The sequence below is a fragment of the Xiphias gladius genome, chromosome 6 (assembly GCF_016859285.1).
Source record: "Xiphias gladius isolate SHS-SW01 ecotype Sanya breed wild chromosome 6, ASM1685928v1, whole genome shotgun sequence".
NCBI classification, from domain to species: Eukaryota; Metazoa; Chordata; class Actinopteri; order Istiophoriformes; family Xiphiidae; genus Xiphias; species Xiphias gladius.
This window is the reverse complement of record NC_053405.1, coordinates 22,046,352-22,176,759: the sequence shown is the minus strand read 5'-3', so window position 1 is coordinate 22,176,759 and position 130,408 is coordinate 22,046,352. Positions and strand designations below refer to the sequence as shown.

Below are 130,408 nucleotides of genomic sequence, written 5' to 3'. Positions count from 1 at the left end.
GGCCATCTGAAGACAGACAGAAAAAGCATCTAATGATCTGCACATCAGCTATATGGCATCTGCAGGAGTCAGTGTAGTTAGTTTCATATCTTCCCATCAGCAGCACTAGTTGTGAGTGCCAGGAATGTACTCTGACTGTGCCTCAAAACTGACAAGATTGTGGTACAGGAGCCGGTTTGAACCTGATCTGGAAACATTTCAAGCCCTAAAATACTTAATTCTGGCCCTTTAAACTCGTTAGTATTTGTCCACAACCAGGGAATCAGTGACATATCGTAGGTGGCCGGGTTGATGTCATCACGACTGAATCTCAAAGTTGTTATCAGGCAACCACAGCTGTCAAAAAATCAGCAGAAATGTGGTATGGTGGGAAAATCAGCTTGGTGGTTCCTAATCCCAACATTGACACTGGCCCCAGAACAGTAGAAAAGGGTATTGTCTGCAGTGAAGTAACTGTCTCATTTTTTACCAGCTCCACTGCCCCAGTGGTCCCAGCTGCCCTCGTGGGAAGTTATTTGAACAGGAAGCAGCAGTTATTCAATATCCAGAGCTTATCCTTATCCGACCTCTGATCTTTTCATCTTTTGCAGAGGAACCTGCTGGAAGAAGACTCTGATGAGGAGGAAGACTTCTTTTTGTGAGTCTGTGCAAAGATATATTGTATTCAGGCTCTGAGCTTATTAGAAAAACGATGAATCAAATATATTGAAAGTGCGTTTTTAACACAGCAGAGTCAGAAGGAACTAAAATGATGAGAGCAATAATGATAACGTGGATTGCTGTTAAAGCATAATACCCAAAATCAACAGCAAGATGAGCTGTTGCAGCTGAAAATTCCAGCATTAAATTGGTAACTCTGGCTTTGTCATTGTCTGTTTTCCAGGAGAGGGCCGACAGGACCCAGATTTGGACCTCAGAATGACAAAATCAAGCAGTAAGTACTAACACATTCAGCATTACAGCTAATAGCCAGAAGTCAGAGCTGTGTAACCAGCACTCTTAAGTTTTGGTGTTGGCCTTATGTAATAGTGGCTCGTCATGTTTACCAGAAACTGGACTTATTAGCAGACAGAAGCCGTCGTGTGCAGGTTATTGTGTAACTTTCCCAGGACGCGTCAGTCCCTCTGCAGTTTGTTTCCACATTAACCCCCAGGCACTGACAGCCAGAGAACAGAGGAGGTCATTGTTGAGACAGTCTGGCACCCAGAGTTGTTTCTCCATGTTCCCTCCATACCTTACAATTTGTCATTGTTGCGAGCACATGAAATTGGATCCCATCACTACTGATTCCAGGAATGTCGCGTGCACAGGGCCCGTGCTCCTCACCTCTGTCTGTCTGAACCTGAACCTCAGAGGTGGTGTCCTCAAAGTTTGTTAATGTGTATTTGTAGCAGCTCATGCTTCTTTGCTGCCCCCCAGTTCCTGATGCTGTGTTTTACTCTGGCTATGGTTTCTCATTCTTCACCGTGCAATCAAGGTGAAGTCCTGCAGTCCCTTGTCTGAAACCATCAGTGGAAAGGTGCTGGAAAATATGATCATCTGTTAGAGGAAACAAATTTCTTTGTTTTGTACCTCTCTTGTGAGCCTCTCCTTTGTATTTCTTGCCAAGGCTCTCCTTCCGGCTGACCATGCATCCCTCCAAGAGATATTGCTAAGATTTATTTTGAAATGAGAGTGGCTGAAGGGTAATCTGTTTCTAGTCATGCCATGCTCAGGTATGAGTAGCGTGAGTAAAGCAAGGATTTGAGCATAATTCTTCAGATACTCAACAGGTGCAGACAGGTCACAGTAAGGCTGAAAACCCTTTGGCAGGCTTTTTTATTGCCTGCCAACTGGACAAGGCCAGATATAGAGAAGAGGATATTGTTGGAAAAACAGGTGCTTTGTGCTGTTGTGGGTTACCAAAAAAAATTAAATGAATCCTTTGACAAATTTAGCCTTTCTTAACTCATGATTCATGTCTGTTACCTATGATTCTCTGTCTCACACCAACTTGCGTCCTCAGGGTGCAGTCACAGGTTGATGAGGTGATCGATGTGATGCAGGAGAACATCTCCAAAGTGATAGAGAGGGGCGAACGTCTCGATGACCTGCAGGACAAGTCGGGTAAATCAGTCACACAGGGATAATGTGTGTTTGTCTGTGTCTGCGTTTGTAGAACAAGTGTTTTGTTGATTTACAAAGTAAAATGAAGTCAACACAAACTCTACAGGGAATGTTTACCAGTCTTGTTTGTTTTAGTGTTTTATTTTCCCACAGTTAGTTTACAGAGGGTTTGCACATGGCTCTGAGGATTGTTACCCTTACTGTATATGGGATTTTTTAGGGAATTTACTTATATTAATAGCAAAATTTCTGCAATGTGCATCCAATTTAAATGAAAAGCATTTGTTAATAAGGCCAAATGATCTTAACCTTAACTTAGGCCAGGTTTAGGCATGTCTCCGACTGTAACGTTATTAAAAATCTCTGGTTAGAGCTCAAACCTGCTTGCATATGTGCCAAACTTAGAATATTTTAGTATAGAAATGTTCTACAAGTAAGAAAAAGTCCAAATTGAAGCAAGACCAGACAAATTATCAACTATCTGCAGGAAATATTTCAAAACCTCTGCCCAAAAAGGCGGGAATGTATTCTGGCTGTGGGGATGTGCTACGTTTACAGGTTCTTTGTCAGTTAAATTAAGCACATAAAATTCAGTTTGCATTAAACAAGGGCTGGAACTAACAATTGCCAGATTGTCAGAAAATTGTAAAACATGCTGAAATAATTTCCCAGAGTTGATGGTGAAATCTTCAAATGTCTTGTGTTGTCTGACCAACAGCCCAGAACACAAAGATTTTCAGTTTACTAACGTATATGACAAAGAAAACCATTAAATCTTGATATTTGAGAAGCTGGAACCACCAAATGTTTGGCATTTTTCCCTGAAAATTTTGATTATTAGAACAGTTGTTGGTTATTCTTCTGTTGATCAAATATTCAATTAATTGACTACCTGTTGCAGCTTTACATTAAACCTTGAAAAAAATGTGTTATATATGGCACATATTTTAGTAAAAAAAAATCAACAAAACATTAAATCCTCCCAGGGGCAGTCAAATGTTTTAAACAACCTGTACAGCTTTGGTCCAGCAGGACTTTGGGTGTGTGGTAACAGTTGCTTGCATGTAAATAGACTCAGTACACGTTAAGGGTGTAAATGACATGTCCAGGTTTAGTTTTTTACCAGGTGTGTGTCTGAAGGCTTTTCACAGGTCTTACACTCTCATTCACACAGCTCCGCTTTTTTCATCTTGATGTGTATCAAGCAGGTGTGTGAAATGTGTTAAGCTGGCACCGTTACACAACTTTAACACGCATGCGAGGCTTTCAACAAGGCGCGCATATGTCTTCCTCTTCTTGTCTCCTTCACTGATGAAGAGATGAGGATGAAGAGCTCATGACTGTTGCCAGTCTATTAGGCCTCGTGATGAGATCCATGCACATGTTGTATAACTTCTTGTCCCTCATGGTGACCAAGACAATGATGCACATCTGAAACACATTTGTTTGTGTATGACATGTTTGCATGTGAGTCTTTGTGATTGTGTGTGTCTACAGTGCGTGTTCTTCATAGTTGTCTTTATTTTAGCAATATAATATCGTGTGACTGACACTTGCAGCTTGCTCTCTGACCCATGTGCAGGTAACCTGTCGTTAAATTCCAGAGGATTAACAAGCGTCTTCTCAGAAGCCGTGTCTGGGTGCTTCTCTTTGTAGTAGTGACAGGTCATTAACAGGCCCATAGACGTGGAAACAGGAGACACATGACGGACACAGAGACTCTAAAGAGGGACAGGGGCTTGGACGCCGCACGCTAGGGAGCTGTAACCTTCCTGTTAACATGCACAAACATCAAGCTAACAACGGTATCCAAGAAACAGAGAGACAGGGCGGTGTGGGCGAGCAGTTTGGAGAGGGATATCACAACAAGGACAGAAGGGGAGAAGCTGGAGGAAATGTGTTTTTCCTCCACTGTGTATAAATTTGGCAACTTGTTATTCAACATTTCATGCCAATAGAATTGACTTTTGAAAATCATGGGAGTGATCTCACCAGTAGAGCTAAGACTTACATAACCCTAACACATTATAACTGCACATGCACAACAGAGGGCCAGACAGTTTTAGCCACCGTATCCAACATAAAAGTGAAAACAATAGCTAGAAAATTGTTTACTGTTCCAGTGATTAACAGAAGTTTGTTTTTTTTCTCCTCTCTTCTGCAATGTATTTTTCTCCTCACATGTCCTCATCCGTGCTACGGTCACGTGGTGCTCCAGAGAGCCTATCAGACAACGCCTCTGCCTTCAGTAGCCGAGCCAAACAGCTGCACAGGAGGATGTGGTGGAGAGACATGAAGGTAGGCTGTGCGTGCGTGCGTGCGTGCGTGCGTGCGTGCATGCGTGCGTGTGTTTTTCCAAGTGTGTGACACCCTCACCATATCTCTCAGTTGTTTGCATTTCTGTTGTGGTCTGTCTAATGTCAAGAGATGTGTTTAATGTGCATCATTTCACCCACAGATGAAGATGATTATTGCCTTGGTTGTGGTTGCTCTCCTGCTCATTATCATCAGTGAGTGTCAGACTACACACCCCAGCACTGTTTAAATTTACGCAATGTGCCGAACTTCTCGTTACATATTCTTTCTCTTTTTTTCCCTCTTTCAGTACCAGTGATCCTGCGATATCGCTAGTGTCTGACGAGGAGAATGGGGGAGAACCCCCCTCTTCCTCTTCTTCCTCTTTCTCTCTCTCTCTCTCACTCTCTCTGTCCTCTGCACACGGTCCTCCACTCAAGCTGGGGGGTGCCAGCCACCCTCCCTCTCCCTCCTCAGCATCAGCCTGTGTACCCTCAAGGATCTGGCGTCAACTTGCCCTTAGTACAGATCTTACTGTTGGGATTTGCATTAAAATCTGCTGTGAGGTCAGTACTAAGGCCTCGGTTTGATCCCTGGCTTGAGCCTTTGCTGCCGAAAGGGAACACAGCGGGTAAGAATTGGGGAGATATTTTAATGCAGTTTGAGAGAAAAACGCTGACTCTCGGCCCTCTAGTCAACGTGAAGGAGTTGTCCAGTCCATGATACATATCACGTGTGGGGCCCTGGCTTTGCCTTGACAACAGGGAAACTCCAGGTCCTGCATATTACATCATATAGCTAGATAGATACTGTAAAGGCAGGGAATCCATGCCAACTGTCTCTCTTGGTTTAGCTGGTCTGAATCTGCTGCAGCAGCCTCACATAAAGATGCTTTAACATCTACCAAATGAACCTCAGATGTCTACCCATGATTCCCTGTGTGCTCTCGTGCTCTGAAACACAGACGATGAGAACGTTTAAAGGGAACATTTTGTGAACACGGGCACACATTTCTCTGTCCGACACGAGGCGAGGGAACATCTGAGGTTCATCCGTGCAAGTCAAAGGTGGCTTCTTTGAACCATCAACAAGGCTTTCTGACAGAAAACTGATTTCACTTATCAGCTACATTTCCTCATCAGTGCAGATGATCGGAAATGGAAAGGAACGCCATCTGTTCAAACAACATCCTGCTTTCTGACATTAGTCTTACTCCATAAATTTCCATTTCCGCCTGCCTCCTGATAGCTTGTTCTACTGTACAGCAGGACCATGGCAAACCAAAACATCCGGGTTTTGAATGTCTCCTCATCTTCCTCCTCATTGTGCTGAGCTCTGGGCCAGTTTGGTCACGGCTGTCCTACTTTCCTGCTAGTGGCATTAAACTGTCTCTCACTCTGCAGATGGTTCTGATTGTTTTTAATACCGCTTCTGTCTTTTTTCACTATTTTTAAGTTCATATTTTTGCTGGTTGCTCAATGTGGTGCTTTGTATGAATGCTGGTATTCCCATCGCCACTGAAGGGACACTTTATCTCTCTGTACTGTCGCATTACGTTTGAAAAGGGGTCATTTCAGTGATGCCAGTTTAAAGTCGGGCTGTGAAACAAACATAGGTGTCATTGTGTCTTGATTAATTAACTGTATAATACAATAGAATACCACATTGTCATTTTATGTTATTTTAATGTAATTTATTTTAGTTGTAAATACCAATTCTGTAATGATGTACAATATTCTGGCATTGCATTGGAAGACTGTGATATATTGATCCTTTTTGCTCTGAAATAAAGTGATTTTAAAGGGCATTGGTCTGGTTCAACTGATTGACCGAGTCATAAGAAAAGAGTAAGAAGAATCAGTGGAAAACTTGAGAGAAGAAACTGAGAAAGAAGAGCAAGGGGTTGATGGAAAGAAAGATGCCTGGAGGTGAAGAGGGAAAAACTAATCGTCATGCAATCCCTCCTCTCGCGACCAAGCCGGACATCCTCGTGCTCTCAGAGCTCCTGAGCTGTCTGTTATCTCCTCTTCGTTACCCAACCTTTTTATTGGTCTGTGACTTTACTGTCAGTGTGTAGTCCCAAGATGGCACTGAAGTTGGAGGGACAGGAGCCCGTGAAGCGTTACTGTTCTGAGAGATCCGCTGCTCTAGTCCTCACAGGACAGTAGACGCAAACACACACCGACAGCTCTGCCCCTTTGCTCAGCCAGCACCGCGCAGCCCTTCTGAGGGAGTAGAAATGAAACTGGCCCACAGGGGTCCTTTACTTCATTGATCTATGGCAGATGGCCTTCCAGCTCGCAGTCATTGCTGGTGCATGCTGCAGGGGGTGATGGCTTTATTGCAGCTTTGAAGATAAAGAGGTCATTTCATCTCATACACTCTTGTTTAAATCTTGATATATCTGTGGTGAAAAGCCTGCATGCCATTGGTTGGCTCCTGGGTCCTTCCCAATGGCAGCGCAATCAAAGGTAGTAAAGTCCTGGTTGGACAAGTAGCTGTAAAACGTTACAGCTCTCACAGAGAAACCTGTCGCTGGCAGACTGCAAACTGGGGGCTAGAGATTTGAGTTTGCCTCTGCTTAGGACTCTGACTCTTTGTCCAGCCACTTGCAACGCAAAAGAATCCATTCTCTGTTACACCGTGCTGTATTTTTGTGCACTGGGAGACGTTTTTATCCTCTATGCCTTTGTAGACACACCCACCCTGGCAGCGGAGGATGTTTTGGTCCTCCGTTAGGGGCTCGTACTGGATGACTTCAGATTCCAGGCATAACAGTGGTTATATGAGTCATATACTAAGCTCAATTGAGAAGAATGCACAATGTGCCAACCAGCATTAGTCAGTCTCACACACACCCTGTCTAGTGGAGAGATGGATGTCTCATTAGCTACAGGAAATAAAGAATAAATCTCCAGACCATCTACATATGATACTTACATTCATTGATATGTTTAAACACACCACATCCTCCTTTCAATTTTTCCCTCTTTGTCATTTACCTCTTATCACTCCTGCTACTTTCCCAGGAGCTTCTTTCTTCATTCTTTCTCTCCTCTCTGCCCTCCATATCTCTCAACATGTGGTTTTACTCACAGCTTTTCCTTCTTAAATGCTCGATTTGATCTCGTCTTTCATGTGTCACACCATTCACCTTCCTCCCTCTCTTCAGTTTCCCATTAGAGGGTGTGGCCCAAACCTTGAGTATTGCAATTCCCTGTTTTCGAAATCAAACACACTGTACTTTATTCATCCGTTCGTCCATCTGTCCAACCAATCATAAGATTGCCCCATCAAGATATATGTCTCAGCTACCACCAGCTGTCTGTTATCAAATGCCGACAGAAGCAGGAGAGGCCAGCATCAACCTGCAAGTAGAGGTGTGTTCTCGAGACTCTGCGCTCTTCACCTTGTACCACCTTCCCCTCTGTGTTCAGGGGCCTGGCAGGTCGGCAGATATTGATGAACGAGAAGTTTGAACATACACAGAAGGGAGGAGGCATGAGGAAAAGAAGAGTAGGAGAGGAGCCAGGGGAGATTTGAGGAAGCTGAGCAAAGCGGCAGGATGTGAGGGTAAGCTAAGACCTGTAGAGCTGAGGATTTGCGGGATTGTAAGGTTTAGGTGCCCGCACACCTGTCTGGTTGCATGTATCTTTGAGCAAGTGTCTCACTTTCAAATCTTTCATCCTGCCTCGCTGAAAATAAACAAGCGCTCATCCACCATATCGCATGACTGTAGAAGTGAGCCTCAGAGGCTGCGGGTCAGCGTGTCTGTGACATTATGTTAAAGCAGAGACACGAGAGAGGACGGACAAGAGGCAGAGTGCAACAAATCCACCCAGGCAGCAAGTGAAAGGAATTGAGCTCAGATACAGAAGGATCCTGGCAGCTCACTCATGTTGTATTAAATGTAAATTTTAAAAACTGCAGTGAGTAAGTGGGAGTCTGCTGCATGAAAACACACAACTCTGTTGCTACTGTTCACAGCAAACCTCAAACTCAGCTAAAGGGACCCAGTCTACTGCGGGGTCAGCAGCAGGTATGTGGTCATTGACTGCCTTGTAGCTCTGACCCTTTGTAATGACGGCCCTTACTGGCTGCTTGTGTCACGTTCTGGCCCCCTACCAACGTGAAAGAGGACACCGGCTCCTCAGGAGGTAAATGTATCCAACGAGGCCCAGCTTTCCCTGCCATGCTAGAGCCAAACGTAAGCCAGGTCCATCTTGGACTGCATCATGCATATCAGGGAATGTTTTTACAAATAACACAAGAGTAAATTTAGACATGGTAGGGGGTGAATGTTGAAAACATGAGAGAGAGCTGTTGGACTGGACTCCTAAATCCAAAAAACAGCTTTTGCAGAAAAACACACTCAAACTTGTGAGAAAATGGGATGTTTTTGTCCCCAGAACAGCCAGCATCCCATTACTCTTTTCTCCTTCCATCCCTCCCTCCCACTTTGCCTCTGATCCCCACCCTCCCCCTAGTCTTCTCCCTTTCTCCCCACCCTCCCTTTCACCTCTCCTCTCTTCCCGTTTCCCTCCTTCCGTCCCCCTCCAGATTGTATAAATATCTGTGAGCTGCTGAGGAGAGCTCAGTGTTACAGACCTGTCCACTGGGGAGAGACAGAGGAGAGAAGAATAAGAGAGGGGAGGAGAGAAGCAACACGCAACAGCAGGGGGAAAGGAGATTCCCGAGAGAAGCGTGAGACAAAAAAAGAAAGACAGTCTTCACCTGTAATTGGGAATTAGTGAATTTTGAAAGGAGAATTCTGAGCTGAGAAATAAAGAAGGCGGGACAGAAAAAAGAAAATAATTCTTCATAGAGAGATTTTAAAGTAAACTCTGATTTGTCTGTGTGGAGGGACTGTCTCCAGTATGTTCCTCCTGCTCTCTTTGTGCATGTGTGGTCTCCTGCTGCAAGGTGATGCACAGGACCGAGCTTCTCTGTGGAGGGGAAACGACCGGAGTGGGCGATGTCAATACACCTTCACTGTGCCCAGCCCCGTGGAGTCCAGCTGCCCGCAGACCGGCGGCCCAGAGATAGAGGGTCTGAAAGCCAGAGTCGGCCTGCTGGAGGTGCTGGTGTCCCAACTGACTGGCGGTGACACTGGGGGTTCCCAAGCGGCTGGAGCCAGAGCTCAGTCGGAGCTCCGGGAGGCGCTGGACCGGGCTGTGGGGGAGAGGAACCTGCTGCGGGGCGAGAAGGAGCGTCTGGAGAGGGAGGTGGGGGGGCTTCAGCGCAGGATAGAGGAGATGAGCAGGGAGACGGAGAAGCTGAGGAACAGGCCCTGTCCTCCACAGACCCCCATGGTGCCACCCAGCTCCTCTCTGCAGAACAGTGGCCCGATGAGACCTGCTGGGGGTAAGAGATACACTCAAACCACCACACACTTTAAGCGCTATTACAAAAATGTGCAAAGCTTAATGTCATGTATAAATAGAAAATTATTTTTACTATAAATAAATATAAATATAATATTAATATGCACATATATTTTTTATTTAATATAAACATTTTCCTGATCCATCCTGCAATTAAGATGCACAATTTAATGTCTTAACTGCCTGCGGACAGCTGAAATTTGCTTATGACTCTGACTGAAGGATAATGGCTTATCTGGAACAGAGAAGTAATGATGCATGAATGTCATCTATGTAAGGAATACTATGCACATACAGAGCCACACAAAAAATTCCAGTGCATTGCACATGCTTGGGGATCCCATGTGTGTGTGTGTGTGTGTGTGTGTGTGTGTGTGTGTGTGTGTGTGTGTGTGTGTGTGTGTGTGTGTGTGTGTCAGTTTCTGCACACTACAGAGGTGATAAGGCTCAGATTCCTCCTGACCCCATATCTGCGTGCATAAATTGCATTAAAGAAAAAAGAGGAATACTGTGTGTGGATGCTCTAATGATGCATGTACCTGTTAGTGACTGTTGTCTTTGTATGGTTAATGTTTTGGTTGCCCCCATTAGTCTGCAGAGACACTTGTCTCAGGTTTCTCTGCTTCCTGTTTCCTTCCTACATTTATGGGTGATGGATCGGCCCAGGATTTAGTACGGGTGTTTCCCTCCGCATGGTGAGCAGGGTGCGAATAGATTGGCTGGGGAGGGGAGGGGTGGCTGAAATGTGATGCATGCTCTGGAAGTGGTGGTTCCATGTCCAGGTCTCATCTCGGGGCTTTTGATGACGCCTGGTGGATCAAGGCTGGTGGAAATGGGGGGCTGCAGTGGGCTTGAGTCCAAGAACGTTATAACTCCAGGGGTTAGAGGGCTCCAGAGAGGTCGGGAGTTATCTTGGAGCCAGTAAGGTTAAGCTCCAATATTCTTTGTGTTTGCAGTGGCCAAACATCGGTCTAATTAGCCTCCGTGCTCGTCTGTTCACCCACCGCTTCCCGTTGGTCTCCGTCCCCCTTTGTTTTCTCAGTGAGGCAGTTGCTCTGTTTACCCCCGTGACTCTCAAAGTGTATTGCTTTTAAAGCTGAGATTGCCAGCAGCAGTAAATCCTTCTTTACCAACTGTCCACCAGAAAATCGCTGCATACACTCTGTCTCCTGCTCCTCATGTTTGCATCAGATGAACTGAAATACACAGAGAGGGCTCCTCGGGGTGACAGGCAGATGTAGACTAGATCATACAGAGAGGAAGACATGCAGAACCAGAGGACAGAGGAGCGAAAAGTCATAGCATTTTGGCAAGTTCATATATAAGAGTAAGCATGCCAAAGTAAGCATTGTTTACAACCCAAGCAGTGGTTCTGGCCATTAGTAACACTTGCCTCTATAAATATACAAGCTGATATTCTGTGATGGTATTTTATGACTTTAAAAGTAGACGTTCACATTAAATTTGCACTGTGAGTGACCAAACAAGCTACTAAGCCCGTATACTAAAAATGGCAACATTATTTTTACAGGGAGACCTGGCCTGGGCTGAAAGAAGAGCTGAAACCAATTTAAAATGTGTGGGCTGACAAAATTCAACAGCACACAAAAGAGAACTATTTAAAAATTGCATTCAAAAGTGACATTTTGCTCAAATTTTACTGGAGGGGTACAGGTGTGCCGAGACCATATTTACACAGATTTTGACTTAAAAAAATAACTGCGACTAAATGAATATTTTCAGGTGGTAGTCGGTCACAGAGAAGAGCACGTAAGTGCAGCTTACTTAGGTTTGCAGTGAAGATGGAGCCTAGCCCGTTGCCAAAACACACTCAATTTCACCATGTCTTTCATATGTTTTCTTTCAATTCCCTGAATATGAAGCCAGCTGGGGTCATAAATAAGGTTCAATGAACTCCTACGGTGTTGTGCTGATCATGCAATAGGGAGAAAAACTACATGGCCAGATCGTGACTTATTTGGAATAAAATTCAAGTGTCTATCTTTCGTCCGTTGATTATACTGTATCCCGAATTCTGAATATGGAGAGAAAAGGAGCCAGATGCTAATTGTTTCCTAGCAACAACATTACGGCAGTGCAAAGTTGAACCCTGTGGAGGAAGGGATCAACATAAGATCCATCAGCTCTAACTCTGTTAGCAGGGGTTGACTGGGCCGATGTGTCCTCAGACTGAACCTCCTCTGAGAAATTGGGGTCTGTCTGTTCTGTGAGGTTTATGTTATTCTCCTTATTGACGTCCCAAACAAAGGGGCAGGATAGGAGGGCACATATGGCACACACACCAACACACACACACACACACACACACACGCCAGGGAAAAGACTTTTGTTTTTTTTTCTTACCTTTAGCTTTTGCAAATATTTTTCTGTTTAGAACACACTCGCAGCAACTTTCCTATGTCACTGGTGTTCGTCATCTGCCCCACTACCGTCCTCCCGCTCCTCCTCATTAACGAGGGAATCAACATCAGCTTCCAGATGCTAACGTTTAATGTTCTCTGCATCATTAATGCTCATTAGGCGCCTGAAATCACTGGACACTGCATGTACAAGAGCAAAGCAGGCATGTGTTCACACACATACAAATAGTCACCCATGGACACAGATACACAATCACACATCATAGATTCATTGTCATGAAAATTTATTTGAAAAGCGGATTTTTCTTTTGTAATCATCACCATGTATAATCAAACTTCAGGGGAGTATACAGTTATCAGACAGCGTTTGACACTGTTTATTTTACACAGTAGTGATTTCTAGAAGGAGCCAAATGGGAAAATAAGGACAGGGTTGGGGTTAGAAGAGAAGAGAAGAGAAGAGAAGAGAAGAGAAGAAAAGAGAAGAGAAGAGAAGAGAAGAAAAGAAAAGAAAAGAAAAGAAAAGAAAAGAAAAGAAAAGAAAAGAAAAGAAAAGAAAAGGGTAATACCTGACGAAAGAAGAGCCAAACGACTCGTTTGAAGTTTTGTAGAGGTGACGTTGACAGTGTTGGGGTGGGATGGGGTGTCAAGTGTGTTGTATGTGTGTTATGGTCGGCCAGTGTACCGACTGTCTGACTCCAGAGCAGCTGGGAATCCATTCATGGGTGTTTGTTTCTTGCTGTCACATGCCCCGCTGTCAGTCCTGCCATAGCCACATTTGGGTACAAAAACACTCTCCAAACTATTGTATGCTACATTTGTAGTGTGCAATAGAAATCATTGAACTCTGTGTGTATGTGACTTTAGGTTCCAGTCAGACGTCTCACCTGATGACCAGGCCCAACAGACAGGGAGACAGCAGCAGTTTGAGAGGTGGGTGAGGCTTTTCTGCAGAATCACCTCCAACTTGCTGTTTCCTATTCAACTCACTCCATCTCTCTCTGTCTCAGACTCAGCGTGGCAGTATGGCCCTCCAGGTTTCCAAGAGCTGAAGGCCGAGGTGACAGAGGTACCTGCTCCTGACGGCTCCGAGGACAACACAGGTCCCTGTCTCTAATTTGAAATATCATTAGAAAAAAAACAATAATATCAAATAATCATTTCTCCTTTAAAGAACCATATGTGTACTTTTGTGTTGGTCCCGTCATTACAAATCAGATAATCATTATGCAGCTGTGTTTTAGAGATTTTAATATAGATTCATTCCCATCTGAGGCATCCATTGGATGCCTCTTCTCTGTGCGATGAAAAATCTATGAGCAGACTTGTTTAATCCGTTACAGTGAACACAAAGTCTGCATTAGTTTTTTGTCAGAGTTTTACTGTGATCTTTATTCAACACAGTGCAGGCTTTTGAAATCAGTCTGTACTTTAATGGTCAAATCACACAACAGTAATGCAATTGTCACAACAAGTGCCATCAGTAAATTTTGCTCTTACCTACTGATAATTTAACAACGAAAACATTGATGAATCTGATAAAAGTTCTTCATTTGCTCGTACGTACAAGCTAAAGGTACCCTGGGATGTTTTCACAAGGGTGTACTTGTTTTGATTGTAGCATGGATACTCATGATGATGCACAAGCACATGGCAATGTGACACACATTTCCTGCAGCCAGCTTCGCGCTAGTTCCACTCACCGACAGTTGGTAGCGATAATGCAAAGAAGCATAGCAATGCGCCCGCAAAGGTAGGGAGGAATACTGCAAGCTAGAAAACATGCATGTAAACAATACAGGATTTAAAATATTCAAAAAATTGTCTCATGATTAACAAAACACACTCAAAACATTTGTCAGGCCTTAAGGGTACACCTGTATTTTAGCAAGAAACAATGAATGTCATTACAAGAAAACTCCACAGGGCACCTTAAAGATCAAATCTGTCAGCTCGAATGTTGTCTGTAACAATAAGAAAAATTCATTGAAACATGAAATTCACAAATGGTCAGAGAAAATGTAAAAAAATACACGATTTACAGTAAAGGAGCTAAAATTTACAAACACACTAGGGTGATTCTTTAAAATCCAGTCCTGCCAGCTCATACCTCTATCATTCACCCCCCTTTCCCTCCTCTGTCCAGCCCTCTGTCCATCTGATCTGGCAAACATGACACTCACCCCCCCCCCGCTGACAGCCTCAAAGCAAATACTGCTATTAATACTGCAGCATTTGGGGCGAGAATACCAGAGTCATGCCAATCCTTAGGTATGAGAGCGCTCCTGAGTTTAGTGTTAGTCTCGTAAAATTTAAATGTAAAGCACCTCTAGTGAGGCTGTCACACACGCTGTCAAACCTTCCTCTGATCGGTTTCCAAAAACCACACCACAGTTCATGCTACTGAATGGCTCTCAGCAGGTTTTATTGATCCGGCAATCATTAAAGGACACGTGTGTACCCCATGAGGTCATGTAATCTCTTATGAGACAACGCCACACAGACGCTACATGGTAATAGGTGTATTTATAAAACACATTTCTATCTAACCCTAAATCTGGTGCTACGTCCTGGACCTGAGGACAAGGGTGTATTTTAGGAAGCAATAAATACACAGCCCGCCTTTCACAGTAAGATAAGCAGAGGAGAGTTACTGCACAAAATGAGCTGTAGCTCAGCTGATGCCCTTAGTTAAAGCTAACAAACTGTCGGCCTCCACGACGCGGAATAATGACCCCATCAAACCCCTGATCAGATCACGGATTACCTCAGCCACAGACGTGTAGATCCCCTTCAGTGTGTACCGCTGACTGTGTGACTTGTCTCCTGAAGTCACCTTAAGCTGGAAGCCCCCTGAACGAGGAACGTGGACCCCCCTTCTTGCGTTTCAGTCTTTTTCGTGATCAATCTTTGTTTCCCCAACCTTAGCTCTAACCCCCAGCCAGTCATCTATGGGACACTTAACCGTAACCTAAGCCCTAATCGGCAGCATGGATGGCAAAGCCACAGGAAACATCACTGGAAGGGGAAACAGACTTCAAAACAAGACCAGTCAGTGGAAAACAAGAAACCTACCAGCGACAGTCAGCATCCTCCATCTTGTAGAGTCCAGGATTCAAAGCTCCTTCCTAGCGAATCCTAGTGTAATCAGACAGTCCTCTGGGCTCTGTCTCAGGTCTCTGTATACTGTATATGATGTACACACATAAATCCCAAGGGTAAGCGTGAATTTTTCGCTTAAGTTGAAAAATTTTGAAGTTGTACTGACATGTATTTGCAGGAATTTGTGCCACCCTGGGTCTTTGACTTTGTATGCAATCGTGCCGCCTCTAAAATTCACCTCGCTGTCAGTCTGAACTCAGAACTCACCAGAGACTACGGTTATTTATTTCGTTTCCCTCCAGTATTTCTCCTTTTCCCTCTCATCTCTGGTTATTCATTTAATAGATTCAGGTAGGATAGGGTAAATCACTAACATAAGTATGTATTATTTGCTCAAGTTGAAACATTTTGAATTCGTGCTGAGGTGTTTTTGCGTCAATCCGCACCGATCACGTCATTCTGGGCAAATTTGCGTGTAAGTGTGTCTTTCCATTGGCTTTGTATGCAATTGCATGTCCCTCACAGTCTGTCTGAACCAAAAGTCTTCTGGTGTGTTCCCAGTATCATTTGCTATCCTTCCCCTCTCAAATTTCCTCCCCTTCCTGCTCACAGGTTGTGGGGACTTGCTTTCGGTTGGTGAGCCGGTCACTCATAGGAAAGCTGACAACATAGCAGGTAAATATGGTGTATGGATGCAGGACCCTGAGGCCGTCTCCCCTTATGGACCCAACATGGTGTGGCGTATCGACACCATTGGCACCGAGGTCAGGCAGCTGTTTGGGTATGAGGACATGGAACAACTCTCTAAAGGCTTTCCATCCAAGGTAGGTGTCACATGGATGATATTCTTTCATGGAAATACAGCAAAAATCTTAGGCCATTCCTAGTTATTGTCTCTTGTTTTCCTATGACAGGTCCTGCTGTTGCCAGAGCTGGTGGAGAGCACTGGTGCCACTGTGTACCGTGGCTCTCTCTACTATCAGAGACGTCGTAGCCGCACCCTCATTCGGTACGACCTTGCCTCTGAGAGCATTGCAGCCCGCCGTGAGCTCCCCCACGCTGGCTTTCATGGCCAGTATCCCTACTCTTGGGGAGGCTACACAGACATCGACCTGTCCGTGGATGAGCAGGGGTTGTGGGCCGTCTACTCGACCAGTAAAGCAAAAGGAGCCATCGTGATCTCGCAGCTGGACCCACACACTACGGAGGTGAAGAAGAGCTGGGAGACCAACATCAGGAAGACCTCTGTGGCTAACTCCTTCATCATCTGCGGCAAGCTGTACACCGTGTCCAGCTATGCGGCACCCACCACGATCATCAACTACATGTACGACACTGCAACTAGCCAGGGGAAGGCCGTAGCCATCCCCTTCAGAAACAAGTACCTCTACAACTGCATGATCGACTATAACCTGGCTCAGAGGAAGCTGTTTGCCTGGGACAACTTCCACATAGTGTCCTATGACCTCAGGCTGGGTCAGAAGCAAGCCAACTGAGGCCAATACGAGTGACTGTTGAAAAGTGACATTTGCTCACCTGTTCCTGCTTAAAAGACTCAGACCTTTAGAGACAAATATATGTGGTAGCAGTAGTCAGAAAGCTAACACTATCAGTATCCAAGCGTAGAAGAGCCTAACTACCAAAGTCCAGAGGGAAATGAAGACATTGGAGGAACAGTGTCCCCTACAGGTTTGCTTTTCTTTCAGTGGGAGGGCTTTTGCCGCGACATGGTTCACAAATATGTTTTTAGAGGAATTATTTTTGTACCGCCTTTAATTCAGATGTATGATTTTCTTGTTTTTATGTTAAGCTATATACAGTATATTTGAGGTCTAAAAGATGAAGCATAGTTCAATATCACTAGCTAAGTGGGATAATTAATGCATAGAGTTTACAACACAAACTCTTGTGGTACTACACACCCTACCATGTTTCTCCAGTCAACATCTTTTATTAAATAAACTACTCTCTCACTCAGCATGTACTGAATATTGCATGTACTGGTACATTGTAGTCGACATTGGTAATGTTCAAAATTATGAAATAAACTTCCTAAGTTACAAGTTTTTGTGGTTGTTACGGTATTAAACACCTAAGGGTTTGTGAGCTATAACTAATGACTTTCTTTACAGTCAACAAATCATATATGTGGTTGCTCACAAATGAAAGCCATGTATCTCCAGATTTGGTGATTTTGAATTTTTTTTTTTTTTTTTTTTTTTTTTTTTTAGAAGGACAACAGAAGATCTGATTGAAAATTCTCATTTTTCTTAAGCTAAATGTACAATTTTAAAACCCACTGGATAATCTACAAGATGCAGTCACTAAGGTGGAAACGCGGCTGTTTTTTTTCCCTCGCTGTTGAGTCTTTCACACAGTCAAGCCATGACTTATTTTATTAATAAAAGGGTCAACAATTTCTTATAAGCCATCAGCAAAAGTTAGCAAGTCATTTTTTAGTTACTGTATGAATAAGTCATCAATGGATCTTATTAATCCATTAAGTCCGCAGGTGTAAATTTCAATAAGCTGCTAATAAATTAATTGTGCACTGGATGCCATGCAACCCCTTTCCAGGTCAGAAATCAAACTGTCTGATAAAGGGGTCTTCATGATCAATTAAAGAGCACCATAAAAAGCCAAAGATGCACTGCTGGAGGAGGATAAATACCTGCCAAAACTTGGCAATGCAAACATTGCTCTTATGAATAGCTAATAACTGGTCTATTTAAAAAAAAAAAAAAAAAAAAATTTAAAAAACTTATTAGGTTATTGATCTTTAATAAAGCCATTCGTTATAAACCCTTTACAAAGGGTGCTTCATCTGAATGTGGTACCCAGGTATTGCATCACTAGAGGAAAATTGATTTTCATTAAAGCACTCAGAAATGCTAATTTAAGTTGGTATGTGTTGTAGTTATTGTGGGAATGCTAACTTTGGCTCCCCTGTAGAGTGACATAAAAGCTTCAGCATACTTTTTGAAAATTGCTTCGAGTAAAAACCAGGCATCACTGAAAAACATCTCAACAGTATATTATTTTTATTAGTTTCTGTAACCAAACCAAGAGAATGTAAATAAGACCTTACATCTTTTAATACAGCGATGAAACCCCTGTACAAGTACAACAAAAAGAAAAAGAACAAAAAAAAGAAAAAAAAAATCATTACCCACCCTCCCTCATCCATCCTCCAAAGCAAGGACTCTTCCCCCAGCTAGGGTAGAGGTGACGAGGACACTCTCCCCATCTCAGGGTGCATACTACTGTACATTTCTGAAGGACCCTTGTCACCCCATCCCCGAGATGAGAGCATTGTGGGTGGGACAGCCAGCGGAGGTGAGGCAGAGACAAAACAGCACTGATTGCTCTCATCAGTAAAGACAACAAAACAATAGGTGTCCTTCTGCCTAAACGCTTCAGAACTTGAGGCTTCTCATTTTATCCTTTTCCTTGTGCTCTGTCCTGTTCTTCTCCCCCCTTGTTGTGGGGGTTGACATACACACACTCAAAAGTTTTCTAATGTTTTAACAATCAACTTCACCGTTTCTATTCCTCTAAATAGCCCTATCCTGCTATATTCTAGCTAAGGGCACTGAAATCAGTCAATAGCAGCAGGTCTGGGTGCTTTACAGTGAAGTGTGTATGTGTGTGTTTGTGTGACAGCAAGGATGGTTGTGAAAACAGTGAAAGGGTGTGTGACAGTAGCCCCTATACTGGAACAGCTGTAAGTAGTGATCATACATCATCCATGTAATCCTGCAAGTTCACTCAAAACTCTGCTGCCACGGCAACAGCAATTCTAAAAGGCTGTGACATCATCTCTGCCCTGCTTTAACCTTTGGCTAAGTACACAGGAGAGTCCAGCTACAAGCTTTCTCCTGTTTATACCACGGACAGACACCCGACACAAACACCCCAACACATCAGTTATTCTCAGGCAAGGAGATGAGAGCAGAAGGCAGGAGCAAAGGCTCACAGGCAGACTAATCAATAAAATCAATCGTTAAAGTCAATCAAATGCTGCAATTTTCACATTTCCATTCTGGTAAAACAAAAACAAAATGACAAAATTTCTGATTTCACATCTCCGTGTGGTAACCGTGGATGAAACCGTTGAGGGAGCGTGTGCATGGGCATGCACAAATCTCTGGATTAGTTATGATGGGAGATTGGGCAAGAAAAACTGTGCTTCACTACATACACTTAAGATTGTTTGGACTACAAAAAAAGAAAAAAAAAAAAAAAATGTGATTCATTCTTTTGTTAACAAAACAGGTTTCTCCTATAATATGCGTGATCTTATTTGGGAAACAAATTAAAATAAAAATGGAACAGAAATAAAGAGCTATAAAAAATGGCAAACTCAGCAGCAAATCTCATTTCAAATTTTCTCTCTCCAACTCTCCTCTTATCTACCGTCACAGTAGATTTCTATGGAACAACTTGTGCAGCCATTTCATCGGCATCTAAATATGATGGAAGAATCCAACTCAAACGCCCCCACCTACAGTGGGACAAGACAGGGGTTGAAAGAAGAGGAAGAGGATTATATATACGCAGGACAGTGCCTACTCTCAGTAACCACTACCATTTCGATCTCTACCCAACTCATCCTCCTCCCCCACACCATCCCCCAGGGCTGGTATGAGGTGGTGACTGAGTGAATGGGGCTAGATTCTCTCTCTTCCTCTTTTCCATCCAGTCGTATTGTCATATGGAGAGGGTCTGCAGCTCTTTACTTGCCCTCTTCTGGTTTGATGGCCTGCGGTTTTATGGGGCCAGTCCGTATGGGCTTGGCCGTGGAGATGGGAGGTTTGTCAGAATCTGGGCGATCACCTCCCACCTGGTGATTCGGGGCTGAGGTGTCGAGGGGGGGTTTTCCTCCTTGATCGAGCCGAGATGTTTTGCTGACTTGCGGGGCCTTGAGTTGCTGCTGTTGCTGCTGCTGCTGCTCTGAGAAGAACTTGTGAGTGGACTGGAGCACCTCAGCCCGCTGCTTTGCCTAGAGGGGGATGGAGGAAAAAATTTAAAATGAGTCAACTCGCCCATCATTGAAGGATCACGATCAAACTGGCCAGAGTAACAAACAGATACATATTCAACAGATACAGGAATATGGCACCAGACCTTTAGGTCCTGTTCAGCCTTCAGAGCCGCCTGTGTGCCTCTGGGCACAATGGGCGGACCAGAGGGGCCTCGGGGAGGGTGCTGGCTGTGCTGTGGATGCTGGGGTCTGGGATGAGGCATTAGACCACCACCCACATTGGGTGACATTGGAGGGCCCATGGGAGAGCGCTGGACACCTCCAGCAAATGAGTTAGCGTGATTAGGTCGAACCAGAGGAGAAACGATGTTGGGCTGAGACAGCATCTGAAAGGAAGAGGAACAAAAAGAATATTAATGGATCATCGACAGTTGCAATTCATGTTAATAAACATTCCATTATATAAACACAATCCAAATACCAGTTTTGTGATTATTATTATTATTATTATTATACCTGGGGGTTGAACTGGCCAGGGAAGTGCTGTGTCATTCTCATGCCGGCAGAGCTGGGCTGAAACTGCTTCTGGTAGAGCATGCTGTTCATCTTACTGGACTGGCTACTAGGAGAGGTGGAGCTGGCTCTGCAGGCAGAAGAGGGGCAAACATTAAAATCATGGGGATAAGGTGCATTAAAATGACAAATAATAATATGTTACCCGTAGTTGACTTTGATCTGTGCAGCAACAAGCATCATATAAATAAAAGACGAGAAGCAGCATTGCCTTGCAAATACCAGCCACTTCAAGTTGTAGAGCTGCTTGTATACACACATATATATATTTACATTTTTAATAAGTCATGCTTGGTGTGTCTGTGTGTGGAAACAAGTGACAAAGAGGACGGGGTTTTGGGTTTTACCTGTAAGGACTGGAGGTGGGTGTAGTGCTCCTGGCGTTGACAGGAGGGGTTCCAGGCTTCACATCCATCCCGCTGCCAAAGAGTTTCAGATCCATGTCCATCTGCAATGTGTCAAAAACAAAAAAAAACTACACTTAAAAAAAAAAAAAAAAAAAATCTAAACCAGCCAGTTTATTTACACAGTTTCACACATGCACACACTACTGTACCTTGCTGGTGGGTGGCTGCATCATGTTGTGGTTGGGGCCCATGATGCCTCGGTATGGCTGAGAGACTGGGGGCTGTCGACTGATGCTGGGGGGCTGGGCCTGAGGCGGCGTGGGGGGCAGCGCCAGGAGGGGCTGGCCTCCACCCGAGCCAAAGTTTGGCAGGGACAACTGGGAACCAGGCAGAGGGACTGTCACCTTGAGAGAAATTAAGACACACAAGTGTTACATACTGAGAAATAATCAAATGATTCACCAATCCATCAGTCAAGAGAAAATTGTGCTGCTTTTCTGTTTCACAACAGTAGAAATTAAACAAATGGAGTTTGATGATTGGTAAAACAACATAAGCTATTTAAGAGGTTTAAATACATTAAATGTCTATTATATTTGCATGTAGGTTACCTGTTGCATTGCTGAACTGGGCGACTGAGTGTTGCTGTAGTAGCTACTCTGGCCATGTTGTTGTACCTGCCCCGAGTACATGTTTGAATGCTGATTCATCCCCTGTCGAGCCTGAACCAAAAAAAACAAACGTTATACGGAAAACATACATAAAGAAAATGAATAAAATACAGATATCAGTTTGACAAAATACCAGTCAATATTGTAATGTAGAGTGTGAGCAGCCTGGTTACCTGGAGCAGGTGTGTGTCAATGAGCTGGGAGGCTCCCATGCCTGAGGCTTGGTTCAGCTGCGGCTCAAACAGTATGGGAATGTGCTGGGTGGATGAGGGCTGCTGATAGGCCAGGTTGGACTGAGGCTTGCCCAGATCAGGTGCCTGCACACCGGGATAGCTGTGCAGGGACGGTCCTGACAGCATCATGGAGGGCTGCGAGAGGCTGCTCTGCATGAACGCCTGCTGAGACCTGAGGGAGGACACATCAACAGGATCAGATGAGAGGCACAATGGTGCCTCAAAAATGGAGATACTGGCACTTATGCATGTTTCTGATGTGGTTTGGAGAAGAGAACTCAATGCCTGTGGCGGCTCGTGTAACCTGTAAGGCTGCAGTGAGGAGCTGAACAGATCCTGTGGCTGGGAGACTGGAGGACCGGTGCTGAGTCCTAGCTGGGGCTGGTGCGTGTGTTGGTGCTGAGGCTGACCTTGTAGTGGAGCGTAGATAGGGATGGGAATCTGCTGTACTGCCGTCGGCTATAAGGTGGACAAACACAGACAGTTGGTTTTTATCTCCAACATTAAAACATTCCTGCAGTGTGTTTCTCAAGCAGAAAATCCCACCTGTGAGAGTCCAGGCTGGAAGCCTTGCTGCTGCGCCAGGGAAGGAGGAGCCAAGCGAGGATGGGGGGTGCTGAAGAGGTGGCTAGTGTCCATGTAGAATGCTGGAATCTGAGCTGCAGAACCTGGACATACAAGGGATTTAATATTAGTGATTAGTAAAAGACCTGCACAGTTCTTCAAATATAAAACTGAACTATTAGGGCTAAGCAAGAAGGGAAATTGGTGCTCTAATCTAATATTTAAAAAACAGAGGGATTAATGTTGTTAAGAACAATCGAGTTCCACTTAACATCAGATTTTTAAATGCAGACAACATGTGTAAGGTAACGAAATCACAGGTCAGCGCCACACTTTTCTCACCTGCTGCAGACTGGGAGACGTACACCTGTGGGGTCTGCTGCTGCTGGGGCAGGAGGGGAGGCACACAGCCCAGCTGAGAGAAGCTGCTACTACTACTGCTACTGCTGGAGGAGGAAAGACTTCCACCTTGCAGTTGCTGGGGCTTCACCTTACAGATGTTTGGGGGGTCAGAGGCCGTGGTGGTCTTGGTGCTGAGGGATGATGTTGTATAGGTACCAGAACCTGCATGTTGAAGATAAACACATTGTTAAGACAAGGAATCGTGATGGATGCCTGGATACTACTGACGCACAACAGGAAATCCCGAAATAAACAAACAAACAAGCAAGTTTAATGTGGAATGTCAGCAGTGTGGAAGTAAACGCAGTGTCAACAGACAATATGTTGGGAGATATAAGCTAGATATAACTGGAAATTATGTTACCTGACAGTGAGGTACTGGGGGTCACAGACGCCACAGGGATCTGTGGCATGGAGGCTGAGGAGAAGGAAGAGTACGAGGATGCACAGGAGGTGATGGGGGAAGAAGAGGAGGTGACCGGAGAATTCTTCTCCAGACTTGGGGAGTTTTCCCATGCTTTACGAGCCGATTCCATCTGAACAGGAGACAGAAACACACCAGTGCTTAGGTAATGATTTGCTGAAACTTTGGAGGTAACAGTTGTTGTTAGAGTAAGTAATGTTTCTGGTGTGTTGTACAATGTGCGTACCTTTAATGTTAGGTCAACAGTAGCAGGGGAGACTGTGCTGAGGCTGGAGCTCTGCTGCAGGGTCTCTCGTCGAGGAAGGGGCAATGAGTGGGGTAGTGCCACCTGAGACAATTCACAAAGCAGTTTAAATAATGTCAAGTGATTAGGATTAAAACATTTTTATTATTTACAAACAACTCAGTGGCACAGATGACTGATCTCTTCAAATCAAAAAGCTGTACAAGGTTTTGCATCAGTGTAAGGATGTGTACTCACATTGGCCACCAAACTCTCTTCGATTTTGTTCCCTCCTGTAGGAACACTGTCAGCCAGTGAGGAGGAGGGAGTGGTGTAGTCAGTGACGGACTCCTGAGATGGCAAGACATAAATTTAGAATATACACACACTAACATATTATACTGCAGTAATACTACTTTTTATTGTTTTTTTTAAGTGTTTGCTGTGAACAGTTATACTCAAAAATAAAGGATAAAGACATGATGATTTCATGAAATTATGAATTTGATACACATGATCATGATTCATTTTAGCACTGTTCAGGGCTGAGGGCTCAGTGCTATGTGTAATAACAGTCTAGAGGTACAATGATGGCTTGGTTCACTCCAACCATCATCAACGTATGGTTAAAAACATGCATTCTGGCTGTGAGGTTACGTGAGGGTTATATACCTTTGAGTTACTGTTGTACTCTGCTGAGGGCACCGTGATCATGCCCTCGATGTCTCCTCCTAGCTCTGGTACTGTGGTGTCACTGGTGGGAGGACTGGAGTCTGTGGCTCTGCTAACACCTCCTCCAGGTACTCCTCCCTCCATACCCTCGCCTTCTCCTCCACGTGAGTCTTTGGCCTTGCGGTTCTTTAGAGAACGCTCTTTACCAATGGGACCAGGCTTGTATTCCTTGGTTTCCACTGGTTCCATTTCAGGAAGCTGGGGAGGAGAAGAGATTAAACATTTAGAATTTTGAGTGAGTATTGTTCAGCAGCAGAAAACTGTGTCTCTTCTCCACAGTGCAGTTACCTTCTGTGTTTTGATTGGGCCAGCTCGAGGTGGTTTCTGTCTCTGTTCTTTGGGAGCAGGCAGTTTGTTTTCAGAGCCAGTTTCTAGCAAAGCTGGAACTCCATCGCTGTCTGTGCTGCCTGCAGATGATGGTGCTCCAAACTGAATACTGTCTATTGCCAATTCTACACTGCCCTCTGCTCCAGGCTTCACACCCTAAAATGAAAATTACAAAACATAATTTTCATGGTTTGTCATTGAGCAAGTGGATCATACAGTCACAAACAACACAGAAATGCCCACCATTGAACAATCATTAAATGTACCTCGGAGGAGACCGTGCCAGTAAAGGAGGTAAGGGGTTTGTTCCAGGCACTCACAGAAGGTGGCTGGGGAGGGCTGATTGGACCAACTGGAAAATACAGATTAGATTTTTAGAGAGCTTGCTGATAAATTCACTCCTGCATCACAGGATTAAGGAAATTATACAATTTTTGCTGAATACATTAAAGTCATCAACATATACTTATCCACTCACGTTTCTTCACATCAGGAAGGACAGTGGAGCCTGCTACCTTGTTCTCCCACAGTTCTGTACCCAGAGTGCTGTGCGTCTGCGTAGGTTGGGGGGGTAGATTTTTTGAGGTGAAGTCCACAGTAGCAGGGGGAATCGAGGGCAGAGGAGCCACTGTTCCTTCCAAAGTTTGAGGGGACGCAACAGGCTGGGAGGGTGCAAGGTGAGCATGCTGGGAGGCAGAAATGGTGGGCTGCTGTTGGGCCTGGGGGGTGGAGGCTACAACTGGCTGAGGCTGTGAGGCCTGTTGTTGTTGTTGTTGTTGTTGCTGCTGCTGTTGCTGCTGCTGCTGTTGTTGCTGCTGTTGTTGTTGCTGCTGTTGTTGTTGTTGCTGCTGCTGTTGCTGTTGCTGCTGCTGCTGCTGCTGTTGCTGCTGCTGTTGTTGCTGTTGCTGCGATGACTGTTTTTTAGCGAATCTTGGCGGTAGCTTTCCTCCTCCCCCTCTGCTCTTCTCACCAGAGCCCTTTTTACCCCAGTTCTGTAGGAGTGGTATCAATATTAATACTATAATCTAGGGTGTATGGCTGCTTCGCATTAAAGTAATCGATTGCTGTTTAACCACACATATTTTAACTCCCTTCTCCTACCTGAGTAGTCTGCTCTTCCTTTTTCCGTTTCTCCTCATCCTGCAGGCGTTTTTGTTGCTTGCGGGAGACCACCTCTGTGAAGCCGTCATCATTGGTGCTGGACTGTGGGTCCTCTGTGGTGGTGACCTCTGGGTGGTCATCAATAATCACAACACCTAGAACAACGGCACAAAAAGGAATCAAAACTTTTACATTCAGTTTTCAGGCAATAAGAAGCTGGAGCCAGTTGTACGTTCCTGGCTTATGAGTAAGACATTTGTCAGTGTTTAAGATTTATTTACTTACTGGCATAATTGTTGAGATCAAACTGAGAAAGAGCATTCTCCTTGGGTTTCTTGGCAGCCTGTTTGGTTTCATCTTTGCGACGGGCAGGCTGCTCTTTTGCAGGTCTTTGGGCTGCTCCTCCAGCTATTGGTGCTGAGGCCTCCGAGTTCTGATGGGCTGCAGGGCTGTTCAATTGAGTGATATGTTGGAGACAGAAAGAAAAACTGAGACCCATCAAGAGACTATTTGACACATCTTAGTGTTGGTGGTAAATCTGGCCTGAGACACCAAGATATTTTACATGTATAATATAATAATAATATAATATATGTAATACCATATCACATGGGATTTGTGCAAATAAACCTCTAATTTGCAAACAAAACACTATGTCTCAATGTTTGCAACATCCTCTGGTAGATAACAAAGAAGCTACTAGACAGCAAGTGTGTTGATGTACTAGATAAAGAGTGTAAATGTTTTCCACTCTTTTCAGGTACAGAATCTAAAAATACCACAACAGTTATGCAATAATTGATGACCAATTACAACACACTTGAGGACACTAATCCATCCAAGTGGAGAGTCCTTTAACAACCTTGCCAATTTGAACAGGCAACACTAACAGCTTAATGAGATATGCTGGTTGTGCTCTAGTGTTATTCAGTGCAATCACTGATTAGGCAGAATACTAATTAATGATTAGTGCAGTGGGGTCCAAAAGTCTGAGACCACTTTCCGATTGAACTGAATGTACACAAAAGGTTTATTTTGTGTGAATAAACCTGCTGTGTTATTCTACTGCACACTGTTCATTGTGTCAACTTCATTGTGCAAGTGTTAATGTAAGCAGACAAAGTAAATGCCTAACAACAGACAAAAGCCTGATTGTTTCAAACTCACCCTTTGCGGCCAGCTTTGGCCCCTCCCCTCCTTTCCCCCTTGCCCCCTGTGTAGCTCCGGCCTGGTTTGGCTCCACTGTTGCCTCTACGATTCTGTCTCTCTGTAGGCCTCTGACTTGAGAAACTCCTCTTGGCTGCAGGAGCTCCTTCACGTTTTGGAGTCAACCCTCCATCTGGAGGGCTTTTATTGGGGGTCAAAGAGCCCTGGGTGGGTGCAGGTGCTGCAGCAGAGGCAGCGGCTGCTTCATTAGCGGCCTCCAGTGCTCCTTTCCTCTCTTCTCGCTCTCTCCTCTCATTGAAGTCGCTGCTCTCAGAGGCAGTTTCCCATTCCTCATTGGCTTGATCTGAAGAATTCTGGTTGGACAAGTCAGGGGACTTGGTACCGACTGCAGTGATGGTGGGGCTGCTGGTCTCAGGCAAGGGTGCTTCTATAGGAGCGGGCAGGTCAGGTGCAGGCATCGTGGCTGCCACTTCCGCAGGCACAGTAACAGGGGTTCCTGGAGCTCTAGACAGGGTTGGGGAGAGGGAGATTGGGGCAGACCTAGGAGCAGCAGCAGGCACTGGGGGTAAAGGGACATGGGGAATTGGGACTGTTTCTCCACTAGCTAACACTGCAGCCTCACGCTCCTTCAAGCGCCTGAATCGGGGGGGTTTATCTTGCCTGGGGGGCCGTGCTGGTCGGGATCTACGAGGCCTCTCTCTGCTACTCTGAGGAGCCCCATCCCCAAATTTCTTGCCCTCAGACTTAAGGGGCCGTCGGTCAGCAGGAGGATTGTCATATCTTGGTGTTGATTCTGCATCCTCAGGTCTGAATGTCTCCATGGGTTTAGAGGGCCACTGAGAGGAGGACTCTCTGGCTGCTGGCCGTCTAAGAGGGGCTGAGCGAGGGCCACCACGTTCCCTTGCTCCACCTCTTCTACTATATAATCCACCTCTTCCTCGCCGAGAAGGCTCTCCTTTAGGAAGGAAACCTGGCTTGGGCCTGCTTTCATCTTCCCCCCTGGATCCAACTTTTTCCCCCATGTGAGGAGGTCCAAAGCCTGGCTTGTGGGGCCCAGACCGGCCCTCCCCAGGTAGTTCTCGTCTTAGTGGACGACTAGGTTTGGTGCTAGGTTCACGGTCAGAGGGTCCAGTATCACTGGCAGACTCCCTCCCACCTTCACTTTCAGAATCTGTATCTGAACCCCGTCGTCGTCTGCGTTTTGGTATAACCTCAAAGTCTGAGCTCTCGCTGCGTGTTTCACTTTCCTCTCTATTGCGAAAGGCAGCAGCACCTCCAGCAGAAGGTAAATCAGAGCGTGATCGAGGCTCTCGGTAAGGGTACTCTGCTCGACTTCTGCCACGACTCCCCCTTCCTCGGCCACTGTACGTCCCCCGGTAGCTCCGTCCTCTGGAGTAATATTCCCCTCGACCACGGCCTTTGAAACTTGAGTCAGCAGGCCACTCTCTCTCTCTGTCCTTGTCCATTTCCTTATCCCTGTCACGTTCCCGCTCTCTCTCCTCACGTCGGTAGGCACGCGGAGGAAGATTGGGCTCTTTCCTGGAGGGCAGTTTGGGTTCTGGATGTTTGTCATTGCTGGGCGGTTTTTCTGCTCTCTCCTCCTGAGAGGAAGAAGTGGGAGCCCCAGACGAAGGCTGAGAGTCTCTGGCTCTCTGATGGCCAGTTGGTGTTTCCTCGAGCTCTGTACATTCTCTCTTCCCTTCACCCTGAGCTCTGGAACCCTCAGACACAGCAGCAGCTGCAGAAGGAGCTTTGGTTGACGGATCCTTTTTGGACCGGTCTCCTCTTTCCGCTCTCTCGTGACGCCTCTCTCTCTCTTCTCTTTGCTCTCTCTCTTCTTTCATGTCCCTTAGGACAGGCTTCTTTATTGGCCCAGACCTGCGGACGGGTCTCTCTCCCCCTGGTCCTTCTCTACGTCCGGCCCCTGATCTCCCACCCCAGCGCAGCTCAGCTTTTTGCTTGCTAGGGGCTGGCAGAGGCAGCTTCTCTTGTTTGTGTAATCCATCAGCAGGAGGTGTAGCTCTGTTGCTGGCCACTGTAGCCTGAGAGTAGCTTTCATTCTGGGGCTTATCATCAGCCCTCTCCCCTGCTTCCTGTAGATCTAGTGATTTTGTTCCCAGGGGTAACCCATCAAACCTGGGCTCATCAAGCTTGAGGGAGTGGCTGGAGCCCTGGGAGACACTCCTTTGGAGCATAGCTTGACCAAGAGCCTCTACTTCTTCTCCACTCGGTAGGCCTGGCTCCTCATGGTCAAAGGCTGGGCCTACGGGAACCCTGTCTAGAGGCCCAGACGTATCCTCTGGGCCTTGGGTAAATGCTGACAAGGACTCTGTGGGGTCCCGGAAGAAGTTACTCTTACGAGAGTCTAATGCAGTGTGATCCTGGGGGTACATAGCTGGGAGACCCCTGTCCAGATCCAAACTAGAGTCCATCCTGTAAAGAAACAATTGTTAATGCGTTGTGTACAGAAAATAAAGGCTTTCTCTTGTGTTGATCTGTCCGTTCCCCCCCACCCCCCCACCCTTTTTTTTTTTCTTCTTTCTTTTTTTTTTACCTCGGCTCTTTGTTATCATCCCGTCCTTTTGGAGGAGTTACAGAAGGTAGAGGCTCTGACTGTGGGTATGGGTCGGATCCCCATACCATCCGTGAGTCTGAGGGTAGGCCATGGTCACGAATTGGTCGGGTCAAGTGGTCAAAGGAGTCAGAGCTGGAGCTAGAGTTGTCACCAGGCTCTCTGCGCACAATCTGCTTAGGAGGCATCCTCCCTGAAGAGCACAAGAGAGTGACTTTATACACGTTGTCTGGCACATTTGTCAGCTCTCAGTACACTAATCACAAACCAACATACTCATACATTCTCCTTTTCTATTCTACATATCTCCCTACCAGGGTGAATGTTAGTAGGCATGTCAATAGGAGGACGTCCTGACATCATGCGGGGGTCCATGTAGGACTGCATCATTAGCCAGCGGGGGTCAAACCCCATGGAAGCCAGGTGCTGGTGGTGGGGGCCCATGGGTTGATACATGGAGCGGTGTTGCTGCTGCTGCTGTTGTTGGGTAGCTGGACCCCCACCACCACCTGATGGAGACACGGATCCCCCACTCTGCTGTTGCTGCTGCTGCCATTGTTGCTGCTTCATCTGCTCCTACAAGACCAAAGAGGAATAGTAAAGAAAATATAACCTCAACAAAGCTAACTTGTTTTAAATGGTATATACTACATTGTAAGTATTCATGGCTAAGTTTCATATCTGCCTGTTCTGACAGCACAATGCACTAAAAATGGCCACCTATGAACACCATTTGTTCCAAACCAACATGTGACATCACCTGTGTCAAGTGTTTGTAAAACTGCAGAGTATTGAAAATACTGCTCGCAGTACACTAATGCTATTAGCTGCACCTGCACTTCTCCGGATATGACTAATCAACACATTCACTATGGAAAGGGTCTAATTAACCTTAAATGTTCTTTTCTTACAGTCTGATAACTTTTAAGTAAATGTAAGATCAAACTAATATTCATCATCAAGTCCCCTTTTGGTTCACAGCTAGGAAAATAGCCAAATGACTAGTAGTAACTCAAGATGTAAGATGTGGACACCCTCACCTGCTGTCTAAGGAAACGAGGTGGCAAAGACTTTTGAAACTGTTTGGAATAGCCTGAGGTGAGAGAGGGACGCATAGCAGCTGCTGCTTCTCCTTCCAGCTGTGGGGGTGCCACGGGGACTTCCTCGCCACTTGGTGTGTCCATGTGAGGCAGAGACAGGAGGGGCTCATCCACTGCAGGAAAACAAAACTAACAGTATTGGCTATGACTGAAAAAATGTCAGATCATTTACAAGCAACTCTGAGAAAAGGCTGAGCTGGCTCACCTCTGTTGTCCTCTATGTTGAAATAGTCTCGGATAGGCACTGTTGTCCTGTCAACTTGGTTCTCTTCAATTAAAGGGCCGACCTCAGCCAGAGAGCCCTCTCCCTCGCTCTTAGGCTCTGGTGCTATGGCCACAGGTCTCTGGATTGGCGGGCTGGGCTGACGAGGCACGTGACCCTCCTCCTCTTCACTTGGTTCGACTCTCTCCCTGTCTCGCTCCACCCTCTCCACCCTCTCCACCCTCTCCCTGTCTCGCTCCACCCTCTCCACCCTCTCCCTGTCTCGCTCCACCCTCTCCGGTAGAGACGCTTGTATGATTGGGGCCTGTGATTGTGGAACTGAGGCTGAAGGTACAGGACTGGATACAGGAGAAGGAGCTGATAAAGGGGCTTCCTCATGGGCAGCTCCTGCCTCATCATTGGTGGTCTGAGCAGGGGAGGATTTGCCCTCAGTTGCCTGACGGTGTTTTTCATTGAGACGTTTAAGTTTTTCAGCACAAGCTGCGAGCCGCTGTTCTTCCATCCGCCGTTCCTCTTCCTCTCTCCTCCGTCTCGCTCGTTCTACAGCTTCAGAAACTTCTGAAGGCTTCTTACGCTTCTGTCTCCAGGCCTCAGAGTCCTCATCAGCACCAGGTGCTGCTGTAGCCCCTGGCTTGCTCCCACGTGGAGCTGCACCACCAACAGAACGACTGCCACCCTGGAAAACAGAAATTAGTACAAATACAGACTGATCACCTTGCCGTTTCAATAATTAGTGCACACATAATGGAAAGCTTATGAAATGGATACGCAGCTTTACCTGGTAGTCCTGTGGAGCAGCTGATTTACTGTACTGCCCCATACTGCCAGGTGATGGTGCTCTTGGATCTACATTGTCGGCCCATGAGGTTTTGCTGGCCCCACGGTCCTCAGATCCCTCCTTCCAGCCCTCCTGGCTATCTGATGGCCGAGGTCTTATACGTTCAACTTTACCCATCCACTCCCTAAAAATAATATCAACATGTTAAAGGACCAGTGTGTAGGATTTAGTGTCATCTAGCAGTCAGGTTACAGATTGCAACCAACTGATTACCCTTCACCCCTCCCTTTCCGAGCCTGTAGGAGAACCTACAGTGGCCTTCATGTAACATAAAAATGCAAAAGGCCCTCTCTAGAGCCAGTGTTTGGTTTGTCCGTTATAGGCTACTGTAGAAACATTGCGGTGCAAATTTGCAGGCTCCGAGGAAGAGGACCCGCTCCCTATGTAGATATGAAGGGCTCATTCTAAGCTAACGAAAACAACATTTCTTAGCGTCAGATGATTAAACACAATTATGAGTCTTATATTCCATTTCTGCCAATAGATCCCCCTAAATCCTACACACTGGTTCTCGAAGTAAAAACAAAAAAACATCACAGGTTCTTCGAACTGGCAATCACCCCAGTTAGCTAGCTCTCCTAAGACACTTCAACCTCATGCTGCACATTAAACCTCATCACAATGCATGCTCTCACTGGACACACACCGATTGGGTTTGATAAGTTATTCCTGGGATTGAAGATATTTGTGAACCCTGTCCAAACTGGCAAATATATAATTTCAAAATCTTTGTGTCAACTGCTTGGCACTTGAATACAGGACAAAGCGTGGGTAAGTGTTGAAAAGTTAAGCTCATAATACTCACCAGTTTTCTCCTTTGTCTTTAGCAGCTTGGTTCTCCTCATCATCGCTGAAGTTTAGTTTCTCAGTGTAGTCCACCTCCATCTGAGCTCCTGGATTGCAGAAGGGACAGGTTTTAATTCTAGAGCTACTGCGAGATTACCCTTTTCCCCAGGTTAGCGACTGATTATTTTAACACTGTCGTTCATAGTAAATGCACAGCTACTGACCTGCCCAGCCCTCATCAGCATCAGTGTCCAAGTTGTCCAGCTCCTTCAGTTCTGTTGCGCTGATGATAGAGGGTCTGTCTGGGTCCTGGAGCCAGGACTGAGGGGGAGGCTGCTGGGGTCGTGCTGAACGAGGACCCCTTAGCAACCAACAAAGAAGAAAGGAGAGGGAGGTTCATTAAGCAACCTAATGAATATACAAGGTACTAAAATATGTAGGTATTATCATGCATCTGCCAAATTGTGCACTTGGACCAAAAAAAAAAAGTTCCTTTTATGATGATATGAACAATGTGCTTCTGTGATCTTATGACATCTTATGCTGTTGTTTAGGAAACATGGGTTAATTTCTTTGCATAACATCAACTGTTATAACTACAGCTTAGTATAATAGCTTGTATTATTAATTAATGTAGTGTAAAGTATTTGTGCAATACAATTAATTACAAATCAAAAATGTAAATTTAATTTTGCATCAACTAAGTAACTAGAGTTTAGTCATTAGGATGTGAACTCACTTTGCTCCATCTTGTGGTACAGGGTATCTGAAATTTCCTTGCCCAGGGCCAAAAGACATTTGAGGATAGGCGTGGAACATCTAAAAACACAAAGACACCAATAGTCACACAGGGTAAAGAAGAGATAAATACTACAACTAGATACTGTAACTTTGATAAGCACGTGCTCTATCTCAGAATATCTAAATGTGATTTACATAGGGTGGCATCATGCTCCTGAAAGCAGGGTCAAAGTGAGTTGGCACCCCGGCAGGGGGCTGCTGCCCCCCATTAAGTTTAGGCTGAGGAGGGCCAGAGGTGGGCAGCCTCTCCCTGCCATCCCTCTTCTCCTTCTGACTGTCAGTGGTTACATTTCGGACAGGTTCATCAGCTTCCGCAGGTGGTGTGGAGGTACCAAGGCTTGTACTACCCTCCTCTGGAGCCCTGTTATCCATCTCAGGGGGGCTGGGTGCAGTGTTCAAATTCCTGCCTCCACCCTCACGCCAACTGCCAACATCTAACAGGACAGAGGAAAGAGAGATATTGTGTGACTTGCCTTGCAGTCAGGGAGCCTGTGTTTCCTGAACACCAGACAAACAGAAAGCAATTGGTGAACACTGAATGATGTTTATGTGCATGAGTGTGGCCATACTTTGAGGTCTGAGGCTGGGGCCTGGTCCATAAGGCTCCTCCTCTTGACCATCCCCTTTCTCCACCTCACCAGCTGCCTGCAAGCTGGGAAACTCCTGGTGAAAATGGCTGCTCACACGTGGAGCCCCTGCCAAATACAGGCACATTATTATGAATGCACAGAAATCACAAGATTGAATATAATTCAGTGATTTACAGAGCAGCATTTAAAGTTCTAATCCTCGATTGGTGTACAGCACAGAGGGTCTGCATTCCAGGAAGAATGTAACGGCTGAGTGCTGTAAACCAGTTGAGGATTTTGCTTCCGATTGGACACAAGAAGGAAATGTACTGAATAGTGTTTAAAACCTCCTACATAAATGTCAAGTAGGACCATGGCACTACAAGATAGGTAATTTGCATTTTATGAATAGGTGTAATGCTTAGGGAGCAAATGGAGAGGATATTTACCGTCTAGTTGTGTCTGCTTGCTGTTGGCCCAGGAGCGGTTGCCCCCAAGAGAAAGCTCTTGTGACTGGATTACTGCTGGTTTGTTTGGAGGTGGGGGTGTCTCCTGTTGCCTTTGGCACATAAAACACAGCAGAATTTCTGACAACACTCACAACTTGAAATGTGGATGACAGAGTCCTCTTCATCTAACTCCGTTACTGTGTAGTGCTTAACATACACCTTCATTTAGAGAAGAACTTTAACAAATACAACGGTGCCTAGTTTCAGTACATGAGCACATAAACATGCACGTGTGTACAAATTATTCAACCTACCTCTCGTCCCCCGCCTCAGATCGGGATGCCCATCCACTGCCGTCTTTGGGGACAATATTGACGTTGGGGTCGTTTCCCTTGTTCTCTGCCTTCAGGCTGGGCAGGTTGGCTGGAGGGGGCATGCGCCGGCTAACAGCAACTTTGCCCAAACTCTGGAGCCCATGTCTGGCAGCCACTGGGATTAAGAAACAGCAAGTTTAAGGTTTTTAAGTATGTTGTGTCAAGAACTTGATCATCCTATATTACAGTTATATTACATTGCCTCAATCAGCTCAATAAACACAAATCAAGCTATTCACACTGTAAATACAACCTCGCGGTCCATTGATTAGCCATTTTATAAAACAGTATGCAAGACTATCAGGGAACTGCTTACCTGCAGTTTTCTGGGTTTCCAGAGATTTACCCTTGTAGGTATTGAAGAGGCTAAGGGTTGCATACTTTGTTTTGCCATCCTTTGCCTTGGTGCTCTGCCCTGACTTCTCGGACATTTCGCTGGAAACTCATTGAGTCTGGTCCTTTGGCCTCGCCCCCAGAACCAGCCTCCTATAGAGCCACCAAAATGAGAACACAGTGTTAATTTTGTCAAAGAAAATTAAGAAAAATATCAGTTGACAACCTTTTTAAACTAAATAAAAAGTAATATTTTTAAAACAAGTACTATGACAAAATGTTTTAACATTTTGTGAATCATTAAGTAAATAAAAATGTGAAAGACAGATGAATGGACAAATGAACTTTAACAATTTTATTGCAAAGTCTTCAATGACCTGCATGTATCTGCGGATCCACACACTGTAGCCTGTAACTTGAGTGTATGCTGCATGACAGACAAAAATTGGGGTTAAGTGTAGCCTAGCTCCTGATTAGTAAAACAGTATGCTCTGCTGTCCAAAATGTCTGGTTCAGATGTTGATTTAGCTGCATGACCTGTTACACTACCGTTAGTAAGAGGCATCTTCCATTCAGCAACTTAGTCGCTGTCAGTAATGTTATCTGACATTATTGGTTCTCGGAAGAAACAGCTTTATGGACTAAATCTACGAATCCACTGAGAATTAGACAAAAAGCAGCAACCAAAAAGCGGGTACAAACTACAAAAACATGCAGGCAGAAGATCAACAATTATAAAAAGGTAAGCTAATGTAACATTCGAAAGAGCAGTCTATTAATTGTAGCATTAAAGTTGCTTTTGGTCTGCTATCTTTAGTGTTGCTACTGGAAGGAATGAGTTGTTAAGTTCAAGGATTTGAGTTGGCAGTCCACCAGCTGTCATCTCGTCCTCTAGTTTGCTAAAGAAATACCACTATGCTTTTTAACTTCTCTCAAGCTAAATTCCAGAAAATTTAAAAAAACTGTATGTTGATGAACAAATGAGCAAATCCAGTTTCTGAATGATTCACTGCTCTGCAGTGAACAGTACAGGTTGCTGCGGTACTGCCAATACTAATGCTAGTTGAGCAGAAAAGAAAGAGCGCAGTTCTGTTCCAAAAGCCAGAGTCTGGAAATCATAACTGGAATTACTGGGGAGAGTCAGTCTGTTTATTACTGCAGAGCTGAATGACACACACTGGTGTGAATAAGTAAACATGGCCTTTTCCACTAACCTCGCGATAGTTGAGAACAACACGTAACCATGATAACTGTACATAAAAGATGACGACAGCTGTATATCTTCAAAATGCTTAGAAAACATAAATAAAAATGCCAAAATGAGACAAATTACAGACTAAAAAAAAAATTAAAAAAAACAAAACCTCACTAAAATATACACATTTTCATCAAAAGATTAAGACAAAAACTAAATCATAATCAGGTGCCAAAACTAACCCTAAACACAAGAGTTGCAGAGCTTTTGCAGCTGGACACTACAGCATAGCACATATCTTAACCTTCTTTTATGTTCACCAACTAACTGCACTTGGTGATAACTACATCTGAGTCTGACTAATTGATGGATGGATGGAATACTATATTAGTCCCAAGGTGAAATCAGTGTTGCAGCAGTTATTTCACATGGAACACAATAACAATGAGGTAAGTAAATAAAATACAATGAAATTAATGGCTAAATTCTATACAAGAAGATAAGCGTATAAAAATAAAGTTAGAAATAGAAAAAAGATAGACAATAACTATACTGTGTGTATGTATACATAATCTGATCAAAGTCGAAGTGAGCCGTCTGTCCTGTTACAAGGAAAAACTATTTTGTCAGGAGTCCCCTCTCTCAACACAGAGGAGAATCATTGTACAGAGTGATGGCAGTTGGCGGGAATGACTTCCTGTAACGTTCGTCACAGCAGAGCTGAAGATGTGTCTTACTGAAGTGCTCTGTGGTTTGACCAACAGGTCACGGAGGGGATGTTCTCTGATGTTCAACAGCTTTTGCAGCATCCTCCTCTCTACGACCATCTCCAACGGCTACAGAGAAGTCCCAAACACAGAGCCAGCCTTCCTGATCAGTTTGTTCAGTTTGTCGGTGTCACTGACTCCGATGCTGCGGCCCCAACAGATAGTAAAGAATACTGCAATTGCCACAAGAGACTTGTAAGAGATCTGCAACATCTTGCTTTACAAATTTAAAAAAAAGGACCCAGGCTTCCCCAAGAAGGAAAGGAAAAGAGCACTTTAGGAAGATAAACCAGAAGCAGCATGTCATTTCGCTATTCCACAACGAGGAGTTTGGACAGGACGCAAGTTGTTAAACATGACGATAGAATGCAAGTTCATCTATGAACTTTCCAGAAGGTGATTTTAAAGCCACCTGAAACTGATTCAGGTGTAAATTATATAAAAAGGAGGTAAGCAACCACAGTCACATGGTACAAAATAAATGTCATTTGATTAGTTGCACTTATCAACTGGTGGCAAAATTCTATTGCGGAGCAAATGGGATCTGTGTGTGTGTGTGTGTGTGGGGGGTCCCAGTCACATTATTATTAAGGTCACACATAATTCAACGTAAGTCTAACTCCGGCTTGTTTGTTTGTTTGTTTTTTTTTTTGGGGGGGGGGGGGTAAATAAATAAATAACGGGATTGATCCGTATTGGCTATATAAAGGCCGAGCCACATCCAACCCTTGTTTGCTCCACGTAAACCAGCTGTCCAAAATGTCCTTTTGAGCTTTGTTAAAACACGGGAACATGAGTGAACTGCGGTGCATGCCACACCCAGCAGTTTAAATTAATATGTGGTGTGTTATCAAGTGATGCGACGACTGGGTTTGGATCAGGATCAATGGGTATATGCCTACCAGCGAGAGAACCCCAATTTCAATGTTGTATGTGGTACTAACTTTTTTTCTTTTTTTTAATTATTAAGAATAAAGCGGAAATAAGAACGCAACAAGACCAACTGACCGGTTGGGGGGGAAGGGGAGTCCTTAAGGGAAGGGAAATTGTGCATGATTTAGGATACTCTCGAGGAGTAGCAAGAAAAGTGAATTACAGTGAGCCGTACCAAGGACAGAGACACAGCATGTTTGGGCTGCAGTGTCTTTCCTAAGTCACACAGAGGTCATTTATTATTAACGTAGCAGTGGTGGAACGGTGTGTGAGCGTGTGTGTGTGTTGGGGAAAGCTGACGACTCTGATGAGCTCAGTCTCTATCTGTATCTTGGCCTTAGAACTTGCAAAGTAACATCCACTTAAAAGAAAAGCCCTTTCTTTTAAAAACATCAGGTTGTTATTTTGTAAAATGCTGTCAAATTGTAGCTCAAACCATGAGATCCAGGTTGCAATTCCCCCCCCCCACTTTAACCTAAATAGGAGTATGCTCATATTAACTCTGGTATCAGTAGTGATGCCAGCCAGTACAGCTCATTATTACTTGTACAGGACAAAAATGTATTTGTCCAGTTCAACTGATACTTTAGATAATGCTTTGTGGGATTATGAGCCTTCTGCCATGAGGAAAGAGACATTTTCAAAATTAGGTACTGCCTGATTTGAACTATAAATGTGATCATTTTATGTTATATTTTAATTTTTTTAAATTAGGTATTGTAAGGGAATAGTTATTTAAAAATTACACCTGGCCCTGAATGCAGAATTAAGTCAGAACCTGAATTTATATGCTGCTTATCTACTTCAAATACTTGGTACTTCATCGTCGTCAGTTAGGAAAAAAAAAAAAAAAAAAACTTAGTGCATCTTTACACTGGTGAGCACTTGTGCGTCAAAATATTTCTGTGCATTTGCTGCAGGTGTCCATAGTGTCCATTAAAAGTAAAGGTTACTAAAAGTAAAGGATATGCAATGCATCAGTGCAGCCTATACAGACAGCACTGCGAAAGAAAATGCGCTCTGCATTTTCTTCAAATTTGATCACTAAAGGCTGAGCAATGGTGCATTACTACATTTTGATGCATTACTACAATTGAGTAACTGAAGACACTCTCCAGCTGTCTGAAATGGTTCTTCCAGAAACAACAATGCCAGATCCTAAAGCTTGGCACACACTGAAGTGGTGACAACACATAGTGTTTTCACCTGTCTTGCTTCAGCCTTCTACTCCAACAAACAACAGGTTCTGACAAAGTACTTGTACTAGTCCCCACTGACCCACGTGCTATCACAAACTTGCACTTAGAGTCCCTTGAACACATGCTTGTTGAGTCGTTTACATCGTGTACACCAGCTTCTAAATTTGGCAGAGCCAACTGATCACAGATCTGCAGGCACAGTAGAACTTGCATCTTGTTTGTCTGGGACTCCTACACACAGTAGACGCACTGATTATATTAAACATGACTGATCCCAATCAGAGGGTTTTAAAACTCCCTAACTGGGTAGAGGTTTCAAGACTGAACCTTTACAAATCCCCACGCTAGAAAAAAAACATTTATCAGGGAAAGCCCCTTTGAGAATTGGCTGCAATCTCCTCTTATGAAAGGTCAGCTTAAGGTGTATGGAACAGAAGCTGGATGGAGGGACTTAGTCAAGTGTACGCAAAATAGTGTGTGCGCATAAATTCTGACAGAGATATGGGATGAATGAGGAGGCATTTGAAAAAAAAGAAAAAAAAGTGAAGAAACAGGAAGAGGGAAAACTGATAAGAGGCCAACCAGTCCAAATGACAACAGTCCTACTTCCTCTGTGCATAGACGATAAATTATGTTACCTGTTCAGTGTTAATAAAACCACAGCAGAACCCAATGGGGCAAAGTTACCTGCAGATGAGTCAACTCAGCATACAGTCCCTGCTCACTTCCTGTGGCAGCTCCATCTCGTAAACTGTCAACATGCATCCACTGAGGACTAAGTGGAGGGGCCTTGGACTAAACTTCTGAAGAGTCTTTGGAAGGTTGTATCAACGGATTACAAGAAAAAGATTCAAGGTTTGTCTTTAAGTACACAATAGCATCCAATCTCCTTTAACCCAGCTGTCACAGTTTGCTGACAAGTTGATTTGGGCTGACCTTGCTTCCTTTTCCCTAACGGAGTCCATCTTAGTGCAACCTTTGGGATTCGATTCTGTGCCATTCTTAAGACATGCCATAGCCATCAAATTCAGCTGCATTTAAAGTCCAGTACCACGCCGTTGCACTTGGTCATCTTGTATAGCGGTTCATTAGAGATCTTCTCAGGCCAGAAGATGCTGCAGGTTTTCCTGAGGCATCCATTGTGGAAGGCATTGATCTTTTTCATGTCATGTGATGTTACTCACCAGCATTCTGAGCCATACAACAGCACTGGTTTTACATTAGTGTTGTACAGTTGGACCTTTGTTCTTAGGCTGTACTGCTCTGACTTCAGATAGGCTGGAGCCCAGCAAAAGCAACGTGAGCCTTCCTAAGCCCTGCTCTGATGTCCTTTTGTGCCACATTGTCTTCTTCCTCCTCCAGGCAAGAACTGTTTTATTTGTGTGTGCTTCTGCATTTGTACATGTGTTAAGATTGTCCCTCAGGGCTGTCTAAATTAAAATGGCTGGAAATTTTTTCCCAAATCCGTCAAATAACGTGGCCAATACAATTCCTTTTCCCCCTAATAGTGAAGAGATTGTTGCTTCGACACACTTAGGAGTCAAACAGGGCCAAGGGAAATACAAGCATTAGAGCAGTTATTTCAACACAAAAAGTTAGTACTCCAATAGAACATTATGACTTTCTTTCGCATTGTAGATTGACTTCAGGTTCAAACTGGAGGTCCACTCAGACAACTTACCTGTACAGTGTTCATGTACACTACTCTTGTTTGTAGTGGATCATGGGACTGACTGTCTAATACAACCGTGAAGTCACAGAATGAGAGTTCATGTAGGTGGCCTAAGTGATGAGTGCTGAAAGAACAGGAATGTATTTCATTGTCCCTGTTGGGTTGTATTGTAATGCTTTCTCCAGTGAAAAACTCCAGTCCAAAATCTCTACAATGGCGGTGGTAAATATATTATGTCAATCATCTTTTAGATGTAGTAGCCAAAACTACAACAATTAGACTAAGGCTTTTAAAAATCCTTAAATATGTATAACAGATGAACTGTGGACATATATCAACCAAGTTGTCACTCCTCACAGATACTAGACTACATGACCTGGCCCATAAAAAGACTATATAATGTCATATCCACTACTTGAACTGATTAGCACACATTCAGCATCTGCCAAATAATCTTCAGTTTGATCAGTGTCAGTGCAGGGGGCTCCTAACATCTCTACCCCTGCTTACTGGTTTTAGCCAAATGAAAAAAAGCATGAAAAAAAGATGAGTATTGGAAGCCACTTAATATTATTGTGGTTCTCCAACACCAGGCCATCAATACCAATGAGATGGTCTCTTTTGGGATTTAATGGTAATTTCACTAAGCACACGAGAAACTGGATGGTGGGCTATGTTTTCATTAATTGAATGCAAAAGGTGCTTGGATTCAATGCTCAATTTAAACATTTGTTATTGAAAATGCCAGTTTGAAATACACACATGGGAACACTTAAGGAGACTAAACAATGCAGTATACAAAATGCAAAGTTTGATTTCCATTCACATTTAAGTCAGTTTATTGTGAAGAGAATCATAAGACAGAAACTGTTAGCATCTCTTTTTTCTTTAATTCAAAGACTGCCTTCCAAAGGATACCTTCCCCCTTCATGTGTAGATCTCTTATCTGCCCATGTCTCTGACTGGTCAATCAATAAAGTACTACTCCAATCAATACATGTGTGAATGGCCTCCCTAAAACTAGCCAGATGTAGACCTATTCGCAGTCATCGATGCATATATATGAACCAAACCATGTTGCCTATTGATAATCACCCAGCTGGCTTCCACATCTGCAAACACAGTTTGTGAATCACTGGAGTCTTTCACACCCAAACTCTGCGAAATTCCTGAAGGGGCACAGTCACACACCAAAAATGTGCTCCTTTAAAGACCACATTTGTTGGATCTGCAAGCAAATGACTTAGAAGGAAAGCACTGTGCTAGCCTGTCCACATGACTTAACATGATGAAAAACATTAATAAAATTTAACACATCGCTAGAACATTTAGTCCAATTCAGGTAAAAAAAATAATAATTAAAAATAATAATTAAAAACAAAAAAATTAAATGAGATGCGTTGTAGTGTATTGTTTCTGTAAATCACTGCCATTGATGAGTCTGCAGGCCATCCATCTCCACGAATCAAACTACTGGTGGGCTGGGTGGCTCATACCGGCAGAGACTAGAGGCCCTCTCCGCCCGGAACTCAGCCAAACCGGGCTGAAATAACACGTTGACTGCACCAAAGTCAAACTCAAAACGTCGACGTTATAATCTAGTCCGCAACACTAATTTTGATATATAATATGAAACACAGTCTCTTCAGAGAGCAGGCCGCCAGCTTGCATCGTTTAGCATAGTTTCGTTTCTCACTAGTCGCCATCACATCCCCTCTCAGCCCGTCAGTAGTCAAAGCATGCTAACCAGCTAGCGTAGAGTGAACACCAACATATCAGCTACTGGGTAAAACTTCAAATCTTTTAATTGCATGACATGCAGACCCACCTGCCACCGCCGGTGCTTTCTTTGTCCCTTCGGCGGTTATGTGGTCTCACTTGGAATCCAGTTTCGGCCTGGTTTGTGGTGGACGAAAGTGTGTCTGGCCGGCGGATTACAAAAGCTGGCTAGCCTGCTAACCCAGTTCAGCTAACGATGGTTAGCTACTTTGCTCGTTGGCTGCCAACAAACCGCTCTCCACATGCACGGCTTCTGATTTTTGTCTTCTGTGCCGTTTCAAGCTGCCGGTCTGTCCTCGTCTGTTCGGCCGTCAGTGTGGGAAACCGGTACGCGGTCGTCCCGTGGTTCAGTGTCGCTCCCCACCCGTTATCTCGTGCCAGACCGTTTTTCTAGTTGAGTGAGGCCCCGCTCGCGCCGCGGCCTGTCGCACAATCAAAGATGGCAGACTGTTGTTGCCAGATTTATGCTCTCATATCCCCCTCTCAAAGACTCCAACACGCTGTGCAGGTGCTCAGTCACACATTTTTTGCCATCAACATCACTCTTTCAGAGAAGGGGCAGCCACTCACATTCAGCTTTCTTTACAAATGACAAACACACTTACTTTGACATTAACAGCATTGAAATTAGATATAGATCATATTTTCTTTTTAACGTATACATTTTGTTACATTGATTTTTGATCTGACCGAGGGTGTAATTATTCACGAATGTGAACAGATCTTTCTCTAGATCTAACAGAGTAACTGTTCTACAGGGTCTGCACAGCAACTGCACTACAATCCAAAAAGACTAAAAAGCTGGACTGAAACACCCAGTTGTCAATATTGAGTGAAAAGTTGTACAGGCAAAAGTCTCAGTCATTTTAAGGTTTGCTTCAACTTTACTGATGCCTTTGATAGCCAGTAATTTAATATACAGCAGTGTTTTCTTTATTAAATAGGCCTACTAACAGTAGCTATATTAAGTAGTAAAACAGTAACTAAGCTGTATATAAAGCCACAATCACTTTGTGCTGTGATTGCAAGTGGATACACTTTAATGCACACATCAATTGAAGCATGAATACTTATATTATATTATATTATTAAAATATTATGATGTTGGCTGGAGTAATATTTGGCAAGTCTGCTACACATTACAAGTGCTGGTCTGGGAGTGTGTCTAAATTAATTTAAACGAGGTTGTAATGAATGAATGAAGCCAGTTGTTGCCATGTTAAAATCAGATGTATGCTCTTGACTAATTTTGAGTGACACATAAACTTGATATGAAGCATAATTTGATAGGTCTAGAAATTTAAGTGTTTCATCCACAATTATAACTGAGGCGTTGAACCACACAAACACAGTTGAATTAACTCAATATATATTCAAAAATAATATTTGATATAACTCGAATGACATTCACACATAGGTATCTAAAATCTGGCAACCCGAATGCTAACGAGTCACGCGTGGACAATTCTTGTTCCGGGGTCTACCAGTGGTTCACGAGCTGTCTATTTTAAATCCAAATCAAATCCTACATCCACTTAGCGATTTTGTTGATTTATAAAAATATTATTATGGATATCTATTTATCGATCGTTGTTTGAGTTATATTTTAAGATTCATCTTAAATATTAGAGGCAGAATTAATAGGTCTGACCTTTGTCAAAATGGTCAAAAATTGCCTATATTTTTTATTTAAAACAATAAATAAATATATATAAAATAAAAAAAGAATAAATGGGCCCACCTTTACATAATCTGATCTACCTTTAAGGGGCTATATTTGCTATCGCTACATAGCCAATGTTAGCACTAACAGCTGTTACATACCAGTCTAGCACAAACATTGCAAGTTCAGTGTCAAACTTCATTCCTTTACTCGCCAAGTGCTGTCTGCAGCAGTGGAAAGCAAAGCCAGTGTAAACTATTGTTGCTTCTTTTTCTGTCACTTCTTTTCCTCCACTGAAGTTAGCATGCAAACCATCTAGCCTTGGCCTGTCCTGTCTTGTAATACCACTATGCAATAGGGAGTCATTGTAGCGTCCCGTCTGCCCTCAGTCCAACATGAGAGGATGAAGAAGTAGCTCTCCCCAGAAGGTGTATTCCAACCTCTTGCGTATGCAATGATGTCTGAAGCTCTTGGTAAGTAAAGAATGTTAATACTAACGTTGGGTATGTAGTGATAGCAAAAACTTACATAGCACCTTTAAATGAATATGTACTGGAAACATGTAGATCAATTTAAGAGATTATTTTAACACAAGTTTTCCTCTAAAACACATCTGGACACATGGTTAACAATCTTCTTGGCCACAAATGGACTGAATCATAAAACCAAGCAAGCCTACTGCTTTTTGTAAAACAAAGCCAACTGTGAGCTTATAATAATGGTGTGAAATTTTGCAGAACAAGCATCCTTAGTCAGTGTCTCTCCTCCTTTATTTGAGTAAAGAAGAAAAAAAAACCACAAAAGTAATATACACAATTTCTCCCACCCCATATGCATTGGTATTGTTGAGTTTTAATTTAATGTCAATTCTTCAAATTTATGGGGAATCGTTACCACGCAACTGTACCATATCATCCTTAAAATGTAAACAGTCTAAATTGCTGTCTTTGACATCATGAGATGCCAAGAGATTATAGAGGGGGGCCTTTAATCACATGATCCCATTATGATGTAGTGAGAGACAGAGGATTATACAATACATAGTTTCATGTAGTTTTTTCAAACAAAACATCAGGTGAATTCTGGAGCTGCCATTAGGTGGCATCATTGACCAATGTACATTATCTTCGTTTATGGTCCAGCCTAGATATTGAGTAATATATAAGAAACTGCCAGAGGTGCAAACGTAGTACATTTACAGAAGTACCGTTCTTGCGTACAATTTGTAGGTACTTCAATACTTCCATTTTGTGTGACGTTACACTGAAATGAGGGAGATATTGAATTTAATACACCACTATTGAATGGCTGTTGTTACTACATATTTTTGAGATAAAGATTTTACATAGATGCTTATAAAATATGATGCATCAGTTTAGATTAAATTACCTAACACTATACAATATAGTAGACTATATGGATCATCTGAAACATTAAAATACTTATCTACTCATTAAAAATTTAACACTTCTGAAATGTGTAGTTTTACTTTTGACATTTATATCTATATTAATTAATTACATTTAAATTTGAATTCTACTTATATGTTAGTGAATGATCCGAATATTGCTGCATTGTCTAGGATGACTATGTTAATTATTATAAATCCCTACCATCAATACAATTCCATCAAAAATGAATTGAAGGCACATCATTTTGCAGGCAGGTACACTTTTATCTTGTCAAGCAGTGCTGGGGGATCTTGTAGGAAAGCTGGAAGGTTGCTCCTGTGCACGTATGCAGCCAAGCCCACAGCAGCAGCTGACAGAATCAGAGGCCACTTCAATGATCTCTTGGGTTTGGGCTCATCACAGGGCCTGGTGTGCATGGGCTGAACCACTCTCTCCCACTGAGTGAGGACTGCCTGACGGGCGCCAGCCCACTTTCTTGGCCCTCTGAGACGATACTGGTATGGCGTGCAGGGACCAAGTATCACGTTTAGTGCCAGCTTGGGATCAGTCAGCAGCATCCCTGGGATGTTGGGTTTAACCCCCACCAGCTCTGCTATCTCATCCATGTAGCTGATATAGTCAACCTGGATGGTGTGTCTCTGACTGGTGACATACCTGAAAAAGAAACTTGAGCTGGTTATGTTGTGGAGTGCAAAATTGTGTACTTTTCAGATCCAAAATATCTAAGTAATCACAAAATTAAGTCAATCCACTGCAGCACCTTTTAGCCATGGTCTCCTGCTTGCACTGGACATCTTTTAGCATGGCAGCCATTAAGGGAAGCTTGACACACCCTTTTCGAGAGGAGACATTGTGACACAATGATTAATTGTGATTAAATGATTAATTTTTAATTAAACACAAAATACTTCTGAAAAGGACAGAGTGAGAGAAAAGGTTGCATTTTTAAAAAAAACCTGTATTACCTTTAAAGACACGTGTGGCCCATCTGGCCTGCATCTCAGAGATGGGCATAATAGCTCCCAGTGGCTGCACTAGACCAATGATAGCCAGTGTAGGACGGTCCAGCTCGGGGGGAAACACATACTTGTAAAGAGATGCTTTGTTCTCAGACACTGAGACCACATGAGAGGCCAGGAACGGAAAGGAAAACCTGTAACCTGTGGCAAACACCTAAAAGACAGGGGACTCATGTCAGTCATACATTACTTGTGAGCTGTACTGTATGAAAGTGTAAAGAGAGCAGAGACCGTTAGTATGAGTGGTTGAATGCAGGCACAATATTTACTAAACCTACCACCAGGTCAATATCTTCCACTACACTCCCGTCATCAAACTCCACACTGGACCCTTGTAATCTGCGGATGTTGGGTTTCACCTGAACTGTTCCAGATAGGATGCGGTTGGGAAGTTCATCATTCACTGTGGGATGTTGGCTGAACAACCTGACATTTATATTCACACTGGTAAGTCATGTAAGAACTATTTGATGAATACTGCAAGCTTTTTAATTAAGATGAGACAAAAAGTCTATAGCAGCTCTAGTGGCATGATGCACAGAATGAACATGTTGATAATTGTACTATATAGCCATACAAATAGTGAGTCTTTTAAGTTTGTCCTTAAGGTTACACTTGGAGAAAATGTCATTAAAATTGGTCTACCCCTTTAGAAGCATGAATGTCAGCAAATTTCATGGCAGTCTGCACATCATATCACAAGATGCGTTAACATTTTGGCCTGAGGGTAGTGCTGGAGAAAAGCAGAATAATAGTCAAAGAGTATGAGGGTGAACAAGAATGTGGTCAATAAATTCCATGACAATCTGCCTATTAGATTTGAATTATTTACTACTAAAGGAACTCGAGTCCTGATGGTGACTCTCGGAAATGTCATGGGGCACTATAGCTGTTCGGATCATCAACTGGGGACCATGAATATCTGCAGCTATTTTGACAGCTATTCTGGCCAACAGTTGTCGAGATATCTTCCCCTGGACTAATGCATTGGGCAGACAAAGTGCCAACCGACTGACATTTTCATCCTCATCTTCTGACATTTCAGCTTTAGTAGATAAAATTTTTTTTAAAAAGTTGCAAATACAGTACCTGTGCTTTGGCTTAAGATTGTACAGACTGTGATCAAATCTTTGGTTGAGCCGGCTCTCTCCCAGACCACAGAAAACATTGAAGGGAAGAATTTTCCGTAGATAGTTAACCACCCTATTAAAAAGTAAATCAATAGGTATGCCACTGTCCCCAACTCTGTTCAGAATCCAGGCTCCCCTTCGAGTGCTCAGGTAAAGCTGGGAAGAGAACACATGGTAGTCAGTCATTATCCCGGCAAAGCGTTTGACTCTGAAATACTAATGTGGAAAATCTAGCATTTATAAAGTGAACTCAAAATAAGGGGTTCTATCAGTAAAATGAATTTCGATTTTCCACAGTATTTCACTTACACCTGTGGCCTCTGCTACCTTTAACCTACTTGCTGTTTTTGTTTTTTTTTTCCTTTTAAACATTGATATTGACTCTACCAGGCAGCTTTGCCTGGGCAAAAACCTTTCACCCAGTAGTTGTATCCAATTATCCAGTTTATGTTCTGTCCACCCAGCCCTGTGGTCATAATTGAGTTGACCCCACAAACAGTCAAACAATCAGACAGGTATTAAAGAAGTCACCATTTTATCTAATTGACATTTGGAATTGAAAAAAAAAAACATGAACAGCAAAGTTTCAATATCACCAAACTGTCTGTCGTAAATGTCCTTTACATCTTGCAGAGCTACACGCAGGTTCAACACTGATTTTCCTTATTTTACTGGAGTTGTACGTGCCAACAATATATATATAGTGCAGCTGAAGGTTGGATTTGTTTACAACTTGTCTGATCGCTTGTGCTGTTTAACCTTCTGGACTCTCCTGTAAAATTATGACAATGAAGTGCCATCCCCAGATCTCAATAATAAATTTGGTGAATGAAATGATGTTATCATGACCGGCAGGACCTAAAACTAAAAACAGTGTTCCATCAAATATGTTGATGTACAAACACGTCAAACACATACAGCATGTCATCTAAATGTAACTATCTCTGTCCAACCTGTTTGGTGACTCTGCTGAGCTCCACTGCTATGTCTCCTCCAGAGTTGCCTATTCCAATCACTACAACCTTTTTATTCCTCCACTCCTCAGGAGTCTTGTAGTCTCGACTGTGGAAATACTTTCCCTGGAAAGTTTCAATGCCTGAAAAAAAGACGTAGACTTGTAACTGCTACACACAGTATCTCTTTACTCCTACTCAGTAGTGGGTTTTGTGGGGGTGTGTGCGTTTCTCTGTGTCTGTGAGAGTGACAGAGAAACTAGTTCAATGCAGTGGATCTGTGGTTGCAAACTGTTGCGCTCATCTTAGTGTGAGGGGTAAGTCGGCAATACCAAATGGTTGACAGTGAGGATGGTATTGTTTGCTGCCAGGGTAAAATCTTTTTTATTGATAAATTCAGATCTGTCACGTGCGCTCTCCTCGGTACTGAAATGACGGTGCTGTTTTTTTACTGTGAGGATTACTATGTTACATGCCTCTAATAAACCCTTAAAGGCCAGTAACACCAGGCTGGGTGTGATGATCCTGATATGGGTGTTTTATAAATCAGACCTGACTCCTGTAGACTGCAGCAGCATCTTGTGACTGACAGACATATGGCTCTTTACCATTATCTGTAAAGTTGGTCAGGACTCAGACTGAGAGACCTATATATCCTATAGTCCTATGGTCCTATAAATGATACTATACAAATATAATATGAGAAAGTATCATAAAGTCACTGTTGAGTAGCTACAAAAGAACATATGTTCGTATAAGATATCATAGATTAACGCCAAGATAATTTTGGGTGAGCCACTAGGTTTAAATACAGAGAGCAAAACTATAAGTCACCATATAAAAATTTTTTTAAATGATATTGGAAAGTCTGTACCAGAGATATTTGGAATATCATTGCATTATAATAATATGACAGGGCTTAAAATAATAAACTGTGAACTACGTGTAGCTGTCCGATTGTTTTATGATTCAGTGGGTATACTTTTGGCAATTTCTACACTGTGTTCATGAACAATATTACTGATTATGTTATTCAGTGACTGGGGAAGAGGAACCATTAACAAAGTTCTGCCCCCCCCCCCCCCCCTTCTGGCAGTAGGCCTGTCCCGCCCCTGCTTCAGCTACCAGAAGACTTTGATCTGTGTTTGAAGTAGATATTACAGCTTTACCCTAAAAATGTAATTTAGGCCAAGGTTGACGCGTTATACTGACAACACTATTCTCTTTCTGTTACAGTGCAGTAATACAGTTTTTTGTAACCAGTATTGTGTAACCACACTGTACAGGGTGAAAGGTTGACTCTTAAATAACATAATCTGCCCTTCATATTGCTAGAACACTATCAGCACTTCTTGCCCTGGAATAAAGTGATGGATATTTAAGGCCTTTAAGTGATACCTGGGAAGTCACGGAGAGGCAGGTTGGGGTGGCAGTGATGTCCAATACAGATCATCACAGCATCAAAAATGTGTTTCTCCTTTTTGCCGTCCTGGTTCTCGGTTTCAACATCCCACTGACCTGAGTGAGAGAAATCTGATCTCTTCTTCACCTGCAAAACCTTGGTCTGGGCGACAGTAAGACAGATACAGATCACAGTTAAAACAGATTTTTTTTTCAAGGTAAATAGAATATATTTTCTATACATTTAACCATCTGTTATGTTAAACTAAACAGCATTTTCTCACTACGGTGAGAATGGTGCGTCATTTGAGATGAAGCAAAAGTTTAATTCTAGGCAGGGAGTCAGCGAGGAATCCTTACGTTGAAGCGTATGTGCCTGGTGAGCTGGAAGTGGTCAGCATACATCCGAAAGTAGTCCATGATGAGGGAGTTGTGCATGTAGTTTGGGAAGTGTGCGGGGATTGGAAAGTCACTGAAACACATCATCTCCTTGGAGGTGTTGATGATGACAGAGTGGTAGATGCTGGCCCTGTCCGGCTCAGGATTGTCCTGCAGTATAGTAAATAGACCAAGAACAGAGAAAAAGCCCGTACTGAACGTACTGTGTGAGTTAACTGAGAAAGTCCACCCTGCACAGAGCGTGACCCACCTTGAACCTCCACAGACCCCCGATGTCATCACTGCTTTCAAAGCAGACAGGCTCCAGCCCCTCGTCCAGGCAGCACTTGATACAGGCCAGACCCGAACTGCCTCCTCCAACCACCGCCACACGACGAGTCATGCTTCAGCCCCTGTGACGGATGAAGCGGGTCAGTCTGGTAAAAGTTTTCCCTGGAAAAAAAAGCAAAAGGTGCATCCATGAAGCTTCACCCCCCCCCAAAGTGGTGGAGTTGGCCGACACCAGAAGCCTCCTCCTATGCTTTTTCTCCTGTACTTTAACATGTCGATTAGGACACTGATAGTGTTTATCTGCGCACACAGCTATATCGATTTTCCCCGTTAGACACAGCTTTCCACTCTGCTGCGCGGATTTACCAGCGTCAAAGTTCAGCACGCGAGGACATGCGGCTGCCGGCCGCACTTCGACGGGGATTTGAGAGGCGAGACATTGCGCTGCGCTCCCCCCCCAAACCCAACGTCAACTTTGGCCCCTGAGCTTGACTCTGCACTGGCGCTGCCAGCGAGCCCCCGGAGCGAAGCATTCACCCTGCCTAGCCGCGACCTAAGCTTTTACACGCTGCACAGAAGGAAGAAAAAAGAAAAAGCAAGTTACGCTCGAGTATCCAAGTGAACGCGCAATTGATGACATTTCCCTACCTTTTTGCGATTCGAAGAATGAAGCGATTGTTCCGTGCTGCCTGCAGCTCCCACAGTGGGCGGAGTGAGACGGGGCCGTGCAGATTTATCAGTATCCCCAACTGGCCCTTGAATCAGGAAGTTGTTTAAGGGGTGGAAACGCAGGCGGGCGGCGGCTCTCTGCCCGGGTACCACGAACAGCAGCTACGTTTAACAGCCCCGGCTCGAAGTCGTGAATCCGAGCGGGTCTCTCTCTTGAAAAAAACGGCTCACAGAGGCCAACCACTGTCAATCAATCAACCAATCCGTCAGTCCACCACGGTTAATACTAGTCCACATCTAGTTCTTACATACAATACGAACCACATAAATCATACACACACACATACATGTCTGTCAAAGGCTCAAAGACTGCAGTTATAAATGTGTATTAATCATTTAGGATCACAGGTTTCTCACTTTAAACTGAGTCATCAAGTCTGTTGTTGATGTCAATCAGCCTACTTTCCTATAAGTCATCAGGATAAAAGGTGAATAAAAAGATAAAGTTATGACAGAGGTAGACATAAGCCAAATAAAATGATTTTTCACAATTTAGTAATCCAAACGTATTTATTTATGGATTCTTGATTTATAACACCTAAGATCAATTTCTCTTAACCTTGATGAAACTCACAGCTTACAAGAGTACAGCTTTTCGACAGTTCTACAAATAAGCAGGTCTTTGATTCCCTGAGGGAGCAAATTCCTGCTTTGTTCACGTGTCTCCATCTGCCAAAATCGTGAAGCCCTACAATTAGTCAACGGGTTTGATTACAATACACATTCAGTATGAGTGTTCAGAACAATGTACAGACTTCTGCCATAACAATAAACTAGTGTGTTTATTTTAAAACAACACTACATCCATCTGTATGACACAAATGTAAAACTTAAAGATGAGATGACTGTGAACATTTAGATTATGGCCACACTACTAGTAAGGCTGCACAAATAGCAAAATCATCAGTGAGCTGTTTCTTCTGCCAGCACTTTCATATTGTGGGGTGTAATGAATTTACAGCCTGAGGCACAGGATGTAAATTTTGTCTCATGCACTGAAAAAAATTTTTTTTTTTTTTTTTCTACTGTTCTGATACAATCCACTCCTCACTTCACTCACTTCTCAGTTCATATTTGGTATCATCAGCTACTGTCGTTATGCATCCGGCCTTTGTGTCCATTTGATCAGAGCAGGTTAATACTTTTATTTATGATTTATCCTTATTTTTCACATTTTCTGCATGTTCTGCTGACCTGCTGCTCTGACCTGGTATTTGTTTTCAGGGAACTTCCTTGGAAACTATTAGGAAATTTCGGACCTGTAAGATAAAACATTATCGGTAGAAGTCTGGCTAAAAAAAAGGGAATAAGACAGTACAGCCAGAACCGTCAACGCACACATTCCACAACACGCACACAAACACGTTCTCAGAGACATTTATATGCACTAAGTCCATCATTTGTTCAATTCGGCTTTCATCTTTTAACAAAAGGTAAAGTCTTGACAGATCAAACACAATGTTTTTGTTGTTGAGTATTATTTGTAAGGTAACAATAGGTAGGTTTCAATCAATGTATGATAGCAAATACTCTATGAGAATGTTTAGAATTTACTGTTAAAAACCACTGTTGTTATATGTTTAGGCACACTGACCACACTTGGTGTTTCCTGAAGATTTCATCTGACCAGTTGTTATTTCTTGAGTTAGTTTTAAGGCTTTTCCATTATTTCATAAAGACTTAACATGCACTTTATTTTCTTTGATGAGATACAATTAGCACTATATTCTGCACATTGTTCTTGCTGTTGTTTTGTTTATTTTAATCCTTTGTGTTTTGGACATTTTGGTATTTTTTTTCATGGCCATAATTATATCTTTTGGAACTTTTTGGAGGAGTTTACTTGTTGAACAACTTCAAAAGATTTACAAAAAATTGTCTTGGGGCTAGAATTGTCATGATTTATGTTATGTAGTAAACACTGAATTTATTAGTCTGCTTTTTCTATATATGATATGATTTAGACCCTATTAGAAAGTAAATATAACGACTTTTCATTTTGTTTCCTAAGATAAGCACTTAGTTCTCGCTCAGTTCACGTTCTTAGTCTCGCTCAAGTAATTAATTTGGTGATTACTTTTACTTATACTTGAGTCACTATTGTCCATAAAGTAAGAATACCTCTAAGTACAGTTTCTGGCTCCTCCACCCAGTTCTGGTTATAAAACTGGTTAAATGATTGATAACGCATGCATTATCATTGCAAGGACAACAGGTCCATGTGCAGGACACCATACATTCAACTGCCAACACAGACAGGAAATTTCTAAACTACATAGCCATAACACATCCTGAATGCTGAAAGCCTTCACTTGTACTGCTTTTTCTTGTACTCCTTCTTGGCCTACATTCATTACGTTTGCACAACAACTATACTCACTCAAGAAGCTTTTACTGTCTGTTACATGTACAAAAAGACTCACACTATTTTCCGTATTGCATCACCCCGAATAATACCCATCTGTTTCATTGTGGATATCATGTAGTATTTCTCTACAGTCAGCTTACTAACTTTATAGCATGGTACAATACCATAACTCTACCATGCTTCATCCAACTGACACAAATTTCGAGTCACCTCTACACACTGGGCCATCACATCAGACTCTGCATTTCTCACTGCGTTTTCTCACTCCACGTCTCACTACAGATATCTGAAAAGGTTACGGAAGGGAAATGTCTTAGCTTAGTACTGGCCCACTGTGAAATGCTTCACATAGTCAAAAATGTGTCTAATAGCATCACCATGTGGCCAGTTACAAAACTATTTTTTATGTTTTTTTAACCTTTCAAGTTTCCTCCTCTTTTGGCTCTTCAGAATGATATGACTTGCATTCCTGGATCAATAATGTAAAAAAGTGAAATTAGACTCTGGGATTGTTTGCTCAATATGTTATGGAGTAAATCACACAATTCTCCATGGGCTATAGAGCTTCATGCTATTTTTTAGGAAACTAATTATATATATTACTATACATATATATATATATATGTATATATATATATATATATATATATAGTAATTCATCATGTAGCATTAACACAGAAGAATGTTACTTGCTAGATTTGAAGAAAAATGGTTAAAAAGTAAAAAAAAAATTAGCCGATGATGAGAATTATTATGATGAGTTAAGAATATCTATACTTAGTGAAATGACTGTTTAGAATTGAAAAGTTTCGATGCACTGACCGTGACAGAAAGAAATGGTTGTTTAGTTTAAATGCTTAATTACATGGCTACATTTGTCTCTAAGACTTGCAGAAAACATCAGGAGGGTTTATTTGTTTAGTATTATCTGTAATTTTTTTTGCTGCTCTGGATCTGGGGTCTTTTTCTAAATAATGGCATCTTGTAAGCCAGTTTGGGCCAGCCATATTGTTTGTGCATGACACAATAACAAAATCAATAACCAACTGGAGACCATCTTTTGATGTTATCACACCATGACACACGTCAACATGTCGACATTCCCGCCCATGAGCACCCAGTAGTCATTGCTACATTACGGACAGGCGTCGCAGCTGGTGTGAGTCCATCGCAAGATGGTCTGTGGTTTTACCTGATGTCTTGGAGGGGACAGGAATGATTGAAACCGGGATACAGTGATCTGCGAATTAAAAAGAACTGGCCAGGGGCGTAAAGTGGGGGGCCAATGGCCCCTTCCCTGCTTCCAACCCCACTACTTCCGGTACCCTAGCTCGGACCCCACCCACCTTTAAACTCGGCCTTCATTTTGATCTTAATTACACTACCCACACAGACAGACAGAAAGACATATAAACATGTGCCAAAGTACCCAAAAACACCTTCTTGGTACTTCCCGCTACAGTAGGTGTCTCCAGGAACACAATTTGCCATGATGACACACACACACAAAGTCGAGTTCGAAGATGAGTACTGAGAACTGCTGTAATAATGATTTCTTTGAGGTCATCAGGGCATTTTAAAGGTGTGAACTACCTTGGTTTTTTACTAAATATTTTTTCTGTTATTGCATCCAATGCTTGTGGTTTGATATTTATTCATGTTTGATTGTAATGTGATTAATGTGGTAAAAATAAGGGTGTATGATACATGGGAGTTTTAAGCTCACAATAACAGTATAGCTAATGCAATAAGCTAACTAGTCCTCTATGTTATGGCCAGGTTTGTTAGTTACTTTAGTATACCCTCACTCAATAAACCCTCAATCCGAAATGAGTGGTTGGGCTACATAAGTAAGTGTTACTGAGGCACTACTTATACCCATGATTTTCATACACAGCTATCTACTGTTCTGTTTATAGGATTTTTAAGGTGAATGATGACCTGCAAGCTCGGATCATCTCTTCCCACATCTTGCCCATTTGAGGTTCAACGCATCTTTTTATTACAAATGCAACGAGAGCACTGAAACATAAGTCACATGAACTAATGGGCATAGTTTCACTTACAACCGCTGACTTGTCAGATCAGTTGCTGCTTGTAACACACATTTTTTTCTATTCTGAGTTCACTTTTTCAAAACTGTTCCCACAGTTGTCTTCACCGACATGCAGCTCCGGACACTGGTTAATCTCACAACGCAACCAAACACTTCATACACATTTCAGGTTCGACTCTTGTAAAGGTACACTGATAATATTTGTCTGGCCACAAGAAAACCTTGTCATTCCAAATTCTAACAGCAGGCAGCAGCATTGCAGTCATTATTGTCTCTGAGGTGTGTTTTATTCATTTAGTATGAAGCAAGATTCCATTAGAAAAAAAAGAAGGGCATTACCTTATAGCAAGGACCTTGCTACCTTACTGTAAATTTCAAAGAGATGAATCGGACTTGCTGCGATATGCTTCATTCAATGTTTTTTTTTGTTGCCATTATTGCATGGAATAATCCCAAGTGCAGAAAATGCAACCAAAGGAATTCCAATAATGCAATACAAAACTATAAATACCCAATTCCCTGTATGTATACTTGTAGAAAATAGCTCCAAATATAGAAATACTACAGCACTAGGCAACCCTGTCTTTTTCATTTGGCCACAAGTTCTCATCCACATCACTTTATTTCCTCTCATGCAGTACACCTTGGAAATGAACCTTTTTGCATGCCTGATCCATCCGTGGCGATCCTCTGCAGATATGTCCGGACATCCAGCATTCATTGTGTCCAAGAGGGACATCTGATCGCGAACTTTCAACCTACAGGGGGGAAAGAATTCCTCTGCTTGGGTGAGAAATGGAGAGTAGGGCGGAAGGAAAAGTAACACCACCCTGGGACGGGCTTAACCACTCTCTGAAGATAACAATATGATACAAGATCATCCCATACAGTTACAAAATGTGTGGGATTCGACCTGATTTACTCCCCTGTCCTGAACTGGCACAAGTCTTTCGTAGAGGTCAAAGGTTTGTTTCTGGTGGTTGCTAAGTCTGAGTGACACATTTGTCAGAAGAGCGTAAAATAATTTTACAATTTTACAACACCACATTATTACATATATGGCATTTGTATACCACATCAAAAGTCAGAGGCTGTCTTTCTCTCAGTACGCCAACCCAAAAAGAAAGCACCAATGACTGTAAATGACTGTACAGTTCCCAGACCTGTGTACTATCTCTGTTTTATTGTATTTCAGATAATTTTGCATATTTATTTATTTATCACAGTGGATCTATAAGAAGTGTCTACTCACAAATTTGACATCATGTTCTTGTGGTTAACCAGTAAACCAGCTGTCCCTCAGAAAAATCCTGCTCCTGTCCAGAATCTGAGTAGCACCCTGCAGCGCCGGAATTAACTTATTTTTAGACAGAAGCAAAGCCATCACCACGCTTCCTCCAAATGTGAGTAGCCAGAAGGAAAAAAGGACAGATGGCCTGGGCTCTGGTTCTGGTATCGCTCTGGTTCTGAAAGGCTGAGCAACCCGCTTCCACTGAGTAAGGATAGCGTGTCGGGCTCCGGCCCATTGTCCAGGTCCAGTGAGACGATACTGATATGGAGTGCAGGGACCAAAGAAGACCTTCACCCAGAGCACGGGATCTCTCAGAAGTAGCATCAAGAAGCTTGGTCGAACTCCCACCTGTAATTGGAAATCTAACGTGATTGTGTCTTTTTTCTATTATCATTTGTTATAAAAAAAATAGAAAAATAAAAAGTAAATACATGTAATATATGATAAAACAGTTTTATATGACGCTGAACTGAACTTACCTCCTCAGCCATGAAATCCAGGTATGGGATGTAATCCACCTGGAGAGCAGCCTGTTGTGAGCAGGGATAGCTGAGAAAACAAAGGAAAGGAGAGGATTCGCTCATGTCATTATTAACAATATGCAATTTGAGTTCTACGTTGGCTTTCCACAGAAAGGACATGAATGATCTGTCATTCAGTGTGAAGTTGACGTTTACCTTTTCATGTTTCTCTTTCTCTCAGACTCAATGAGTTGCAGCATTTTCTCCTTAGATGGAAGATGGCTCAAACCTTGAAGGTAAACAGCACAGACTGACTCATCTTACTCACTAATCCTGTGTGTGCGTGTGTTTGAGTGTTTAAAGCGTAAGGTGTTTACCCGAAAAGACCCTAACAGCCCATCGTGCCTGCATTTCTACTATGGGCATGATTGGTCCTTTTGTTTGGAAAAGTCCCATGATGGCCAGTGTGGGGCATTGTAGAGATGGAGGAAACAATCTCCTGAAATTAAAACAAATTTGTAGAGTGATCCTTTAAAATCTTAATATTATATTACAATAATTAGTGATAGTCCTAACACAATTCATGAGTGAATGAAACAAAAAGAAAACCAGTTTACAATCTAACATGTCAGACGTATCATTAAAAAAATAGTCGTTTGTTTTTACTAAATAACTTGGATAAATCATAGAATTTATACATTTATTCATCAAGATATTTTTCAGAAGGCATTTAAATAAAACTGCTAATAATTACATTTTGTATACAAGTTGTATAAGGTAAAGCATAAGAAAACATAATAAAAGTAAATACAAAGTAAATAATAAAAGTTTTATCTATACAACACTCTATCCACAGAGTACTTACTTGTACAATGTCAACTCTCCGTGAGGCCCCTCAGACAGAGCTGGAGGCAGGAATGGGAAGTTTCCGATGTAACCTGTACAGAAGACCACAGCATCAATGTTCTCCTCCACTGTGCCGTCTTCAAATACAACTCCTGAATCCATAAACCCTTTTAGGTTGGGCCTCATGACTAGCGCCCCCTGAAGGATTCGGCCAGGAAGATCATCATTGATCAAAGGCCTTCGGTCCAAAAGTCTGGGAAAGCGATTAAATAATAAGTTTAGTGAATCAAACTTATTTTGTTTCATACATTATGTCACATTGAAAATTTCTCTTTTGTATTAGCTAATTGCATTCGCACCGATGATGCCATGCTGGAACTGACAGAAGTCACGGAGTAAAACTACACAGAGACTCAGAATCTGTGGCTCTTACCAACATGAGGATATACTGTTGAAATGTTGTCTTTTTTCTTCTGTATTACACAACTGAGTCTAACATTTTTATTGTGACTTACTTTTGCTTTTTTCCAATGTATTTATGTGTGCGTTTGTGTTGGCAGTAAAGGTACAATCTATTAACTCTAAACTAAAGGGGCAGCCCCATCAGCAGGATTCAACACATGACTATGCCACAACTGTAATTTTTATGGTACAAATATGAATTGGGGCTTTAAAAACAAATCATATTGTAGAAAAAGTGAAACAAACTCTGAGATAACACGATGTTCAAAGGTGTGTGACAGGAAATCTGGGATCATGAGGTCGAGAGGAACCGATATCATCCAGGTGAGAATGTGTCACCTGTGTATGGGCTTCAGGCTGTACAGTCTGTGGTCATATTTGTGGTTCAGTGCTCTCTCTGCTGCCCAGTTGACCAGAGTCTTGGGGAGAAGCAGCATGAGGATGTTGTTGAACCTGGTGATAGCTGTCATGTCCAGAGGAAGACCATTGGCAGACATTCTGCCAATTACCCAGGCCCCATGTCGTGTGCTGAGAAATGTCTGTCAGAGATTTTAACATGCAATGTAATAGCAGTAAAATAAAAAGTTCACCATATAAGAAAGAATAAACATAAGGATAAAACTCATTACACTAATTACTTTATTAGTTCAAAGCACATATATCATCTGTCTCAAGTCCACTGGTTACTGTCAAGAAGACTTTTTCAACTCTTTTTCTGTCTTACCTTCTCTGCAGATCTGCTAATCTCCACAGCAATATCTCCTCCAGAATTGCCAATGCCAACCACCACCACCCTCTGTCCTCTGCAGGCATCTGCATCTTTATATTCCCAGCTGTGAAAACACCTGCCAGAAAACGTCTCATATCCTGGAGGGACACAGAAAATGTGCTGATGCGAAGTAAATCAACCCACTTTAATCCTGCATCAAATCCTGGGACACTTGAATGACGGTAAGCAAGTATGCTTGTTTTAAAAGTGGTATCTCTTTGTTTACTGACCTGGAAAGTCTGACAGGGGTAAGGCTGGATGGGTGTAGTGACCTGAACACACCAGAACTGCATCAAAGACGTGCCTCTCTTCTGCTCCATCCCTGTTTATGGTCACTACATCCCACTGACCGGACAGAGAGAAGTCCGGTCTTTGTGTAACACTCCTCACTGTGGTCTGAATCATGCGGTGTGCACATTCGAACACATTAGGTTTTTTGACTTTACATAGTATCATGTAGAAACGTGATAAGATAGTGGCACCCTTGGCATGGTAAAATAGGAATAACCTGAAAGTTAATGTATCTGAGCAAGTGAAAGTGCTCAGCATAGAGCCTGAAGTACTGCAGGAGCTGAGAGTTGTGCATGTAGTTTGGATAGTCAGCCGGCATAGGAAAGTCACTGAAACACATCATCTCTTTTGAGGTGTTGACCACCAAGGAGCGATAGATGCTGGATCGCTCTGGCTCAGGTGACGCCTGTGGACACAAAGAAAAACAAGACATAGTGCTGATGAAAACATCACTGTGAAAGGGACATTTTGCTGCTTTATCCGGAGTGATGGTCTCCGTTGTTGTGCACAAGCCACACAATCTCTGTTCATACATCCTGGATGCAAGACTTAACAACAAGATGACTATGTGGGATGTTCTAAAAGCTGTGCCCCCACTCACCTTAAATCTCCACAGACCGCCAATGTCATCACTGCTTTCAAAGCAGACAGGTTCCAGGCCCTCATCCACACAGATCTTGATACAGGCCAGACCTGAACTGCCTGCTCCAACCACTGCCACACGGCGGACCATTGCTGAACACTTGTGTAGGGAAGAACATAATGTATCAGAACAAGTCTACAGCCATGTTAATGGCTCTGTGAGGCTGTACTTAGACACAGCATTGCTTTGAGCTAAATGCTAACATCAGCATGCTGACATTAACAACAACTATGAATATTAGAATTTATCCTCTAGGAAACTTGAATATCTGAAGTAAATTCCACTGCAGTCCATCCAGTAGTTGTTAAGGTATTTCACTCACAACCAAAAATGTTGACCTCAAGGTATTGCTAGACGTAAAGTCAGGGAATCACCAAAGTCAGTGGAAAACATCAACTGGGAACCCTGGATGTCTGTTTAAAATATTGTGCCAACCCATCCAATAGTTTTGCATGTATTTAAATCTGGACCAGTGTCCAATCGACCGACATGGCCATCCATAGAGCCATGTTGCTAGCATGCTAATAAAAGAACTACTGCACCAGACATGACACAGATATGAGTTTGGTACTTTAAGTATTATTTTGTCTTGGTCTTGTCCTGAAACCAGCATTTTTTCCATTAAGATAAGGCTGGATCACCACCATAGTAGATAGTCTTGACATTAAACATGCAAAAGCTGGTATTCTTACAAGCTGTGAGAATATTGTACATTATTCTACACATATGCATTATAAACATTATTTACCTATGACAATCCTTTCAGTTCGTGCCTCTATGCTGCATGACTTTAAATTTGTAGACCTGCAAAATAAAACTCTGCAAGTCAGCGACTCCTTCTTTACAAGTGAGCTACACAAGAGTGGAATTGTACTTTCTGTTTATGATCCACTACTCTTCACAAAACAGCCTCTTGTTAAGAGCGTTGTAACACGGATTGATGTTCAGAATAATACATGCAGCAGTATTTAAGTGGTAGAACACTTAAAAGTAGGGCGAGACACATGAAATGTGTGAATGTCTCGTCACTGCTACAGAGCACCGAGTAAACTAGAACAATTTTCAGCAGAGCCAAGTTTTAAACATTTGTAACTTCTTAAGCAGTGTCAAGTATCTCATACCATTAACTATTTTTAAAACTCATAGGAATATTGCTAGAATTTTGAGGAAGCTGACAGGCAGAGAATTGGCGTGTCTTGTCAAGGGAGCCAGTTTTGGCAGGATACCGCTGGCACAAAAATAAGTCTCTTCATTTTTGAATAACAATACTCTTAATGTTGAAGTCTGAAGGACATGTTAGCTGCTCTCACCTTCTCCAGCAAGCTGACTGCAAGTCCTGTGCAGCCGCGATCAGATGTTGGACAGTCTGTAACCTCGCATGAACGGAGCTGTTGCTTATCATCTCCACAGTTCAACAGTACTGTGGGGAGGGACTTTAACCCTGATTGGTGGTGTGGAAATGTCATCCAATTTTCTGAATGCTCTATTGTGCAGAACATGTGACACTGAAGGGAAGTGAACAAGAAAGAGGAAAATCAGTCATATTTTGGGCAGGCATACAGTGATAAGCATTAAGTCTTCCCTTGAAACCTATCATATTTGCATAAAATCTAAACTAAACTGAAGTAGATCAGACAAAAATCTGGAGCCCGGACATAGACAGTCTCAGTGTGCGCCCCCCCTACCTGTTTATGTGCAATAAGTAATAAGGTGTTTTAAATAAATTTAAGAAAGTCTGTACAATCAAAAAACCTCAGCATATTTCAGCCTTATTTCTAGGCATACTGTAATCACTGTGTGAAGCTTTCACTGTAAGGTTTGGGAATATTACACAGTCCTCATTATACCCTTATCAGTAGACAAAGGTGGAAGATCCTCTTTCTCTTACTGTATTTCATAATAATAATAAAGAAAATCAAATAAAATCTCACTGGAATCTTCTTTGATTTGCAGAATCAAGGTAACTTAGTTTCCAGTTAGTGCTAGCCCAGGCTGTTGCGACATAGAAGTAGCATTATAAAACTTTAGAAACATTTAGACAATCCATAAATAGTATCAAAGCTGAACCCAGCTATCACTCTCAAACTGACTGACTGATCTCAATACGAATAGTCATGTTAAATAGTAACTCATAATTCTTTTTAACGACATGATCACTTCAAAGTTCACCTGAAGTCCTCATCATCAAGATCAGTTCAGTTACCTGAGTGCAGGAGTGGACTTAACCATGTTCACCGTTCTGAGGGGTTGAGGGTTCTGATATAGTGTTTAGATACAAAAAATAGTCTGTCAAACTACCCTTTCAGACAACAGTAACAGTTTGCTGTGCTAATAAAGTCAAATTTCAAAATTACAGATAAAAACAATGCTTTAATTCCAGGCTTTGTGAGGGCTCTCTTCCATGTTTAGACCTTGATAACTTAGTTCTACTATTCTGAGGAACAGATGTTGGCTCATATCATGACACATCTCTTTGAATGCATTATATTATAATCATTATATTATATTATATTTTCTACTACAAGATGATTTTTATCTTGAAATCGTCCATCCTTTTTCATGACCCACTTATCCAGGGAGCAGGGTCAAGGAGAGCTAGAGATAATGCCCACACACATTGGTCAGCACAAGACAGGTTACAGTTTATTTCAGTGCTGAGACATGTAGTCAGACAACAATTAACACCTATATAGCCAATTTCTAGTCTCAAATTTACCTAACCTGCATGTCTTTGGACCGTGTGAGGAAATCTGACCACCCAGAGAAAATCCTTGCAGAAACAGAAGGAGAAATTGCAAAGTCCAGACAGACAGGTTGGTTGTAATGAGAAAAGAATGATCAGAGAGTGTGCTTGTGAGTCCTTCTGGAGCTTGTGGAAACCCACCAAGTCCCCAGTCTCCCCCATCTGTCCTGTGCAATGCAAAGTGATTCATACAGGTGCGTGCAGTACAGTCATACATTCTTCTCTCGCATTCGTCTCTCTTGAATGACTCTGTAATTCAAAGTGCACGTGTGGAAATCAGTCTTACTTGGAAAATGCAGAGCTGACAAATTCAAAATCAATCTTTAAATCACACATTAACCATTCATTCCTTATCTGCACATTTCTGCTAAATGTATATAAATTTAAAATATCGTTTGTTAGGTTACAGTCATATTACAGGTTAGTCAAATGCAAATCTACACACAACACATCTCATTAATTATGAACATGTATAGTAGTTATCTGCAGTAAAATATACCAGGAAAAAATTGGGGATATCATCAGAGCGCTGACTTTTATACTGAGATAGTGACTTTCTGTTTTTCTCAATAAAGGGATGAGAGGATCAAACTTGTTCTCCATGGCCAACCAGTTGGAAAAAAATTCCAGCATTGAACACGTGTTAATAGACTGAATAACATTTTTGCAAACTATATTAATAATACTGCATGTATATACTGTATGTGGTCGTGGTGTTTGCTCTGATGCCTGGAAAAAAGTGCAGTTATCACCTGCTGTTTGTGCTTGGCAGCCTATGACCTCTCCCACCCCTCTGCCATCAGAGACATTTCTTTAATCGCCTTGGTTACTAATGCTAATTATTTAGTAACTACTAAAGTGTTTAGATTTACTTTTCAAAACCGTAGCTAATATGGCAGCTATTGAAAAAGAGTATCAACAAAGTCACGGTTTTGTGGCTTCAGTGTGTCAGATGGATAATCCTGGATAAATGATTGACAGTGCGCTGCCTCCCTGGCGGTGTGTCCATTTGTTTTTGGGCATACATTGCAGGTGGTCTAAAAAATGCAGACTTCGTAAGAGTTTCAGACTTATATCTGTTTCTTTCCTTATATCTGTTTCTGCTATTTGGTAATCCCACAGTTCCACGCTCCATCATCAAGCTGATTAAATCTGAAGAACATCATCTCTTAAAATGCTTGTTGAGCTTTCTTTGTTATTTTCCCCAAAATTGTATTAAATGTTTTGAAATCCATACTCTACTCCAGTTCGTGACTCTCCTAAGAAGCCCATGCCTCCATCATTCCTTCAGGATGTACACATTACGAAAAAATCATTGTGTTCAAAACTTTTTATAGGACTTTAAAGGACTTTTTATAAAGTGAACATTGCATTTATAGTATATTTTAATCCAAGACTACGAGTAATGTCCATGTAGGCTTCCATTTCTCTCCAGGTGATTAGTGAGAATGGCACTACCTCCACGAGCTCCATCCATCCATTTTATATTAGGAAGGAAGCAGGCTGAGCTAAGTAACTCAGACACCCTCCTAGTTATTTCCTCCAGCTCCTCATGGGATATTGCTTGGTGTTCCCAGGCTAGATGGGATACGTTATTCCTACTTGCATGTTCTTGGTCTACCCTATGCCTGAAGTACCTCCACAGGGAGGCTTCGAGCCCAAACCAACTCCACTGGCTCCTTTCAGTGCAAAGGTGCGGCAGTTCTACTCTGAGCGTCTGGCAGCGGTCTCAACTTGTCAACCTGTCCCTCAATTATGGGTCAGCACGCAGAGGGTGCAGAGCACTTGTACAGTGTACACTGTTGCGAGAATAAGGTTTCAGTTGATGATGATTTGTTTGAGCTACGTTTATTAGCACAGATGTCGAAAGAGTAGAGTAAATCAGAGGGGTCAGCATAAAGGACAGAAAAGAGAACACAGCCAGGTGAGATAATGGTTTATTCACATTGGAAAAATATTTCACATTCATGGTGACTAAAAGTTAAACCGGCGTTTATATGCATCTAATTTGCAGTAGCCATGTACATCCACAGCCAGCTTTAAGCTCGAATGTACGAAGTAGTGTTACTTTCATGTAGTGCAGGGGAAAGTACTCTAAAAATGTGGAGGTCGGGAAGACTTATGGGTTTACGCAGTGTACGACTGTGACATTGGAAACCCTGGTTTGCTTTTTTCTCTCATACATCAAGTCAGTGTTGATTTTTTTCTAGCTATGACTGAGATACTGCAATTAATGGATAATTTTGGGATTAAAAAGGAAAATGTTGCCGGTAACCATTAATACTGAACATATTTCAACAGTTTGTCTTGTTGATATAAAATGAAAAACAGGATTTGTTATGTTTCCTCTAAAACATATATTGCAGATGAGAGCAGCTGAATAAGAACATTGTTTTTATAAGAAACTGTTTTAAGCATTTAAATAAACTAAATACAAAGATACAGTAATAAGCCCCTATAATCACTCCCATAATCACAACCCAAACAGTAATATTCTGAACCAGAATATTATAGAATACTAGAAACTGGAGATATGGTATTTGTTTTTTGTGTTTCAGGGTATTTTTGTTTGTCTTTTTTTTAACATGCAGCATGTTCAGGCCATTCGGAGGTGGAGCTTGGACAGCAGGATTGGGGCGACAGTCGGGTTGCGCACATGGACATAGTAGGCAGCAGCACCTCCGGCCATGAGTGTCAGGCTCAGCTTAATCAGGCGGCCAGCAGTGGAGGGCTCTTGGTCCACAAGCTGGAAGAGATGGAATGAGGTGTTAGCATTTGCATATCATACTTCACGTTAAAATCATGTGGGATGTACATATACCTAGCATTACACACAAGACTTAAAGAACGTAGAAGAAACAACATTCATTTCAGACCTGTCTGGTTTTTAGGGGCTGGAACATGCGGTCAAACTGGGTGAAGATTGCTCTACGGGCTCCCTCCCATTTCCCTGGTCCCATCAAGCGGTACTGGTAGGCCGTGACAGGTCCCCACAAAACCCTCTTAAACAGTGGGTAGTCTGTGAATAAGAGCCAGAGGAGACTTGGTCGCACTCCAATCTCTCCAGCTATGTTGTCCATGTAGGAAACAAAGTCCACCTGCAGGGGTGTCAACTTTGACACGATGTAGCTGTGGAGAAGATAAACCTGATATAAATGACTCAATGTAGTATAAGTTCAGTACAAATATAAAAGCATTCTTATAGCATTCTTTGTCTGTACTCAGACAGATTTGTTTGCTATCCATGAATAAAATACCATATTCTACTCACTTAGCATCTAACGGCAGATATACAAAGTTAGATAATAACTGGGGAACATACTGCAGCCTTTAGCAACTAAAGAGACAGATATTTCCCTCAGGGGTTGGTTGCAAACACAACTCCAAATAAATGCTAATGTTGTGCCCTATCTGCTGGACGTGCAATCGGCAGCTGTTTCCAACACATTAATCTTAACACTTTTATATGGTGACAATATGTCAGGGTGTCATTGTGGTTACAGCTTGTTCTGCTGCCCCCAAGTGGCCAAAAAACAATTTAAATAATCTATTAATGCAGCTTTAAATGCAATTATGATGATCCAATTGTTCCGCAGTTATAGGTGAGAAAAAGGCACAATATTGGTTCCAACATTAATGAGGCAAATGAATATTGGGAGTTTTACTTTTTTGTGATGTCACTGGTGTCCTTCTCAACAGCCTTGATCATGGCCTGGTTTGAGGGAAGCTTTTTATGTCCTGAGGAGCAAAAGACACAAGACAGACAGAGGTAAATAGCTTGACACTTGCTTGGCAAGTATCTAGACTAATGGCAGTTGATAAACTGGACATGTAGCCTCACCTTTGAAGACACGTGTGACCCAGCGGGCCTGCATTTCAGCTTGAGGCATGATGGCTCCAAGGGCATGGATGAAGCCCACAACAGCCAGAGTTGGATGCTCCATGTTGGGGGGAAAAACATGCTTGTACAGACCCACACGGTGCCCAGACTTGTAAATAGCATTGTTCGGCAAGTAGGGAAAATCATAGTTGTATCCTGTGGCGAACACAATTGTATCCACCTGTAACAAGGAAGAAGAAAAAGTTAGTGATAAGCTTAAATTGTGCTTGAAGTGAACAAAGATTCATGGGGGCATCCTAGAAGACACTATTCTCTGACCTTTTCTACAAAACTGCCGTCATCAAACACAACAGTGGAGCCACGGATCTCTTTCACATTTGGTTTGACAATAACCGCCCCAGACAGAATCTTTAAAGGCAGGTCGTCGTTGATCACTGGGATCTGACTGAAGAGCCTGATGAGGCAGCAGAAGAGGGCAGAACAGAGAACAAGGGAGAGATATTTTGATTGGCACTGATAGGTGGAGTAACCAATACTCCAACACACTACTACACACTTTTCTTCAATATACAAGGAGTAATGCTTAATGTAGATGAATTTATTACCTGCACACATCAGCAACAATGTGAAAAAGTGTAATTTTATGCAAAGCAAGAACCTGTCCTGACAGCACCTACCTGTGTGTGGGTTTGAGGGCATACATGGTGTGGTCATACATGGCATTGATTTTCTTCTCGCCAAACCAGTTGAAGAAGTTGATCGGCAGCAGCTGGAACAAGATGTGGACAAAACGTGTGTTGTACTTCATGTCCACTGGCAGGCCGTTGTCAGAAACCTGACGGATGACCCAGGCACCACGACGAGTACTCAGATACACCTGCGAAATGACAAGAAAATACAGAACAGAACTTGCAAGAATAATCATGAATCAACGTGTTGTATTGAAAGAAGACAAGAGCATCAGAATGACTTCCTCACCTGCTCTCCCACTCTGCTGCTCTCCACAGCGATGTCGCCTCCGGAGTTGCCGATGCCTATGACCACCACTCTCTTTCCATACATGTCTTCAGGCCCCTTGTAGTCCCAGCTGTGGAAGTATTTTCCTTCAAAAGTCTCAATTCCTGCAACATGACAGATAGATGTTTGTGTTACTCTATCTGCTGTTACCTTGATATGTGTCGGAACAGATGTTGGAATCTTGTGCCAAGATCAAGAAGTGAAACACAACATGATCCTACAATGCCATTACTGTACCAGTGGAAAATGTAAAAAAAAAAGAAAAGAAAAAAACACAGCCTCATTTTATTGCAAGCCTGGGGAAGCCTTTTGCCAAACATGTCCTTACCTGGGAAGTCTTTGAGTGGTAGGTTAGGATAGGTGTAGTGACCGGTGCAGCAGATAACTGCATCAAAGACATGTTGCTCCTCCTGTCCAGCTGAGTTCTCAGTCACCACTTCCCACTGACCAGTACGAGAAAAGTCCGGTCTCTGTCTGACGTACTTCACTGAGGTCTAAAATGTTGAATAATATACGTAAAGTAGATCAGTTTGAAGATATCTTTTAAACAGCGGCAAGACTATCTGAAAAACCACATACTTCTCTCTGCTCTTGTGAATTTTGTTACCTGGAAGTGAATGTGTTGCAGCAGTTTAAAGTGTTCTGCGTACATCCTGAAGTATGTCAGGATTTTAGAGTGGTGCATGTAGTTGGGGTAATCAGCAGGGATGGGGAAGTCACTGTAGCACATCATCTCTTTGGAAATGTTGATTGTGAGGGAACGGTAGATACTGGCTCTGTCTGGCTCTGACACTTCCTGCAGAGTGAATAGAAATGGATAAAAAAACATGGAAAAAGAATAATGGTGTTAAGAATGACAGCGGCTTAATCATTGTCATCCAGTTACACATGTAATGACTGGAGAATAAACAAGAAATGGTTATCAGCATTTTCAAATTGGGGACTTGCCTTAAACTTCCACAGTCCACCCATGTCATCGCTGCTTTCGAAGCAGGTTGGCACCATGCCCTCATCCAGACAAGCCTTTATGCTGGTCAGACCACAGGGGCCGGCCCCAATCACTGCTACTCTCTGCACCATGATGGAGCTGCAACAGGAGAAAGGAAAAATTGAATTTGAATAATCAGACTTGAGTGCATAGTTCCAGATGAGTGCACATATTGTCTTGCTGTACCTAAAGGCATCTTAATGTGTGCTGCAACTTGCACTATATTTAAATCTTGTGCCAAAAATTAAAAACAGTAAAAAACACTCTGATCATGCTTAAGTGGTAAAGGTCTGTCTCGTTTTCAGCTCATTCAAAATGCCCCAGTGAGACTTTAAACTAGAACAATGAAGGTAGGTAGAGATTTGCTTTGAAGACTTTTCTGATTGCAGACAGTTTAAAGCAATTAATGGTTTAGTCCTTGTTCATTTTCCCGATTTATCGACCCTTAATCTAATTTTCTTTCATAAAAAGTTTTCAATTCTTCAAAGTAGAAAGACTTTCTTTGAGAGCACTGAAACTTTGGAATGACCTACTGGATGAAATTTTCTCCAAAGTTTTGCATTTTTCCAGACTCTGCTGAAAACAAACTATTATTACCATTAGTGTGCTGTGATTATGTCAGTGCAAAATGTGGAAAATCATTCTCTCTGCCTAATTCAGTCTATCTACAATTAACTATTCACAAACTATTTTGCACATTTTTGATAACCACATTTGAATTTCATCTTCCTTCCTTTCATTCACAGTCATGTAGCAGTTTAATAGTGTGCATGCAGGCCACATCTAATCAAAGAGCTGCAGATTAACAAGGCAAGAACACTAAACATATGAGCCCGCTGAAGTTACTTAACCCAAAACTACAACTAATTTTCCATCTTACCTTAATCTTTGTCTGTTAGTTTGGTGTGCCTGTCAAGTGGGACACGCATCAACAGATCACAGCCTTTTATACTGAAATGTTGACCGAGGACACGCTTTATTTTTTTTATTTTTTTCCCAACCCCTGCCCAAAAAAGGTAAGTACCAAGTTAGGCTGCATTTACGCAAATCCAATGGGTTTGACTTTGTGTGCGTTTGACCTGTGTCTTCTGAGTTAAATCAGGTGGGTGGAATTTGAGAGTACTTATGATGATGAGTAACTGTATCTGTCTACTATACAAGACATGAGACTGGTTCAGATTTGTTCCCCATTTCATTTAAAAACATAACTGCAATCAAATCAATATTGAACAGCACATTAAAATCCATTGACCCGAACACAGTGTATCACACGTCCATACAGGCATATGTACATACATTGACATTTTATATTATATAGCAGGCAAAACTGAGTGCAGTGAATTATATTTAAATGATTGTTAATTGTGGTGTTAACAGGTGACAGGTGGAATGTGCAAAATTTATTCTCAACACAGAAATACAGTATATTGAGTCTGTAAACATTGTGATAAACATTTTTCTCGTATGTTCAGGATTCTTCTCGATATCAACATGTAAAACAAAAAAAAAAAAAAAAACAAAAATCAATCATACAAATCATTTGGTCACAATGTTCACTATCCAGCATATTTAGATTTGCCACAGAAGTGTAATGAAATAAAAAAAGGCTGGAAGGTGCCACGTCACTCGCTGGTTATCTTATCGCTCACACTGGGAAGATCATTGGTCAATTATTGCAGAAAGAGCACAGGATGTAAGGGGTCAATGAAACAGTCTGGGATGGGGCATCAGTGTATCAGGGAACAGTCTTTTATATTGCGCTGGCTCATATTAGATATCTGGGTCTGGTTTGGACCAACTGGCAAAAGTATCAAGAAGTGGGTCACAGTCAAAAATCTTTCAGCAAGTAAAGTACAATGTTTGTAAAAACTACACACACACAAAAGTTAAACATTCTTTCTGTCAAAGAAATTGTAAATAGCTTTTTTTCCACAGAATCCAAGTATTCACATGTCTGATCAAAATCCTCACTAACAGACAAATTAAACAAAAAAACAGCACACATGAAAATTAGGAAGCACCTGCAGATTAACAAATTCTGGTTTCTGGCAGTACTAAGGTGTGTGTGTGTGTGTGTGTGTGTGTGTGTGTGTGTGTGTGTGTGTGTGTGTGTGCGTGCGTGCGTGCATGTGTGCGTGTGCGTGTGTGTAAGCTGTTACGCAACATCTTGACCACTGCCGTCACTGGTCAAGTTTTAATGTTAATGTCAGATCTCAGCCTGGCATTCAGCCCGCTGTAAGTGGGTCATTGCACAGATACGATTATATAATCAAATATGCTGATTCTATGTAGTACTATGTGCACCGCAACACACCCTCATTAACAGACAAAATTACGTTGATGCTGGGAAGGATCCCTCCCGTCATACATACTGTACAGTATGTACACCCAAAATATACAAGGTGCAGTAGATGCTAACCCTCAGATTGACGTAACTGTCCAAACACTAAGATTCAAGACCCGTTCAGTGGGTCAAAGTATTACTTCATTGTCAAATATTAACTGAGGGAAGATTTGCAACAGCTCAACACCTGTTAACAGGTAAAGGTAATCCCTTAACAGATCATTGGCTTTGTGAAACTTCAACTGAGAATTAGCAATTAAATGAGAACATTATTGAAACACATGACAGAGGCAGTGCCATGTGATATCATATTAGTTAGAGTTAGTAGATGAGAAATTATTTCCACAAAACGGATGTGAGAATGTGGCATAGAATTCAGATTGAAAATACAGGATAAATAGGGGGGTCTGAATTTTTTGGCGCAGTTTTATCTGTAGCTATTCTTGTCATTTAGTAGGTCACAAAACTTTTCACTATCCTCAGAGTTTGATTCCTAATCCATGAACCCTGGCAGTGTGCCAGGTCATTACATAATAAAATAAACAGTTGAGACATCTTCACTCACCCAAACTGGATGCCAGTATAGAACTATCATGTCAGTGATTGGAAATGACGTGCGTGGTTACACATTCCCATACACTTTTTCAAAATGTCCACCAATGAATAAAAGTAGTGCATCCTAGTCTGTGGGAGTAGAATTATTGCAATGCTTGCAAACAGAGCAACAAAAGGGGAAAAAATATACAATGTCAGTATCATTAGTAATGGTATCACAGTGCAGATCACTTAGCACAGTCATTTTATGAACAAATTTTGAGGTGATAGAAAACATCACATAAGTGGGTCCATAGTGGATTACTTTAAAAGTGCCACTTAAGCCCTCTAACAAATGTTTTTAATTACTGTCTCTTCTGATTGTAAAGACCAAATAAAAAGAAACAAGTTTTTAAATCAGATACATTCTGTGAGCATTACCACTGACAAGTCATAATTGTTAATCAGATATCATAAAACAATTTCTTCAATGTAAAGATATAGAAGAAACAGAACCGTAAGACATTATTTAACATCTTCCTAGACTGAAAGCGAGGTCATGACTCTAACTAATGTTATCCTCAGCCAGAGCAGGTCATCAAGTATGAACTTGTGGTGTAATTGAATACATTTAAGGTATTTACTGAGGATATGCTTCCCTGCTCTGAGCTATAAAATCATATCCAAATTTGGGTTTGTGTGAGTTTCATGAAATCAGAAATTTTCATGTGTAAAGCAGTGATGGGCTTAGTTTTGTCCTGAGAAAGAGAACAATTCTATGACAATGAGGTGAATCAGTCATAATCTAATGAACTCATAATAGTCAGAGATGTAATCTTGTTGCCACTATCCTTTTAATAAAACCACAGCATATCCTTTAACTCATTATGTTCTGTAAACAAAAAAAGTTTCATCAGAAAAAGCTTTTTTCCTGGCTCACACTCCACTTTTTTGCCCTTCAAATAAAGTTCTTTAAACTTCTAACAGCAACTGAAAGTGACTGAAAATCCATGTATGATAAATGTACATCTTCCATCATTTTCTCTCAGTAAAATACCACATCTGTGACTCCTTTACCATCTACCGAGCCAAACCGTGGTTATTTTTCTTCAGTGACTTGTGACATTATCTCGAGGCTAATGTCACTCATCCCACTCCTATCATCTGTTTATAACTGATACTTAGTTTGGGATTATTTTTGTATCAACAAACTGCTAGACACATTCAGTACAGTAATGTTACTTGACAATATAAAAGGTCTATTTTATTATGCTAAAACATTAGTGCATCAATTTAGCGAAATGAGAGTAGTGATGGAAACTATCACGTCACGTCATCCAGCAAATTTAGGTATGATGGCATTGCTGATCCTCTCAGTGAAAGCTAGACAAGCAGCGATTGAAAAAGCTGGCTAGCTAATTAAAGCTGACGTATCGTATAAATGCAGTCAATGCATCATGCAACGAGAATGAATTAGTTCTACATCACTAGCCTATATTGTGCTAGCTAGCAAGCTGACAGTGATATTACACTTTATAAATCCTATTTTAAAAAAAACATAACATTAGTCAAACTATAGTGTCACATAGCCAGACCTATTTCCACACTTTGTTTTACAGTCAATCACAATCTATTGTCTCAAATATAGTTTATACTCAAACTATAAAAACAGCGTAACTTTAGTTACCTCATCTATGAACACGATGCCGGTCAATCACGTTCAGTCTTGTGTATGTCATGTCACTGTTTTGGCCGATGCCCAAGATGCTTGCTTGCACCCACCTACGGAGTGCGAGCATGCGTGAGCAACACGATGCTGACTGCAGTTCTCTTAACAGCCACTAGTGTCATTAATAGCAAGGGTTTTCTGAATGTTACATATTGTACCTTTAATGTAACAGTGAAAATGTAAAAGAAATAAGAATAACAGTGATATAAACTGATGAAACTAATGTTTATGAGGGTTTGGGTGTGCTTACTCAGATGTAGCCATTAATTCTGTTCGCTTTGTGACAGAAGAGAGAATTTTGAGAGCTGGAGGTGAACAGGAGCATGCACTGCAAAGTGAGGAAAATCATATGGCTAATATCAAAATCAGTTCTGAGAAATCACCCTTACGAAAGAGGACAGGTTAAGACAGGTTGCCCACCTGTTCAGTACAGGAAACTGACCTCAACTTAAAAGTAGCGATAACAATAGCAAAAGCAATAGCAATAATAGGAAGGGCATAACAATGGTATCCATACAGTCTGTGATATACCTGTGGACCAACAGGGTGTATAAATCCCATATATTGTGGCCAGTTAGTCATTTGCAGTTGCTACTGGAAACTGTGACACTGAACAAGGAGTTTAATCAGGGTTTGTAAGTAGAATAGCTTAGGATTCAGTTACTGTGATGTGTCATTTAATTTTATATTGCTGTATCTAATCCTTTTACTTCTTTGCTTTTTCTTTAATTTAATAAAGTATATACTCTGTATTTAAAGTGTAAAAAGCTAATTAGCATAACTTTTTCAAAGTAAAGAATTCAAATTAATTAATATGAATTATTTGACCTCTTCTCAGTGATTTAAAATTGCAGGAGATATCTACTCAGATTCACAAGGTGCAAAATCATAGACTCAGAAAGTAATATCCCTTCGGCAGAAAAAGTATACTTGGATTTAAACTAATATCCAGGGCTCTAAACAACTGCAATACATCAGAAGGAGCTGACTTCATGTTGTCCATGAATTGGGTCAGTGAGGGTGCAAATGACCTGTTATCAGGAGGTAAGCTGATCAAAACTGTTCCCCTTTGGTCTGTTCTGATTAAAATCCTGTGCTATTTATTAAAGACAGTCAATTTGCTGCCATAGAATGAGGGCTGGAAGCTCGACTTAATTGTCAGATAACAGAAAAAGAAATTCTGTGTGATAGAGCTCTCTTGTCTAGCTAAACAACCATCAACCATCTCTAGGACAAAAGGTGTGCAGGTCCCCTTACAGTCAAGATTCAAACCGCCATACTTCCTCCTTCTTCAGTTCTTAATATTAAGCTAACTGTCCCAGAAGACCTTGCAGGGTTTGAGGTGAGAGCCACAGCATCTCCACCAGGTTGTACTGCCAATAGCCCATCCAGAACCCAAACATCACATCAGTCACATTGTGCCTCCCCAACAGCACTCGACTCAGCCCCACCAGGCCGGCCCACAGCAGGACAAGGACCCTCAGTGGGGCAGCCAGCACGAGGTGAGCCAACAGGAATCGCCCACACATGGCGGCACGGGTGGCATGACCGGAAGGGAAGGAGTAGCGGTCCACAGAGAAGGTTGCGAACATGTCCATACGGTTATGTGCTGGCCGACGTCGACGCACCATTGCCTTAACAACGGCTACCAGGACCAGGTCCAACAGCAGGCCTGGAAGAAAGGAGGAGGAGATGAGGGGAGAGATGTGTTACAGTATAAAATGTATGAAGAAACAGCAATGCAATCACATTAACCCAAAGGACACTGGGGAACAGATATGAGGCACATGACTGAAATATTAAGAGACATTAGAGGTGGTATAATGTAAGCAACGGTGGTTATCTTTGTATCCCTGGTACAGATATGCATCACAACTATAAAAACATAAAATGAATTTGAACGTAAAGTGAATGTTACCTAGCAACTTTCTTTCACTGGGTTGATATAGAAATAAATTCAGAACAAGGCCCATACAAATAATTTTTGGTAAAGGACACCTGACAACCCGAGAGTGATGAATGTGGCTGCCTGTCTTAGGTTTGTTAATGTCGGCACAGCCTGATTATAGGCATGATTAGCATGCTTATAAATCCAGAGTATATTATTCCAAACTGAATCGACTAGCTGGATGAGTAAACTGGATGAAATGCGTCCAGTTTACTCATCTGATTAAAGCTGTATATGTAAGGGATTTTAAAGCTCTTTGGCACCATGTGGTGGTAGTATCGAGGCTGACACTGTAGCAGAAAGCTGAGCCTGTATTTACTAATGTACTGCCAATGGCAAATGTTAATTGGTCTTTTGCAAGCAGGTTTGAGGATTTGCCAGTTTCACAAAGTTAATTCACTATAGTCCTGAGTTATCCAGATTCACAAAATTTTATATTGGTCATCTTAGAAACCACTTTCACACTACTGTCAAACACGGGTGTAATTAATAACACCAATAACGGCTAAACTCCGTTTAGATACATCAGTTCATAGGAGATGGTAGAGGGCTTTTTCACAGCAGACATTTTGAGTTCAAAGATAGGTAAACTGAAGGTTGTTATCAATTTTTTTTGCAGTTTAGTCAATTTAAAAATGCATGTATGTGAAACATTACAAATTTGCCTTTTTCAAATACTGTATTTGTTGTTTACACTGCAATGGAGCAACAAAGTTTTAGCCAGTAGGATGAAACTGCAAGAAATCTCCTTAAAACGCTGAGTAAAGGAATTATAAATGCTGCAAAACAACCAATAATTAAAACTTTTTTTTTTCTTTCAAGATATTAAGTCAAGACTGTAGAGGCTTGCATGCGGACAAAACTGACCAAAAATTGTGTCATTTTCTCATAAAGAACAAGATATTAGAATAGATAAATGTGAGAAATACAGAAAAACATATAGAGTTAGGTACATAAGGATTTGGACAGTAACACAATTTTTGTAATTTTGCCTCTGTAAACCACCACAAAGGTTTTGAAACGATGCAGGCTCAAAAGTAGTCGGACAATTGACAGAAAAATCAGTCTTATGGCCAGGTGTGGCCTGTTCACATGTTATTTCATGACAAAATAAGCAGATAAAAGGTCTGGAGTTGATTCCAAGTGCTGAATTTGCATTTGGTAGCTGTTCATGGGAACTCTCAATATGCGATCCAAAGAGTTGTCAATGCAAGTGAAGGAGGACATCACAATGCTGAAAAAACAATCCTACCAGACAGATAGCAAAAACTGTAGGAGTGGCCAAATCAACCATTTGGTACATACTTAAAAAGAGGGATGCACTGGCAAGGTCAGCAACACCAAAAGGTCTGGAAGACCACAGAAGAAAATTAAAGTGGATGATCACAGAATTCTTTCCTTGGTGAAGAAAAACCCCTTCACAACATCTGGCCAGGTCAAGAACACTCTGGAGGAGGCAGGCGTATCATTGTCAAAGACTACAATCAAGAGATGCCTTCATGAATGTAAATACAGAGGGTTTACCACAAGGTGCAAACCACTGGTAACACTCAAGAACAGAAAGGCCAGATTAGACTTTGTCAGAAACCCTCTAAAAAAGCCTGCCCAGTTCTGAAACAAGGTTCTTTGTACAGATGAAGCCTTGATCAACTTGGAAGAGAAGAGTCTGGAGAAGGAAAGGAACGGCTCATGATCCAAAGCAACCACTTCATCTGTCAAACACGGTGGACGCAGTCTTATAGCATGGGCATGTATGGCTGCCACTGGAACTGGGTCACTGGTGTTTATTGATGATGTGACAACTGATGAAAATAGCAGGATGAATTCTGAGGTGTATAGGGCTCAACTATCTGCTCAGATTCAGTCAAATGCTGCAAAACTGATAAGATGGTGCCTCACAGTACAGATGGATAATGAACCAAAACAAAACACCTTCTCAAGGCAAAGACATGGAATATTCTTCAATGGCCAAGTCAGTCACTTGACCTCAACCCAACTGAGCATGCAGTAAAGGCCTAGCAAAGCATCTCAAACTCAGCATTTGGTGATGTCTATGGGTTCCAGACTTCAGGCTTTGACTGCAAAGGATTTCCATCCAAGTATTAAAAATAATCTTTATGTTTATATCAGTTTGTCCAATTATTTTTGACCCTCTGAAAATGAGGGACTATGTATAAAAATGGTTGTAATTCCTAAAGTTAATGCGATATTTCTGTTAAACCCCTAGAATTAAAGCTGAATGTCTATACTTCAATCACATCCCGATGGCTTCGTTTCAAATTTAATGAGGTGGTGTACAGAGGCAGAATTACGAATTGTGTAACTTGTCCAAATTCTTATGTACCTAACTGTATATGATGATATCTGCAGCTCATGTTTAAAAAGGGTGATCGCTGCCCTTCAATAGGGCATGATGGACTGCAAAATTAATATGGATGCAAAATGGATGCAAAATTAATATGCAACAGTACATTTTTGTTCATTACTGAGAACCACTCTATGGTCAAATAACTGCCGTTGTTAGAAGCTGTGGTTTATAACAAGAGTGAGCAACTGCCTCAAAAACTACAGACAGCTGTTTGATTTATACACTGTCTTTTTATTCTGACTTCCTTTTTCCAGACGCCAAGCTGAGACTTTCTTAATGATTAATACAGAGGACCAGAGGCTGTATTAAATGACCCCTAACCTTCACTGTACTCTTGACGCAAGCCTTCCTACCACAGCAGAGCAATTATTAGCGCATCTTATTAGCAGTCATAAAAAAGTATCTGAGGTGGGCAGTAAGGTTAATCATACATTACAATGAAGACTTGATATCACAATCAACAAATTGCTTTGTCAGTATTGCAGTTCCTGCCCTCATATTTCTGACTATATGTAAATTTGCACCGTCACAGCCACTGCAAAATATAAAACGTCACAAAAAAGTGAAAAATATTCCTCACAGTTTGCTAGGGCCTAAGGAAGCATCTTCAAAGTGTTTTGCCCAAAAAACAGTCTAACACAAGATATTTGATTAAGATTATCTAACAGAGAAAAGGGCTGAAACCAGCGACTGTTCAGCATCTTTGTTTAATAAATGACCTCACGCATTAATATATTCTCCAAATTGTTTCCAATTAATTTTCTGTCGAACGACTTATTGATTACTTGACTAATAGTTTCAGTACTAGATAATACAGCCACGCAATCCAACGGACAAACTCTCTGATACCAAACCAAACAATAGAGATGCAGGAGGTGTTCTTCACAGCTTCTCCAACCTGAGCAGCAAACACCTACGGTATAGAGACAGACCTGCCTCATAAATACTCACATGTCACTTCTGAGTATGTGTCACAGCAACTATCTGACACCAAAAGGAAAAAAAGAAAATCGGGCAAAACCAATTGCGAAGTATACACAGTGAACAGTGGCATTGTGGGCTCATATTACTGAGCAAAACCAAAAAAAAAAAACAGCCTTCTGAAAACATAAATGAGCCCATGAAGTAACCTTTCTCCAAGACTGTGGCATTGAACATGTCCAACACACGGAGGAGGGAGACACACAAATCTTCTTCCTCTAAATAAGCCAATCGTGATGTACAAGATCTATGAATTAATGACCTTTTCGCTTGTGAATCTCAATGAAGAAAGGTAAAATGCGGAGGGGAGCGTATACACATGCAGAATTTATTTTAATTCTTCAGAGATTTATTACCAGCTCTTAACTGACACAATCCAAGTAAAGCTGCATTACTGTTCAATAACCAATCCTCAGACCAAAGACACGCATTTGCTGTGTATCTGATTATTAAAAAATGAAGACCTGGGTGAGCTTCAATGCAAGTCCAGCAAAATGAAAACCCATCACACGACTCTTCTTTAGCACACCATGTTTTATTTGGGTTGGGGCCATCCTGAGGAAGACAACAGAGTGGAAACTGTTTGGTGACTGAAGCAGGGTGTGCTGGAGAAGAGTTGTGCAACACAAGACCTCAGGTGCTACTGCATTCTACATTTCACACAATACAATTTAGGCACCATTTCACTGAGTCAGAAGCATTCACCTGTTTGGACAGCTGACATGTGAGCTGACTGACACAACTGGCAAGAGACATATCATGGAAAACCTGGAGAAAACATGTAGGTTCGAGCTAGAAATGGGGAGTGGAAACTGTAAACAGAGATGGAGCAAGGCCAGAATTGACAACAAATGACATCTACAGGTGAGAGGCAGCTTGCACTGATGGAGGAAATGTAAAATGGGTCAGAAAATGAACGGAGATGGTCATGGGAGGGGGGATAAGTTCTCCTACAGCTGAGGTGAGCTCTGACAGAGGAGCTGCGCACAGCAAATCAGGACAAGGCAGGAACAGGGAGGCTGCGACATAGATACTGCATCTCAGCCCAGCTCAGAGGTACCAAGAGACCCCTTTGCAAAGATACTGGGGAAGCTTTTTTGTCACTGTGTGTTTAAATTCAATGTAAGAGGAAGACACTGAGTGACGACACATGGAGGAACACAATTAGCAGAGTTGTTGTTTACCAATGAAAAGGTTGAGCATGACTTCTTGTCCTGCAGCACTGTCACTCTTGTACAGACAGTAGGCGGTACCAGCCAGCCAGGGTATGCCATGTCCCGATATCTCGATCAGTTTCATCAATGGGCGAACGCTGCCCCAGGACGAGTCCTCGCAGGCACACACCCCCAGCCGCTTGGACAGCCACAGGTCGATGGCGAGCAGGGAGCTGAGCGCTACGCGGATGAGGGACGGGTTGAGCCGTATACCGTCCTCCTCTGGCAGCCCCTGGCCGCTCGCGGAGCCCGTGGACGAGCTGGAGCCCCGGCGCCGAGTGGGGCTCTCCGAGGCTCGGAGCCGGGCCGTGATCGGGTCGGAGCCCTGCCGCTGGAGGAGGTTCGGCGTTGAGGACCGGTTCAGCGGCTTCGTCAGAGACATGAACTCGTAGCGGCCGTTAGAGCCGCCGAGCACCGGGCTTCCTCCGCTGCGACCGGGGTTTTTAGCTTTCGGAGAAGGCATTTCGTCTGTTAATCTATCGGGGTAGATAATTCACTGTGAAGTGGTTACACCGCAGTGTTCAAGTTTCTGCAGTGCTGTGTCGGTTGTCGCTCCTTTAGCTCATCTGTTGTATGTTTGACAATTCATATCACGTATACGAACGCCGAGCTGAATCGCCATTTTTGTTGTTCTTATCGCAAAGCAACCTGGGAAATTGTGTTTTATTAGAAATGTAAACGTGACCATTTCCTTCTTACTTTCAGTCTAAATGTATATGAAAGTGCATTGCACTGACCTTTATATGTGTGTGTGTGTGTATAGGTCGCCGCAATGCACACATATGTATGTGTGTGTGTGTGTGTGTGTGTGTGTGTGTGTGTGTGTGTGTGTGTGGGTGCATATGTATGTATATACATGTGTATACATAGGGATACATATAAGGAAAATATTATTGTTTTTGGATATTTTTCTAGCTGAACTCAATGAAAAGACCAAAACCAACACTTGTTTCTCAATTCTTCATACAAAAGCCTAAATAATTAAAAACTAGGACACAAAGGTACAATTTTTTTCTTTTTTTTTTCTAATGACATAAACGTTTTAAAGCCGCTGGGCAATGTATGTTTTTAGCAAACATTACTGCACAGGAATAAATGGTGCTTTTATTGGGGATTAGTTTCACTAGCGTATTGATGTACATTTGGTACTCTAGCGAGTAATTATAGCAGTGGACAGTCAAGGACAGATTATGAGACAACAGGCCCCTGGGCACAGACATGCAAAATCCCTCCAACAAAGGAGCAAGACAACCAGACTGAAAGAGACACAACTCATCATTTGTAGTTGAGTCATTTTGTGCCTCTTTTTAGTTGCCTGTGTAGTCATTTCGTCTCTTTGTAGTTGTTTGAATGACTTTCCAACAAGAAATGTTAACAGTCACTTCATACAGAGGCTCTGGTCCAAAGCCCCATTCTGTACTCTGTCTGTGGGGACAGTGTTTGCATGAATGACTCAAAATAAACTACAATACACTTAGTTGGTTATAACGAAAGAACATGTCACCCTGTGCAACAGTGTGGCTCACAGATGTCCTTTTGGTCAATAGCAGAGCTCTATGAGACAGAGGAATAAGACACATCAGGTTTTAGGATCTATTCATTGTTGGTTTTGGTCTTTTCATGGAATTTGTTGAAAGTAAGAAAAATATAGAATATTTATAACAATAATTGTCTCTCTTGGGTAAACACCACAGTTACAAAATGAGACTTGTTCAATATTTAGAATATCTGGTACATTTTATCCCAGTTTTATGTTGAAGTTTAGGCTGTCTATAATTCTCTCAAGCCTGTAAAGACAAAAAAAAAAAAAGCTTTGAAGGCATTCTTTTAAGAGACATTGTGAACAAGATTGTCGATGCTTTATCCATGCTCAAAATGTTGTAAATTGGTTTGCTAAGTTTTTATAAATGTAGGTTTTTGCCTATATTTGTCTGCATGTATATTCGTGCTTTTAACTCGTTCTGCTAATGCGTTCATTGCTAAAAAAAGGTTGTTGGTTTGTTTTGTTTTTTTAAATCGTTTCGTATCTTTTCTCTGGTTGGTCGGTGAGCTACGTAACTGAAGTTGGCTCCGCCCTTTCCGGGTCCATTAGTCTGGCGCCGATCACTGATCACTGACCGCTGAGGGACTCACAGGAGGGTCGCCCGTCTTCCGTTTTTTCTTGGATCCGAGCTGCGGAGAAGCCCCGACCATGCCTGGACTTCTGCTGGGAGACGAGTTCCCCAACTTCGAGGCCGACACCACCATCGGCAGGATCAAGTTCCACGACTTCCTCGCTAGCTCGTAAGTGCGCAGGCTTCACCCCCCCCGGCATTGCGCTGTTCGTGATTTTCCTTTAATCTGACTTCTGGAAAACGCTTGAAAATGCTGCAAGATTGCATTGAGCCACGTTGGGTGGTTGTGTCCGAGTGAGGATTCATTCTGAATTCAAAAACCAAGGCGTGTGATCGACATCAGCCCACAGAGGCATTTGGCGGTGACTTTTAATGGACACCTGCTGGCTGACGGGGAGAGGGTTACACAAGCATGACTGTTGGATTAGATAAGGACAATATGACATGAATGTCTTATATTATCCTCAATGTTATAAAACTCATACTTCCACATTTGTACGTCTCCAGGCTACCTATATTATGTCTTTTGAATAGCTAAAATTAACTATTTTAGCTGCAGACTGAATAGAGAGTTAGGGCAGCAAACTTTTTTTTTTTTTTTTTTTTTTTTAATTCGTTGGTATCACATTGTTTAGGTGTACAACAACTGATGCAGTGTTTTTTAATTTTCTCCAGCTAGTTCATTAGAAAGGTGGGACCACAGTCAACACAAGGCCTGTATTGTGTGAACTTGGAACTGTGCCTCCCTGCTTGCATCCCCTATTGGCATCCGCTCCGATGTCAAACCTTGTTAGCCTTGAGAATCCCCCCAATCTTTCCTTATCCTGGAGGTTGGACCCGCATGAATGAGCAGTTATGGTTTTGGAACATGTTACTGGCACCAGTTTCCAAACAGACATACTGTAACATGCTGGAACTGTCCACTTATCAGTGTAAAGACACTGCCCAGTTGTGGCGATAACAGTGGGAGTAGATGTTGGACTGTGAGAGGCCACAGTCTGTTGACACTGTGTCCTAGTTTTCTAGCTCCCCATTGTTTTTCAGCAGTGGCCGGTTTAATTTGTTTCTGCCAGCATTGGTCAAATGGAAACGTAGCAACCTAGCAATCCCAGCAACTGTTGAAGCCTACAAGTGGTGTTCATTTCATATGCAAAAACAGCTTTTTGGTGAAGTGTCACTTAGAATCACTGGTCTTGGAAGCCCATATCCCATGCGGACTATGTTGTTTGATACAAACTTAAAGCAGACAGTTTTGCAGAAAAAAAGTAATGTTTTTTGTTTTTGTTTTTTCTAAAACTTCTTATCAATTTTTGAAGCAGCACCAGCTTCCACCATTTCACTTTGTTCCACTTGAACAGATGCTTGAACAATTTGGAAGAGTCCCAGTCTAATCGGGGCTACTGGTCATTCCATAATCAGGTGATCGCAGTGCCTGTTAGGAGTGGCTTTTCTGTTGCCTCTACCCCATGTCACAATACATTACAACACACTGAGGCGAATCATATGAGGAAGAAAACTTGTGATTTTTTTTTTTAGGTGAATTATCCTTTTACAAAGGTCAACCACAATTTCAAGTGTTACACGCCCAGTGATGTTTTTGTAGGAAAGCTCATGTCTAGCTTACCTATGACCTCCTCCTTGTCGAACGCACTGTGCGTCCCAAGAACAACACAGCTGGATTTAATGTATCTGAGTTTGAGTCTGCCAGAATCACAGACACCTGTTGCTGGCATTTCCTCTACTGAGACTGAATGTTCTCTGTCTTCCTCTTTTTATAGACTTTTCTTGCTCTCCTGTTGTCTCAATGCCCACATCTTGTGCTCTCACTCCTATCAGCTTTTTTGACTCTCTTTAAATCTTTTTGAAATTCCGGAGTCTGTGTGTCCCTAAGGAGAAATATGTGTGCATAGAGTCATAAATACATGAAAACAGAAGACGCAAAACAAATTCAAACATTCCAACACCTCAAACGAGCTATGTGAAGTTCATTAATTGTACAGAGAAGTGGAAGCTTGGAAAATATTGTCTCACATCTGTGCAGCTTTGACCTTTAGTCTTCTTCATATTGCATGTGGTTACCGAGACGGACTTTACGTGGCCAATCCATAAAAAATCGAATACGTGCAAAGTCAGTCTTAAATGGGAATATAGAGTATAGACTGCTGGATGACGGTGGCCTTATTTGCTATTTTCCTAAAAACACTTTTTATCACTGAGGTCTCTGAGCCAGAATGATGAGAAGAACAAAGACCTCATTGCTTTGTGTGTCTTTCCCTCTGGAGGTGGGGTATCCTGTTCTCCCACCCAAGGGACTTCACTCCTGTCTGCACCACTGAGCTGGCCTGTGCCGCTAGGATCAGTGATGAGTTCAAGAAACGAGGTGTGAAGATGATTGCCTTGTCCATTGACAGTGTTGATGATCACCACAACTGGAGCAAGGTCTGGGATGCACACGCACACGCACACACACACACACCCACACACATGTACGTACATACTCTGTATCTCTACCTCTGTTTGATTTGGGTTTGTCGGAAGTCAAAGGATATCCTTGTTGAACAGGTTAGAGTAATGTGGATGGGGTGACATTTAGTGATGGTTAAGTAAGGCTTGTAAACTTTTATTGCATAACACTATCATTTCAAGCTTGCAGGCGGCTTACTATCTAACTGTAATCACATGGTTATCATCCTCTAATTCCGCCTGCTCATCTCTCGTGGACAGAATCCTTGCTTTACGTACGTGCTTACTGTCCTGCTCCCTGAATTCAGAGTTCTCGCATTTTGATCAAAACCAGTGTCATTTAACACATTCTAAGGCTAAAAGTAGTTCCTAGCTGGCCAAGTTTGGAGAAACGGGGTAGTCCTAACTTCAGAGTTTTTGGTCTAAGAGTAATTCAAAGAACATTTTAGTGCTAAAAGTAGGTCCAAAATCTGAGTCAAGTCAGAGGAGGTCCAGAGAATGTCTAAGTCACTAAGACCTGCTGTCAGTCAGTCAAATGCTGCAGGTAATGCGCCTCATCCTGTCAGTGTTTTGGAAAAATACAACAATAATTAACTTTAAAAAAATAATGTTTTGTGGCGGGTTAGTTAATATGAATCAAATCGGCTCGCCAACAAATCGGAACAATCCCGGAACAGTGGAGATGACCGACGACAGTTTATACAACTCTCTACCACTGTGACTGTGGAAACATGTTTGTAGTGCTGATGAACTTCAAGTAAAATTGCTCTCCTCAGATCCAAATGAGTTTCACTGCTCAGTAAGTGTACATTAAATAAGCACCAACCTGTCTCTCAATTTGAATTAAATGGGATTTATATAATTTAAAAAAAAATTGTATTTTAAAATGAAATTTTACTTCAGTTGAAAAATAGTTTAGTTAAATATAATTTAACTTAATTTTATTTTTAAACTTCTGTTTAATTATTTAGTTAAATTTCTTTGGTTTAATTGAATTTTATGTAATTATTTTGATTTAAATTTAGTTTAATTTATCATTTATTTCAAATTAATGTCATTGTCATTGAAATTAAATTATTTTTTTTAAATTAGTATAATTTCATGTATAGTTTAAATTATTAAAAACTAAATAATCAATCTAATCCAATCTCATTTATTTTCAGGCTCCTGTGTATTGATGAATATTTGATTTCCCATTCACTGACACAGACCACTCACCTGTCAGCCAATCACTGTAGACAGAGTGGCTAAATTCATTCAGAAACATGATCCATAGCGACAGGGTCAACCCTACCTCTTCCTTTATCCTGGGAGTTCTCTCAGTTCCTCAGTAAAAGTTAGTAGGTCTTAAGAGGAAACTCTCTTATTTAGAAACTTAAAGCTCCATTTAGGAGGACTCCTAATGTCGAGATAAGACACTTTTTTGAATGCGCCCTCTGGAGTTTATAACCCCGTCAGTTATGGAATTAAACTCTGTCCATCAGGTCAGGATAATTTTAACACTTGGCTCTTGCTTGCCTCTAACTCTGAATAGCATGGTAATTGTGCTTGTGCCTTTTGTTGTACTTGGCAAAAACTGAGGGATCAAACATTCATTGGTTAATCCCTGCCCTCAACACAGAGGGGATTCACTGTGGTTGGCTGTTAACTGAGTTGCTGCGTCACAACAACGCCTGTTCAGAAAGGCCAATGATTGGTCCAGGTTCACTGGACCAGTGTCAATGAGATGAAATGGTTTTGCCAAAAACACAGAAAACTACATGCTTTTTGGACCACGTGTTTTCTCTCTTTGCCTGCCAGATTATTTTTTATATCTGAGAAGTTGCAGGTTTGGAAGCACAGTCAGCCTGTGCCTGAGCATGTAGTTCATGGCCCTCACAGTGACTTGTAACACTGTACTGTTACTATTTATTAGAAGCTGGGGGTCTCTGGTCACTCATAAAACCTGTTCTGCCAGGATGGAGAGAATAATTAACTAAGGATGAAGACACACCCACTAACAAGGGTGTAAAGGCTGAAATCATGTGTCCCTTCTCTTTGTGTAGGATGTGATGGCATTTAACAGTGAGGCTGAAGGCGCTCTGCCCTTCCCCATCATCGCTGATGACAAGCGAGAGCTGGCCGTCCAGCTGGGCATGCTGGACCCCGATGAGAGAGACAAGGATGGAATGCCCCTCACTGCTCGCTGTGTAAGGAACTCGTCCTCCTTTTTACATGTACTAAGAAAGGGCCTCTTCATCAGCGCTAGACTTATTTTTGTATTGCATCATTACCAAACCAAAGGCAGAAAGACAGCATGATCCGAAATTAACAGATGAAGAATTAGTTTGTCTTTTGCAGAAAAATTAGCCCAGATCAAACTTACTTACCTGTGAAGGGCTTTGGGCTTTATTCTCAGACTTTTTAGCAGATGCCCAATTTACTCTCCCTTTTCCTAGAAAACTAACAAAGTAAGAGAAAAATTATGGCTTGATTTTTGTATATAAAATGGATTTGATGACATACTGTATTTAAGATGTATATTAATTCAATTGGTGAGTAAAACCTTATCTTTAACGTTAATTTTTTTTTTTCTTTCTTTCTTTTTTTTTTTTTCTTCTCTTTGTGGACATTTATTACCAGAGTAAAAAAAAAAAGTATATTCTGGATATTATGTTAAACCTTTGTGATCTCAACCGACTTCAGGTCTTTGTGATTGGCCCTGACAAGAAGCTCAAGCTGTCCATCCTCTACCCTGCCACCACTGGAAGGAACTTTGACGAGCTGCTCAGAGTTATCGACTCTCTGCAGCTCACTGCACAGAAGAAGGTTGCCACGCCGGTCGACTGGAAGGTGCACAGTTAAACTTTATACTCGTATCAGTCAGCAGCCTGGGGGATCATAGGAAACCAAAATGGATGCTTAGTCCTCTTTATAGGCGGATGAGGTTATGACGTCTACCTTAACTGTGCACACATCGAGCACAAACAACATTTGAGATCTTAAGTGCAAGACTATGAAACTGTGGTTTAGTTAGACTGCAGATAGCAAATAAATGCTATGATATGCTGCCATATCAGATCGAATATTAAAATGAATTTTAAAAATCACCTTCAACATCTGATGAAAAGAACTCCGCAACATCAACTTTAATTGAGCCTGCTATGCCAGTAATTTTTTTAAAAATTTTATTTTATTGAATTTTCTTTTTCAGTTTCTCATTTCATTCGTTTGAATTGTTTTATGGTGGCTGACTCATTCTTGGCCTGGAGAAGGGACCAGTGCTAAGTTAAAATAAAATAGAAATTGAAAATGACTGAAGTCAACACTGGCCATCTCCAACAATTTAATTGTGTGCAGATACAGTATGGACCTCACAGTCAGTCCAAAGTTTTCGACATGACCGTTGCAGACTCCCACTTCCCTCCACAGAGCCAAGTAACCCTACATACATTACATTTATTTAGCAGACACTTTTATGCAAAGCAGTTTCTAACAAGTGCATTCAGTGTCTATAGGAACAAGAGTTAAATTAAAAATTCTAAGTTAGTCACTTCCAAACAAACAATTTAAGTTATGTAGGTGACCTCATTTTGAGTGGGAACACTGAGCAAAATGTCCAAAAGCCACATGACACACGAGCCATATGAGGCTGTGGCATGAGCACCATCATGGTTAAGGCTTCTTCTAAGACTGCGAGAATAACCGGACCCCGCTTCTGAAACACACTTCCATGTTCTTACGTCTCTTTCAGCCTGGTGACAAAGTCATGGTCATTCCCTCGCTCTCTGAGGATGAAGCTGCTTCTATATTCCCCAACGGCGTGACAACGAAAGAGTTACCTTCTGGGAAGAAATACTTGCGCTACACCCAGCTCTGAAGACACAGTGAAAGACTTCCCTTCTACTCTACTGCTCTTTGACCAAGAAATCCTTGGATGATGATTCACATGTAGAACTGACCAAAAGCATAGACACACTTCGGTGACTAGTGTCTTCAGTCATGCAACGTGCCCAGCTATGAACTGGGGAAATTTATAGTGTCATTGTACAGTGCCTTGTTTACTCTCTGTTAATAAACACTCTTTTCACACACCTTCTTTGAATCTTTGAGCGTTTTCACTCTGCCTCCACTCTGGAGCAACAGAAGACGATGTTTGGTAACTACTGCCTCTGCTATGACCCTGTGTGCCACTAGGTGTCCCTCTACAACCTACAATAAAAATACCCCCATGCTGCTTCTGCTGCAGTACCATCATGTATCAATAAGTGGCAGTATATGCACAATGGGTGATGCAACAATGGTGTCGTCTGACAGCTGTAAGGCTGAATGCACCACCCTGCTCTCAACAGTTGCTGTGATAGGGAGTGGTACCACAGGAACCAAAATGACTAGTTTATTTACCTTTTCCATGAATTAAATAGCAGGATGGCCACATTAAGCCGATATATACTTTTCTGTCATATTGTTAGATTTCTCTGGCTAAACCGTAAGCTCTTAAACTTTCCCCCTTTTACTCTTTTTCAATCACTTTGCCAACTCAGCATTACAGGCTAATTCCCTGGCTGTCTAAATGTCATAATGTACAACGGATAAGTCTTTAAAACCAATCGTTCTATTAGTTCTATGCTCAGTGTCAAGGCTTTTTAAGTGCCATTATGAAGATGAAACGGAGGCTGCAAAGATAAGCAGTAGTGGAAAGTAACTAAGTATTTTTACGCAAGTACTGTACTTAAGCACAGTTTTAAGGTACTTGTATTTTACTTGAGTATATCCATGATGTTACTTCATACTTATACTTCACTACATTTCAGCGGTAAATGTACTTTTTACTCCACTACATGTATCTGACAGATAAAGTTACTTTAAAGACTAAGCTTTTGTAAAAAATCCAAAGGACGAGGTTATAAACTACAGCAGTTGCTAAAGATTAAACCTGTAGTTTCCAGCTATTTTTGACTGTAAACTTCTTACAACAAGTCAGTGTCTAGTTAGGGCCTCTTGTCACGTTTCACGTGTCTGTGTTTTTAGCAGTTCCTCCAAAGAAACATTTCTCCTCTAAACTCTTCATTTCCCTTCAATAACTGTTTGAGGCCCACATAGATGAAATTATCCATTATTTCACTAAAAAAGCAAAGATTAGAGAAAATTCAGAAAAATGTATATTTATTTGTGTAGTAGAACTTCTTTTCTTTTTTTCTTCTTTCCCCTCGCATTAATCATCTCACGACCTGTCAGATTTATCTTGTGACTCTTTCGAAAGGGCCAAGGATCTAGTTTGGGAACCACTGGACTAAACTACCCGACCGTATAAAAAGTAGTTAAAACCAGCTCCATCTCAGGCATCTACAACAGTAAAATGCTGCTTACACATTGATGCATCATAATTAAGAATCTAATAATGTCATATACTGTATATATATCAGTCACAAGGAACATTTTACTGTGAATGGGTACTTTCACTTTGCATACTTTAAGTGCATTTTGGTGATAATACTTCTGTACTTTTTACTTGAGTAGAAATTTGAATGCAGAACTTTCATTTGTAATCAGGTATTTTTGCATTGTTGTATTGGTTTTTTTAAGTAAAGGACCTGAGTACTTCTCTCACCACTGAAGTTCTTTTATTGTGAAGGCATTAGCGTGCTTGAGTAAAGCATTAGGGTTTAATTGCACAAACAGCACAGGCTGTAATAGATTTTATAATGTCAAGCATGTGTTTTTGAGAATAAAAAATTTACCTAAATTTCATTTCAGTTAAGCTGAATAAAAACAGAACAAAGCTAAATCACTTCAGTAAAAAAAACATAGAATCATGTTTTTATGAATCTATAAAGCATCACAACACCTCTGTATTTCAGAGACAGATGAAAGCCTGAACTAACGTTTGTTTTGATGAGATGATTAACTCATCTCAGCACGTCGGCCTCAACTGTAGACGAGACACTGAAGCCAGGACTGAGGTGTAGGTTTCCCATATGAGTTATTCAATCCTCAAAACTGCATGGCTGAGAATCGTATGGATTACTTTAAGTAGTATGAAGGTGAACACTGATCTCACACACACATTCACACACACTCTGGCCTTTGCTTTCACTCCGAGTCCTAGGAATGCTGAGGTCAAAAAGATAGGATGGGATTCCCTTTAAATAAGGAGGGAGACATAGTGTGTGCAGGCCCAGATAAAATATCTCTGGGCCCGTCCTCTTTTCACTCCAGTCATATAAACAATGTAAACTGGAATGTTATTCTCCTTTTTTCTTTTAATTAGTTGCTAAATTACCAGAAACACGCCTTAAAAGTCATGAAAAAGCTTATTTTCTGACTTTCTGACTCTTGGTTGCAGAGCCTCTTTCTGTGTAGAGACTGTGTCAAATTGATCATTGTGCAGGGGGAAAAAAAGTACCTACATTCTCCTTGACAAAAATGCTGGATTCCCAAACATTTGCTGAAAGTACATGTATTCATCGGGTAACCCTTGCCCTCTACCTCCTCTGTCTGTTCTCCCTTTCTCTTCTCTGGTGGCTGATTTGTCCCCAGAAGTCATCCAAACTAACACCCACAGAGACACACCGTACTGATCAAATGCATTTCTCAAATTCCAGATTACAATAGCCTGTGCCAGAGCATGAGAGGCGCTTAGGGGTGTCAGACACTGGCTTAATAATTGCCCAGTTCCAGTACGCAGCCCCCCCCTCATCTGTCACCCCTCACTTCTTGGCTATCGAGCCAACTCACCCCACCTCGCCTCAGCAACATTAGTGCATGTAATACAACACCAGCCAGGGCCAGGTCTCACAGGGCAAAACACAAACACAATCCCAGCTGCTGGTCTCTCTCCCTCTATGCTGCACACACTCATCAGACTGCTGATCATAGCCATAAACACTGCTCTGGGAGGAATGGCCTCCCATCAAACTTGTCTTATCTCAGAGAATAAGATGTTTTTCTCTCAGACACAGGCTCCGGTTTTCCTAAGAAACGATAACTGAGAGAGGATAAACAGCAATACAAGCTCCATGCTAGTAGCTGCTACAGAAACATTCATTTTACTGTCAAGATTAGGAGATTTAAAGGAATAGCTTGATATTTGAGGAAATTTATTTATTGGCATATTCGCTTCCTTGTCAAAAGTTACATGTGTAGATTGATACCATTCTCACATATGTCTGTTTTCGTATTAAGCTAAAGCCAACAGCTGGTTAGCTTAGCTTGACATAAAGAGTGTAAACAGGAGGAAACAGCTTAGCCTGACTATGTCAGAAGGTAACAAATCTTACCAGCTCTTCAGCACCAATTATTATTTTATATGACTTTTTTTTTTTTTAATTTATTCTAAACTGTTAAAACGACAATTTGTGGTGTGGCATAGCAACCTCATGCTGACGACAAGACCCCAGGAAGTCACTGTGCCTGGCCAGTACAGCACATGACCCCCTGCAAAGGCAAAAATTGTCACTTTTACACTGAAGTTTTGTAAGGATTAAACAAACAAGATATAATGTGTTAATGATTGAGCTTTAGAGGTAGTATAGATTTTGTTATCTTCAGTCAGAGCCAGGCTAGCTGTTTCCCCCTCTTTCCAGTCTTCATGCTAAGCTAAGCTAACTGGCTGCTGGCTGTACTGTATATTTAGCGTACACACATGAGAGTGTGATCAATCTCGTTATCTGACTCTCCGCAAGAAAGCAAATAAATATATTTGCCATAATGCCACACCATCCCTTCAAAGGTGTCGCAGACCTTTGCAATAGAGATGTAACTGCATAAAAAAACCATGAACAAACACTCAGTATGTATGTTTCTATGTATGGGTGTTTATTCATGAGCATGAGCTAGCTATGGAAGAGGTCATTATTCCCATGCTGTTTGCCAGGCATTGACTCCCTCACCTGAAGTTGCCCATGACCTGCAGGTTAACAAGCCAGAGACCAGAGGAGCTACACAACACCCACATGAGCATGTACTCGCACATATGCTGAGCCATGGCTTGATGCTTTCCAGACGCGCCCTCAGTCTCCCTCCCTCCTAAATCGCCTGGCACTCTCGCCTTCCCCACTCACCACATCTCCCACACACTTGAACACAAAAATACACACTCGCACCTCCCCCCATCTCACCCTACCCCTCTTATCAAAATTTTTGCTTCTTCAGCTTCCCTTTCCCATGCAGAGACATCTCTTTCTCTTTGTTCCTGATGATTCACAGTTACATTCTGTAACCTGTAGGCATTTCTCTGTACCAACTTACCGCCTTACGACTCAGAAAGCTGTACTGATAGACGGTAAGAAAAATGAACAGACAAAAGGTCAGATAGACAAACAGAATCATGCTTGTTGACCTCAGGATTTGGCTGAACTTTAAGGAGCATTAACCGCCTCGCAGTCGACACTCACCCTTGAGCTTTCCTCGCTCCTGCTAAAGCCTTTCAACAGACGCACGCACACATGCACGCACGCACGGCTGCACACACAGAGGTGAAGACATAATGATAAAAGTGATGAAAGTGTATGATCCGAGTGCCTAGATAAATGTCGTTGTTTTGATGGCTCCTCGTAAATACAGCATCCAGACAGGCTATTACTGCAGAGCAGGTTAGAGCCAGTTAGTGCTCTGTACGAGCAGGGTGATGAATGAGAAGGTAAAAGTGCAATCACTCTCTGTGCTTATCTTTATCTTTCTCTATCAATATTGCTGTCTTTGTCTTGCTTTTTTGCTCCCCCCGTTCTGTCTATTAGAGACACATTGATCACCAACCACTGGCACATCACCTGAGTAATGGCTAAGGGTGTCTGGGCTTTCAAACAACCCCAGTACAGTGCCAAGAGCTTTATCACAGCGACAAGGCAAATGGCTGCCCACATAATAAAGTGTGCCTGTGTGTGTCTGTGCATGTGTGTGTATGTGTGTGTGCGTGTGTGTGATCATAATGCAGGGGACTTTGCCATTAAGAGGAGACATCAAACACAATCCAATAAGAATCACAGACCACCAGCCAGGCCACAAAATGCAGCACAACTAGACCCATTTATGTCACTGATAATGTTTTCAGCATGTGTGCATGTTTGTTCAAGTTTCCTCAAGACACCCTCCCAATATACTCAAGGCAGATCTACATTTTAACCCTTAAAATAACAGTTTTTTTCCCCTCAGATGCAGTAGCTTTAAAAAAATAGTTTGAAATTTTCGGAAATACACATATTTGCTTTATTGCTGAGAGTTACATTAAAAGATTCATGCCACTTTTATCGCCGTTAAATATGAAGCAAAAGTAAGCAGCCAGTTAGCTTAGCATAGCATAAAAGCCTGGAAACTGGGAAAGAACTGGTCACTGCCTCACTAAATAATGTTAATATAAAGTTAAACAAATGCTAGTTTCTTTCATATGGATTAAACAATGGATTAATTAGTAAGTTTTAGCGTTGATGGTAAGCGGATTTTGTTGCCTTCGGACAGGGCCAGGCTAGCTGTTTCCACCTGTTTCCAGTTTTTGTGCTAAGCTAACTGGCTGTTGGCTGTATTGTATATTTAGCGTACACACATGAGAGTGGTATCAGTGTCCTCATCTGACTCACAGCAAGAAAGCAAATAAGGATATTTTCCAAAATGTTGAACTATTTCTGTAAGGTTGGAAAAATCATGCATAATTTTATACCCATTTTCCCAAAATTCAGCCATATTAGTTCCTCTGGAAACTTAGGGATCTCCTCTAGGTAGAATTTAGAATAAAGTTTTGTTGGTTTGAAAAATGCTTGGCTCCAGTTATCAGATTTAAGAGTTTAATGTCGAAGTATTAAAATATGGAAAAGTCTATTAAAATTATTGGCTCAAAGTCATATTTCTGTTCTGTCCTAATCTTGGAAAAAAATGTTTCTGGTGATTACACATTCAAGAGCCAGTTGCAGAAATAACAACCATCTTGACCTGGTAAAAAATGACCATTAACAGAATCTGATTCAATTACTCCTAATGTTGTTATCCCCACACAGAGACCTGACTTGGACATTACAGGAGAGGAAGTGGAAGGGCCAAAAACCGAACAATATAAAGCAGAAAGGAAAAAGACAGAGACCCCACGATTCCCAAACCCTGTTGCTGTTTTTTATCCTTTGTGTTATTTTCCACTGGTTTATTTTTCTTTAAGCAGAGGGCAGTCGGTGCGAGAGGGCAGAGAGAAGGTGGTTGTGAAACTCTATCGCTGGGGGGAGAGCAAGCAAGTGCCACGTTTGTGTGCGTGTGTGCATGATCTTGAGTGCGTGGCAGTTTGTGTGTGTTCAGTGTGATGTGGTGGAGAGAGTAGAGGAGGAGGGGGCAAAGAATGGGTGGAGGCTGCGGAGGTGAGGCATGGGAAGAAATTGAAAAAGAGATCGAGGAGAGTGAGGGACGTTGAAAAAAAGAGAGGTGACATGGCGTTGCCCTAGCAACTATTTAGGGTTTGGATGATTTTCCCTAACCATAATGGGCTAGTTTGGAGCATAATGAAACCGGCCTGGCTTTCCTGGCTCTCTCACCATAGGTCATGTGCACACACACAGACACACACGTACACACACACACACAGAGCTAACAGAGTAACACATGTTTTGCTTTAGTACTTGTTTATGTTCATCTAACAGTGGGAGAGCAGAGCCATGGTTAACTATCAATTAAAGCGATGATCATAAAACAAGCACTTGTAAACAAAACACTGCCAAGCTAACTCAGGGAAAGGCAGGAAAAGACAAAGAGAACAATTTAATATTACTTTGATAACACAAATATACCTGCCTGTTCTTGAAACAACACTACGTTAAAAACCTAGTATATGGCTGGACCGCATGTGATCAACATGCAAAATTGAGGACAGAGTTGAAAACTGTTGTGGAGCCGCTGTAAACAACTACTTTAAATGGAAAGTAGCTAAAGCCTCCTCTAAAAGTTGCTAAATGTCGCTAGATGACATAATACGCTGATTAGCATATTCATGACGTCATGACATCGGATGTGCATTCTGCCTAGTGTCAGCCGGATTCAGCCCTTTATCTGTTTGCTTCTCTCCTACTCTCTGTCCTCACTTATACAGTAATTTAATACAGCAAAATTCCCTACAAAGCTGTTCTCATTTATATGTTTTTCTGTTTCTGTTGTCAGACAACGGAACAAGTATGAAATAGTGACTGAAATGCAGCTATATTTACTTGTCAAATGATTGCTCAGAGAGAAAATTAGAAGCTCATTCACTGCTTTGTCAGCTGTGGTGCAGTCAGTTGAGTGAGATGCATAGAGGTGTGCCTGCGGAGGGAAAGCCCAACCTCGCTCTCGTCTAAGGAAAGTAGCAAAAGTTTGTCCAAAAAGTCACTAGATTTGTCGCTAGGTGCTTTTTTAAAGAAAAGTCGCTAAAAGGATGTGAAAAGTCTGTAAATCTAGCAACAAAGGCACTAAGTTGGCAACACTGCCTGTAAGTGCCCCCCTGATGACGCAATACAAACTGTTCACACCCTTTCATTTTGAAAGAGCAATGGCCAATTGGGAAACTTCAATACTTGGCTGGCAGACCAATGGTGTAACTTCATCAGTCAGTCAGTCAGTCAGTCAGTCACGGACTTTTGTATTTGCAAGGCTGGCCTCGCTAATGCGGTCCAGCCAAAAATGTTGCTTTAATAAAGAGGAGCGTTTGAGTGCTTTAAGATATTAAAGTTCTTTCAAACCCTAGAATAAATCCCACCCTAAAAACAAAGATATAAGACACCGTGTCTTTGCTACACACAGTTTAACATCCTGAAAGGCAGACATCTATTCCTTTCTCATGTTATAATGTAGCTTGCGGGCTTCACCCCACCAGGAACCAGTGAGTTTTCTGGGTTACTGCTTTCAATAAGTATGCTTATAAAACTTTGTGTGTTAATGGAGCTTTAAGCCAGCATATGCTACACATGGAGAGTAATAAGTCTCTGTGTGTGTGTTAAAGAAGTTTGGAGGTGTGTCTCAGAGTGTGTGTATGTGCGTTAATGTCTCCTCTGTCTGAGTATAATGAGCTCCCCTGGGCCTCTCTCACCTTCCACCCCTCCTTCCATGCACCCCTCGCTGCCTCCCTTTTCCTTCTTTCCCCTAAACTTGGCCCTTTTAACCCCTCCCAATGTTTATTTGAGTATGGGATGGTGGGGAAGAAAGGTGAGTTGACCGCCTGTACACGTTTATTTATACATAGGAAGGTCTGAGGATTTGAGAAGGTGGAAATGGGGAGGTTAGAATGTGTTTGTGAGATTGATTCATGTTTGCGTGCTAACAAACAGCCATGTTTGTCTGCTGAGACAAGAAAGACAGCCAGAGCTTAGATGTCAGGTCAGTGGCTTCACACCTTGGACTGACCCGGTGGCCACAATGCTGAGGTTGACTTCCCCGTTAACACGTCCAGAAGTCACACTGAACATAAGGCTGTTGACGGTGGCAGCTCATCTCCTCTAGCCTGCTCCAAACCTTTCTGCGATCATGGGTCATGAGCTGCCCTTTACTGATGTCTGTATGGGTGTGGATTTAGTCCACCTGAGGGTGCAGCTGAACACAAACCCTGTCACATTACCAAACTGTTGTCAGAAAACTCTGTACACTAGCGGACACATGTTCCCTCAAAAACTTCATTACTCTCAAAGCTGGTCAGCATTTTACTCCACATGTAAATTACATTTGATTAATATTCAGATATAAAATGCTTGAAGGTTCCTGACATGACTCTGACATGACAACAGCAACTACAGCCACTTTATCAGATCTGACAAAGAGTTTAAGCCACATGAATAACTTTTTGTGTCTTAAAGGAATATTTTGACATTTTGAGAAATACACTTCTTCGCTTTCTTGCCGAAAAACTTAGATGAGAAGATCAATTTCACTCTTAAGTCTGTACAGTAAATAAGAAGCTGGAGCCAGCAGCTGGCTAGCATAGCTTAGCATAAACAATGGAAACATTCCTGGAAATAACCCTCGTAAAATGGTGAATTAATTTTTTTCTTCACACTTTGTTTTTTTTAATGAATTAAACAAACAAGACATACCATGTTAATTAGTGATCTTTAGAGGTGCTTGTAGATGGATAATGTTACCTTTAGCCAGAGCCAGGCTAGCTGTTTTCCCCTGCTTCAATTTATTATGCTAAGCTATGTTAAGTGGCTGCTAACTTCAGCTTCATATTTATCATACAGATGTGAGAGTGGTATCAATCTTCTTATCCAACTTTTAGAAAGAAATTGAATAAATGCACTTCCCAATATGTCAAAAAAGTCAAAATACCTTTAATACATAAAAACTTATGAACAATATTTTCCAGTGAATGTCACCTCACTTTGTGTCATGTGAGCTTATCTGTGACTCTGAATAACAACTGAAAGTCACATATTTGCCATTTGCTCTTGGATTATGGACAATCCAGCCTGATTTGGAGGGAGTTGGTGCAAGAATGTAGCTAAAACGTAACTTGTTTGAGAAACCCTGTATATTTATAGCACTCACAAAGGCCTACGTGGTATTAATTCTTGTTGCGGTATAGTATTTGTATTAGGTATGACAGTATTGTTGCGGTCACAAGCAAAGATAAAGGGATTAGACCTGAAGCTCAGTCCAAGACATTCTCTGGCTGTCTGTGTTACTTCCGATTTACTAAACTGAATAACACAAACCCCTATGATTCAAGTTTTTTCCCATGACCTGGCCTTCCCCTACTAATTTGGACACTTTAGACACAGAGACTGCAGTTACATAGAGTAGGATAAGTGAATTGGTTTGCACCAGGTAGCATTGGCTCTATGACAGCTTTTTTGGTGCACAATTTTTGCAAACACCTTAAGTCGGGCCCAGTTCAGGGTAGAGCCGGAGGGGGGGGGCTCAGGCCTAAGAATAGGAGTGTGACCTCATTGGCGATTTCCCCTTTGCCGCGACTCTTTCTGTCTGCTCTGTAATCACCTGCAGCCAATACTTTATCCCTCCTCCTCCCGCTGCTAGTTAGTGGGCTTCATTTAGGCCTCTTATAGCAGGATTATCGCCATGCTTCCACCTCAGTGCACCTGATCTCAGTTCAGCTGTCTCACGGCGATGACATCACAGCCTTGTTGCTTTGGGATTTGATGCGAAAACTTGTGCAGACAGGGCAGGAAAATCTTTAAGAGTCTCTTTCTCCTTCTCTCTTTTGAAAAACAGTGCTGCCAATGGATTAGTTTGTGAAAGGTCAAGCTATTTTGGAAGTGACAATCCTCTTGAAAACTAGTAGTAGTCCTCTGTGCCACCTGCCATGAGAAATAATGATATTGATCTTACTGATAGTGAAAGAGGGTGAGAGAGTAATGAAAAGAAAAAGAAATGGGGGAGAGAAAGAAGAAAGACATCAAGTCAGGGTTGATTCATCCAGCTTATCAAAGACATCCACCCGAAAATGTATTTCACAGACAAATAGGGACACTGAGGGACAGACAGACAGACGGCGAAGCTAAGACCGAGTGACGCCAGTAGGAAATAGAACGAGGTGGATAAAGGTGAAAGGCAGACAGAAAAATCGCAGGTCTTTTCAAGTGTTGCCCAGCGTTGGTCAGGTCTCAGAGCTGCTGCCAGGGTGCAGTTCTCAATGCCACTCCAGCACAGTGAGCCTTTGTAACTCTGGTTCTCAGTGGAGCTGAGGGCCGATCCAGCTGGCCCGTGCCTTGCCAGGGTTTCTCATGTCGGGCCACTGACAATCAGGTAAGGTTGGGTATAGTGGATGCTGGGGAATTTCGACCATGTTTCTTATTTTACCTCTCCGAAATAGCAACAAAAATCAACTTGATACCATTTACAGAACACACTGGGAAAAAGCTACAGATCACTGCTCCAGCATTTTAACAGCAAACAGAGCCCCTTTTAAATAGAGGTCTTTGTTTCATTGCATTCATTGTGGTTGCTACTCTGCTGGGAGCTCTAAATACAGCAGAAACAATACTCATACTATACCAAATTGAATAGTGTTATACACCAGTACTACCACACTGTGTTGAAAGTCTCATGTTTGGCAGCTAAAAGCGCTTAATATTTTAACCTATATGGTAAGTAACAAATCCCGCATTACCATGATGGCATAGCTTGTTTTATGCACTTGTTGTTTTTTATCTGTTATTATACATACAATTGTGTAACTATTTAAGCATTTTAACTATTGCGTATTAAAGTACTATCTCAGTACTACTCGAAGTGGCTATACTCAATATTTTTATATTAAGAGTAATTCATATGACTACCTGTATGTGAAAGGAGTTAAACATATTGATGAACCCATACAGAATTATCATCTGATTCCCCATTCCCCTTTTAGCATCTTTCAGCTCATTGTTTTGGTTTTCCAGCCCATATATTTACATCAGGAGTTGATGGACACCAAAAGCAGAGCTTAAAAAAAAGAGATAATATTGAAGTTATATTCCTCAGGTGGACACAACCATGGAAACCACAAAAACTCCAAATGATAGCTAATGTTGCTCTGCATTTTCTAGATGTTTAAATAGGCAATTATTTGCCAGCAAGTTAGCCATGTCAATTTAAAAAGTGATAATATGTCAGTGTTGTGTTTTTACAGTGTGTTTCCACTGTTTAAACATTTTTGAAAAAAGTTTTGTATCATAAAGATGGTGAAAACTTTGGACAGCATCCCTGAAATATAGACAGATGGTTTGGTAGGTAATGCAGTGGTAAGCATGGCCGCCTCAACACAAGAATGTCCTGGTCTCAAATCCATCAGACTGATTTGGCTTCCTCCATGTGCTGTGGTTTCCTCCCAGGGTGTAAATACATGCGGGGTTGGATAAACTGACTAGGTGTGACATAGGTGTGAATTTGACAGTGAATCATTTTCTGTCTATGTGTATCAGCCCTGTTAAAGACTGATGACCTGTCCAGGTCTGACCTCTTCTCCAACATGACCTGGATTGGTTCCAAACACCTGAATCGTGGGTATAGACAATGGTTGGAAGGACAGTGCATACTGCCACAATCTGGATGCCACCTTTGGCCTCTCAGTGCAGCTTTATCTAACTCCTATTTGGAAAAAATCAAGCATTTCACATGTGCTGCATGATAGGGTAATTTAATATTGCTATATATTGCTAATTTGATATTGCTGGAATGATAAAATTCTTGCCCTATATGGATTCATCTGCACCTGTTTCCCCACTCATTAATTTATGATTTTCCTTTGATTTGTCACCCATCTTCAGCTCTTGACTGACTGGAATGAAACTAAAAAGTGGAGTTATCCTCAAGTCTGAGACGACCCCAGCATCAATAGCAACATTCATCATTCAGTAATATGCAGCCTCTTTTTGTCTCGTTTTGTCAGAGTTAAGAGGTGAATATAAATCACAGTTTAAAAGCAGGACAGCAACAGAAGGGTTTAACTACAACCTTGCAGCTCCTCCTCCTCTACTCCTTACACTCCTCCTGCACAGATGCACAGATAAGAGCAGACAATCCACTTCTTTCAACGCAAACAGGGAGGGGAGGAGTTTGACTGATGAGAATGCTTACAGGCATAGACGCACACACACACACACACACACACACACACACACACACACACACACACACACACACACACACACACACACACACACACACACACACACATTAGCAGGGTTGTCAAGATGTTTGTGACAGGCACGTCTCCATGAGTGTGTTATCATCTCACTTTATGAGTATCTGACAGGAAGTAGGCTTGCACTTTAAATTACATGTCTCTGTGTCCCCAATCCTGTCTGCTGAACAAAATAGTCACTTCTTCTGCGAAACAAAGCCGTTTGCATTTTATGCTTAAAGGAACAAGTTATTGCAGGTACACGTGCACGCACACACAAATACACTGAAGCTTGTCCTAGGCGATGAGATGTTTGTGATGGAGGATTGTGTATAAAACAAGCAGACAGCTGAAAGGGCACTTTGCCACTTGGCACATGGCCATTTTCCATTTAGTGTCCCCTCCTTTCTCCTCCATTTCACCCTGCCTGCACCAGCTTGGCGTTATTTCCACCTTGGTTGTGTCTTTCTTTGGAATACACACTTTTAGATTACAACGTATCAATTCATCATAGAGGAGTGGGTTTGTGCATAGAGGTACCCTTATGTTAGTGTGTGGCCAGATTTTCTAAGACTAAGAAAGCTTCTCTGTTTTGCTGATCATCATCATCAGAGGAAAGGAGAGGAGGAATGAGGACAGATGTGGAGGGGGAACGAGCAGTGGGAAAGATTACCGAGACAGCTGCAGGCGGAGCAGCTACTCTTACAATAGTTTGGCAGGAGTTCAAATTTCAGCTTTGTACTACCCTTCTTTTCAGTTCCTCTCCTTGTGCTTTTCTCTGCCTGTCTAAGTCTGCGTGACTGCTGTCAAATCAGGTATTTTTGAACCATCTTTTCCCATCCAGTTGAATTCATACTTTTCTTTCTCCATCTCCCTCCTACATATCCCCCTTTTACCATTTGCCAAAACCACAACACACATTTAAAGCCGGCCTGCAGTCAGTTTTTGAAGGTCAGGTTTGATGTGACAGCAAGTGGGAGGGAGGAGGGTGGGAAGAGAGGGGGAACTGTTTACGCTGGCCATGATCCACGAGCCTTCCACAACACAAGGTTGTGATGAAAGAGAGAGAGAGAGAGAGAGAGTTGGAGCGAGGCAGCATGGTGAGTTGAGACTATTATCGTGATGTAAACATGAGCACAGGCCCCGCAGATGTGGTTACCTGACACAGAGATAAGAGAGAGTGGATGTTTAAGTCTCATGCTTCATGTACGCCATGATTTATTTGCCAGGCCTTTATGACATTTTGTTTTTTCAATACACTAACTTTTCTACCTCAGCCATGCGTTAAAACGTTTTTGCAATAAATCTGCTCAGGGTGGCATGAACAGGCAAGAGGGTGCATTAGAGGGAGCACAAAAATGCTTGAGACAAAAGGAAAAGGAGAGAGACTGGAGGAAAATGACAGAAAGTTGTATACTTTCTGGTGAGTTCTGAGTTCAGTCTGGTGTAAATGTTGCAAGCTAGCTTACAGCTTACACTTGTACAGTAGCCACATTGGCTGTTTGGAGCAAACCAACACAGAATGCACGAATGGTCCAGCAGTCAAATCTGCGTGAAAGTGAGGCGAACATTTGCTGAGTTGCTGTCTAAACAAACCTTAATGCACTGGGTGACTTTTGAGCCAATCAAACATATGACCCTAGGTCAGCACTGGCTGACGTCAAAAAATGTTACCTGTCCTCCTCTAAAAATGAGCCCATAGGTCGTCTGCACAAGCATGGTTACGTTTTATTGGTTTATTTTATAGGTGACCTCTAGTGGCTGTAGTAATTATGACAGGAGCAAAGGAGGAAGTCAGGTGATGAAGTACAACATACGAAGTCGATGTCAGGAGGAGGGTTGGATCGACAAAACACAGGACTTAAACACGAGAGACTGCTGTTTTTTTGTGTGATATCAATAGTCAACACTGTTTCTTTTATTCATAACCTTAACCGTGTGTTGATTATTATATTGAGGACAAGCGTCCTCTAACCTTACTTTAACCCAAACTGTGATCTTTTCCTAAACCTAATCAAGTACTTTTTGTGCCTAAAACCTAAACCTAACCCAAGTGTGTCATAATTTTTCACATTACATGTTTTTTTCACTCTGGACTTCGTTATTTATTTACTTATTAAACCTTTTACTGGTCAGGTTTACCAAAACAGCAAAAACTTGAGTTGAGTGCGAAATCAGAGCATGTTCTCTCCATGTGTGTGGAGCATCTGTCTGTCCACAAAAGAGTCTCTCAAAGGATGAGAAACTTCCATTGAAACACACACACACACACACACACACACACACACACACACACACACACACACACACACACACACACATACACACACCAATTCCCCCACTGGAAACCTGATCCCCTTCATATTTCCAGTTCAAACGCTGAGAGAAATGCCTGAGAAATGCAGTTTGGTTGAGAAGCTTGGCAACTCAAACAACAACGGCAGCAAAACCTAATGAACTTTGTGGGAAAAGATGAAAAGAAATTAGCTGCATGGCAGATATAATGTATGTGTGCAAGTCTGAATGAAGACAGGTTCCCAGAGTGTGGTTTTAATTAGAAAGAACTGTGCTTCTTCGACTATTTAAGGAAGAAAAAAGTGGTACTGAGTTTGTGTGCGTGTGCACGAACATGCATGTCCTTATCTTAAAAATGCAGTAAGTAGTTAGTTTCAAGCGTTGTGATTTGTTAAGCTTTTATCATTGATTATAATGGCCAAGTAATGGGGTACATGTTAAGAGAACCACTATATACTTAAACATTTACCTTGTTTGTTGGAGAAAGATAAACTATGATTCATTCCCACTCGACGGAGAGGCATGTGACCACAGGTCTTGGGTGCACAGCTATTGCAGGGTATCCATCAGGTTGGAGAAAGACACGACTGAAATCAGCAGTGTTTGTTTTCATTTGAAATGGACACATTTCACCATGAACCTTCAATAGCCCGAAAAGGCCTGGAGGGATGGATGATAGATAGAGCAGGGGACAAAGAAATTCAGCAAAGAAAAGGCAAAAGGGGAAGGACAGTGGAGCAGCCCCAACCCTGTATCCCCACTAATCTCTTTTCAAGGCGTAGGATCTTTGTGCTTTATATTATTCCACATGTAGAATAAAGTCCAGGACATTATTCATGTTTATTCCTCTCTATCAGCTGAATGGCCATGTTCTGGCAGGTAGGCAGGCACTCTCTCACTGGAGCGGTGCAAGCTTGCCAAGCTATAAAAGCAGCTATAAAAATCACCTCCAGAACCAGCTCAGATGCCGGCCATATGGCCACGAGTTTAACGAGGACAAACTGCACCTCCTCACAGCTGCCTGTTCTCTCGGGTTCAATCCTTCCCTGTCTCAGATTTTTTTTCTTCTTTAATCCCCTTCCCGTGTAGTATCAGAGCTCGTTGTCCCCTTTTCTGACTATAAAGCTGCACAGCTTCAGCTCATCCAGTATTCTGTAATTTTGTTGCCTTTGTCTCCAAGTGTAAAACTGACTTTGAAAACTATGTGATAGCATGAAGCTTTCCACCTCCTGCTATAGAACTGATTACACTGACCAGCATTTTCAGTGGCAACAACCGTACAATAAATTTAACTTATATTTTGTTTTGCGCTAGTGAACTGAAAACACAATTAAGACAAAGAAAAACCAGCAAGCGCTCATCTTACTTCACCAGATTAGTCATTTGTCTAACATGAAGATTTCAGTCTACAAGTAAACTCGTGCCAACAATTCCCCTGGGCCCCTTTTCTTTTCAGCCAGGCTTCAGGTCTGCCGCCCTGTCATTAGCTCCGAGCTTTAATTAATGGACACACCTGTCACCATGCTGCACACAGATGCAGCAGGTCATACTGGGGACGCTGGGGAATTCCCGCTAAAACTGTGTTGCACATCAGGTTACAGAGCCCACAGGTAGTTGCTGATCTGCTCCAAAGAAAGCAGCACTGTTGAGTTTTCTCCCACAGGTGTTGTGGTTGAGGTAGGAGTCATCTCACCTGCATGCTTATGTATGTTTGCACATGAAGTGCAGAGACCTGGATGACTGCGTGGGTGGGTGGGTGGTAGGGTGGGCGGGTGAGAGCAATGTTAATGGGGACATCTATGGGATCGGGACTGGGTGAGCGAGAAAGAGAGGGGCAGTGAGTTTGTTGGTCGTCCGCCATGATAACAAGCAGAGTTAAAAGCCCAGAGTGACAGCCCCATTAAAGACTAATGGAGGCTGAGACAGCTGAGACCCTGAAACACACTTGCACACACACACAAAGACACACACACACACACACACACACACAATAAAAGACCACCACGCCCAAGAACAACCAACTGACTCCCCCTGAGCTCCAACGCCTGTCTTTACCTTCATCCCTCCTGTCCTCCATCCCTGTAGTTAAAGATTTTTATGGGTGAGGGAGTGCCACATGGAGAGGGCAATTGGATGGGCTCTCTTGCTATCAGCCATCCCTGGAGGTAACCAAAGGTCAAGGACTCTCATTTTTCATCTCAGCCAATTACCTTCCCATTCCAACCTGGCTCTCCTCTGTCTCTCCATCTCGCCCTCTTACCCTGCTGCGCTCCACCCAGTCCTCTAATCGCATCCATTCTGCCTCACATGAACGGACACACAAAAGTCACTCACAGACCCACACTGTCCTTCAAATGATCATCTGAATTAGGATGACAAAATGCAATTGTTCAATAAAATTAGAGTCAAGCCTGATAAAAAAAAAAAAAAAAAAAGAAAATTCCACTCCACTTTAAATTCCTCTTTTCTCCAGATATCCTCCCATTAGCTGGTATCATTCCTGAGTGTTCCGGGCTATAGCAGACTAGTAGACGGCAGTGGCTCCCCGCTGTATTCAGTCCCGGGAAGATGTCTGAATGTCTGGGACTATAGTGTGGTTGTGTGTTTGGGTGACCCAGGGGTACAGTACAGATCAAGTCCTGAGGGGAGAGACTTGGGCAAGGCCTGACCTTCTAGCGCGCTGTGGTATGCTAAATATGTAGCAGGAAACAAGCTGAACATCTATCTGTCTACATAAAAAGAGGGACTGTTTGCCTGCAGGCCAGGATATGAAGGGACACTGCAGTGGATAGAGAGCTGGACTGCTGCTGTAGCTGTCAAATGTGTGTGTGTGTGTGTTTGTGTGTGTGTGTGTGTGTGTGTGTGTGTGTGTGTGTGTGTGTGTGTGTGTGTGTGTGTGTGTGTGTGTGTGTGTGTGTGTGTGTGTGAATATGTGTGTGAGGAGGCATGGGGGGCTGCAAGGCGTGGGTGATGCTGGCGATTACTTCTAAGAGGGACTACAATTAACCCTTAGCTTCTCTGTGACCCTCTCATTCCCATACTTAACCTCTACAGAGGTCAGAGGGCAGCTAGCTCTAAGTGGCCTGTGGGTCTCTAACTGGGCAATTCACAAATTGATCTGTAACAGTGAGAAGAAAATAGAAGCCTACATAGGTGAATGAACAGAGCTGCACCAGCAGAAACGGGCTCATGTTGTGCCACTGTTAGCATTTATAGTTAGTAAATGAAAGTGCCAGCTTTTGCTATTGTATTAAAGTTCTTTTTATTGCGCAGTCAGGTGGATGAATTTGTAGAGAACAGGAGGTGACTAATTTCTGTTGCCCATTGAGCTGTGGCACAAACTCAAAAACTTATGAAAACTTATATGTTCGTCATCAACCTTTTTTCAATTACCAAGACGAGACGAGTCTGCACCGATTAAACAATAACTGTGACTATATCAACATGCAAAATTGTTGACGAAAAAAGATGAGACAAAGATGTAGTTTAAAAAATAAAAACTTTACCAAAATCCCTTTCTAAATTTTTCCTGATGAAAAAGAGGAGGTGAAATTACATAGAACATTTTTTCAAAAAATTACATAATCTAAATGTCCTTCTGTGAATGGCTGCGCTGCGTAATTCTCTTCCTGCGCCCCTCGATTCTACACACCAGCAGCGCACCCATGAATGCAACAGTGGTAGACTGGACCTAGTTATGATCGGATAACATACAGTGAAGGGAAAGGAACATGACGGCCACAAAATGGGTTGACATTTGGACCCACTTCAAATATAATGCTGCAGAGAAAAAAAGGGAGTGTGTAGTAAGTTATTGTCAGGAAAGAAGCCCGGCGGCTACAAAAATCACTGGGAAGAAAACCATAAACCTGAAAAGACACGTTAAGGTGGACCAAACAGAAATGGAGGTAAACTAACATTAAGATGTTAAATAACATTCCTTTACTTTTAAAGCCATATTAAGCAAACTACTCAAGGCAGTGGTGTAAAATTATCTATTAGCATCTCACAACAACGCCTATACTTAGTCTCACTGAAAGTCAATAGCCCAGTAGGCTACACTGGCGAACCTTTTGCTGAAGACAAGTTTTTTTTTTTTTGGTGTGTTAAACATGCTATCCATGCTAATGCACACGCAACTTAATTGCTGTACACATTTCAGGTCTTATTGAATTTTAATTGGTCTGTGGTAGCGAAATGTAATCTATTTGAGCTCTCTACTGGTAATTAAAATGCACAGCATATAATGTAGAGGACTGTTTTGGGCTTGAATAAAATCTGTTGGGCAGTAGTTAATTGTCTAGTACTTAGCTTGATTTGTGTGCAAATAGGTTCCAAAAAATGTTTTTTTTTTAAATTTAATTAAATGGGGGTGTACAACCTATTGTAAACACTGACTGTACAACATAATTTAGTACGATACTACCACTAAAATTATAGAATAAAATCAACACCTTTCTGGCACATTCCTGACAAAACCAAACATTATAAGGGTAGGATTTAATGCAGAGCTTTTGGACGATAAGGTTCTTTTTGATTGTGAAGAGTTTTCTTTTTTCTGGCTAGTTTCTGATGGCTCATATTGCAAGAGTTTGATTGCATTGGATTTCCTAATGTTGTAGTGTCTTTCCAGAATTAACTGTGAATATCAATTGGATGAAATCTTATTTTAAAGCAGTTTACTGAAGTTTGACAAAAATGTTCATTCTTGATCTTTACTAAAACTAAAATGCTTATGGTTTTCTTTGACTAAGACAAGACTAAAATGACTAAAATGTAACGTGGACTTTTTATCTCATGACTAAGACTAAGACTAAATTTAAAAAATAGCTGACAAAATTAACACTAGTCATTGTTCCAGGCGGGGTATCTCCTTTTCTACTCGAAGTGCAATTCTGAAATAGAAATATATATTTATACATGTCAACCTCTTTAACGAGACATTTATTTTTTTAAGTTTTAAAACACACTAAACTTTTCACAATAAACTAGTTATTGGCTCAGTTACTGGCAGAAAATGTAAGTGTGAAAATTAAAGGTGTCAACACTGTAAACAAAAATATCTGAAAATGTTAATTCTTTGCATATGAAATACTGGGGTATAGGAATTGCAGTTCAAGTTATAGTTACTAGCAGCTGAACCGCCTGTTGAAGAATAAACTACACAGGCACCAACACAAAGCAGCATTAAGAATTAGTTTTGAAGGTATTTTGTCATTAACCAAAATATCAAAAAAATTCTTCCTCCTCCACTATTACTGCCTAAATGTCTACCGAAAAACACAGAATGTCAGCCCGTTAGAGGGATTTACTCTGACTCATTTAATAAGCTCATACCGTGTTTATGACCATGTACTCCTCCGCTGTGATTCCAGGGCAATGAGTGTACCTGTGCCCCCAGGAGGGAATCACGGTTTGGGTATGCCCTCCATGGAGACCCCCTGGCTCTCAGTGCAGAACACTGGAGCCGGGCTGCCTGTAGTGACTCCCCAGAGAGGCTGAGGATTGAGGGGGTTGGGGTATAGAGAGTTTTAGACTTTAACGCGGGGGTGGTGCTGGGAGGATGATTTGTCAAGTAGATATACAGCAGTTGACAGTAGTGGACACATCTGCACAATACATTACATTCAGTTACAACATTGTTTATTTTACATGATACAGATGCACACAGTACAATCGAGAGCATGCAACGGGAGTGTTGCTGGACTCTTTACAGTGTGTAAGGTCTTAATTATGGACTACAGATGCATTGTCTTGACATAAAGGCTTTGACAGTTCACAACAGAGAGAACAATAGTCAAAGAGTCTGAAGAAAGAAAAGTTTCTACAGTGTTTGAAAGACCCTGTCAGTATTTATTCTGAAATGAAAAGGAAGACAGAAAATGAGGGAAAAGACAACAAAAACACAGCTGGTAGATTGAGATGAGAGGAAAAGTCTCAGGTTTGAGCTGTGAAAACACACTCTCGGTCTACTTTGAATACTCCAGTTTCTCTCTTTTGAGGGGAACTACCGTCAGACATTGCTTCAGTACATTTACACTGGCACTTTAACTCGCTCTCTGGCCTGAGGTAATGTAACAATAAATGTTATGTGGAGAAAAGTTACGTACAGTCGCATGTCTACATTCAATTCACTTCAGTTCAGTTGGTCTGACTTTACTTATTTATGCTGCCGCTTACATACAGAATAAATGAATGGGTGGATACATTGTTTTTGAAGCGTGAAACAGTAAGACCCCCACACTCGTCTAGTGAGCAGATACCACTGTCAGTGATTCACCTGAACTTCACAGCAGCACCTGGATCAGAAAAACCAGCACAGATAATTACTTCATTTGTACATTGTACATTCATCCATATGACTAATAGGAGAATTTTTTTGTTTTCCTCCACCTCTCCATGGATCTCCAATCCCTTTTTTTTTTTTTTTTTTTTAATTTTAATGCTTTCCAGTGCAGAACAAAAATATCTCTGTAAAGAAAAACTTTTCTATTGACTTCCTCTGCCAGCTGAGGCTGTAGACTTTGGTCAGTTTGAGCATGTTTCGTTTCCTGGGTTTTTATTCCATGGTTTTTGATTTTTGCTGGTGCTGAAGGGCTGCTGACAGAGACAAATACACTGCTGTCAGCAGAGCTGACACTCACACTCATGTGTCAGAAGAAGACATTTAAATCTTACATACTTTTTTCTTGCAGAGATGACTCTGTGGGCTTATAAGCCTACAGAATGAAAATGGAAAAATACAGCCGGGCTTCTGTTAGGCCCTTCTGGTCCCCACATTACATGAATATTAAGGTGTTTAAATATGCCTAGATGTCAGGACAAGTGATAAACCTGTGCATTTGATTCTGATCTGTCGCATACTCAAAGACTAAGAGTCCTTGTCGGGAATTGCTTTGGTATTATTAATGAAGGGAGGGCCTGTTAGAAGATAGGAAATATTGCTCTTTCTTCTGCCCAAATGTGAGGAGCGTGATTACAGAGAAGATGCTCAGTTTGGCAGGATCAGCGAGTCCACAGCAGATTATTGTTTGAATTACATGATCGTAAGAACAGTCTTTATCTCTGCAGGTCTGTCATTTGCCTGACGTACAATTCTGCTGGTGGGTCATTAAGTTGTACACAACCACATGCACATGTTTGAACATGCGCACAGGCGGACGCATAGATGTGCAGGATGCAACCACACACGCACACGCCGTGTCTGTTTTTATCTCTAAATTCAAGGCAGTATATAACTACTTGACTAAGTAACTTATAGTCAAAGTGAAATTTGAATTCTCCTCACTTTTTGTGTAAGGAAATATAAACCATGATGATACAACCACAATTTGTTCCATTTTTCAAAATAGGATAAATCTTTTCTGGATATATTTCTGAAAACGGAATCTAAGCTTTTTAAAGTTCACACAATGGTATGTAGTGTTCAAGATTTAAGACAACTGTCCTTTTAGAATGATCAACATTTCGGGGGACCCAACGTGCTGTCAAGTTTGTATTTCACTTGGAAAATGGAAGTTAGCAAGCTGGGCTAAGCAACTTCAACTTGGACAGCTGAAGACAGTTAGCTTTGCTAGCACACGTTACTGATTCCCACTAGATACTACTCTTCGTTCAGCTGGCTGCTCACTGTTGCGTTGGTCCGATATTATAAAAAGGGGATCTAGCTGGCATTAGCAGTCTCTCTCAGTTACCCCATGATTTGAATCACAACACGAAGTAACTAGGGTACAGAGTAGCGGAATAAAAACTCACAGAGGCAACGGCTAACAACGTCAGCGCCAAGCTGTGTGGCCACTGGAACTGAAGCAGTTACAGAGTATTTTTAGCGACCACCCGTACAGATGTTGCACCAACAAAATTACTAGTACCTATAATATTTAATACCGACACCGCAGAAAATAAACAAACTACAATCCTTTTTTGCGATCACAATTTGACCAAATAAGTTTAGAAGTCAAACACCGAGGCTAATTTCTTAACACAAAGGAATTTTTTTTTACTTTAAATATGTGCAGAACTTTAAACAGGGATCTTACCGAAATGCTGTTAGCCATTTCACACTCAAACAAGAGCAATTAGCCAGTCAGTCTGTCACATACATAAATAATACGTACAAAAATGTTCACAACTCAGTAACCCACCGAAGATCCTGCAGTCAGAACTGTAGAAAAGTAATATAACAGATTAATCTTTGCCCCCCTCTCTCTCCAGCTGTCTCTCTTTCATACCTCTCTTGGAGCACTGAGGTCCAGTTTCACAAGCTTAAATTGAATCAGGAAAATCAACTTCGTCTTCATCTTCATCTTTAATGAGAGAGGTGGAGGGATTTCCAAGGTGCTGCTCTGCCCTGTTTTCTTTAGAAAGGTCTCGCTGTTCTGGGAAGGAAGCCTAGAGAAATGGATTAGCTAAAACCCAAAGGAAGAAAGATATGCTGGACCACATCACACTGCACACACACACGCTCACATAGTGTAGAAACACGCTTAAATGCCAGGACACAAAGGTGTTATAAGAGCTCTTAGGAGGTTATTCAATTCCAGCTTAGAATCAAACGGGACCAGAGAGGAGAGGGAAGGAAGAAAATCTAAAACACATTTTCACGCTTCGCCTTGACATGTGGAACCTGTATTGGGAGTGTTTTCTTTTCATCTGGCTCTGATAGGGCTGTGGGGTTTCTACAGTGTCCCCTCTGCCCTCTCCTCCCAGGAGAGCTGTGCTGACCTAATTATCAACCAGGACACCCGCTTGTTGAGAACAACAGCACCTTCACAGCTTCATGCTAAGGCCCAATATCCTCCGCTAGCTTAAGTATGGCATCATGTCACCACGTCGCCAAGTGACCCCGTATCCTATTGTGCCGTCCTGGATCTTTGACTGAACTCATGTTCATTCATAAGAAACTGCGACTTCAAGTAAGATAATGTCATCACATGAGAGTGAAATCACCCTTTGTGTTTTAATTAACTGGAATATCTTGCAGAGAGAACTGGGTTCAGCAGTGTTTTTTTTTTTTGAAGGTGTGAAGCCGTTCAGGAATCAAATTCATATTGCTGCACCAGTAAATGTTATTGTTACTAATAAGAACTGGCAATCTTTGACATGTTTTGGTAGACTAACCTGGAAGTTTGCATCATTCCGATTCCCTCGACAAAAAGCCCAGGAGATTTTTTTCTATCGGCTTTTGAATGATTGCAGGAATTAAGCTATGTGAAAAACAAAGGTTTATGATAATTACACATTTGTATTTAGTAAGATAATCTTCACAAATGAAAACCAATTTTATGATTTTTTTTTCTTTTCTGATAATGTCAGGCTTTAAATGAACTACACCATGGTGACTCACATGACTTCAACATCGCCACCACTGAGCTTCGTACTTGTAATTTGATTTAGTGCACTTACCTCTTCTACAGAAGCGTTTCCTATTAGAAAGTTAGTAATAGTTTGCAAGAGAGCGAGTATAAACACAATGAGGCTGTGAAGGCAGACTGGTGAGTAGATCGGTTTTCATGTTCAGCGTGATGGTACTTAATGTCCCCGACAGCCTCTGCAGTCTCATTTAAACACTTGTGAGCAACTGCCTTTTTTAAGACCTGTAGGTATTTACTGATGTAATTTATGTCGTGGGATAAAATGTGAAAATGCCTTGATCTTACGTTAATAACAGACCTTATTTCAGGCATCTTACCAAAAAAAACCATTCAAAAAAACACAAGGGACAAGGGAACAGGAAGTGCAAAAATGCTAACTTATTCCCGGTTTAAGGACTCATTCCTACAGCACTCTATTGGGAAGAAACAATGAAAACTGTTCCCCCCTAACCCTGTAATTTTGGCATCCTTGTTCATCACGCTCCACATGAACAGTGGTGAAAGATCATGTTTGATGTATGGACAGACATAAGGGATCTCTGAAAGGCAATCTCAAAACTGCATGAGATCGTTTGTTAATGTTAAAGAACTGACGTGAAGCAGCCCCCAGCCTGAAAAAGATGATGTGTAGGCATGATAAAGACCACCAAACTCCTACCCACACCAGTGTGCCATGTACCGTGAACCTCAACTCTGTTGTCAACTGCCACACTACACACACTTTTGAAATGAGGGTTTTCCTTTTCCCCGTGCAGTTTCAGAACCCCCCCACCCACACACACACACACACACACACACACACACACACACACACACACACACACACAGCTGAGAAGGTGACGAGCAGCAGAGCGCCCACACACTGCGTGGGGTCAGTGTTTAGGCTCTGCTGTGCTTCTATGAGGCTCTGCTGGGTTGTGTCTCAACAATGGGATTCTCTCTCCTACTCTGCGCAGACCTTTGGTAGACATGTTAATGCTCTGCATAATGACATTCAGAAAAAAAGCTGTGGTCTCTTAAAAGGTTAGAAGCAACTTTAACTGCTGAACTCTGTGAATGCAGTGTATTATTAGCAGACGTTAGCATGCTAACATGCTAGACTGGTTAACATCCCCAAATTAGCATCTTCATTATGAGAATGTGAGCATGCTAATGTTAGCATTTTGCTCAAAGCACTGCTATTTCTAGGCACAGCCTCACAGAGCTGCTAGTGTGGCTCTAGACCTTTTGTCTTGTTAAACAAACAGATAAGACACTTATTTGGAAGAGGAAGTACACATAAATTGTCAAATTATTAACTGAGCTGTCTGTTGTGAACATGTATCAGACTTTACAGAACAACTTCTAAGTTCAACTTTGACCTGCCATTCTAAACATAGCCACATTTTTTTAACTTTTATTTTTACCTTCAAATAAATTGGTTTAGATCATTTGGCTAAACTTTTAGGTCTTTTACAACCTGTATGAGCGCTAATAATCTTGCCCAATAAAGTGATGTTGCCTGTTTCTCAGATGTCAACAATTACTTTGGTGGTGCACTAAAATAATAACTCCTTTTTATAATGCAGTTATTGTAATGATGAATCATCAGTATGTTTTGTCTTAGTACAATTATCAAATTGTTGCTATTGATAATAACACAATATTAGACTTTGTGCGAAAGGACTATAGATATCTTACAGTTGTGGAAAAATATTAAGCTGTCATTTCACTTAGTTTCACTTCTGCATAAATGAGAGATTAGACATCCATTTTGAATGTGTTAGTGTGTCCTTGTGGTTACGAGTTAGACATCATGGGGGTCTCCTTCTTATGGATTCACATCAGGTAAACCATAAAGATCAGATAACCACAGCATGTCTCTGCCATAGCGCTTAACTGACTCATGGGCAGTGACAGGCTCACCACAGTGTAGGCAGGGGAAACCACTTGGGAGTTCGGAGGCGACAGAAAAACAGACAGTGGGACTTAAACTAACCATGAGCTAAGTGGGAATCCCTCTCAGCCTGATCAGAAGAGGTGTGGTGACTTAGAGGGGATACAGATGGGTGCACAAAGTGAGTCTCAGCAGATGTAGCAGCAGAGACATCTGCAGCAAAGATTCAGAGATCTGCAGCTGGTGCAGAGGTGGACAGAAAGTGTAAACCCAAAGGTCAAAGGTTTCTCCACGGGTTAGCACTTTCTCAGTAGTGAACTACAGCAAAAATCCCATGTGAGAGAGAGCCAGAGGGTTAGTGGAAATTTAGAAAAATTATTCGTATTCGAAAAAAAAATTCCTGTAATTTCAGGTAAACTAGTTACCATAACCACCCTGAGAAGCTTTAATATTACGTTTGTATCAGTGGGTGAATACATGCTTGATATTTAAAGAGGCAACAGGGAAATCATGTGAGCAACTAACGTCTTTGTACATCAGTGTATTTCTTGATGATCAGTTTCCCCTTTAAGAAGATAAAAACAACACTGTGTAAACAAAAGCCACTGAGGGTGGGACTGACGGTTTGAATAGGAGGGGTCTGAGAATACATATTTGCCCCTTTTACTTCCAGTAATACTCAACTAACAGTCTTGGTGGCCTTGTGGTTGTGACCAGCCATTTTGACTGTTTGTTTGACTTCTGGGAAAAACAAAGCTCTTCCCTTACTGAATGCAATGGTCCTCACTTACGACATTTGCTTGCATAGCGCAGCAGTAAGTAACCTGATTTGAAAATGAACACGTTGCTGAGATTGCTGGTGATAACTCAGAATGAAAATCTGTACATCCGGAAGGAAGCTTCAATTACAGTATTTGAATAATATTGCTATTCCACATATTACAAAACAAAGAAGTATGGTATATATTGAGTCCTGCCAAATATTTAATTTTACGTTTTAATAATTTGCATTATATTTTTCAACACATGTAATTTTTTTGTTCACTCCTGCAGATTAGGGTGGTGGAGGTTTTGCTTGTCTCCCAGTGTAAGCGGTGACAGGCAGGTTAGTGGTGTTGTATGTCTCAATGTTATGACCTGGGGGTACCTCTGAACCTCTAAAATGAGGTGAAATGAGTTAAAGGCAGTGTGGGGTAGACCTCATATTCCAGAGGTGAGAGGCCTTATTTGAGCAGCAGTGTGAGTGCTAATGTGTTTGGGTAGAAGGAGACGTAGACAGGGGACTGAGTAGTTATCTGAAACCTGCGTTCTGAAAACAGAGCTCCCTGCTGATATGTGAAACCTGAAGTTCCAATTCACAGTTTAGTCACATTCACATGAACACATGCACAGACAGAAAGAAGAGAGTTCGCATGAGTCAACCAGGCTGTTAAAATTTCCAAAATTTCCACACACCTCCTCCAGCTAGTATTCTCTATGTGTGTTGTTGCCCAGTGTGTGTATTTGGACCAAACTCCTTCCTGATAAAGCTTGCACAGACGTCTGGGTTTCGGCCGTTCCGATGGAAAATCCTGAAGCCCGTACCACAGGCTCTCTTTCTTCCCAGCCTCAGAGCTCCTCCCAGCTGCGCTCCACCTGACGGGTTTTCCTCCTACTCAGTGTCCAGACGGACCACGCCAAGAACCAGACTGGAGCACAAACAAAGGCTGGAGAGTAAAGGCTGGCAGGTGTATAGAGGGACAGCAGGGCGGAGGGAAAGCGAAGGGAGGACAGGTTCATTTGGGGCTGACATGAATTGTATTTGAGAAGGGAAGGGGGCGAGACAGGTAGGGAAAAAGAGAGAAAGAAATAAGCTGCTTGCTGTTGTGGGTATGAGGGAAAAGAGAGAAAGAGAGAGGGGAACCCAGACACAAACATAAACACTGGCTAGCACTTCAATGATTCCTCTCTCTGGCTCACTGCTTCACCACTCACCCCTCCCCTCACTAGCCAAACATAAACAAATATAACGTGGAAAGCATCAGACAGGCCCCATACATCTCAGAGAAACTACAGTCTCAAGTGAATGAGAAATGGGAAAATCGTCATGGTGAATTTTGTTGTTTCCATTCTATAATAAGACTGTTTGGATTAGGCCATCAGACTGTCGCTGTCTCTCCCCCAACGTCAAAATCACATCAGCAGCGGCCACCGAGAAATGTCATCCTGTCAGACGTATGTCTGTCCCTTTAAAGTCATAAAGCTGAAATAGAAAAGAGAAAAGTGACTCATATTTCAGTCCATAAAGGAGAGAGACACATAAACACCAATACAAACTTAAAACAAAGAAGAAAAAAAGAATCTGTGGGGGTCATCTTTTGATGACCCAAGTATGAAGGAGGAGTGCGACTGACACACACCAGGCAGAGACAAGTGACAATAACCATGTCTTACACCACACACACACATGAACTGTTCAAAAATAAAGTAACACACACAATTTGTGCATGGCTCCCTCCTTCGAAGACACAATGTCACAGATTACTGCGGCTCCTTGGTCTGGCTGGTAATGACATCATGCCTGGTTCTGCTCCCAGAGATCCCTGCTGCTGGCACACAGCCAGCCCTACATCTGCAAAGAGCCCTATACAAACTCACACACATATACAAACACACACATATGCATACAAACCACGTTGTTAAGACCCAAAGCGAAGATACTGGGCTGGTTCTAGCCGCAGAAAACAACTGTCAGCTCACCCACTGGTGAGAAACTACAGAGTGAACTTTTGCTCTTCAGTGAGTTCAACTTTAGAGCCATAGTTACCTTTGTGTAGTCCTTCTCTTCTTTTAATGTATTCTCTTACCAACACTTTAAGTGTAACAAAGGTTTCAAGCAGGATTCTCACATGCACTTAGCCAAAGCCTCATTAAAAGCACTAAATTGACTAAAATATGGAACTTAAAATGGAAGAGCAACCATTTTTCTTTTTTATTTGCCTGTAAGTGCAGTGTAGACTTTGGTGCAAAGGGGACACAACAGCATATATCAACAAAGGAAATGTGTGAAACTGTGTAAAAGTGCAAAAGTTTAAGTGTGTAAACAGCATATTGAAGGAATAGTTTGGTACTGTGTGAAATATATTTATTTGCTTTCTTGCCAAGGGCTACATGAGAAGATTAATAGCACTCTCATGTTTGTATGCTTGATTTAAGGCTGGATCCAGCAATCACTTTGCTTAGCATAAAGACTGGAAAGAGCTAGCCTGGGCTCTGTCCAAAGGAAACAAAATCTGCCTAGCAGCACCTCTAAAGCTCAGTAATTCACACAATATATCTTGTTTGTTTAATCTTACAGAAAACTAAATGTGAAAATAACAATGTGTGGTTTCACAAGGGTCTTGTGAGGTTGCCAGGCAAGCAGCAGAGACCCTCGGAAGTCACGGCTTCCAACCAAGAAATAGTCAAGCATATAACCCCCGAAAAAGCCAGAACATGTACGGATTATTGTTATATTAACATGTTAACCAGTGAGCTTTAGAGGTGCTGGTAGGTGTATTTTGTTACCTTTGGACAAAGCCAGGCTAACTGTTTCCCCCAGTTTCCAGTCCTTATGCTATGCTAAGCTAACCAGCAGGTGACTGCAGATTCATTCTCAGCGTACAGAGATTAGGGTGGTATCAATCTTCTCATCTAACTCTCAGAAATCTCAAAATGTTGAACTATTCCTTTGAGTAATAAATGTGTGAAGGTGGCTGTCGGCAATATCATGCGATATTGAAACCAGGGAAAGACAGATCTATTTGATTTTCTACCAGGTGGTTGGAGTTGACCTGCGATTCCAAGGTGCTTGAGGACTCACAAACATTCCAATCCAGGGGGTTGAAATGTGGACAGCTTCCAAAAATCAGCAGCCTCCGCCAGTTTCAGCTGCTGCCTTAAAAGCCCAAAGTGCTTATGATAGTGATCAGTAATGCTGTAATCATGCAACAAAACCAATGTTAGGTTTTAAAAGCAGGCTGGACATGAGAGTTGGTTAAAAAAAAAAGAGTATTGTGGACTAGAAATGAGAGTCTGATGCTAACAGGGTTTGTAATCCTGTCTTGTTGCTCTTCAATCATACGTCTCCTGCTTCTTTTAAGAAGTCTATTCCACCCAATAATTTAGAGTTCTTCGTCCACAAAAAAAAAAAAAGTGAACCACCCGGCCACATGGTTCACACACACAGAGTGGAAGTGTATCAGACGCTCTGCATGGGGCCTGATTCGCACAATACTAGTCAAAAAGACATAACAAACATTAGTGTGTGTGTGTGTATGTGTGTGTGTGTGTGTGTGTGTGTGTGTGTGTGTGTGTGTGTGTGTGTGTGTGTGTGTGTGTGTGTGTGTGTGTGTGTGTGTGTGTGTGTGTGTGTGTGTGTGTGTGCGTGTGTGCGTGTTGGTGCTGGTGTGAGTGGACCATACCACTGGGGTCAACCTGGGCCAGCTGCCTGGAGCTGATGGAGTGCCCCACACACATGCTGAACTATGACCTTAAGAGAGACGAGAGGGGAGAGGAGGAGGGAATGAGGGAAGGAAGAGGGAAGAGGAAAAAGGAAAAGGAGCAGCACATCGGCTTTCCTCTTGTAAAGGTCAGTTTGATCTTAAGCTGCTGCAGACACTGATACACATCAAACTGCCCTGACATTTTAAGACTGAGCTTTACTATATCACATGTAAGGTCAACTGTTTTAATGTTATTTTATTTTACACATTTTCAGCCAGGATAATATTTTTTAAAAGTAGCAGATCACCCTTTTGTCTGCATTTTCTGTCCCCATGCATCAATGAGTTGTTTGTTTCCTGCTGGAAGAAAACACAGTTTATTGCAAACAATAATGATGTTGACAACTCAGAGAAAGACTTCAGTAATACATGATGGTCAGAAAAATTGTGAGAAAGCACGAATGTGCTGCTGATTTTGAGCCAGTTTGAAAAAAATCCAATAGATCAGTGTTTGGTATTTTCAAAATTTGATTATATTATTGTTTGTTTTTTTAATCTAATTTTCTGATTGAATATTCCAAAAAAATTAAAAACAGAAAGACCCCTGTAAATATTCAGTCCAGCTGTACATATGGAGTATTTCTACTTTCTGGCGCCATGTAAGACTTCTAGAGAAAACGGTAAAGTTTAATCCTTAAGATTTTCATGTAACCAAATCTGTTTTTGATATTATTTATGGTCAGCATTATTTTTTCAGCAACCGCCATTCAATGTCTTTACATTCTGTAGCTACCTCTCTGCCTTCATTCGCATACAAGATTCACAGGAAACAAGGGCTGTACCGTGCAGTAGAGTGCCGTAATCCAGTGTCACTGTTTGTCATTTTATCTCATTGATAGCAGCCTGACTGTTTACGGTTCACTCTCCCAAAGTCCTATCAGAGCTGTACTAAGTTACCCGTATGAAACTGCACTGGCTCTTACCACCACAGGTGTTGCCAAATCCATCGGGACTGAAAATATTAGGGATCATAACTTTAACATCTAATGCTGCAAAACTAAAACCAAAAGTGAAAAAGAGCGACACTGATGTCGTTATTATTCATTAACAGCTTGTCGTACTCTTAGTACAAATAAAACTGTGCACAGAGGAGGTAATTGGGCTTGAATCTGTTGGCTGTCTATACAGAGAGTATAGAGATTGTAAGTATATACAGCCTATTTTTACATCAAGAGGACTGCGGTGTTCCAGCTCCTAAAGCCCATAAAGGCCTCACACAGAGAAAGACACCATCTCACGCACACACATATACTCACACACTGTCTCACCACCCACTGGTTGGTGTTTGTTTAATATGGCATTTCAGCATGAGAACAGTATATCCTGCTCCCATCTTTATAAGGGCACTGCTAATGCAATACTGAGACACCCTGCCTATTTGCAATTACACTCACACTTCTCTCTCTCACACACACTCACACACAAACTTGTTCGTCCCGTGCCAACGGCTGCTGCATCTTGGCACAGCCCAGAGTGAACGTTGCCCTAACAGAGAATTGTGTCTGCTTCATCTCTCTCTTTTCACCCAACCGCTCGAATCCTCCGAACTCACCAACACCCTCCTTCGCTTGTCCGTGCTGACACAGACACTGTATCACATGCACGTGCACACAGCCGTTAAACACACACACACACACACACACGTTACTGGGACTGGCACCAGTGCTGGAATCTCGCCTGTCTGTCTGTGATCGTGAGAAGTGTACAGAGAAGTGATGAAAGAACAGATTTAGACTTTTGTGCTGTTGCCATAAGTAGGCCAACTCTTCAGAAGACAAATCCCTGCTTACCGTTGGCCCAGAGTTGTCACTGAGGAGGTAATAAATACTGGAAAACCAAACTGGGGAAGGAGTGGTTCTGAACTATATCATCTGCTTGAAACCTTTGTATAGCCAGTTCACTTGGCCAGTTTGTCTCCACAAAACGCCAGGGCTCATTTTTCAATAATCCTCAGCCGTTGCTAAATTCAACTCATAAACAAACTGTGTCAAACACTGATATTCTTAACAGACACGAAGATGTGACTGTTGGCAACACATGTGTACTATATTTGGTCGACTAATTTAAAAGTGGGGAGACAGAAGTTACATTTCACACTTATTTGGTTATAATTCTAACAAGTTACAAAGCATTATTCCTTGAAACAGTGGATTAGATCATTGTCCTCACTGATCCCATGGTTTAAATTTTCTTCTTTTTTAGCATTGGGTCGAAGCCACTTTTTTCTGTCCAGATTTGAACAAAAAGCCAATTTACAAAAAGAAATGACAAAGACAGTAGCAGTCTGAGAGGTGCAGTCTGTAACAGCAAAGAGGAATCAGAAAGCAGGCTTTCATGAGCTCATGACAGAAAAAAGGAAGTAAGTAGCGCTGCAGTGTGCATCTGGCTCAGAAATATGGAAGGCTAGAATGCTGACAATTTGGTAAGATAATAATGATTTAAAAAACTTTATATGTATTTTTCCCTGTAGATTTATATATAAATTAATTATATATAATATATAAAATGTCATTTTAAATAATAAATACAGATATAGCAGCGGTGAGTCTGATTTTTTGTCCTAGTTAAACAACCAAAATGTGCAAGTGCTAGAACAATATTAGCCGGGAGTCAGGCCACACATTTTTGGTTGCGTTTTCATGTGTCTGCACAAACAGAAAAAGAAAATTCAGAAAATGCTGCACATTCAGACAGAGACACACACAGACAGAGGGGATGTCTGGTGCTGAATAAAGTAACGGCAGCTTTGAGGAAGAGAGAGTGAATGAAGGAGAAACTTTGAGACCGAGAGGAGCCAAACAGAGAGCAAATGACCACTGAAGCATAAACAACAAGAAGGGAACGTTTCTGCTTTGGCATATGGAAGTGAGAAATTGTTTAATCTCAAACACTGAAGAACAAGAAAATACTGAAGACGCTGTTGGCCCTTCTTTTTACTGAGCTAACTGGCTTTAACAAGAGATAAGGATAGATAGAAGGGGTTAACCCAGAGAGAAACAGTGTGGAAAGGGGAGATAACGCTGTTGGTTCTTTGGTTTCTACAGAGGGCCACAGTCATGCCTGAAAGACCTCTGGTCATGTGAGGACTCATCTGCAGACACCTGGGAAAAGATGTGATCTGGAAGTTGCAACCCTAAAAAAAATAGCACACATTTCTGTTCAAGCCAACGAGGGAAACTGGAAAAAGATGTCTGAGTAGAACACACATTCAGCTGAGCTTTACTGGGGTAACAATAGTATGAAAAGGCCTCATTGTACATCAGCAGCGTCCGAAACTGTACAAAATGCCAAAACTGAAAGGGCATCCCAACAGCTTAGCGGTTATTATGCCGTGCTTAGTTTCTTTGACAAATCATAAACACTCCGTGCTTACAGCTTGCGAATCTAATGGTAAGGCACGCTATGCTACGCTAACGTCCAACAAACACTGGCAAGGCGATTACTGTTCTCTGAGGGTTTGCAGGAGGACAAGTGCCCTCACAATGGGACACGTCACAAGCCTAAGCAGAGCTCTACTGCATGGCATTTCTGGGATATTTCAAGTCAAATTTAATACAAATTCCTACTGGCAAAATGTTAAATCTATTTTTACCAGCACTGAAGGACTGATCTTTGTTTATGTTAAACTGTATAATCCCCTTTCTTTTTTTTTGGGGGGGTTCTTTTTTTTTGTGGCCAAACCTCTCTAGCCAAAATTGTTGTCTTTAAAATCTCCCGTTTATACAAACATGCTGGAAAGACTGCTGTACATCTTCCAAATTCTCTGAAACTACAGCCACATCAATGCAAAAGTATTTATTTTACAAGGTAGCTTGTTTTTGATGTAACCCAACGCAGTATAATTCCCTTGGGCTCAATCTTTTTCATTTCTACTGTGAAATATACAGCCACAATATTAGAGGAAAGAGTTGCCGACTATGGGACAGGTTTTGAAGAAAATCGATGTGCACAGAACATGGGCCTGGAACTTTTGAGCTCTGTGCTAAACATTACAATATGAGATGAAAAATTCCTAAATGAGACGAGCTCACGCAGTTCAGTTCAACATGTAAATACTGTACTAAAGTTCTGAGAGGCACAAAATATATCTAAAGTGGATAACTTGCTCTGCAATTACAATGCTTCTGATAGTCAGAATCCATGTTCAGCTCTGTTCGGTTAAGCCTTTCAGCTCAGCTTATGGGCCAAACAAAAATACTGGAGATTTTGGTGGAGTGCTGCCATACGTCATGGTCAGGCTCATGTTCGTCGTGCTCTGATTTACTCCTTAAACCTCTATTTGTTTGTAATAATCCATCCATGTGATGTGTTCAGGCCGCTAAACCATTCAGTTTTGTATCTTTCGGGCTAAATGGGGTAATATGTTTTGTTTTAATAAAGCAGGTGTTTTTCTTGGGTCAGATTGTCAAGGAGCAAATTGCATTCTAATCACATCACACATGGAAAGTCCAGATGATGGCGGAGAGAGCACAGCGCTGCATCACAGCTGACCCTGTCTGCCGCGTGAGCCCCTGCTCGGCCGCGCACGCAACTCTGTACGCAAGTATTAACACGGCTCTGTTTTCATTGCAAAGCAAAACATGTCACTTCATTTGCCCCAGTTTAGCCCCCAATCACAGTGATGGGCAGGAGAGAGGGAGGCTCTGTGACAGCAAGCAGCTTGAAAATTAACTGCAAGACGACAAATGAACGCTCTGCACTCCTGTATTCTTTGGTCTGGAATCACAAATCAACTGGTTTACTTCCAACACACACACAGATAGAAGCAGACATTATTTATAGAGTATTATGAGGAGTTCAGAGTAAATTTCCGAGCAATTGTACCACACAGTAGAGTAGAAGGTTGCCAAAATAAAGACAGAGAATAACATAAAAAGGGAACACACTGTGCCCATTCTGTTGAACAATGCTCCACAAATGTGCATTCACATAGCAGCACAAACAGTAAAAGCAGTCTTCAGGAAAGAGGCAGGCAGCAGAAGGGGGCCTGTGTGGCCATTCAAACGAGCAGCGTGTGGCTGTGGGCCTAGAACAGCCAGCAGTACATTTCCATAACAGGAAAGGTCAGTGTTGTGGCTCCAGGGGCTTTAGAGACACTAACACAATCCATTCTGGGAGCTCTCTGCTCTGCTGCTCTACCTGTTGACTGGACTCACTTACTGCTATATTCTAATATTACACACTGTATTGTATATCATCACTCTAAGCTGGACTTAAATTCGTACTATATTATATATAGTACATACTATTCTTTAGGGATGTTGTCTTCTAAGAATTGCATTCTAAAGTTGCTGTATCTTCAAAATAAAATCAAGTTAGAACCAGTAGAAACCATTTAATTAAGAGCTGTACTTGAGCACAGTTTTGAGGTACTTATACTGTACTTACTTTCTTGAATTTTTTTTTTTTTGCTCCTCTACACTCAGTTGTCATCAGTAGTTACTAGTTACCACTTACAGATTAATATTTTACATGTACAATATGATAATTTTATTAAATAGGAAGCACATTAATGGATTGAAATACCCAGCAGTATAAAAAGTAGTAATAGGTCCACACTGACCAGAAACAACATTAAAATGTTGCTTATAAATTATGATCTAATAATACATTTTAATAATGAAACTCTCACTTTACCTTTTGTTAAATTTTATAATACTTCTATGTAAATACTTCTACAATTTTACTGAAGTATTTTTTTTTTTTTTTACTTGTAATAGCGTATGTTCATATTGTGCTATTACTACAATTAGTACAAGACGTATTAAAGGATCTTGATACTTTTTCCACAACTGGGAGCTGAGACACCAATAACATAACAAGGGACAATAGCTCTGGCCAACACAGACAGGCCTAGAACCCATTTTCACAAACCGAACACTTCACTGTAGAACTTTATTTCAATCCTATACAACAGCTTCATTTCCAGCCCTTTTAACAAATTAATTCCAAACATTCCACCCCCTGCTGGAATAATGCATATTCATGTCTTTATTTTTAGAAAGTCTGGCAAAAAATGTATTCAGTTTTGTGGGTAAGAAAATGAGAGAGAAATTTGTAGTATGTACGTCCTGTGTGTGTGTGTGTGTGTGTGTGTGTGTGTGTGTGTGTGTGTGTGTGTGTGTGTGTGTGTGTGTGTGTGTGTGTGTAGCTGTGGTCTGCTGCGTGCTCTGACGTACAGTGTTTGAAGTTGTGTTCCATTCAAAACAACAGTAGAGGAAGTTGAAACAGCTTCTGGTCTTTCTCTTGGACCAGACTGCGGGGGCCTCAGGGGGCCTGTACGAATAAAACTCTTCTTAGCGCAGCCTCGTATACCTTAACACCTGCAGCACACAAAAGCCCTCTGTGAGGGAAACAGTTACTCAAAAGTGAGAAACACTCATGTACAACAAGGACGCAGGGAATGTCGGTCGACAGATTGTCTTTGGTAATAAGAAAAAAAGTGAAATTTGATTTTTCAAATCTATAGACTGGTTTACAATTCAAGAATAGGTTGACTTTACTTGAATCTACTTACTACATACAATTTATTGATACAGATTAAAGACTTCAGCTGGTTTTTAATCTCAGTGTTCTTGGAAAATACCATTGGTCCTTGAAAATACCCTGAAACTGCTATACAAATAAAATTATTGTATTTTCTTCTCATTATTATAATTGTTAGAGCTTTATTACAGAGATGGTCCCTTCACAGCCCCTCTTTACCTGAGCCACAGTATTTTCCCATGGGGCTACAGGGCTCTCAAGAATGAGATTGAAATAATATTGACATTGGAGCGCCTGAAAAGACACAACATAGCTAATAGATATAATTATCTGACACAATTATCTCCAATAATAACAACAGATAATACCCCTCTGTCTGAGTGCTTGTTTGTTGTTGTGTTTGAAGGGATCCTCCCTGGAAAGAGTGGCAGTGCCACCTCTCCGCCCACTGAACCCAGCCAGGCCTCACCTTGTGTGGGTGTGGGAGAGTCAGATTGCAGCCTGTCAGGACCAGGTAAGGCTGAGGTTTGAGGTCGCCTGCTGCGTGGGTGAATTCCCCCTTTGGCATGAGCATCTGTCAGCTCGACTCTTTGGAAAGTGTGGAGCGGTCACCTTGTCAGAGGCCGAGAGCAGACCTAAGAAACCCCCAAAAAAACAAAAACAGCAGTGGATAAAAGGATGCATAATCCGCTGCACAGCAAGACTTCAATAACATTTAGTTGAGCCTCATTAATTTAAGAAATCGTTATGACAGTGCTGGAGTCCAGAGAGTGATTTCTCTGTCTGGTCCAGCAGACCCAAGTCCATTTACCTAATTAAAAAAACAAACCAGCGGTCTCTGTGGCTCTCGTGTTTACTGCTGTAAGATGGAGGGGATAAAATACAAGCAGCGGTAGAAATGCAAATAGAAGGTAGAGTGACATAGAGAGGCTGGAGGAAAAGCGGCAGAGGACAAAGAAAGGAGAAATAAAGTGATGACAGAGGAGGCAGCTATACATGAAGGTCTGAGTATCATTTATTTATGTATCATTTTGTATTTGGTGTTAAATGAATAGTTCAACATTTTGGGAAATACAGAGGTGGCCTCAAACAAATAATAGTCCAGCACACAACTCGCTGTAAAATGACGAGCTGACGTTTTTTTATTCCGTTTTCAGTCTTTATGCTAAGCTAAGCTAACTGGCTGTTGGCTCCTGCTTCATGTTTAAGGTACAGACATAAGAATGGTATCAATCTTCTCTTTTAACTCTCAGCAAGACAACAAATTAGTGTGTTTCTCAAAATGTCAAACTATTCCTTTAACGTGTTTAAAATTAGTTTCTCATCAGTGCAAATTGAAACTCTTATGAATGCATGTGACTGTTTTAACGTGCCATTTTATCATTCCTTTGAATCTTTTTAAATGGATTCATGAAACACTTTTATACTTTTCATTATATGATAAGATGTTAAGGATCAAACAAAACAGCCACAGTCTAGGAAGGTTAAAATGAGAAGGGCTGCGATGAGGATAGAGAAAAGTAGGAGGAGGAGAAAAGCAACAACTTCCACAAGGAGTGGATTGAAAAGGGATGAGAGAGAGGGAGAGAAGTTGAAGCACAAAAATGAGATGAGACCATGCAATGATGTGGAGGCAGAGGGATGGAGTACGGGGAGATGATGCAGCAGCAAGTACAGCAGTAGTTAAAAGCTGCAGGGGAGATGATCTGAGCGTGTCTTTTTTCCAGGAAGAGGCCCACAGCATCACCTGATGACTCACCTGCCGTAAGACTGCATCACCCACAGTGTGAGATCATCAGGTTAATCTCACCGCCAATACATACACCAGAGAGACACAGAGAAAACAACTGATATGCACACATGGAAAACAGAACATTATCGTTTTATCATGCTTATCCACTTGAGCAACATCGGCCCATTACTATAATATCGTCCTTGCTACACATCAGCTGCCTTGAGCATTAAGTAAAAGATCAATAATTGATGAATGATGGCTAATAACAACCTCTCCTGATTCACTTTAATATGCTGACATCCATTATCATATACAGTAGATGGATCAGAGGGAAGAGCAGAAAATGTTTATATGTGGCCTTGAGAGAATTTTCTGCATCGGCTCTGCCAAACTTAATTCTATTTTCCACCATTTTTATACAAGGCCGTCATTATCATGGACATAAAACACACATGCACACACACCCATACACATATAAATCTCGGCAATCAGCTTTTGATGTGCTCACTTGTCTTTGAGTACTGGAAGGAATATTTAAGAGTCGTCACCTCACTGGTTGCAAAAACTTAACCTTAAAAGGGAAAGAAATGGACAGACAAAGATTAGAAAGAAAAAGAAGAAAGAATAACCATCTTGAAATTTGCCCTGGCAAATGCTTCCACTCCATCATGTTGGTCACAGCATGATCCCCAGGTCATCGCATTGAAATGAGCAGGGTCAGAAGTCTAAGAGGATTTATAATGGTCTTTTATCACAAACTGCATTTAAAGCAATAAACTGAATTATTCATTTGTCTAATCTGGGCTTCTGCTGATCTGTAGGAGTTAGAGCGGAGCACAGAGCACACAGAGTACTTAAGCTGCGGCCCAAATGACACTTTAGTGCTGTGGGACAAGCATTGGGTTACATAGGAGAGGAGAAGCACTTCAATTATGTTAGAGGGAGAAAAAGAGGGTGAGATGTGAAGGAAGATGGAGACAGAGGAAAGCAGGTTTAAAACTGAAATACACTGCAGTTGAATAAAATGAATCACTGCCAGATGTCTGCCTGATTGATTATGGCTACAACAGCGCTGTTCTGTTTTTTATTATACTCATTGCAGCAATGCTGCCCCACATTTGTTCAAAGCAGGCCAGTGTTTTTAGAGGTCTGCATTTGTGGAGTTACTCTTCATTATTGATGTTCTGAAACAAGAGTGGGTGCTCTGAAACCAACGCTGGTTACGTGTATTTCAGTAAACCTCAAAGAATATTTACCTCACCTACACTTACCTAGAACCAGGGGACACTTTTTCATAATTCTCATTCTTTTACTGGAACATTTGGGAGATGAGAGCAGCAACAGCTACAGGGCTTCCTTTGAAAAACACAGGAGTTTTGCCCGGTCCTGTTTCTGGAGCTACTTGCCCGAAAACACCGACCCAGAAACCCACAGCACAACCCACCCGGAACTAAAGCAAACACCAGATTCCCACCGGGGGTGTATAAACTAACGTGCGGACATCCTCCAGGGAACAGAATCCAACGTGTGTGCATGGAAAGTATTTAACGTCTTTTCATGCCGAGTGCATTTTTTCTCCCGCTCTACAAAGCCTGAAGGCGCTGCGCTCAGAGAAGGGCCATAAAGTCCATCAACGAACTGTGCAGTTATGGTTGCAGTGTGTTTATTTAGTCACACTCGCAGAATGCACGGGCCTTCGAATGCTGCTCGACCAGCCTTAGCATGAACTGTGTCGACTGGGTATGGGCAAGACTCGGGGCAGAGCATGTAAATTCCCATGAAGCACAAGTAAAGTTAATGTCTGTATAACCTTCAAACCCTTATTACTAATGTCTTCTAACCTTGAGTTAAGATTTTTATGTCAAACAAAATGGTTCTTACTTCGGTATCTTGCAATAATTTCTTTGATCTAAAACCGGTTGTGTTTTTAAGCTGCTGTTGTGCTTGTCTCTCTTGTACATGTTTTGCTCAATAATGAATTCCTAATCTCACTATGAATCTGGCATCTTTGGACTTTTGGGGAGGTTTTATTAAAATGTGCGAATAAGAACAAAGAGACTTGCTTTAAATCAGACAGAGTAAAAAATCGACCACAAAACACTACAAACACACTTGAAATTGGACTAAACTGATCGAAACCCTCTTGATCTCAAGCCTAAACACAGCCACTGGATGGTTTGTCACTCATCAAAAGGAACTAAAAATTTCGTCAGGTAAAACAATAAGCTCCAGCTCGGAGCTCATTTCATTAGACTTTACATTAATTCAAAATCATTTTTCTAAGAAAGACAACTGCTCGAATCCACCTAACTTTCTGAACTACAAGCACACACTAATATGTAAATGATGCTGTGGCTGTTTTGGTGTGTGGAATTGTGCATTTGTGTGTTACTGAGTAGTCATCAGAAGGCTGGGCCAAACCAGCAGCAGCAGAAGAGCAAGAAGAGGAGGCAGAATTACCATAGTTGAGACTGTGATCATTCACTTTAACTCAACACTCACCGCGCCTCTGATGTTAAACGT

General features: G+C 41.9%; 8 protein-coding genes across 16 annotated transcripts in view; 3 read left to right on the top strand and 5 right to left on the bottom strand.

Annotated features, from left to right (window-relative positions):
• vamp4 (vesicle-associated membrane protein 4) overlaps positions 1–6,201 on the top strand; it is a 9,438-nt gene extending 3,237 nt beyond the window's left edge. For all 3 annotated transcript variants that reach the window (XM_040128879.1, XM_040128880.1, XM_040128882.1), the window contains 6 exons: positions 591–637; positions 884–934; positions 2,006–2,106; positions 4,325–4,404; positions 4,565–4,616; positions 4,712–6,201. In XM_040128879.1, coding sequence (XP_039984813.1) covers positions 591–637; positions 884–934; positions 2,006–2,106; positions 4,325–4,404; positions 4,565–4,616; positions 4,712–4,737 — 357 coding nt within the window. In that variant the 3' untranslated portion in view covers positions 4,738–6,201. The remainder of the gene's footprint in view (positions 1–590; positions 638–883; positions 935–2,005; positions 2,107–4,324; positions 4,405–4,564; positions 4,617–4,711) is intronic.
• A 2,821-nt stretch (positions 6,202–9,022) lies between these two features.
• myoc (myocilin) lies at positions 9,023–17,301 on the top strand. The gene is made up of 5 exons (XM_040127762.1): positions 9,023–9,765; positions 13,034–13,099; positions 13,177–13,269; positions 15,881–16,092; positions 16,183–17,301. Exons 1-5 carry the CDS (start codon positions 9,279–9,281, stop codon positions 16,762–16,764), a joined length of 1,440 nt encoding a protein of 479 aa, XP_039983696.1. The 5' UTR covers positions 9,023–9,278; the 3' UTR covers positions 16,765–17,301.
• Positions 17,302–18,286: 985 nt separating this feature from the next.
• On the bottom strand, positions 18,287–43,036 carry prrc2c (proline-rich coiled-coil 2C). 2 transcript variants are annotated; one of them, XM_040128081.1, is made up of 34 exons: positions 42,656–43,036; positions 35,045–35,214; positions 34,669–34,843; positions 34,355–34,464; positions 33,906–34,031; positions 33,472–33,770; positions 33,275–33,354; positions 32,760–32,905; positions 32,555–32,642; positions 31,690–31,873; positions 30,894–31,587; positions 30,629–30,801; positions 29,903–30,164; positions 29,571–29,781; positions 27,017–29,449; positions 26,135–26,298; positions 25,850–26,004; positions 25,227–25,740; positions 25,015–25,100; positions 24,710–24,904; positions 24,362–24,619; positions 23,948–24,040; positions 23,693–23,794; positions 23,407–23,578; positions 22,983–23,204; positions 22,623–22,744; positions 22,381–22,535; positions 22,017–22,248; positions 21,784–21,894; positions 21,382–21,576; positions 21,173–21,273; positions 20,769–20,895; positions 20,396–20,638; positions 18,287–20,270 (listed from the first exon to the last, which is right to left on the bottom strand). In XM_040128081.1, exons 2-34 carry the CDS (start codon positions 35,157–35,159, stop codon positions 20,004–20,006), a joined length of 8,610 nt encoding a protein of 2,869 aa, XP_039984015.1. In that variant the 5' UTR covers positions 35,160–35,214; positions 42,656–43,036; the 3' UTR covers positions 18,287–20,003. The 2 variants fall into 2 exon arrangements, with proteins under 2 accessions (XP_039984015.1, XP_039984016.1); XM_040128082.1 differs by having other exon boundaries at positions 32,760–32,896.
• Positions 43,037–44,885: 1,849 nt separating this feature from the next.
• LOC120791072 (flavin-containing monooxygenase 5-like) lies at positions 44,886–51,947 on the bottom strand. Of its 3 annotated transcripts, none has more exons than XM_040129216.1 (10): positions 51,502–51,945; positions 50,834–51,015; positions 50,545–50,733; positions 50,182–50,347; positions 48,784–48,926; positions 47,790–47,986; positions 46,979–47,126; positions 46,647–46,854; positions 46,442–46,514; positions 44,886–46,335 (listed from the first exon to the last, which is right to left on the bottom strand). In XM_040129216.1, the coding sequence occupies exons 2-10, from the start codon at positions 50,963–50,965 to the stop codon at positions 45,921–45,923; spliced, it is 1,671 nt and encodes a 556-aa protein (XP_039985150.1). In that variant the 5' UTR covers positions 50,966–51,015; positions 51,502–51,945; the 3' UTR covers positions 44,886–45,920. The 3 variants fall into 3 exon arrangements, with proteins under 3 accessions (XP_039985150.1, XP_039985151.1, XP_039985152.1); XM_040129217.1 differs by having other exon boundaries at positions 50,834–50,975; XM_040129218.1 differs by lacking the exons at positions 44,886–46,335; positions 46,442–46,514; positions 46,647–46,854 and having other exon boundaries at positions 47,039–47,433; positions 50,834–51,947.
• Positions 51,948–54,701: 2,754 nt separating this feature from the next.
• Positions 54,702–62,165, bottom strand: LOC120791365 (flavin-containing monooxygenase 5-like). Of its 4 annotated transcripts, none has more exons than XM_040129793.1 (12): positions 62,080–62,165; positions 60,728–60,868; positions 60,344–60,532; positions 60,066–60,231; positions 59,791–59,933; positions 59,406–59,605; positions 58,624–58,857; positions 58,136–58,257; positions 57,975–58,047; positions 57,777–57,846; positions 57,259–57,645; positions 54,702–56,764 (listed from the first exon to the last, which is right to left on the bottom strand). In XM_040129793.1, exons 2-11 carry the CDS (start codon positions 60,857–60,859, stop codon positions 57,283–57,285), a joined length of 1,692 nt encoding a protein of 563 aa, XP_039985727.1. In that variant the 5' UTR covers positions 60,860–60,868; positions 62,080–62,165; the 3' UTR covers positions 54,702–56,764; positions 57,259–57,282. The 4 variants fall into 4 exon arrangements, with proteins under 4 accessions (XP_039985727.1, XP_039985725.1, XP_039985724.1 ...); XM_040129791.1 differs by adding an exon at positions 61,518–61,573 and having other exon boundaries at positions 54,702–57,645; positions 62,080–62,136; XM_040129790.1 differs by having other exon boundaries at positions 54,702–57,645.
• A 3,217-nt stretch (positions 62,166–65,382) lies between these two features.
• On the bottom strand, positions 65,383–70,254 carry LOC120790324 (flavin-containing monooxygenase 5-like). Its single transcript, XM_040127718.1, has 11 exons — positions 70,239–70,254; positions 69,319–69,457; positions 68,978–69,166; positions 68,699–68,864; positions 68,332–68,474; positions 68,031–68,230; positions 67,672–67,807; positions 67,354–67,573; positions 67,178–67,250; positions 66,389–66,641; positions 65,383–66,258 (listed from the first exon to the last, which is right to left on the bottom strand). The coding sequence occupies exons 2-11, from the start codon at positions 69,448–69,450 to the stop codon at positions 66,109–66,111; spliced, it is 1,662 nt and encodes a 553-aa protein (XP_039983652.1). The 5' UTR covers positions 69,451–69,457; positions 70,239–70,254; the 3' UTR covers positions 65,383–66,108.
• A 2,661-nt stretch (positions 70,255–72,915) lies between these two features.
• plpp6 (phospholipid phosphatase 6) lies at positions 72,916–81,097 on the bottom strand. Its single transcript, XM_040129447.1, has 2 exons — positions 80,447–81,097; positions 72,916–75,637 (listed from the first exon to the last, which is right to left on the bottom strand). Exons 1-2 carry the CDS (start codon positions 80,937–80,939, stop codon positions 75,270–75,272), a joined length of 861 nt encoding a protein of 286 aa, XP_039985381.1. The 5' UTR covers positions 80,940–81,097; the 3' UTR covers positions 72,916–75,269.
• A 1,446-nt stretch (positions 81,098–82,543) lies between these two features.
• prdx6 (peroxiredoxin 6) lies at positions 82,544–89,131 on the top strand. The gene is made up of 5 exons (XM_040129570.1): positions 82,544–82,759; positions 84,873–85,029; positions 87,099–87,242; positions 87,739–87,885; positions 88,787–89,131. Exons 1-5 carry the CDS (start codon positions 82,668–82,670, stop codon positions 88,910–88,912), a joined length of 666 nt encoding a protein of 221 aa, XP_039985504.1. The 5' UTR covers positions 82,544–82,667; the 3' UTR covers positions 88,913–89,131.
• The last annotated feature ends 41,277 nt before the right edge of the window (positions 89,132–130,408 follow it).

Coding starts and splice junctions, on each gene's coding strand:
- myoc (XM_040127762.1), top strand. CDS start 9,279: ATGTTCCTCCTGCTCTCTTTGTGCATGTGTGGTCTCCTGCTGCAAGGT. Junction 13,100..13,176: donor AGACAGCAGCAGTTTGAGAG/GTGGGTGAGGCT, acceptor TCTCTGTCTCAG/ACTCAGCGTGGCAGTATGGC. Junction 16,093..16,182: donor CTAAAGGCTTTCCATCCAAG/GTAGGTGTCACA, acceptor TTCCTATGACAG/GTCCTGCTGTTGCCAGAGCT.
- prrc2c (XM_040128081.1), bottom strand. CDS start 35,159: ATGTCCGAGAAGTCAGGGCAGAGCACCAAGGCAAAGGATGGCAAAACA. Junction 34,844..35,044: donor GGAAACCCAGAAAACTGCAG/GTAAGCAGTTCC, acceptor TCTTAATCCCAG/TGGCTGCCAGACATGGGCTC. Junction 21,895..22,016: donor TTGACACACACCTGCTCCAG/GTAACCAGGCTG, acceptor TTTTTGGTTCAG/GCTCGACAGGGGATGAATCA.
- LOC120791072 (XM_040129216.1), bottom strand. CDS start 50,965: ATGACTCGTCGTGTGGCGGTGGTTGGAGGAGGCAGTTCGGGTCTGGCC. Junction 50,734..50,833: donor GGGGTCTGTGGAGGTTCAAG/GTGGGTCACGCT, acceptor ACTATACTGCAG/GACAATCCTGAGCCGGACAG. Junction 46,515..46,646: donor GGCCACACGTGTCTTTAAAG/GTAATACAGGTT, acceptor CCTCTCGAAAAG/GGTGTGTCAAGCTTCCCTTA.
- LOC120791365 (XM_040129790.1), bottom strand. CDS start 60,859: ATGGTCCGCCGTGTGGCAGTGGTTGGAGCAGGCAGTTCAGGTCTGGCC. Junction 58,048..58,135: donor GGCTGTTAGGGTCTTTTCGG/GTAAACACCTTA, acceptor TTTACCTTCAAG/GTTTGAGCCATCTTCCATCT. Junction 57,847..57,974: donor AGAAAGAGAAACATGAAAAG/GTAAACGTCAAC, acceptor TTGTTTTCTCAG/CTATCCCTGCTCACAACAGG.
- LOC120790324 (XM_040127718.1), bottom strand. CDS start 69,450: ATGGTGCAGAGAGTAGCAGTGATTGGGGCCGGCCCCTGTGGTCTGACC. Junction 68,865..68,977: donor TGCAACACATTCACTTCCAG/GTAACAAAATTC, acceptor TCAACATTTTAG/ACCTCAGTGAAGTACGTCAG. Junction 67,808..68,030: donor GCCCTCAAACCCACACACAG/GTAGGTGCTGTC, acceptor CTGCCTCATCAG/GCTCTTCAGTCAGATCCCAG.
- plpp6 (XM_040129447.1), bottom strand. CDS start 80,939: ATGCCTTCTCCGAAAGCTAAAAACCCCGGTCGCAGCGGAGGAAGCCCG. Junction 75,638..80,446: donor CATGCTCAACCTTTTCATTG/GTAAACAACAAC, acceptor CCTTTCTTCCAG/GCCTGCTGTTGGACCTGGTC.
- prdx6 (XM_040129570.1), top strand. CDS start 82,668: ATGCCTGGACTTCTGCTGGGAGACGAGTTCCCCAACTTCGAGGCCGAC. Junction 82,760..84,872: donor CACGACTTCCTCGCTAGCTC/GTAAGTGCGCAG, acceptor TTCCCTCTGGAG/GTGGGGTATCCTGTTCTCCC. Junction 87,886..88,786: donor CCACGCCGGTCGACTGGAAG/GTGCACAGTTAA, acceptor CGTCTCTTTCAG/CCTGGTGACAAAGTCATGGT.